This window comes from Watersipora subatra, chromosome 3 (assembly GCF_963576615.1).
Source record: "Watersipora subatra chromosome 3, tzWatSuba1.1, whole genome shotgun sequence".
Classification (NCBI taxonomy): Eukaryota; Metazoa; Bryozoa; class Gymnolaemata; order Cheilostomatida; family Watersiporidae; genus Watersipora; species Watersipora subatra.
The window spans coordinates 44561314-44702226 of NC_088710.1; the positions used below are offsets into that span (position 1 = coordinate 44561314).

Sequence of the window (140913 nt, forward strand, 5' to 3'; positions counted from 1 at the left end):
CAAGGCGTAATACGTAAAATAGTAAAAATCTTCAGACACTGATCCATTGTTTTTCATGAGAGAAATAATTCTTGAGGCTTTTTGTTCCGTCAAAACGTTGTTCAGATTTGTCAATCCTACATGCTTTCTACATTCTGGACCGTAAATAAGCAAAGGATAGAAGAAAGTATAGCGTACATTAATCATGGCTTTTGTCCACAAATCTACATGAGTGTTTCATAATCATAGTATAGAATTTCTTCCGGCTTCTTTTACAAATCCAAATTACCTTCATATGTTTTGATTGTATAGCATGGTGTTGTCATATTGTCCTATTGCCTTATAAAAAAGTTTTGCAACTAGAGAGCTTCTGTGAAACAGATTTCAAAGAACTATAGCCAAGCTATCAAACTGTTTAGCAACTTTATTCTAAGCTCGAGGAAATAACTAATCATAGCTGATATGTTGAAGGTGTCTGCAATCAAGATGATTACATTGAACCTTGACGATGTAGGTCAGCAGTAGACAGCAACAAGTACATCTGCATCGACTCTACTTACTACTGCAATGGCAGCGCTGAGTGTGCTGAACAAGAAGATGAATCATGTTGCTTTGCAAGTGTTTTTAGGTATAACAAATCAATTACAAGTTATTCTTTTCTTTTACTGAAATACTGCTAACCTTGAAATACTGGCAATATTGTTTGATATAAGCAGAATCAGACTCCAAAAGTGAACTTAATATTGCTGAAAGGAAATACAGAGTGAGAAAGGTTCAATAAGAGGTCACTGATTTGAGTTTATTTTATGGTCTCATGTTATAGGTGCACAACTGGTGGATGTATTGACAGCAAGCAGGAATGTGATGATGTCTATGATTGTGATGATGGATCAGATGAAGAAAACTGTATACGCGGTATTTATACAATCTTTTGCAAAACTTTTGAGGTTGAGACAGATAACAGCTTTTATTTATTACCTGAGTGTTTTGCTAAATTCCTGTGGTATGAGTCAACTTAAGCCATGGAGTATGTTTGATTCCCTTAGAGAGCTCAGCATCTCAAACAGATTTTCAAGAGATGAGATGTGTTATGATTTGTTATCAAATTAAGGTAACATTACTTAATGAGCTCTTGTAATTTGTATGTATTACACACAATAGCTAAGCTATGCTTTGAATGTTTGTTGCAAAAACTAAAATAAATTATAGATGACGTTAATGTTATGATCTTATTTTGGCCCTACATAGCGTAGCAAGTGTTAATTTATAGTTGTTACTTCTTATTCTTTTATAGTTGCTAATAGTGTTAACAAGCTTTACAGATTGTCCACAACTGGTTACAAAAAATTTGAAAAATTTCTACCGTTTCACATTTTGTACTATTTATATAAAAACTTATAATAGATGATTTATGTGTGGAGTGTTTTAATACTTGCACAATATTATATCTCATATCATGTTACTTCATGCTATAGTTAGTTAACTGACAATGCTAGTTTAAATTTTAGCTCATGTTTCTGTTGCGCAACAAAATAATTGTGCATTTCATAACATGTATATATTAACAACTGTTGTTTTAGAAAACACCGCAGCTACCAACCATCCTAAACAGAATAACTGGAAATTGGGTGGACCGATCTTAGGAATTGCAATGGTAGCAGTGATTATTCCTGCTGGGTTCTAATATATAGTGAGTTTCTACTAAATCTTTTAGCTATAAAAATAGACAGACATTTGTGCTTTATCTAGTATGTAGGAGAGTTAGCTATGTGTATCAATCATAATCTGTGCCATCATGTAGCAGGGTCATGGTCAATAAAAACAAAACCATTATGTGTAAAACCATTTTTTTAACATAAGTTTTAGAATTTATGCGTTAAAGTTTTTGTTCTTTGATTTTAACACAGTTCTACTCAAAGCCTTTTTTTAACATTAAACAGAAAAAAAATTGATTTTAGGAAAAAACAAACTGAAATGCACTTTTTTGAACAGTATTTAACATAATATCAGAACCTTCCAATTGGATACATCATTTCTTTAAATTTTTTAATTATTTGATGTAATCCTGACTTCCTGTGGCTACTGCTGACAATATTTTAGCCTTTTAAACCTTTCAGGTCTGCTAGTCTGTTATATAATCATTGCTAGGCAGGCATTCCTGAGCAACAATCAAGCAAATTACCAATTTTGACTAAATGTGCTATTTCTCATAGAAGGATTCAATTTTGTTACAATACATGCTATAATTTTTGAAAAACCTATAAAATTCCGGCTCTGATGGTACTTACAAATTTGAGCTGTGTCTACTTGTCACCGATTCACAATTGTGTGAACATGGCATAATAGAAAATTTGTAAAAACTTTTAATTTACCCAGGTACAATATTCTCTCTTCCTTATCACTGCTTCATTGTCCTCCAGTTCTTCCTCACTATCTTCTCCATTGTCTGAATCACTGTGTGTTTGTTCTGTAGCTTCAAAGTCAACATTTCCCCATGCTGACCACTCTGAATCACTCATATCATTACTAGTCACCATTACTAAACTCCACTAATTTGCACAATGAAGCTTCATGAGATTCAGCAGTGCTTTACTCCAAAAGTTGTCATAGGAACATATAAAATTATTCCATCATGTTGATAGGCCAGAATGTCTTTGTTTGAACAAGCCCATACAAATTTTGGTTCTCATCGGCTAATCTATAGAAAATTCCATTCTGGTCCATGCATGTTGATTAGTCCTAATACAGACTTTAAGACCTATAGTGTAACAATGGTGAGTCCTAATACAGACTTGAGGACCTGAAAGGGTTAAGGCAGACATTTTATTACCTTTATTTTGGTTACTAACCCAAACCTTCTCTTATTTTTCAAAATTTTTGTTGGTTTTTGTCAACTTATATAAATTTATTAGTTACCGTAAAACCTCTGTTTAAATGAAACCTTTACTTAAACAGACTCTACATTTACTCTATTGGACCGCCACTATAGAAGAAGGGTTGAAAAATTAAGCGTAGCCCTTTAATTGAACGCCACCTCTATTTGACCATCACCTTGAAATTATTTGACCCATAGTAGCAAGTGATCAGTAAATAAGCGTCTATAAATTTGAAAATCATTTTAATAATGACTTGGTTATATTAATAACAATTAAGTCTTTTATTGTTTTTGTTCATATCGAAGTCCATTTTCTAACTCTAAAGCTTTTCAGTGTTTTTATTAAAACTATAATAAAAGCAACACCTTTGCAGTCAAGAGTAACTGTATTAGGCAAATAATAGTTCTTTATGCAACATGCTTTTGGTACTTTGATGTATGTGGAAAATAGTTTAGATTTACGGTATAATCTGTACTACTAGTTTTAGGCTAAAAGTTGTGTTTAGCGGTTAAGTTTAAAGTTTAATATTTTCGCGGAAAGCAACTCGTAAAAGTTTTTCTAGACTAAAGAAGTTCTTTGAGCACTAATATTGACTAGTTCAGCAGTGCAAAAAGAAGGACCGTGGTCAAAAAAATATTGCTGAAGGTATTGAGCAGCCAGAGAAAAAAACAGAGGCAAAATCATAACATAATTAGCCGAACAAACTGTGTAAATATTTTTGTTTTGAATGTGGTAATTTTTGTTTCTGCATGTATTATAATTATGGTTTGTTTATGTCACTTGTTCTTAAATATATATTTGTAGCATTTGATAGCTTATTATATAATTTATGAATTTGCAGATTTCTAGCATATTATTTGTTAGTATCATTGTGATTACCTGAATTTTTCATACAATGAATCGACATCATAACTCCTCTTCTATTACACATAAAAAGCCAGTTTTTGCTGTAAACTATAACATATTAATTAGAAATTCCCCTGTCATACAGTCCACGACCAAAGTGATAATGGAAAAAAGAAAAGGTATTGCTGGTTGAGAAATGCAATATTAGCAGTTAAATGGCACTGGAGTACAATAGGAGAACTGCAATGGTAACTGCAATGGTAGCTGTAATGTACTGGGTGTTATTATGTACAACAAACAGCAATAATGAAAGGAAAAGATTATATGTTTATATCTCTCCCCTGCAATAGAAGAAATGCAATATTAGAAGCAAAATGGAAAGCTGCTGTGTAATATACACAGTTTGAAAGTTGGTTGTGTTGGATGTAGAATGGTTTTGACAGCGATCTGTAACCAAAGTGAAAAAATGGGTCATGATCACTGAAACCATGGTTAAGCTGGGAGTGTGAGATTTAGAGTTATCTACACTAGCAGGAGAAAAATCTGTTATTTTGTAAAAAAAATTTGATTCCAGCTTAATTACAGCAGATTTTATGATCAATAAACTGAATGCATGTTTACCATTAGTGCAAAGACATAGTTCTGAGAAAACTGGTGTTCAAGTTTGAGAAATGAAAACCAATGCACAATTTTGTTTACATTTCAAAACGTCATAACAACCAATATCAAGAAGTTGTGATATTTATCTAGATTTCTGTATTTATATCTAAAAAATTATGTTTAATTTAAAAATTTAAACAGATTTTAGCTGGTTGTCATAGAAATAGCTGCATATCTAGAAAAAAAAATGTAGGCCTATAACTTAAATTTGTAGCTATTAAAAACGGCTTGGCAGTACCGCGATATGAGGCACAGCCGTAGTATCATTAACAAAATCTTTAGAAAAATAATAACAGTAACATATTGCCCACCATCGGTCATTATATACTTCAATCTTATAAATTCGAATAGTTATTCTTATAATTAAATCTTATAATAATCTCATAAAATCGAATAAATATTCTTATAATTAAATATTGTAATAATCTTATAAGAATCATTAAAAAAATATCATCGTCATTTCCTTTACTTTCACTGCTTTGGACGTCTGTTGAAATATCAAAGTACTCATTATAAATGTCCAAAATGTCAGAGTTATTTTTTCAGTACTTCTACGTTAATTACAGAAACCTTCGGCAATTGCACAATGCCATACACTGATAAAATGTGCACGTTTTGCTCGTGAAATGCGCACAGCTTTATGGTTCTACTATCTGTCGCACGGCTTTATTGGCGTTTTGTAGGCCAGTCTTAATTTTGATTAAAAAAGGCTTGTCAGGTTTTAATGGTGATTTTAGGTCAAATTAATTTGTCTAGTTATGTATTATCCGATCAGATGGGTAAGTTTTAGGATATTGTTTACACTTTTCAAAGACTTGGTAACATATTTAAATAGATTGAGATTTCGGTACAAGGGTTTGGGTATGGCCGGCGTTGAAGAATGATTTTTGGGAGTTGTGTGCACATATGCATTTATCATAAAGCTCCAAAACACCCGCTTCGCTCCTGTTTGATCGTGGGATGAATGTGATGAGCTTTTGTGCAACATTGTTAAATATATTTATAAAATGAAAACATACTTTCAAATTTAAAATGAGATAAAAAATTGAAAATTCCAACAAGTTGCTACGCAGTGCGCAGGCTATAATATAATCGCGAGTTAATTACAAGCAATAGATAACAACTAGAAGAGGTGTTTCTCAGTTTCTCAATGCTTATTTAGAGATCTAAAACACGTTGGAAGTAAATTAGCAGATTTATTGCATCAAAAGGATTAATGGCGCTCCGCTCAAAAAGAGTGCAAAATATAGGCAATTTTTGCTTCACTGGTTGAAGGGTTAAATTGGTTTACCAAAATTTTGACGAGCTACTTGAGTCTTACAACGCCACCCTCTATTAGAATGTTACTTCTAGTATAGCGCCAATTTAAATGAAAGGTTGAAAACAAAAGCGCAATGGTGTTCAAATAGAAGTTGTACGCTATCTGATGCAATCCTGATTTCCTGTAGCTACTGCTGATGATATTTCTGAATATTCGAGTAAGCATAAGACAGACTATTCATGTGTATAAAGAAAGTTATATTGTGAACATTGAGTATAGATCAAGTTGTGTGAATCTGTAGAGCGCCAGACGATGCGTAATAGAGCAGACAACGATCCCCAGGCTAATTGGTAAGTGATACATCCTCTTCAATTACTTGTCTTCCAATTTCTTGCATGTTCAATTCTTTAGCAAAACCTGCATTCACCTAAACAACTGTCCTCATATGTTTTTTGAAATCCATTAATTAATTTTAGTCTCTTCTCAGCCAAACTGAATGAGCCGGCTAATCCTATTTTAAATTTATTATTCATATTTATAGCAGTAGGTTCTCTGGTTATTATTAGAGGTTTTCCTTATCATAACATGGAAAATAATTAAAGTACTACAGAGCTAATTCAATTTTTTTGAATTGATAAATATATCAACATTTTTTTCAAAATAAAGTTGGTGAAATATTAGCGTAATTTAATACTAAGGCATTTCAGCTTTAAAATAATCCTAATTTTTTTCCTACCCAATTAATTTTTTATTGGGATTAACACAATGAAGCTTTAGCCTGTAATAACTCTGGGACGTGTTTTTCCACCTGATCTTTTACGCCTGAATACACTCGTACTCGTAGTTTCGCTGTATATTGTAGCTACTTACAGAATCTCACAAAGTTCTAGTAGCTTTGTGGGGTATCGGATTTTAGAAAAATTGAAAGTTTCAAGTCAATTTTACTTTCAGCTCATGAGATATAAAAACCACTGACAATACTTTCAAAAGAAAAATGAAAAATGGCTGTCTGGCAAAAAATCACTTGTACTTTTGCCCTTTCGTACTTCTGGTTTGCGTAAAATTATGCAATATCGATCTTTTGGTGCAGTATCTGTTAGACTGTTAGACTAGTATATGTGTTTGTCTGTTTAGACCATTTTCTAAAATATTTCCATAATAAAAACAATTGATAATTAATAGCAAACTGCACTTCTAGAAGATAGAGAAATGAAGAACATCTGCAAAAAAACATCAAGTTTTTTGTATTCATCGCTTACGTAGAATTACCAAACGTTGATAATTTGGGGTCTTAAACCACAGAGTTTTAAGGTTTCATATTGATCAGGCAATTAGTTCGGGAGATGTGACCAAAATAGGAAGGAAATTTCTAACTGATTGAAAAATGATAAATGGCTGAACATTTGTTTGTAATGACTGATTGAAGTTTTTGGTAAGATAGAAACTAGGCTAACTAAAGACAACTAAACAGCTTCTCCTCAGCAAAATGAGGTTCACATCAGAACTATTAGTTTCTCAATTTATAACAATTATACACAATATCAGTCTCAGTTTACATAAACCAGTATGCTTCATTGGTCACCTCTAGAACATTACATCTTTGAAAAAGTATGAAAAGCAATTATTTACTCTATTTGATTTATGTTTTTTATTGAGTTTTTCAAGTTGAAGTTTTCACATGGTATTCAGTCTAAAAGGAGTTGTCTTACCCTAAGTACTTTCAAAGTTGATTAAAAGTTGTTAATACTGTCTAATATCAGTGGACTAGCTGGCGTATACAATGTTGGGCTTCGTAGTGTTAAATATTCAGTAAAACTTTTTATTTGAAAGTTTTAAATACAATATATAATATGTTTTTGTAGCTTTCGAATCACAAGGTCTATGAAAAAGATTTTGATACCAAATTAATTACCATATGCCATAAAATTAGGTTATAAATATGTTGCAGAATGCGTTTGGAGACTTTATTTCACCTCAACTCTTCCTACAGTGAGTAATAACTTGAGTATGCTTCGAGTCAGACAACGAGTTATCACTATTACCATAGCTTATGGCAATATTATCAATATTACTGCTACTCAATAGATAGATATCAAAAATCTATAGATTTACAATTTGTGTAGACTCAGTAAATGCCTCGTCTGACAGGGCTGATTATTGCAAAAAAGTCAAAATTAAAAAGACGCGATACGCTAATTAACTACTCAATAGTAAAAATTGTATTCTGCAAAGTCAACTAAAACCATGACTCACTATGCAGTTCGTAGCAAGCAACGAGATAAAACACCAAAACTTGTTAGTTTAGTAATGAGTTTATTATAGAAATAGATTTTATTATTATTCAGTCTACTGCCATCCTAGCGTGACTAAATCTTCTCATTTGATACTGTTAGAAGGCGCTAAATAATGCCCTTCAGGTTCACATACTAGAGAAGTAGTCATAGAAAGATTATATTTTATAGACATAAAGGTACTCCTGATGCTACCTTCCTAGACTTGCTCAGTAAGACTCTACCATGCATCTCAGTTTAAACCATCTTAAATGCATCGGCACAAATACTGCGATATGCATTAAATTTTATTGGCTGGTAGATACTGGTTTGTTTTTGCCATGGCTCTCAGAAAATAAAGAGCTTGCTGAAGCTCTATACCCTGATACTAAGGCCCCTTGTCATTAATTTATCCATTTATGTCATTATCCAAGTTATATTTAGATATGGATCGTAAAATAATTTCCTGTGCCCATTGACACTTTGAACTCAGTTCTATGATAGACACAGTGAAAATCATAGCTTGTGCTCCTAGCAAGAGACAAGAATATGTAAATGATTCATTTCTCTTGAATTACGTAAAATTGAAACAATTTCAGAATAATTATTTAGTGCATAATTTCAACGGAATATATTGGCCTTATGTGTATTACATGTTTATTACTGAATTAATATGGCATTATTACAAGATTTACAGAGTTATAAATTATACTTGAACTTCATGGTTTCACGTAATTCAATTTTTCACCTCATCGCTAAAACCTTTACAACATCTGTCATGATAGCTTGTGTACCTGTTGCTAAGTTGTCAATCCCAGCGCGACCAAAATGTTTAATGTGGAACCAGCATAAACTAGAAAACATTTCTAACAAACCAAATACATGTAGTTATCTATTAGTGTGTGAGCCTACTGCATTCTAAACTAGTATCAGTAAACATTGCTGGACTAGCTTGGTGTTTCACTAATGGCTACACAAGTGAAGATAATTCCCTAACAGCAATATTTTTTCATCAACTAAATTTTAATGGTTTTTTAGGCAACACAACAGTCCAACCAAATGTTTAAAATTTGTTGAACTCGTGCATGATATCATCTTGGTCTATTCTTACAGTTTGAACTGATGATGGTCAGTTTATACTTAGGAATGGATTTTTTACCAACTTGCAGATCTATATTGCAACTGTAAATAGACCAGTTCTAACATAAACCCAGCTATTTAAATTATTTATTTATTTAAAAGTTTTCCTAAAGTTTTTTCATCCTAGTTTAAAACCTTTTGAGAAAATGTATAGACCATCTTCCTTTTCTGAAGGTGAGACTTCAAACAGATCGATTTGCAGTTTATTTGATTTTGGTCTGAGATAGCCTACTTTAGCCGTCTAAGCTGGAAGTATTTAATGCTATGAGTGGTTTATGCCTTGAAATATGAGATTTTTTTGTCTACATTGTTAATGATCAAATATAAAATCTTTAACTTAGTAAAAATTTGAGCACACACAAACTTTTTAAAAACCAAAGATTTGACAGTTTGTGCTGGTATATGCAGACTCACCATTTCTAGACCGTAACTAAAATACGTAAAATGATTACAATAGAAACATAAACTAAAAAATTTACTTGCTTAATGACCTATACAAGCCAAAGAGAAAACAAAATTTTATTACGAGGGTTGTTTAAATTGTGATGTTAATTTTAAAATCTTATTATTATAGTTAGTATAATAACTAAAGTTAGTATAGTTACTATAGCTAGTATACTTACTACAGTTAGCATAGTTACTATAGTTAGTATAGTTACTATAGTTAGTATACTTACTACAGTTAGTATAGTTACTGCAGTTAGTATAGTTACTACAGTTAATATATTTACTATAGTTAGTATAGTTACTACAGGTAGTATATTTACTATAGTTAGTATAGTTACTATAGTTAGTATAGTTACTGCAGTTAGTATATAGTTACTAGAGTTAGTATACTTACTATAGTTAGTATAGTTACTATAGTTAGTATAGTTACTACAGTTAGTATAGTTACTATAGTTAGTATAGTTATTATAGTTAGTATAGTTAATACAGTTAGTATAGTTACTATAGTTAGTATAGTTGCTATAGTTAGTATACTTACTACAGTTAGTATAGTTACTATAGTTAGTATAGTTACTATAGTTAGCATACTTACTACAGTTAGTATAGTTACTATAGTTAGTCCAGTTACTATAGTTAGTATTCTTAGTATAATCAGTATAGTTAGTATATTTAGTTAGATCACAAGTTTATGTGTTACAAGGTGAGCAGAATTTATGTGTTAGTTCAGGTTATACACCATACACCAAGTCATCGCTTGACTTCACACCATTCCTGGATTACTTTCACTCTTCCCTTTTTTCTACCTCATTTTTGTCAACCTCTCCATTTCTCTGTTCTATCACATTGCTTTTTTCTTTATATCCTTTTTGTTCTTTATGCTCCCTCTTTTTCCTGTTCTTCCTTTTTTCTGCTGAACTCTTCCATATTTTCTATAAAATTTATATCTATATTGTTGCTGTATCATTCCTGCTTTATTATGTTTGCAGATCAACCAGGAACCTCTCTGAATACAAACTACCAGCTTATGTTTAATTTCTTCAGCAATTCTCTTCAGCAAAGTTTTTTTTTATTATCATATATAGTTATTTTTTGATGGTGGCTAATAGGCACTAGATGCAAATGAAAATTGGCATCTTTATATGTGAAGTTTACAATCTTTTACATATCAGTGTTTAATGAAGTTTTGGACATCATGAACTCTGGATTGGTTGCAGTATGTGTTTTCTGGTTTGTTGCTTCCAAAGTATCAAAATATAAAAAGGGTGTTTAACTTGTGTATTTCTGAGGATAATCATGCTCAAACTAAGGAAATAGACAAATTATTACCAAATTACTAGTCTAGATTACTAAACTGTAAAAATAATTTAAAATGTGAATACTACAGCACCAATAAGTGAAATAAAACCATAGCATGGCAGATGTAAGGCTAGAATAAATAACAAGGTTCGTAATTTGTGCAGACAGCTTCAGTAAAACAAATCAAAGTTAAAAAGCTTTTTATTAAAAATCTAAGTTGGACATTACAGCTTCTAGAAGTTAAGAAAAAAGGTGCAACTCGGCTAGCATTTCTATTGGCATCCCTTTGTGGTCAGGATATTATCTGAATATTATACGTACATAACAGCCGGAGGTGGCCCCATACCAAAGGAATGAGTTGCAAAATTGAAGGAAAGCCGGTTTAAAAAATCCAGTTTTATTGAACAGTTTATAGGTAACGTTTGCTATTTAAACCAATTCTGACACCATTGGAATGTTTTGTCACAACTCGTAAGTGTCACACCAGAAAAGAGACAAAGTGCTTCTATATAGACTTATAGAGTGCACATCATCCAACGTGGTTTAAAATATATAATCTTTCAGACAGTCTGAAGATGAACACCATAAAACCATGAAGATTAATATTCATCTAAACATACAGCCATCACGACAGAAGGTATTTTTGTCGCAGACTAATAACTCAAACTCACCAGCCATAATTCAAATTCGTGCTACGAGAGCAACCTGAGTAATAAAAAACTGCCGATCCTGTGTTATGAGACACTAAAAAAGAAGCAGCACGACTTGATGAAAAGTGTAAAATAACTGCTAGGCCTACCATAAAGCTGCCCTGCTTGCTACTCACATATTCCCACAACTGAATGACAATATAATTTCTAGTGAAGTAACTAACCTGAAGTGAAGCACGAACAGTCTGGCATCAATTACTGAGGATGCCAGGCTACTAGTGAGGATGCCAGGCTACTAGTGAGGATGCCAGGCTACTAGTGAGGATGCCAGGCTACTAGTGAGGATGCCAGGCTACTAGTGAGGATGCCAGGCTACTAGTAAGGATGCCAGGCTACTAGTGAGGATGCCAGGCTACTAGTGTTGCAGGTCAACACATACATGTACATGTACGTGATGTATAAAACAGAGTAGCAATATCGGTAGATGTCAGCACTGATGAGCCAGCAAAAACTGATATTAACTTCATTGGTTACTATTTTAAAGATGCTTTGAAGAATTCACCTAGCTTAAGGTCGGTGTACACTATATCACCGTTGTCCTTTTGGTGTTCCTCGTCGACATTTGCACCTTGAGCAGATGGCAGCAATGAACAAACGCGGATATGCCGGCAAAGTTTGCAGCTATCACTTTTTCCGAAAGTTTGCCGAGCATCGATGCCAGCCGGTACAATTTGCACAATTTCAACAATGATAATTTGCTGTTGCGAACAGCGTTATCTATATTTCCGTTTGTGATAATTGATGCGAGACGAGACTAGTATTTGCTTTGAGCATTCGGCAAAAAAAGTTCCCATAAAGAACAATTACAAAGAAAGCTGAAAACAGAAACAAACAACAACGTGTGTTTAGGATAGTGTGAACATTGTTATCCCAGATGACCATGGAAGTACTTAAAGATCAAGATATGACAATATAGTGTGAGCCAGCTTTGATATAATTAGTATGACCCAAAAGCTGATAAATACGCTGACCAGGCCAATGATCTCAATAGGCAGCCCTACATTTTTGTCTTGCAGTTAAATAAGAACTTTTAACCAGTTAAGCAATGTCGCATGATAGTATTGTTTAATACGAGGAAAAACTAAACTGTATATGACAGAATGTATGTACAAAGAGACACAACCCGTTAAAATAAGAGATTCTACAGAATGTGTGTAATTTATAAGACGTATAATGAAAGATGAGATGTTACTCAGGCTTATTGGTTTAGATTAGATTATTGGTTTCAACAGCTAATAAAATCCTCGGTAAATTTTGCTCATCTAAAGTATTCATCATGTTAACTAGAAATTCATGATTTTTGCAGATTAAGTAATATGAAGCTAGTAGTATTTGACAGCATTAACTACTCTCTCTCTGTTAAATTATTTGTTTCACTGTTTAAAAAACTTTGAAAACATTGCTAGTCTAAAATGCTGTGCAAGTGATTTGCTGATCACGATACGACAGAGCCAAATAATAATAAATTTATGACATCACAGTTAACCAATGGGTGATGGAAACATATAGGCTGATTTTGATAAATTTACATTTACTCAAGAGAAAATGTAAAACAATGTTTAGCAGTTTTAATTGTCATCTCAGAGAGGTCAAAATATACAACATTGCAACAAGTAAATTTAGTTAGCTGCCATCTTGAATTATTACAAACATGTCTTGTAATAGAATAAAATAAAATAAATTTTATTCATGAAGGTCAAATGCTTTGCAAAATTTTGTTTATTTGTAAAAGTTTTTAATTATGTTAGTTAAATGTTAATTTTCAACCAGTTTAACATTACCATTTACCGGATTCATCATTTTTAACAAAACGAGTTCTGTGTTTCACCATTCTGATTTTTTTACTTGTGTTGTAAAGTAACAGATACAAACATTTGCAATTCTTATTATGGATTTCAATCATCATAGAAAAATAAAGCTGGCAGGTCTGACAAAGCTTGTTTCACTCAAATTACATTGATCTAAAAACCCATATTTTTATTCTCCACTTTCCGTATGCGGGTTGATTTTATATTAATTTGCTGGTTTAAACTTTTTTGATTGCCTGTCATTAAATTGATTTTAACTTTTTCAAGTTGCTTGTTAATGTAAAGCTCATTAAACCCTCTCCAACACACAATACATGACATGACACGATACATGACATGACATGACACGATACATGTCATGTCTTGTCATGTCATGACATGACATGACATAAATAAGTTTTTTTCTCTATTATTATTACAGTTTTTAATTACCTTTGATTAAAATGATAATATAATCCAAGGTCAATAATTGTTGCCACTTTATCCGATCATAAGTCTTTGTAAATAACTTATGTATATATGATTATTCATAAGTGGTCTTAAGCTTTTATTGTGTTCTTTTTATTTTAAAGCAACCTTAGCTGAGAATCGTTCAAGAGGTCACAAACTCGTTAGTAAAAAGTGACTTTTGAATTGATGTGAAATTTTCAGAATTATTAAATACAGCATGAATGTCAAAGCTTATTACTTTTTGTGTTACAATAGCAGTTGGCTTAAATGCGCGAGCTTTTACACAGTCAGAAAGTTTTGTACTCGCAACTAATTAAACAACAAAAATGTTGGCCAAGATGAAACACACACCCATAACATTGGGCTTGTCAGACTGCCTTTTTAGTCAATTGAGCTAATCTGCAACTTACTAAATTACCTGTTCAATTGGAGAATATAGATTGCTTTTTAACAGAAAAAAACCAAACAAATTTACAGACAACAGCAAATAATAACGCGCGTGTAAATACATTCACAAAGTTATAAACTAGACCTGTAATAAAGGCCCTGCAATTAGATGGAGCTCATATTATAGTATAGATAAACACATCAAATGATAAAAATTAATAGATATACAAGAGAAAGAGGTATAGTGAGAATATAGCATAGATAAACATATATATTTATCTACGAATATCTATTTATCTCAATGTTTGTTAGTCTTTTGTTGGGTTGTCGTCTATGTGTTCGGTTATAGCGATTAAAATATAGCCATGGCAAATCCCCTTCACACTGTATTTGAATGCGAAACGACTGGAAGTCTACAAGTTTACGAACAGGGAAACTGAGCCACTACCCTAAGCTGTCCTTACCATTCTTACTTATCTTATCTACCCTTATTCTGGTTGCAGTTTACAAGTTAGGTATGTACTTTTGGTTATTATTTAATATTAACATTTGTGTTTGTTTTTGTAAGTTTTTTAAAAATCCCTATAATTATTGCTTTTTTTAATTAGTATTTTCAAATGAGCTGCTAGAATTTTGAGTGTGCTGTTACAATCCTTGAACTTCTAGCCCCTCCTAAAAACAATCGCTAATAACTGCAAACGCTAAAAACGATAACTCACTTTTACTTTTGTACCAGTGTTGAGGAGTGCCAGTATAATGGTCTATCAAAACTATGAGTACTACAAGATTCTGTCGCAAATGTAAAGGTTTTATGCACAAACTTCTATGAACTCATTGTTACTGTTAATTCAGCATACTCAAGGTTTTTATTTTGTTTTTTCAGTTCACATTAATTGTATCACCATCAAATAATTTTTCATTGTAGTAGAACAGACTATCTAGCCATTACATGCTAATTATTTCACATTTAAACATTTGTATCCTGGTTGTATATTTTCTCTATATTTATTTGAACTTCCAAAAATACTTTTCTCGTGTTACGATGTTCAATTGTTAGAATAGTAAATGTTGTAGATGGTAAATAAAAGCAAACTTTTGCGCAAAAGCTTACATGCATTAATTACTCGGGCAAATTTGGGCGTTCAACTGGTTTTATGATGTAGATTAATTAATATCCCAAGGAAAGAGTGAGAACAAGTTTAAAAGTTAAAACTCGTTATAACATTGCCTGGTACATCAGTTACTAGTGTTTAAATGATAAGAACAGCCTGTCATACTGTGTCAGCAACGCCTCACTAACATACAAAAAGGCCAAATCACAAATATGATGTATTGCCTCGTACTTGTCTTGTCCAGTATCGCTAGTACAAGAAACTATAGATATATGTTACTGTATGTATTATGATAGTTAGTGTATACTTTAAGGAGGTTTGAGTCTTTTGTGAATAGTAAGCATAGAAGGTTTGTTGACCTTTCGAAAAAAAGGTCAACTACGTTGAGGGTCATTAAATTTCAATTGCTGATTTGCTTGACACTCTTCGCCACTACAATAAGATAAACTTAATACTTGGCAAAACATGGAAACAATTTCATAATTTTAGCAAGAGTTTACAAATTTCTTTGCTTATTGTGTAATAATTATGCTATAATTGTCATATTTTTGAATTATGACTAAAATAGTTAAAATGATTACAATAGGAATATAGGCTAAAAATGTACTTGCTGAATGACGTACATGTATATAGCCTAAATGAAACCAGTGTTATTACAAGGACTGTTTAAATCGTGATGCTAATTTTAGAACCATATTAGTATAGTCAGTATAGTTACTATAGTTATTTGGTTAGTTAGGTCACAAGTTTGCGTGTTACAAGGTGAGCAGGAAAAGTGTGTTAGTTCAGGTCATACATGAGATCACCTGACTGCATAATATTACTGTGTTACTTTCTCTCTTCCTCCTTCTTTCTCAATGTGTTTTTCTCACTAATCTTCTTTCTATCACTTCACTCCTACTTTTTTCCCACGTACTTCTTTCTTTTTTTTCTACTCTCTTTCTACTCTCTTGTTGGTCTTACTTTGTTTTCTTTGCTGGATTTATCTTCTCTAAAATTCTTTATCCATCTATTTTCAGTTTCTTGTCTACTAAGCTGTGAGCCGAGCAGGCAAAAGAGCTTTAGAAATGAAGTTCCATTGGCAGCCCCTTTCAGTGGCAATTTCTGCGATGATTTAGCGTAATTTGGGTATAACGAATTCAAAACTGAAAAGTTGCCACGGCTGCCATTCCCACTTCTAAGGGAAATTTGATTAAAAAGATTTTTTAGGATGCATCTCCCCTGTAACAAGGAGTTCTGCTATAGAAGCATCAGATTTGCAACTTTTTATCTTAATTATTTCGCATTGATTTACGATGTCAGTGATGAAATCAAAATTCATTTTTGACCTATTTTCTAACATTCCATATCCTATGATTGTTACACGTACTTGTAAACTATATACTTGTATATATGTACATGTTCATACATGTGTATATATATGGTTTAACAGCTTTATTTGACAAAAAAAGTTCAAAACACTATAATTATGTTTTATAACCTGACACTAGATGAATCATAAAAAATAATAAGAATGTTGCAAGCAGTATGAACATGGTGATTATTATTAGCATTATTATTAGTAGTATTATTAGTAGCTAATATCAACAGTCTTACAAAATGAGCTGGGATATTTCAATATATCGCATATTCTAACTATTTGTTCAATATATTGAATTTTTAATCATCGTCCTCTCTATCAGCATCCCCTGCTACTGCTGCTTTAGTTTTGTTTTAGTGAACGCATTGCTAAGCTCTGTGTAAGGCAGCTTTACCATGATACCGGCACATCTGTTCCCTTAACAGCTGAGTTTCTGACATTTACATAAAGCTGCTTGTACCATATAAGGTTGGGCGATGATTCTGATACGACACTTTACTGCATATTCATCATTTTTCTTACACAGTATCCAGTCATGTGAAGAAAGAAATGGTGCATTGGCAAATTGTGTTGTTGCCTCTTTCCATATATGTACATGTAGACAGCTGCCACATAATTCGCACAATGCACATGGTTTTTCAGTGATTGAAAGCAGGGCGGTACTGAAATGCTCCAAACCTGGACACAAAAAGCCTGTAGGCTACCTTAGTCAGTTGAAGTCTGTGCTATTTTCCTGGGTGCTATCCTATTGGCCATAGGGTCTGCATGTGTCTCAGTCTCACAGATAAAATAAAATTGCCCCAAAACTTAAATGATTCTCAGAGTCTTTTCAATGCCTGCTGAAAGTCGACTTTTGTTTTGATGAGAATTCTATGACACTTTTTCCCCTTGCCTGCAAAGATTGAAACTGCATCCCAGCTAGAGAAACCATGCAAACCTATGAGATTTTCACACTGGTAGATTATCTCCGAGCTTAGTAGTAATTGCACTGACATCTAATAGCCATTTCTCTGTCAATAACCACTCTCTGTCCAATAAAAAAGTCGGCAATCGATATTCTTACCATTGACAAGTGCCATGATAGCAACGCCTATGTCATAAGATATGATCATTTCCTGTGAACAGTCATCAGCAGCATGAGATGTGAGATGAGATGTGAGATGAAAGCCTCCTTGTAATCGCAAGCCAAAGCAGGCGCCTCTATAGTAGTGGGTTGAGCATAAGGATTAATATTAAGCCGGTAGCATAATCTTGTTGTTGTGGTGTAGACTATCAGATTATCATGCTTGACTGAAGTTTTCCAGTGTGAAACAATGAATGCAAGCATCACTTCCTTGTTGCTTCCAGGCTTTACAGAGGCTTTTCAGTTTGATATCTTCAAGGCTTTATTACTAAAATGAAAATTGCTTTGTAGTTTCTTATCACCTTTTGCTCCACCCCCTTTGATTCTATTCTTGTAATAGTTATTGATCACAAAATTCACACAAGCGGCCTTGTACTTCTTAGTATGACCTATAAGCCCATCAATAATAGTATCAGCAAGTTGACGGAATGTCGAATGAATGGCAATAGCCGGAAGGGCTTGGATAAACGCCATGGCATCGACAAGGATGGCCCCACATCTTTAATAGCTTAGAGTCACTGCAATTTTGGTAGTTTAATAATGTCTGTCATAGATATGAACTGGTTCTCTGAAAAAGCTTATAACTCAGTTGCTCTCTGAGAACCTGGGCTGTAATATCTACAAATTACAGTTAGAAGCACTGATGTCTGCTTGCTTTTTAAAATGTTCCAAGATACCATAGGTAAGTGGTGAGCAATCTCTTTAATTGAGTCCGTCAAGGCAAGCTTGATCCAAATGTTCACCACTTATGTAGTTGTGTATCGGGCATGACGCAGATATACTCGTCATAACACTTGCTTTGTTATTAATAGTATATCTGTTATAAGAGGCCATCTCTAAAGCAGCCACATCTTGATCAAAGTTCTATAAAGTACACATTCCTCCTGTTTGATGGTAGCGGCATTCTTCAATCCATTTGCATATGTAGACAGGTGCACCGATCACAAAATTAGCAAGTTGTCTACGTGAAACCATGCTTGAACATGTCCATATGAGTTTAATTTAGTTGTGGAGGCCATAGCTGCTTGTAGAGTGATGTGATGCCAATCACTATGTTTCCAGGATGCGCAGTTCTTCAGAGTCACGCTCTTTCCAAATCATGGAAACTGCGTCTTCGCACTGAAATCACTGCGCACTGACCAAGTGCAAAGACAATGTAAATTTGCAACAAAGAAACGGCAACTGCGCAGTGGCTGCGCATGGCTCTCTTGCTGTGGAGGCAAATTCATCGAGCACCATAAATGACTACAAAAGCTTCCCGGCATATATTGTTTTTTTTCTATTCTCTCACTCTTCTTTCACTTAAATTGATGAAGTGATTACTTTCCTGGAATTTGTTATCGATATCAACACTTTTTGAAAGATAGATTGCAAGTCCCAGAGTAATATTAAAATATTCGATATGCTGGCTGCAAAGATGGCTGAGCGAGCTGCGGAGGGTGAAGGAAAATTGTGGAGTCTAAAGACAGGGGCTCAGTGGCGTATCAAATAGAAATCATTGTAGTAAAAATATCTACTTTACAAGCCTGAAGCATCAAAGTTAGGTAAGTAAAAGTTTGGTTAAACAAAACACCAAATACAGATACGCTCTTTCCTATCACATACAATGATTGGAATTATTTAAATTTTGCAGATAGTTAGTGATTGGCTTAGTTATTATGTATTACAAGATGTATTATCATTATTATTGTTAGAAATAATTATTTTTAATAACAATAAAAGATGTAATGTACAATAGTAGCATTTTATCAATATCTTATCTTCTTTGTGATATGCCATACACAACTGCTCATACTCACACTGATACATTTGTTATTTTCGTTATCCAGGAGCACCAGCATTTTCGTGGTGTTTTGACCAGAAGCTTCAGGAGGTTATGGGTTATGGACCCATAGCAAATGAGATTGATACGGAGGAGCAGGCAGAAAACATACGAGGTATGTGAAACATGCTATTTACACACTCTACTATGTGATTGATCTTTAAAATCACTGAACAGAACTTGATTGCATGTAAAACCAGATCTGCTAGCTGCTGTTGAACTGTGTAAGAAAGGTGTTGCATTTGAGTAGGTTGGTCAGAACCTAGAATATGCGGGTTGACAATAGAAGACATATTAATAAAATTTATTTTAAAATATTCTATTTTATCAGATGTTGACTCTGACCAGGAGAGGCCTATGCAAGTCTGCTGTATCAGCATGTTCATCTTCTTTAACAAACAGAGGAAAGAGGTCAAGAGATGATGAGAACATGCGTGAATTGAAGAGGATACTCACAGAGCAAAGGCAAAATGGCCTCAAGGCTGTTGCTGCCATAATTGAAAAGAGTTCAATGAAATTGTTGAACAAAATTTCTGCTATCATACAACAGATCATGTAACAACCCTCTATACCTTATGCCATGCCAAACCACTCTCAGGGCTCTGTTCCTTTTCCACAACCCCCAATGATACTTTCGCCAGCCCACCCCACACCATCACCAATACAACTTTTCCTCACACCACCCAATCATCAAATATTGCGTTTGCCCCAATCATACCACCCCACCACCACAATATTTTCTCCGGTACACCCCACACTGCAACCAATCCTGAAAGGCCATCCACCTCGCTGACCAGTGATATTTGGCAGGATATAATGTGCCCATGTTGGACAAGTACTTTCAACTACGTAAAGATTTTACATAAGTATTGGAGACAGTTCATGTATGTTTAGTTGAAACTATTACTTACATTATTGTCTTCTACCTTGAAAATATTTTACATAATATATTGAATGTAGTAGTACAATTAGTTCAACTCACAAAATTAATGTAACAAATTCAAACGTGTGGTTTTAAATGTGAAAGGGATGGAGTGAAGCAAGGAACTCCTTGATAGTATCGCGGATCTCAACTGCATCTCTAGTTTGCTCATGATTGAACACAGGTGGTGGCTGTTCACGTTCAGCTGGTTCATCTGCTCGTCTGCTGAGAAGGTGGTGGAGAATCACAACTTTTTTATTTCTTAGCATGTTATGCAATATACAGCATGTAGTAATCAGCATAGGCACCAACTTATGCTTGACATCAATACATTTTCACAGCATTCTCAAGCGTGCTTTAAGTCTTTCAAACGCAATCTCGACACACATGTGTGCTTTGCTGGGGTAAACATTAAATGATTCTTTTTCGGGTGACAAGTTGGCCCCTGTGAAACCTTTAATGATTTTTCTAGACAAAGGGTATGCAGGGTTGCCAAGGATGTGCAGTGGAAGACTCTCACCATGAACGATTTGATCCCGCTTTGGCATATTTTGCATTACCAGTGTACTCAGCCTTGTTCTTCTAAAAACTGCGGCATTGTGAGCACTGCCTGGGGTGTTGGCATAAACGTCTTTAAACAGATACTGAACATCAATCACAGCTTGCATGACAACACTTGGGTACATTTTCCTACATAGAAAATCAGCCATGCCATCAGCAGGTGGTATGATCTCGAAGTGTGTTCCATCGACAGCCCCTATGGCTTGTGGGTATTTGTAATTAGCTTTGATGATATCAGCAATCTCCCCTCCTTCTACATCTGAGTACCAGGTGATGATGTTTTTTCTGGAAATATAGCAGAAAGCATACAAGCATCGATGAACTGTAGTCTTCCTGGCCCCCAATACTGCTGCAACTGCTATATTCGCAGCATGAAGCCAGATTGAAGATTGCTATGCACACCCTGTGAATAAGAGAATATTGCCACAATTAACCAAACAGTTTTACAGGACATTTTGAAAAATGTACTATTATTCCTACATGGCATGTTTTCCATATGCCACAATTCCTACATGATAAATGAATGACATTACCTCTTCTTCAGTGGAACAGGTTCTCTCATACATATTTCTTGAGGAGACATAGCGTCATGCACTAGCTCACAAATCTTATCCACAATGGTTTCTGGCATTCTGAAATGAGAAGACGATGAGTAGAAATGACAGAATAGTATGATATGTTAACACCAATATTTTAGGATGCTTATATTTTAGCACTGTATTTCTAACTATTTTTATAAATTTTATTGTTATATGTATAGTGAATATTGTTTGATAAAACTAAATGTTATACAAAAATTAAAAGAAAAGCAACTAACTTACTGACTACTAATTAACGACAATTAAACAGACGTACACACTGAACAGATTCCCATTCAACAAGTAACTTTCTCTTTCTTTTTTGCCTTCTTGTCCTTCTAGAAGTAGCTTCTAACAGCATGGCGTCCTTTCGGGTATTATTTCGTAGAAATTGTGTTAAAGTTAGTAACACATTGTGAAGGTGTGTTGTAAATAAAAGTATAATGATAAGAAAAGCATAAAAAAGGCGTTTCTGGCGTTCGGTTTGCATGATCTCTGTGCGCAATTACCGCACGCGGCTTTTCCATTTATCCACTTTCTCTTTTTTAGCTAAATTGCTGTAAATCACTGTGCAACATGGAAATGCCCAATCCTCTCGACTTCGAAGGGGGCAACTTCGAAGTACTGTGCATCATGGAAACGTAATGAAGGATTGGCGCAGTAATAGTACAATTTGGGCTGTAAAACAATACAGGGCACTGCTTATCAATTACTTAATATTAGTCAGAGCAACTGAAGAAATCATACCTTAAATTAATTTACAGAATAGACGGACATACCAGCAGACACAGTTTTGACCACATAAAGGACAGCTTTGCAAGTAGTTGATTTGCGAGTAGTACTGCACCTTCTTTTCACAAATCATGCATACATGTTTAAGTGTAGGTCTTGATGTGTATAAGTAGACAGCAGAATTTCATCTTGTGATTTTCTTTGGTGGCTCATCTTCATCTTGACAAGGTGTATCATGAGTAGCAGGTTTTCGATTTCCTTTATGCGGCTAAATGAATGCCAGGACAACATTGACTGGGAAAAGCACCATCACCTAGTCAGTTGAGACCAATAAACTAGAGTGAATACATGCATGATTTGTCAATTTGATAAACAAGGGCAAGACTAATAGTTAATGCCTTGCTGGATTAAAATTTAGTTATTTTTCAAACTGAACACAAGCATCTTGATCAGTAGCCACCAGTACTGGTTTTTACAGATTAGAATGTCTTCATTCCTTCCATCTTATTAATGGTTATTAATTATGTGATTGAATTACATAAAACTTATTTTATAGAATAATTATAAGTCCCATTATCTCACCTCAAACGTTTGAGTGGTAAATTATCACAAATTAAAAAAAATACTCACTAACCTTATTGTGTTTGTTCTAGCAAGCTCAATTTTGCGGTTGTTAGTCAGTATCTGATAGCATGTTCTGTAAATCTGAGAGCCCTTGCAGACAAGTTCAAGGCATACACCATTGAAAACAGACTTTTTAGGCTCTTTAAAAAGTGTTTTTCACGCTTTCTAGACAGTGACTAAGTATTTGACTTGTGTGCCTATAGTCAATGTTTACCAAATTAATTTTTTTAGAACTATTTATGTGGGCTACACAAGCCATGTCAAAACTCCAACCATGAATGCACGACAAGAAAATATGTTACAGCAGACGATGCTTTGACCTTGACTTTCGTAACAAATGGACAAACTGTAACTTACTTTGTAAGAAGCCGTTTACATTTCAGTGTGAAAAGAGACAACTTCTTAAAACCTGCCTAACCTAAAATAGAAAAATTCTCCCACTAGTGGGAATGGTAAGTATGGCAACTTATTGGATATGAATTCTAAACCATCAAATCTATCTACTAAGTGCAAAAAATTGCCACTGAAAAAAAGGCACCAACGGAAATTCAAGATAAACTGGCTAGGCCCAAGGCCTATACATTTGTACCATTTTTTCCCTTGCAATTAGGTTTGATCTCTATATCTTTGCATTCTAAACTATGTCATGATTATATTTGCTTGTTAACCTCATATTCAAAATATTGTATCCAAATAGTTCATTGTTTTATTATTGACATACTGTATTTAATAGTTAGAGCATACCTAAGTACCATACATAAATAGCGCCAATCATGAGCACTCATTTTATACGTCAGAACAGGTTATATGAAATGATTAAAATTATACTTTATTATAGGACACTTATGTATTCGCCTCATGTAACTTTCATGTTTTCGCGGAGTCATCCTCTCGCGAAAGTTTCATGTGCGAAACTAAACTATCGTAACGAACGAGCGAAAATGCGAAATTAGATAGCTTTGTTCATTGATAGTCCAAGAAACAAATGGCAGCAAGCGATCAAATTGCATTATCGATATTGCCCAAACCATTCTACCTGCGGTTCACAAATACAAACTAGTCCCAAATTGAATTTTTTTATCGGTGAACTGAACCTAAGGAATCTAATTATGTTTGTTCCACTGCATTTATTTTACAGCACTATATTTTCGCACTCATCAGAACTGCGAAATCAAGTTGCAGCGAAATTTTACTCTGTATGCTACTCACGAAACTAAATACTAGCGAAATATAAGTGTCCTAGAGTAGTTTATACATATATAATAAGCTGTCGGTAACTGATGCTGACAGCCTGCTCATATATCTCTTTGATCACAATTTCAAAAGATAAAAGTAGCAAAACTGCGAGATATGCAACCTTCGGATTCATAGCAATGAATATTGGTGTATAAGTTAAGAAGTAAGTAAATTTTCTATTGCTAGCGAGCTGTTCAACACTTCCATGAGAACCGAAATCATGTTCAAATTATTGCGTAACAACCTGCAACACAAATCCAATATTACTGACTCAACTGAAAAAATGGATGCAGAGGTCAGCTAATGCTTTTTATCTTTTAGTAGGGCTGCTGTGAGAGAGAAATGCTAAATGGTAGGAATCTTTAAGAATGTCAATAGAGCGTATAATCCAATCTGCGTTTTCATTATTCGTAGCAAATGTTTTTACAAGCATATGAATAGTTCAATCATATGCAAACAGTAGCATTTATATACAAAAGCCTCTCAATAGCACTGCAAACATCATGTTTAGTTCCTTGTACACTTTTGTCAGTGCATAGATGAGAGAGTTAGCCTTTTCCTGTTAGCCAGGCAAGCACAAACTTAAGCTATGTATGGTAAGTTCATCTATATTAATGAGGTTTATACCTTCAGGCACACCAGGATAACCTTGATTATAGCAGTTGTATTATATTGTATTAAGTTGACAACAAAGCAAAGTTAATTTGAACTATTAATATCTTGTGTGTAAGTTGGAGTAACTTACACTGTATATACATCTACTAGGTGAATGCCCGGCATTGCCTGGGTAATAAAAAAGTTTTTGAACAAAATTTATTTTTGTTTAACACTAGCGGATTGTCCGACATTGTACGAGTATTAAAAATCAGCTTATAAACAGTGATAGCAATGTCACACTTATAAACTCAGCTTATAAACAATTCGACTTGCCATTAGCCTATCACATTGCCAATGGCTAATTAATGTAAGATCTTACTAATACATAGAATGACGTTGCGCCCTAACGGAGAGCGGTTGCATATTTTCACCCCCATAGTGACATATATCGCCCAATAAATCTAGCAATCTCGGGTGACTAAATTGGTAAGGCATTTGCCTGGTGAACAGAAGGTTCCAGGATCAAATCTTCAGCGATACTGATTTTTCATTCAAATAATTTAATAGCTATAAGCTGGACATACCAACGGACGCATACACATACATAAACTTTGAGATATATATATATATATATATATATATATATATATATATATATATATATATATATCTAGGTTATATATACATCTAATGATGATGCTCTTGATCCAAACTGGAACATTTAGACTTTGCCATATGAAATTAGTCTGTTTTAATATTGCTATAATTACTTTTTAGAATGTTTAATATACTTTATCATGGCCTTATATACAATGTATATTGAAATGAAACTGAACAGCTTTTACTACGTAATAACAATCTTTGATTGGATTTTCAACATATATGTTCCCTAAGCTTGAAACTGTCTTTAGAAGTACTGCTTATTTTTGGTTAGGATTAAAAATATGTAAAAAACGTTTTCAACAAACAGCAGTGACTTGTCATTATTTTTACTATTTTGTAATGACATGTTATACCTGAAACACATGGTGATGATTTGATAATAACAACACCTTATTTCAATTACTTGTATTTCAGAACATTAGCAGTAAACTTATACTACTGTGTATAGCTTAAATAAAAAAGTCAAACTCATTGAGTTATGTATTGAAATTACTAAAACTTTAGCTCATGCCTAAGTTGATGGAGTACAAATTCAAGAAAGCCGTCCGCTTTACTATCAAACAATTGTTTGACATAGAGTTTATGAGACATAGTCGCAGTATCTGGATTAGGATAATGATTATGGAACTCATACTAACATACGCTTCTTACAGTTTTTATATTCTAATAAAAATGCCTCTCACTAACCTGACCTGTTGCGATTACACATTTTTGTAGTCACTTAGGCTTACTTGTACTCTAAGCTTCATGGGATGTTTTTATAGCCACTCTTATTTGCATTCTGAATGTTTTTACTCAATTAATCCTGTGATCTATTCAACTCACTATTAAACTGCAACTCAACTGTTATTGTATGCTTGTTATCGGTTGAAGTGCAATTGAAACGAGCTTAGAGATAAATGCTTGGTGCACCTCATAACCTACTACAGTACTATTGAATTTTAAAGTGTTAACATTCAGTGTTGGGAACACTTTTGGCAATACAGTGGCTCATTTTGTAGCAAACAAGTTTGTTATTTTCGCGTATGGTGTAAAGCCTGGTTTCCATATGACAGCGCAATGATCGTGCGCGGCGCAGTGATCGTGTGCAACGCATTGCTTGGGCTGCAATGCAGTGTTTTCATACCATGCATAGGCGCCATGCTCGCATCGAACAAGGTGGGTATGTTCCGCTTACTCTTTTGTATGGGAGATCGATTTCGTCACGATATAAACTAAAGCATCCCTCCGTTTGCATTGTGAGATAGGTTGAAATGATCGGGCAGTGTATTGTGGGGCAATAATCTATTCGGTTGGATCCTTGCGATCATCGCACATTTGACGTGCGTTCGTCGTGCAATGAGGTTTCCACATCACAGTCGGTCTAAGTACGACGTCGTGCGCCTTATTGAGCCCCTTGCGCTGTCATATGAAAACCAGGCTTTACATGGAAGCCTGTTAGTTTTAGACAAACAGATAAACAAAGGTGTCTTTGAACAATTAACTCTGGATGCTATTATTTTAGATAAAGGGAAACGAGTTGCCTTCTGGCTTCAATTTACTCTTCTACTAATGGTAAGTGTATAAGAGTTACTGAATTGTTAACAACTTGAATCTGATCTGCTATAGAATATGTTATTATGTCAGGTGATCAGCAAATTAATACACATATAATTATTGATTACTGAACTTTTTTGCACCAAATGAATCATTTTGATTGGTTTAAATACGAATTTCAGGGATCAATACTATGACATGTTTTTTATTTCAATTCAATTGCTTTATAAACATAGAATTATGTTAGTTAAACTGCAACATGATTGTATGACAGTTTGACTGCCACAGGGATTTGTGTAAGTCTATGATCTTCACAGTGTTTATTGATGAAAAAGTTAGGAAAAAATTCATAACTTCTAACTTTCTGTTGTTTTATAGATGTTGAGCAAAGCTGCTGCTGCTGATGTACCAGGTGAGTATAAAATTAGCTGAGCAGACCAATTAGAAAATATCTGCAGGTGCTGATGAATACAGGATGGTCAGACAAAATTATTCTGACCCATTAGATTGCTAGTTTGTTATTCTTTTCACTGCAACTCTTCTGACAAATAGACTGTTTAAGTATCTTACTACTAGCATTATTATTATTAAATTATATATTTTATCACAGTGTTAGCCCTTGCATAATTAATAATTCCAAGCTAAGATTGAACACTAGAGTATTCCGTACACCTAACTCATCTTTCTTGACAAGTCTCTCTACGCAATCTTACAGTTTTTACTTGTGGCATTTTTAATTATCTAAAAAAGAAGATAATTTTTCTCTCAATCAAATAAGACCGATGTCTGTCAGCGATAGCTCTAAATGCTCCTATAGCTATAGGCATAATCTTCCCTCTCACGTTTTACAGTTTTTCTATCTCAAATCAGAGTTTTTAAATTCTCCCTTTTCTCTTCTTGTCTCACCGTTCTCACATCTCCTGTTATTACTTTGCGTGTAACTTCACTGATAGTCTATCTGTGTCTACATGTGTCAAGCAGCCCATCAGCACCGCTTTCATGCTATTAATAACTGTTTGCATGTAATGAATATATACATGTTTTCATATGCGGCAGTTTAACACTTCTCAAATACTCCAGGACATGGCTGTATTTTGATGTGTGATCTTGTTGCCTAATGCTTCTGTTTGACGTTGGCATGATGAGTGTAGGTTGATCTATTAATCTGATGACAACCAGACATGTTGGTGTCATTTTTTGCCAAGGAGGCACGAAAATGGGGTATAACAAGTCTTAAGTTTAACTAATAGAATAGAGCATTTCATACCTTATTTAACATACCTACTGGATTGCTGTCAAGCAGTGATTATTTGCTATTAAAAGTGAGTAGAAATACACAAATAAGATTTTCTTTGCGTCATGTGTAATTAGCCAAATCAGCTAATCAGCTACGTAGACATAAATCTAGGCTTTTTAATACAGAACGTATTAGCTTGCACTGATAACACATAGGTCCTTAGTTTGTTTCCGCAGTCGTCCAGTCGAAAACTGCCGTCAACATTAGTAGTAGCAGCGGAAATTTAATATATCGATTTAAATTGATTACGGCTGCTAGCTATTATGGATTACATAGTTTATCATAACTAAGTTCTACATTGTAATAAGCCAACAAGCCTTACTAACGAAAAAAGGCGATAATATAAAGTTTTCAAGCTATGTGGAGCACCATCAACAAACAGTCAGAGGTCCGTAGCAAACCAATTAAAGTCATCGTAGCAACTCGCAGTGTTTGTCTTATGCAAATATTACACTGAATGCTGGAAGAGGATTGCCAGTAAATAGAAATAACAGAGAGTTTCTCAAGTTGCAAGGAGCTCAAACCCCTGAAGAAACTAAGGTGAGATGATAGCAAACTCATTTACTTCATACTTTGATAAATAATCAAACGATTCATCAATCAAGGATTAGATGTACTGCTTCATTGAAAATTTTCACCTACATGTAATTATGCATTTTTTCAAAACAAAGCAGCTTCTTGCTTGAGTATTGTTTGTTGGTGTTTACTGTAGTCAGCTGGATCAATGAGTGATAGGTGTTGATTATAATGAATCATTGTCAAGCTTCTCAGTCCATATTTTACATATTGATTATAAACTATACAATAAACGACTTTCTGTCATAGGTATTGTTGCTGTGTCTTTGGACACTCAGTGTTTCATACACTCAATGGCTTACTTCAATTTGTTCAATTTTTTATGCTAAGACGGCGGAACCAGATAACACTATTTGCTACTTATATTATTGGGCTTCATAAATAGAGTAACTATATTGTATATTGTATATTGTATATTTTGTTTGATTAAATTAGTAATATTGGACTATTTGTTATATAGCAGGTCTCTGCTGATCTTCTTTAAGACTTAGCTTGCCTATTTACAAAACTGGAGACTGTATTGCTCTTTGAAATGCCGAACAAATTCCAACACAAAGTGTAGTACCTTCATGCAACTGTATGAATATTATTTAACTGGTGGTTTAATTAGTTTTAAATTATCATATTGTGTCATGCAGAACTTATACTGTATTATTGTGTTATTATATTCTGGTGTATGTATTATAATAATTGTATTATGTTGCATTGTATTGAACTGCGTTGCATTGAATTGCATTATAGGGTTCATGTGGTGTATTATTTTGTGTTATATTACATATTAATACATATTTCATTGTATTTTAATCCATTGAGTTATGTTATGTTGTATAGTTATTATAGTGCTTACATATTTATTATTACCTTACAGAAGTATGCGATGTATGAGATACCTAAATATTGTTGTGGCAAGAGCTAAAGGGTGTACATCTATTCCTTTTATGTAGGGCTATACGCATTGCCTACACATGCAAATCACCCTTGTACCTTTTCCTATTTTAGAGTTGTAAATTTATGGCTGCATGCTTTGATAGATCAGATCGGTTTTTTTTATATGTTATGTGCTAGCCAAAAACATTGTAGAAAGATTATTCAAAATTGACCTTGGCGATAACTGTATAAAGTGCTTGCTAAACAAACCTTCGCAATAAAATTGCTTTTGTAAATTGCTCACAGTAGCCAATGATTATACTGCAGTATCTGCTCAAGTTTCTTGAGATTTTCACAACAATCATTTTACCTCTTTGTAACATTATGGGTGATGGATCAAAATGGCACCATAAAAGTGAGCTCTTATATTTCTATATGATAATTTTGTATTTTGAACTCATTGTCTGTAATTGATGTGATTCTTTACTTTGTAGTCAGCCGCCAGGGACTCAATATGACACACATTTCTCACCATCAATTTAGCCACTGGTCTGCCAGGAACCCTCTCCATACTCTTTCCAATGGGACTTGTACAACTACTGACTGACAGGCTATACTGTATACTTCATTGGGTACACTGCTTTGCAGACTAATTTAAGAAATTGATTTTTCATCTTTTAAATGAAATTATTATATTGCTGGGGGACAAATGGCAAGCATAAAGCATTTATTAGTACTTTTCGTTTGTACCTGTAATTTCTTTTTTATTTAACTGGCCTTTATATATGAAATTTCTTGCTTCAATTTAGATTTATCGCACTGATAGCACATTGGAACGTTATTGGTGCATTATGTTTGATGATAACTAACTTTTTGGATGATTAATGAATATCACAGGACTTTGTATGTGTATCTTAATACATTGTATGCTTATTATATGATAATGCATGTTTACCAAGGTACACATTCTGTTTAACATGATACATCGAAAACGTTCAATTGATTCTAGAAAGGATATTGCAAAGTATTTAAAAAAACTATTACATATAATCTTAAAGCTCATCATCACTGTGTATATGATTACCATCCTCCATCTCATCGGTTGTTTCGTTGCTGCAGCCTACACAGCCACATAGACTTGTGCAAACTCTTTTTGCATGAGCAACTGGTTCATTGGACAACCTGCCTGGGAATAGCTCTGTGTCCATCAGGAAACTATTGCACAGAACCGTCACCGCCTTTACTCCAGCCATGGTTTGTGGGATCTGATGACATGATTAATGGTTGAATTGCTCGCTGCCGTTTTGCTGCTTAGTAATTGACCAACTTTTGATTATAGTGAATTACGCAATCCATGATAGCTAGCTTTGGAAGTCAGTATAAATAGTGAATTTAAGCTTTTGACTATTACTACCAACGCTTCCGAGTCACTCAGCAAAACCGGAAACAGACTACAACCCTAACTGCTATCGGCATTAAGTAAGACCTCCACCAAAACATGACGTAAATGTAGGTCTACGGCTCTGATTAGCTGGTTCGACTGATTGCACAGGGCGTTAGAAAAATTTTCTTTTTGTATTACTACTCACCTTTTAATGGCCAATTACTCCTAGCTTATCAACTACAATAGCAGGACGTATGGATAGACCGGATTAATAATGACTAGGTTAGAAATATGCTAAAAGTATTGAGCTATCATACACCCCATCTTCTGCTTCCTGTAAACCCGAAAATGTTCTGTGGCCACCAGACTATAACTCATCATTTTTACAGTTAATTGTTATTTTTATGCTTGGTCTACCACAGCTATGATCAGACTTTTAGCATGACTTTTTGTGCTTCTCTTCTTTAGCAAGTGTCATAATTTCATTACAGCATTTAAAAACTTGCTCCAGATGTTATCGATTGACTATTTTGTTGACCCAATTGTTTGTTCTTGGTTCATTATCATTGTTATTATTCTTGTTACTATTATTATCATTACTACTACTCTGGCCGTCTTTTTTTATTTACTATTTCTTTAATTATTAAATTTGATATTACTGTGAGTCACATTCCTTTAGCACAACTGGTATGTTTCAGAGACCAAACACTCTAATAATCATAATGCCATCAAATCCTTCCGATTCCTTCCGATTAATTCTTTCTTACCAAAAATTTGTTTCGATGTCTAAGTAGTTCTAGGCAAAGCTTACGGGTATTGTCTCAAAAATGTTTGTATTCCTTAGATGTTTATCTATTCGATAGTGAAAAATCTCAAACATTGTTCAATATTTCTAAGAATCATTAGCTTTGTACCTTGTAGGTTGGAGTTGTGACACCAAAAAAAGTGAAACCTTTGAATGCTTCAATGGTATCAACTGTATACCTGAGGAATGGGTGTGTAATGGTCTAGACAATTGTCCTGATGGATCTGATGAAGAAAACTGTGACGGAGGCTTTACATGCACAAATAACAATCGTTGGATTCCTGACTCATACAAATGCAATGGATATGCCAACTGTGATGACTCGTCTGACGAAACAACATGCACCTGCCCAGAATTTACCTGCGACTCAGGATTGTGTATCACACATAATAAAAAGTGTGATAAAACGAATGACTGTAGAGACTGGAGTGATGAACCGAGTAGTTGTGAATGTCATACAATAGAGTTTACCTGTGAGTCAGGGTACAACAATTATACAGACAAATGTGTCTCAGCTGAACAGGTGTGTGATGGTGTTCGTGATTGCCTAGATGGTTCTGATGAAGCAGTTGATCGCTGCAATGTTACCTGCAATAGTACAACTGAAATAAGGTAGGATTTAATTTTAATTTATGAAAAACATTTAACAACACTCTTACATATTAAATTAAAGAACAGTCTGCATGATTCATCAAAATGAGGATATGAAAACATTTTCATTTTGCCTCAAGGTCAAATAAGGCATAATTAAGTTTACCATTGTGTCACATATTCCCCTAAGATATTGCTAGTTGCCAAAATATACCTCAATGCAGAGATAGCTAGTTTTCACAGCAGTTTCCTGTCACTAAAGCTGTCTGTAACGAGTAGTTAATAGTGAAATTGAGGCCACACCAGATGCATCGCTTTAGATGTCTGGTGCCTGTTGGATATCAGGCTACATGCATAACACCAATAGGCCTAAACTCGAGTTATTGAGTACATTCGCCTTTGTATATTTATAATTTGAAACACTCAACTTTTTTGAGTAGTGGTTCTACATTCTAGTTAAGCTGTATATATACTACTAAACACGCAAAGACTTTTTCAACTTACTTAGAAAGTTGCGTGAAATTCTGGAGTTGTCAGTTCTTGTTGGCTGCTTTTCACAACTCCTAATAAAGTCATAAAAGTAAGTATTTTGCACCAACACTATAATTGAGGATATATGGCTATCTTTGAAATGTGTCTAGTTAACTAATTAGCTTTTGTTAGTATGAAAAAATTAGCCTCACTTCTAGTCTCAAGCCATGTACTATTTTTGTGATTAGTGCTTATTCTAAGCCAATGTACTGACTTGCTCAAACCGTTGAAATAACAAGCCTCTGTTTGCTTGCCAGACTACTTTCATCAGCTCGTCAAGTGAAAATAAATGTAAGCTAAGTTTTAGCAGATTGGCACTCGAAACATGCTAGATGCAACCTGCTGATGTTTGTGATTGAGCGAGTCTTTACTGCTTTATTTGCTAGCTGGTCTCGCTAGCTCTATACATTTTACACAGACTATATGTAAACAAACAACAAACCCTCTTTGTGTTAAAACATGCTGGTAAACTGCCAGATATGACATAACGCCAAATGAGTGTGCTCATAAAATGTTTGTTCTATTTATAATTTACTATAAAAAAGTGATTCAAATGTTTGCACAAACAAACAAAGCATGTGCAAGGTTGCATAACAACTACAGCACAAAAAATAAAAGCCTATTCATGTAAAACAGAACACTAACTGCAATGTGTTGTCAAGAAATTCTTTTACAGTATTTTGATAGTTTTATCATTCTTGCTACATTCAGTCTAGTTTTCCAAGAATATGTCAAGCTACCTATTTAGAACACTGGAGAGTTCAATGTTCTTTTTATATTTCATTTTGGCAACCTTTCTGGTTTACTGTTGTTTTTGATTATTTGTAACCTAACATCAATTTTTTGGCAAGAGTAATTTTTTATCAATTTGAAAAAATGTGCTTACAGTTTTTGTCCATTGAGAACATTTTCAATACTTACAAAAGATAATGCTTTAGTAGTTGACAAAACGCAGCAAAGTTTATAATGGCTATGAGTGGAAAGCCCACATACTATAATCTGCTTAGTTTGTAATTAAGTTATCACTCTGTTGAACCCTCCGTTAGATGAAAATGATACATTAATATTGTTTAACAGCAAACAAGCAAAAAACGATTAAAAACTTTTTTCCTGCTTTTCAACTCTATTTAAGTTACCGTATTCAATTGGAACAAATGAGCAGAAAATTTTATTCAAGTTTGCTTAAACAGTAATTACCGGTAGCATTTGCGAAGGTGGTTATACATACATGTATGTAGACCGTTTTATCTTAATTGGGAGTAATTTTATCGCGAAACAAGCTGTTCGCAAAGTCGTAACTTGATCAATAATAAAAGTGAAGGCTCGCCCGAAGGCCTGGCTACGCACGCCAACGAAATGCTATCTGTTCACGTAGACAACGCACTACCAACGGCAGAGCAAATGCACCAGCAGAAAATTGTTCTCCGTCGTTTCGTCAACGAACGGATTGGTTTATGCTGGTCAATACTGTGATTGGCTGAATGGGTTTATGCTTACAATCGCGATTCAATTTTGTTTCTCAGTTACCTACATAAGTTGTGCCTAAGATATTGACGACTTTGCATTGTTTTAACGTGGATCTATACATGGAGAAGACGCTTTTGTAACAACTACAGGGTTTTGCAATTAAAAAGTGGAACTTTTTATATTATCCGATATATTATTTAGTAATTAAATATAAAAAATTAATTTGTAGTTTAATCCATGTTATGAAATTACAGTATTTCTGCATTTAGCATTTTGATAGCAGACTTCTATAGAGTTTTTTTAAAGAGCGAAATGTATATGTACTTTAATATAGCTGAACAAACTTTATTGTTATGTGTAATTATTGAATACGCATATTAGCTAATAAATATCCTGACAGTACATAGGTAAGTATGTTAGAAAGTTTAGCACAAACGACATGGGCTTCTGTAGTAAAACAAAGAAACATGTTTTATTCTAAACATTTGTCCTGTACTGCACCTTTCGCGTAATCCACACTGTCTCTCAGGGAGTCTCAGATCATTTGTTGCGAGATTGCGCGAAGCAGGCGTCTTTTTGAAGCCCTTTTGTAACTCCTAGATATTTTCTTGAATATCTTCATATCTATCATATATTTATTCTTACTAAACATTTTTATACCAAAATAGCATGTTAGCTTGCTCTATTGGTGCTAGGCAGCTCGGCCACCTCAGCCACTGCTGTGCATGTTTTTGTATACACCGAACAGGACATTTTTTTGGTAGTTTTTTGTTTAACATTTCTGCACCTTTCCTACTTTGGTTTCAAAATAAGTGTTTTAGTTTTGCTGTAACTAGCTTTACCAAGAGCAACATAGTTTGGCTTTTTTCTCCTTCAAAGTCCATGTTTTTTAAAATTCAGACTTTTTTGATTGGAGTCGCTCAGAGGTATCTGACAACTTACCTATTTATTTGTGTGACCAAATGGCAGGAGGTGATGATGGTAATTCAAACTCTGACAGTATTGGTAGTGGTAGACAAAGAAAGCTGAGATCAGGTGCACCTCCATAGACTGTCATGTCACCATAGTCTAATAAACCTAGTAATCAAGTGAAATATTTCTGTGGAAAATGCAAAGGTAATTTAAAGGATCGCGGGGATAGCTCAATATCATGTGACTTGAGTTCTTGTTAGTTTCATCTGAAGTGTGCTGAGCTAAGTATAAGGAAGAAGCACAGTTTTAGTTTTATCTAGAGTCAATGGGTGGTATATGGTTCTGCAAGACCTGTAATAGGGTCCATAGCTCTAGGGGCTATCGGCAACTGAATCACAGTGAAAAAAGTGTCAACAATATAGAAGCCATGATATCGATCAGTCTGGAACACAAGTTTGAGGTCATAGAGAAATCACATGCAAACGCTGTTAAAACCATTGAGATGAATTCCTCAGCATTAGTAGATGCTGGTTTACTAGGAGGTCAGTAAAACAGACCAAACATGAGCAAAGACAGATTAGAGAAAAAAACATCCTTGGTATTTCCGAAGGTAAATCAAAACTTTATTCGATTGAAAAACTGCAGAACATAATAAATGAACGTCACATTGACATCTCTGTAAGCCAGAATGACAGACACAGGTTATGTAGGGCAGAAAACGTGAAGGCTGATGCTGACAAGCGAGCAATGTCTGAGGCCTTTGAAATTATTCACAGAATCCCGTCAGCAAAAGTGGGAGATTTTGAAACGCATAAACAGCCAAAAGGTTCTGGAAGTTTTTGCAAAGCCTGACCTGACTAAAGATTGGCAGGCAGATTTTCAATTACGAATTGTGTTGAAAAAGATGAGGACAGACAATCCAGACCGTAAATACAAAAATTTCAGGGGAAGGTTGTGGAGATACAACTAGATTTTCTAAGGATTTTGTACTTCAACAGCAACTTTATATTAAGGAAATTGAATTTGATAAAAGCAGGTGTAGGTGATTATAGGCCAGATATTATCTGCAGTGTTGAAACAAAAATTGATTAAAGGTTTGATGATAATGAACTCCTAGGTGCATCTTGTACAATATACAGAAATTGTGGTGGCGGTGTCCTTGCAGCTTTTTACAGCTCCTCGCCAACTAAAATTATTAATGATTAATGAAAAAACATTAAAAACCCAGGGAAATCACTTATATCATCAGTTGCTGTCTCTTCACAAATGATTTTTGACCTCATCACTTAGTACAGGCCCCTAAGTTGAGAATCCCCTAGAAAAATGTTTGCACTTCAAGATAGGGACTTTAAATTTTTCATGGTAGCAGTTGGTGATTCTAATCTTCCTGATATCGGTTGGTCTAGTCACTCTAGTGGGACAGGAAGATTTGGGAATATCTTCAAGAGGCAATATATTCGCCAACAGGTTTGGGATATTTTGGATACTCAATTGGTCCATGGCCTATGGTCTACTAACATGGCCATAGACTCATTATGGAGGCAATACACTAGTTTTCGTTTTCTTGGGATCAGAGCTTATGAAAAAATTCCACTTCAAATACTGCTACCAGGGTTTTCAGACCATGATATGATCTTAATTGAAACTGACATTGAAAATTTTTTAATTGAAATTGAAAAAATATTCCATCTGCTAGCGAAGTGAAGTTCAATTTCAAATAGGCAAATTATGAGAAAATTGGCATCTTATTCTTAGGCATATTTGTACAACTGAGTACTAATAACTACTCCGCAGATAAAATGTGAGACTTGTTCAAAGGCACCGCATTATTTACTATGTTAAAACATGTTCCTACACTGTTAGCAACGCCAAAATAAAAATTTTGAAAAGCACGGTCTCTTTTACAGCTAATCAAAAAAAGATAATAGATAATACTCCTACAGAGAGTAATGCCAATGCATTTGCAACTTATTTTTCATCAGTGTATAATATAGACATGAATCCAATACTTAGTCTTTTTTTACCTTTGCCTTCCTCAGAAAAAATGGGAAAGATAATTATAACAGAGGTAGGAAATGCCAACCTAATTAACTCATTGGACATCTGGAAGGCCCATGGCCCTAATAATATATCGCCATACTGTCTAAAAGCATTTGGCAGGGAAATAAAAGATTTCATACCATGTCTTCACACTTATAATGCAAGCCTGTTTAGACCATGTATACGTTCCAGAAGACTGGTTAACAGCTAATGTTGTTTCCATATTTAAGAGCAGTAGAAGAAATATTTCCAATAACTACAGACCTATGAGTCTCACTTCTGTTATATTTAAAATGATTGATCATGTTATTGTTAGTTCCATCTGGCAACAATTAGACCATTTCAATCCGATAAATAGTAGCCAACATGGTTTCCACCGGCGGTATAGCACCACAATTCAACTTCTCAATGTTAATCACAATGCAACGCGGGCTCTAGCCAAGCAAAAAGTTTACCATCCTATTTTGTCGACTTTGCCAATGTCTTCAATGAAGTGTCCCATCATCTACTTATCCACTTGTCAATAAAATCAAATCTGATCAATTGTACGTTCATGTAGTACAGTGGGTGGAAATGTGATTGAGGAACCAAACTTCATTTATTACTGTTAACGGCATGAGGCCAAAGTAGTTTTCTGTTCCCTTTGGAGTCTCGCAGGGATCGATTTTAGGTTCCTGCTGTTTTTTTTATTTTTCTGAACGACATGAAACCGGCTGTATAAATTGCCAACTATATGCAGATTACATTCTATTAAGCATGGGTAACACAGATTGCAGGGCTGCTGGTCTTCACGATAACATAATGGCACTGTATGACTGGTCTGTCCAATGGGGCATGACTTTTAACTTTACCAAATGTGTTCATACGGAGATTGGTAAAGACACTCCCAGTTTTACCTCAGGGCTGACTAGCACTCCTTGTCCACAAGCCAACAGTGTAAGATACTTGAGCTTTTTTATAAAAAGTAATTTCAAATTACATGGACACATATGAAAAGCTTCCAGGAAAGAAAACAATACTCTGGGTTTGATAAAAAGTATTTTTAACACTTGCCGCCAGACTAAACGGTCTGCTCTTAAAACAGTTTTGAAGCCAATTTCTGCATACATCTGTCAGGTGGGGTTGCCATATAATAGATATGCATGCTAGAAACTATCCAGAGGCATGCCTTTAGATAGGTTTTTAGACTAGGGTTTAAATGTAAAAGTGAAATAATTAGCAAGTAATAGCTAAATTAAGTCTGTATTGCTACGATTACAATAAAAGATGATTCGGTAATGATACAATCAGTACGAACTGAGAAAACAAAATAAAAATCCTTAATATGTTGAATTAATAATAACAATTCTTACATAGAAGTATGTGTATAAAAACAGGTTACCGTTTCACAAAAAAATATTCATGAAAACTTTGCATATGACGATACTGGTACCTCTTGATACTGGTACAAATGTAAAAATGAGATATCGGGCTGTCATTGTCTGAGAGAGAATGTAGAGGCTCTTCCTACGGAGATAATACAACTGTTTGCATGAGGGGAATTGGCTTAGACCGTGATATAGCAATTGAACCTTACAAAAAAATAAAAGTTCAAGAAAACACGAAGAAGCATAGTGTTTCATAAAGTATATAGAATTTGTGTGTATGTGAATTATTTGAAGCATGTGTATACACTATACGGTATATGATAATGTCATTTATCAATATTTCTTTGTATAGCTCAGTGGTAGAGCGCGTGGATTTATAATTTGCAGTTGCAATCTTTGTGAGGTCAAATCCATCCAAATGCAAAACTTTAATTCCACGATTTCAATAGCTGGACGCATGCACACACACACATACACAAAATTTAGGAAATGTATAGATTAAAGTTTTATTAGATAGACATCATATTGAAATGCAGATAATTTCTTGTCTCATTTTAGTAAGAAAAAAAGAGGCCAAAAAGGAAACGAATTTTTTTATTCAATTTATCTATTTTTATTTTAGTAAATATCCATGTAATTTTCATAGGTAAAGGAATCTGGTCAAAACTCTCACATTCTAACAAGATGTATATTGTTCTCTATCTATATATTCTATTCTCAATGTTTGTCTGTCGTTCGTCTGTCTATAGTTATAGCGATACAGCATTAGCAAGAAAGAGTCACCTTGGTATTGGATCTCAACTTGTGACATTCAAATCGCAAGTCTACTAACAAGCGTTCGAAACCACAAGGCTATGCCATTCTTATCACACCCATGGCTCTTCCATATCCTGTATATTCTTTCTCGCAATTGCACATAATAAATTGTTAATTAATGCAGGGGCCCTCAAATTACAATGCACCTTTTATAAGATTTTTTTGCCTTACTATATGGAACACAATATTTGTTGTCCTTATCTAAGGACGAAATTTTTTGATTCTTTTCTAGCCATACAATAGCAACAAAAAAAATTTGAAATTAAAATTTGGAGGTCACAGATTACAACGAAATTACGAAATGGATGATACGCTATTAGCTAATATCCCTCCCACCACGTCTGCAAGCAACTGATAGCGAGCATCGTACCTTAGTTCAGCGTTATTCGTCATAAGTTACAGTAAAAACAAAACCGATAAGTAATAAGTGATAAAATTTTAGCTTATGACAAAGATTAGTTTTGTAAAGTACAGACTAAAACTTAGCCTCAAGAGTGTTAAGTAAGCTAAAATCATTTGAGTTAAATTCAAAGTTTATGTTTTGTCTGTTTCGAAGATAAGAAATCCCCACATTACGTACTACTTGTAGTAAATTGTAATGTTACATTTTCTTGCAGATCATAACCACTAAATACACTAAAGTTACTGTAGGTAGCTATAGTTACTAAGGTTAACATATTAGTTTGTTACTAATTTCTAATATGTACAGTACATATATAAAATTTTGATATTTTGACCAGGGAGTGTGTGCATGGAATATTTTGCTCACTGTGACATTTTTACCTTACGATGCCAATATTAAAATGAAGTAAATTCATATAACTGCATACCAAATAGTTTTCATTGTAATCGTAGCAAAACAGACTTTATTTAGCCATTACTTGCTAATTATTTTCCATTTACTTTTAAAAACCTTTAAAGTCGTTTTATATTTACTCTTAATGTATTTCAACTGCACAAAATACTTTTTTCATGATATGAATTTTGAAGGTTACAGCTGTTTGAAAAAGTTTGAAAACCTTTACAGTTGTTTTATTTTTCTCTCTTAATGTGTTTGTTGAACTGCATACAACACTATTTTTATGATATGTAGTTTGAAAGTTAGAATGGTAACTGATGTTATATGTTAAATAAAAATAATAATTCTTTGCAAAGATTATTTATTACTTAGGCAACGCCACGCTTTCAACTAGTATACTATGTATTCAGTAGTATATGTTGCTATATTATATTACTCTATTTGTTATCTAGATAAACCAAACATAGTCTTCCTAACTCTGATAGTAATCAACGATTATTTAGGCACTCATGATCTGGAACCTTCTATCACTAGCTTATTACTTACCCAATGAGGATTGTTATTATAAGGAGACTCATCGAGTACGGCCTATATATCATCCTTAAGAAATATCTATAAGGAGCCTTCTCCTTAATATATTTCTTTTATTATATAATATTCTTTTATTATATATATTTCTTTTATTTCTTTCTTATTCCATTGCATGATGTTGTGGATGTATACAGATGTGACAGTGGTTAATAACTGGTCATTTAGAAGCTTTGCATTTACCTCTAATGCTCAGGAAGCTTGTGTCGCACAGTTACTGCACACTAATTGAGTTACCTTGGGAGCCTGTTATAAATCCCACAACAGCACTGTTATTGATTTATTTGAGTAAAGGGTTTGTAATATATATTGTAGATGCGCTAGTGGAGTGAGAAACTTCGACTTCCTTCGATGTATAGATACTACATATGTGTGTGATGATTATTCCGACTGCGTTGACCAGAGTGATGACTCAGTCTGCCCTGGTGAGCATAAAGATCAATAGTGTCATGTACTTGTCAAGTACGGACATACAACAAAAGCACCATTTTTTAATATGTGTGAAACTATAGTTCTGAATAAATCATAGCAGATTGTTATTGTAAAATAAAGCTATTTGCAGTTCTTACTGGTGATCTGTGTGATAATCATTTTAAAAATTTGTCATTCAAATTTTTTGTGGACCGGCCAATTTATCTATTAATTTTTATTTTGTCTATTAATTCATTTACTGCTGTTTTTGATAGAAAAGAAAAGATTCTAACTTTATATAAAGACTAGCTTTTCTACCCGGCGTTGCCTAGGTAATAAAAAAGTCTTTGGACAAAAAATTGATTTGTATTTAACATATAACAACATTTGCAGTTCTAACTTTCAAGCTACCTATCAGGAAGTTTTTTGTGTAGTTGATATAAATTAAGAGAAAAATAGAAACGACTGTAAAGGTTTTCAAACAACTATTAACTTAAAATTTCATAGCTTGAAAGAAGTGTCTCGCTGAAATAAATTAGAAGAAAAAATAAAAATGTAAAGGTGTGTAAAAGTAAATGTGAAGTCTTTAGCAAGTAATGGCGAAATATAGTCTATTTTGCTACAATTACAATCAAAAGTTATTCGGTATAGGATTACATGATTTCTGTTTGTTCGTTTTGGCATGCAAAAATATGCATGTAGGCTAATATTGTAGGCTATAGATGTACATAGAGTGGTATGATAACTCCTAGTCATTATCTAATGCAATCACCTCCTGGTAAAAATAAAGGTTTATCTTATTACAGAGACTAGACTGTATTGAACTCTCTCATAAGTTCATATTTGATATAGGTATAAAGGTTTATCTTATTACGGAGACTAGACTGTATTGAGCTCTTTTATAAGGTCATATTTAATATAGGCATAAAGGTTTATCTTATTGCGGAGACTACACTGTATTAAAATCTCTCATAAGTTCATATTTGATATAGGTATAAAGGTTTATCTTATTACTGAGACTAGATTGTGTTGAACTCTCTCATGGGGTCATATTTGATATAGGCATAAAGTTTTATCTTATTATGGAGACTAAACTGTATTGAACTCTCTCATAAGGTCATATTTGATATAAGTATAAAGGTTTGTCTTATTACGGAGACTAGACTGTATTGAACTCTCTCATAAGGTCATATTTGATATATGGATAAAAGGTTTATCTTATTACGGAGACTAAACTGTATTGAACTTTCTCATGAGGTCATATTTGACATAAGTATAAAAGTTTATCTTATTACGAAGACTAGACAGTATTAAACTCTCTCATGAGGTCATATTTGATATAAGTACAAAGGTTTGTCTTATTACGGAGACTAGACCGTATTGAACTCTCTCATAAGGTCATATTTGATATAGGCATAAAGGTTTGTCGTAGTGCAAAATTTATTAGCTATAAATTCAAAGAAAAATAAAAATTGTTTTATTTGTATTTGTGCCAATGATAATGTATTTAGCTTACCTCATGTTCAACAGAAATTCTGTGTAATATTCTATATTAACTGACAGGAAAACTGGATGCTTTTTTACAAACTCAAAAACTGATTTTTAGGTGCTTTTTTAAGGTAGGTGAACAAATGGTGCAAATTGACTACAAAACCACTAATTTAGATAATATGTACCATAATTATCAGCAGTTAATGACCTTCAATTTGCCTGCAAAGCATCAGTTGAATAGAAAGTACATGTACATGTGTATGGTATAGTGAACTTTTAAATGCCAATCATTGAAATAATACTTAACAATTCCGTAATATGCCACTTAATTTTTGTTTTTCTATATCTTATTTATTTTCATCAACAATAGTAATGAGTAATATTAGTAATACTAAATTTATTTAGTTTAGTTTACTGTAATCTATCTATGAACAGGTTCCGATAACCAAGTCACCTTAAAGTTATCTTATCCTTCAGCAATCACTTCTCCCCACAGGTTGCTCTGAGCGGTGCATCAGTAGTACACAAACATGGAATGGTCAACTTCTAAAATTCATCTGTATGGACTCCAAACTATGTGATGGTACAGTGGATTGCTTAGATGGCAGAGATGAAACAGTCACACGCTGCAATTGTTCAGGTGGTATAGAATGTTCTTTAACTGACCGCTGCTTACCTTCTGCTGCCGCATGTGACGGGGATAATCAATGTGGAGATTCCAAAGATTGGACAGACGAGTGTTTCTGTGATTATGGAGAATATCAAGTACAGTATTGTAATAACACCGGTAGATGTCTGGCACCCTGGCAGATCTGTGATGGAGTCGATGATTGTGGAGACAGGAGTGATGAAACGTCCTGTCCATCTGTTGTGATGAACTGTGAATATTTTTCTGATTTGAACTATCCGTGCGACACATTTAGTAGTAAAAGTGACAGATGTATCAACTCATCCTTAGTCTGTGATGGTTATGGTGACTGTATTGACGGGTCTGATGAAACCATCTGTAATAATCCTTGTTCTGATAGAGAAATAAGGTACCACAATGCATAAGTTGCCAAAGTAATTCTGAAACAATAAAGTGAAGTGTTTGTCAATTTGCTTGCAATGGCTCTCTCATACATGTGTTACTTCTCTCTCTTCGCTAGTTCATAATTTAGGTGTGCGACTGGAATCAGTACACTACCAGGTAAAACCACCTGTATTCCTGAAGGCATGTGGTGTGATGGGACCGCCCAGTGTCTAGATCATAGTGATGAGAACTATCTCCAGTGTCAAGGTTAGACTAACTGTTACTAGATGTCCTGTTTCAAGGTCATATTGTTTTTGAGATCATTGCTTGTTACATCTGCTACTATCAGTCTATAATAAGTATGTTTTTAGTTGAGATCTTCACAAACCATAATGCTAGCGTAAGTTACTGACAACATTTGCTACAGCCTGCTTAGGTTTCATTTTAACATGTATATGGAACTTTTTAGCTTTTTAGTTTTAAATAGAGATCAAGGTTTTTATGTAGTAAGCTTCTATTCATCCACTAAATCTTTTTCTTTAGTTGAATGAACTTATCGAGCCTTAAACCAATGTGTATATGACACTTTGAAATTAGAGGTTGAATAGAAAGACAGTCGAAAGAGAAACTACTCATAATCAATCAAGAAAACTTGTGAGAATTCATATTTTATACATTAGGCATTGAGTGTTGACTGATATGTTGAAGGGGTCTGCATTCAGGATGGTGGAGTCGAACCATGGCGATGCAAGTCAGCAGTTGATAATAACAAATACATCTGCATTGACTCGACTAACTCCTGCAATAACAACACTGATTGTGCTGAACAAGAAGATGAATTATGCTGTGCCGCAAATGAATTCGCATGTTTTGCCGACTTCGAGTGTATCGAAGCTGAAAGGATCTGTAATGGGTTGGTTGATTGTACTGATGGAAATGATGAAGATTGCGCCCCGTGTGGTTCATCTCGTTTTGAATGTAACAATAACCGATGTATTCATCTAATATCATACTGCAATGGTAGAAATGACTGTGGTGACAATAGTGATGAAGCTGTGGATTGCAAACCACTGAAAGAATGCACATCTGGTGACTACAGGTACAAACTATTTATTGTTTATTTTCTTGTTTGATTAAACTATAATGTCAATTATAAGGAATAATATACGGCTCTAAACCTGATAAATCTGTTAATAAATTTGTATATAGAATATGAATATAGTTGAGCAAATCTGGCTTGAGCACATGTTCATTTGTAGTTTACTAGAGAATCAAAATCAATTATTTTAGCTTCCCTACTGATGCGAGAGTACGATTCTGTAACAACAGAATCGTACTCTCGCATCATCTCGTAGAACACAATTTAACACAATCGACCTTTTAAATTCTCTAGGTCATTTTAGATAGTCTTTGGCTATCTAATGGAAATCTAACTACATGCGACTGTTCTCGATATTCCACAGAGCAATTTCAGTTCTATAAAAATGCTGTAATGTTTTATCGGGCAATTTCAGTTCTATAGAAATGGTCTCTCTTTTGCTTTCACAATACAATTCAGTAAAAAGATTTTCTTGTTGCCCAGAGAGCAGTTCAGCTCAATAGAATTGCTTTCTTGCTTTAATAATGCAAATCAACTCAATAAAGTTGCTTTTTTGTTTGCAGACTTCTCATCAATTCAGTCGAATTGCCTTTAAGACAATTTTGTTCACTTATTATTTGAGAAATTTACCTGCAGCATAGCAAAGAGCATTCTAAATTAAAACTGGTTTAAAGTTACTTTACTATTATTTACATTTGCTCCCCAATAGTTATGTTCCTTTAGTGAATACTAATACTGAGCCTTTGATTGAGGCCTACCTTTATCAGCAATCAGAGAAAGTGCTTCTAGCAGTGCTTTTGTTGACAGTGGTGTTTTAACACCAGTTGTTTTTGTCATAACAGCATTTGCACACATTTGTTAAGCACAAAAATTTGCGCCTAACAGGCAAATTCTGAAAAGCAGTAAAGGTTTTTTTCTATATGTTTTAAGCAAACAAATCCAGCTAAAAGTATGCGAGATAAATTTGGATGGCAGTTATGGTTAGAAAAGGGGTGATTATGTATGCTGATTAAAAATTTTCTCAAGCCTAAAATTGATGTTGCAGAATATTGTTGAGAATATTGCATAAAAAATGTTATTAGTTTTTATGATATTCTGAAAAACATCTATTTGAGCGCTTTGGTGCTTTATTTTTCAACCTTTTTCTTGGTATTTTATTAGGGGATACTCAAATTAAGGCGGTACATAAATAGAGATTTTATGGTAACTTTGCAAGTACAACAACCTAAACTAAAAACATTGAAAAACTAATTCGAATATAATTGTTTGAATACTTGGCAAGAATTCAATTGTAAATATACGCCTGAGATAGGACTTGCTTAAGGAGTCACTACTCCGTTTTAGTATAAAATGTGATATTTATAGGTGCTCATCTGGTGGATGTATTGACAATGAGCAGGAATGTGATGGCGTCAACAATTGTGGTGATGGATCAGATGAAGCCAACTGTGCCGGTAGTAGCTGTATTAATAGAAATATTAAATCCTTTATTAAGACCTATAAAAGCTTCAAGAATCATTCATTGCAAATGAATATTCTAAATACCATACTTTTGTCTAGTGAGTAATCTTTAAAAAAAAGTTTGTTTTTAGATGAGGACAATTATTCAACTTCTGACAAAGATTCGGGTAATAAAAGTTGTAACAAAACTTATTGTTGCAAACTTCTAAGTACGTGTGGTGGATAGAACTTAATTTTAGTAGTTACCTGTCTAGTGGCAAGCTATGATTGGAGTCTTACTAGGGCATTAAATCAAATGTAACATAACGCTAACTAAATTTGCACAAATTCTTGGTTTAGCCACTAAATTGGAGGATATTTTCTGACTTTCCATATTTGTGTTGATCAAAACCTAAAACTTTTTCTGCTCATAATATAAATTAACAACTATTGTTTTAGGAAACACCTCGACTACCAGCAAACCTAAACAGAATAACTGGAAATGGGGTGGACCACTCTTAGGCGTTGCCATAATAGGAGTGATTCTTGCTGCTGTATTTATAATATACCGTGAGTTTCTACTGAATCTTTTAGCTGTAAAATAGACAGACATTTGTACTCTATACAGTATGTATTAAACTTAGCTATGTGTATCAATCATAGTCTGTACCATTAGGTTATGGGGGCCATGGGTAGTATAAACAAAATCTTTGTATGTGCAACTTGTTCTAAATATAGTAAAGTTATAGTTGTTTAACTTGACATTTTATTTCTTAAAGCTCTTTTCTCAAACTGAAACAAAGAAAAAATGATTTTGAAAAAAACAAAATGAAATGTCAATTGAATGTTGCTAGAATTATATCTAACAGTTATTTATTGGTAATATCCATATACATAAGCTGATATACCATCTTTCACTTTAATGAATAACTATTTGAAACCAAAATGGCTACTAATTCAAGTTAAATTGTCGCATGGGAAGTTAGATGGAGCTTCTTATATGCATATTTGTACACTGTTCAGACCATAGAGTTATCTCCCCCTAAAGTGATAACTGTGCATTCAACAACACGAGCGTTTCCGGTGCCAACAAGGAGCGTTTAGGCCACGCCCCTTTTTTGTGCTAGTCAATCGTAGTGATCGACAGAACAATAGCGTTAGCCATGAGAATGATCATGAATTTCCAATTAAGACAGTAATTATTGCTCATATTAAAGAAATGATGATTATAGTTTATTGCTCTAATATATGCTTATTATTTAAAGCAATTCAATACCTACATGCATTGCAAAGGCACTGAATAGATGGTGTTAAGTAAGTGAGTTAATGCAATCAGTTACTCCAATGATATACAGCCCCCACACATGAGGGGCTGTATATCATTGGTTATTCATAGATAAGATAGATAGTCATACTGGGGTTGTATTACATTGGTGTGATGGGAAGCTAATCGACTGCCATCAACTGAAAGTATTGACATTGTATGGTGATAGAGTGATTCATTGACACCTCAGTTCACAAACAGCCCTTGCATGTAATATTAGATTTCAATACATATCAATCAAATACATAGACTAGCTTGAAGCAAAGATGTCCACTAGTTAGTGGACATCTTTGCTTAATGTAAGCAAGCAAAAAGTTTGAAAGTTAGAGTGGCAAATGTTGTTATATGTTAGATAAAAATAAATTATACTTAATTATACTAAATTATAATTATTTAAAAATAAAATAGACTTTTTATTACTTTATTTATTAAATAAAGCAAAAAAAAAGTAGTTGTGAATTACTTTATTTATTAAATAAAGTAATAAAAATTAGCTATGATTACAATAATTTTTTATTGTAATCATAGCTAAACAGATTATATTTAGCACTACTTGCTAATTATTTTACATTTAAACACATTTGCAGTTTCATTTTTCTTCTTAATTCATTTTAACAAAAAACTTCTTTCATGATATGAAGTTTAAAAGTTGTAGTTGTTTGAAAAAGCTTGAAAACATTTACAGTTGTTTTTATTTTCTCTCTTCTCTTCATTTATTTCAATTACACAAAACACTTTTCATAATATGTAGTTTGAAAGTTAAAGTGGTAAATTTTGTTATATGTTAAATAAAAATAAATTATACTTAATTCTACTAACTATAATTTTATAAAAATAAAATTGACTTTTTTATTACCTAATTTATTAAATAATTTTTCATTGTAATCATAGCTAAACAGATTATATTTACCCATTACTTGCTAATTATTTTACATTTAAACACATTTACAGTTTTATTTTTTTTCCTAATTTATTTCAACAAAACACTTCTTTCATGATCTGAAATTTAAAAGTTGTAGTTGTTTGAAAAAGCTTGCAAACCTTTAGAGTTGTTTTCTTTTTCCTCTTAATTCATTTAAACTGCTTAAAAATATTTTTTCATGATATGAAGTTTAAAAGTTAGAATAGTAAATGTTATATAAAAATAAATTTTCTGTCCAAATACTTTTTTATTACTCGGGCAACACTGGGTAGTACAGCTCATAGTTGATGGCAGTTGATTAGCTTCCCATCACACTAATGTAATACAACCCCAGTATGACTATCTATCTTATCTATGAGTAACTGCTTGCATTACCTTCACTTTCACTCACTATCTATTCAGTGCCTTGGCAAGTCATGTAGGTATCAGGGATTACGTGTATGTCACAATTTCTATTTTCATAATTCATTTCCATATTAATTCCATTTCCCTACTTCATTTCCATAGTATTTCCATTTCCATATTATTTCCATTTCCATAATTCATTTCCATATTATTTCCATTTCCATAAAAGTTCCGTAATTCATTTCCATATTAATTCCATTTCTATAATTCATTTCCATACTATTTCCATTTCCATATTATTTCCATTTCCATAATTCATTTCCATATTAATTCCATTTCCATAATTCATTTCCATATTATTTCCATAACATTACCCTCCTTCATTTCCATATTATTTCCATTTCCATAGCATTTCCATGATTCATTTCTATATTATTTCCATTTTCATACCATTTCCATACTTGTAAAATAAAATTTCCATATCTATTTCTCCTAAAATTATGGAAATATTTATGTTTATGGAAATGAAAAAGTAAACATTTCCATAATATGTTTAGCAATCCCTGGTAGGTATTGAATTGCTTTAAATAATAAGCACATATTAGAGTAATAAACTATAATCATCATTTCTTTAATATGAGCATTAATTACTATCTCAACTGGAAATTCATGATCCTTGTTTAACCCTTCTCATGGCTGATGTTATTGATCTAGTCAATCACTACGACTGACTAGCACAAAAAAGAGGCGTGGCCTAAACGCTCCTTGTTGGCACCGGAAACGCTCGTGTAGTTATCACTCTAGGGGGAGATAACTCTATGGTTCAGACTAGTATCAGAATCTTTCAACTGGATTCGTCACCCCTTTTTATTTATTAATTAGCTGATGTAATCCTGATTTCCTGTAACTACTGCTGACAATATTCTTATATCTTTTAATCATTATTCTTCATTTAATAACTTTCATTTTAGTTAATAATTTAAACCTTCTCTCATGCTTTAAGGTTTCGTTGGTTTTTATTGGCAAAACCAAATGAGTAGCAGTAGTACCAGAAACCAGAATCCTTCAATATGTCTGAATATGTCCTCCAATATGTAGAATGGTAGCAGTAGCCGTCTTTCAGACATATTGGAGAACATATTCAGACTCTTTGAATGTATAATATGAACATAGTTAATATATCGTTAAGTTTTAATTTTGTAGAGCGCGAATTCTACATCAACCAGCAAAGTTCTCCTCCTATTAATTCTAATGTACCACAACAAAACAATCAAAATATATCAACCTTCTCAAAGCAACCAAGAGAAGGTCAACATGACTCGTCTTCAACTTCTCAACAGGCTGGTTATTATGATAACAGTGCATGTGTTGGCAATCCAGAAGGAAGCAGTTATCAGTAAGTAATATAAACTTACTTGATGGCTTATTTACTGTAGTACTTGCTGGTTTAGTTATAATGTAACATGGTAGTACTGTTCCTTTTGAAATTATGTAACTAAGGGCTTACTTATTGTGGGACTACAGGCTATGTGGATTTTCTATCGCATATTTCATGTACATGATCAAGTTTTTTTCTTTTTTCTCTTATAGAACTAATAATAGTAGCACGATGACCCCTCATGTATATGCCTCCTTGTATCAGTCATGAGGAGCTGTTATCCAGCCAATTCATCCAGAAAAGCCTCAACAGGTGTTGAACAGTTCATGACTTGTTTAGATTATCCTATGTATGTTTTAATTTCTTTTTAATGCAGACCTCTGCTATGCTAAGTAGAGAAAAAGGTGATTAGTCCTAAAAAACATTCTATAAGTAGAGGGTGCTTCATGAGGTTATCTTGCCACAGTATTCTTTCCTGTTTATACTGGTTTACAGTTGAGACAAGAATATTGCCTGCTTGTGCATCTCTCAATCAATCATTGTATTACCTCATGTATGTATTGCTATAGCTTACATGTAGGTAGGTAAAGGTAACTAGGTAGCTATAGCTGTCATGCTAAAAAGAAAAATTGATTAACCAAAGAAATATTCTAAAAATCAATTTCTTGAGATTATCTTGTCAATGTTTCGCCTCCTGTTTATGTTGGTTGAAGATTGACACAAGCAAGAACCTTTTTAAGTTTTTCAATCAATATTGACAGGCTAGAGCAATTTAACAAAGAAGAGAACTGATACATACGTATGTGCTTAATTTATCAGTAAAAAATATGGCCTGAGATCTTTAGACATCTAAGAACAGGCGCATTTATTAAAATAATTCATGGGCAAACACAAATTAATGAGCAATTACTATGTCGAGGACATATTGTTAAAATAGCATTTGAAGGATAACTCCAGCTCTCTTCTGCGATTGCTAATTGCGCACCCAAACATACGTAATTGTTCAGTTATATGGAGTGTGAAAGCACTGCTGGTTGAGAAGGTGACACTGCTGGTGACAAGTTTTCTGTACATACCATGGAGGAGTGAGAATCACAAAATATCAAAAATATTCATTATGTAATGTGTGCGAATGAGGCATTCTTGAGCTATGAATGGCTAAAAACATCTTTGCATACACAAAATATGTTTGCTATAAAAGAAGTTTTCAGTTATCATTTCCTGAATATAAGTGCATTAATAAAGCTCTCTGTGCACAAGATATAACGCTGTTTGAGCATCTATGATTGCGTTGACTAACTGTTGCCTTTTTTATTTTATGATACTTGTATGACACAATTTGGAAAACATTTTGATTTGTATTGACAATAATGCCAACAAAGTAATATTATAGATATAAGCAAATAATATTTAAAAAAGATATATATATATATATATATATACTTACGAGGGCTCTATTATGTTATAAGCTAATACAACATAAATAACGCGATCTATGAACATTTACGTTATACAGAATTTTAATTATAACAGCATTAGCGGAATGCCCGTCGTTGCACAGATATTAAAAATCAGATTATGAACAGTGACAGGTAATGTAGTTGCCTGCCACTTGCCATTAGCCTGGCACATTGCCAATGGCTAATTTGACTAAGCTTTTACTAATAAGAGCCGTGAGAACAAGCAAAAATGAGGTTGTGCCGTAACGGAAAGCGGTTGCATATTTTCACCCAAATACAAACATATATCGCCCAATAAATTACTTTAGTATCCATATTAATGTAATCACTTAAAGTAGTTTAATTGGTTAGATATTTGCCTGGTGAACAAGAGGTGCCGAGATCAAATCCATAATGAAACGAACATTCTATTCCTAAGTTTTAATAGTTATAGCTGGACAAACCAAAACACACACAGACAAGCAAACTTTGAGATTTACATGTATATACATGTATATACATGTATATATAGAGTAAAATACTTGTAAAACGCCTAATCCGTTCCAAGATCTTTCCAAACTCACCCATTTGGCAAGAGAAAGGAAAGTCTTGACTTCACTTTATTTTGTTGGCTATACCGTATCTGCAGTTTTATTGGCTTGCATCGACAGCTTTTTCCCTTTTTCTGAGCAATTTCATTAGATATTTATAGACTCCAATGGCTCTAATTTTACAACAATTTTATGGGCAATGCGCATCTTTGATGTTTATTTACATTGACTTGCTTATTATTTCTAAACAGCAAAGTTTATTCTACAAAGTAAATCTACATGTAATTACAAATATTTTGTGCGTCTACAATAAAGCAGAACAACAAAATATTTTATTATAAAAAGCGATACTACCAGTTCGTCGTCTATCTGTGTCTAGACGGTCAAGGTTAAAATAAAAGAACTTTCGACGGTATTCCATCTCGGATCTTTTGAAATCGGTCGCCTTTAAATGTTTATGAATAATTCCGCAGCTACCTATTCTCTGTTTTGTTGACACATCTGATGATCTATCACACTAGAATGTCATGGAAGTTGTATATAAAATAAATATAACGCTATATGGTGTCATTTTTTCTCTCGCAAGTGTTGCAAAATAAATTAACATTTAAATCGAATTTGAAAACTTACTAAAATTTACACTTTATGTAATATGAAATTTTTTACACAGTACAAAGCAAAGCCTTCCCATAAAACTTTACCTTATTGAGAATTTATGTTGTAGTAGGTATACATTGTTCTAGTATCTGGTTGGGATATGTGGATGGTGACAAACGGATAGATGTTCTCGCCAGTTGATTTGGTTTATTCGCTTTATCCGTTTGCTTGTGCCCTGTATACAGCAAACCATGCATATAAACACAACAAGAATGTGCACAAATATTAAAAGATATATACAGGGTGATTAGTAAAAAACAGGCAAAAGCATTAATTGAATTGAACATATAGTATTAACACTTATAATAGTTAGGAGATATCCTCCAAACACTAGTAAGACTTGCACCAGTTTAAGTAGTTGAGATAAACTAAAGACTAGCTGTTGTGAATCATATGGTCAGTAAATATAGCATTCTGGAATATAACAATCAAGTCCATTTTAGGACGTGTGCAAAAAGACTTTAAAAAAGTACAAAATTACATGTAGTTGTAAAAAAAACTAACTTACTATAAATTGGGATGTTCCTTATGAGAAGTTGAAGTTTGCACACTCTCAAATAGTCCTTTAGGTGGCCTTGCAAAGCAACTAGTGACTAGTGTTGGCAGATAAACCGTTTATATAAGTTCAAGTCAGAGGTACGTAATCTCAATGCTTGTAACAAACAGCTAAGCTTGCTAGTTTAATGACACACAATAACACAGCTTGTAGCAAATCTGAAACATACATTATGGGAGCATCTACTGTACACAAGTAAAAGAGCCTTACAAGAGATTCGAGCAAATAGTATTAGTTATGGAAAATAGTTGTACTTATCTTTACAGCTACTGTCAGTTTCATGACCTGTTCTGTCAATCACCAGGTAGCAGTTTGATGATTGATAGAACAGGTCATGATGCAGAGACCAAAACACATTACTTTGCTTAATGTTTGCAAATCCATATGTGTCAGTAAAGAATACCTATGAGTGTGAAGGATCTCCAGAGATTCTCTCTTGGGTTCTAAACAGCTCTTTTTTATAAGAGTAGTTTTGCCCTCTTCTTCCTGGAAGTCGGTTGGTCTCTTTGGTGTCGGCCAGCGATCAATCTGATCGCTGGCCGACACCAAACTGGCAGTAACTGGTAATTTCATGAATATGAAGCAAAAAACTATTATTAGCAAAGAAGTTGCCGAGACTTGGTGAAGTAATAGATTAAGTGGGTAGCTACAAGAGTCAGCACCATGTGCACAACATCACGTCGCTGTCAAGAGGCCAAATCTTGGTAAACTTTTGCATAGAATGAGCCGGTGAGAAAAGACTCCAACAATGATTTCAGCTCTGTCAATGTCACGTCTGACAGCTTTGGCCTGTTGCTGACAAGCCACTCTATCCCTCTGGGTAACTAAACAAAAAAATCAGAGCACGTTGTCACAATAAAGGACAAAGAACTTATCAATAAAATCTCTTTCTACTGCAAGAAGAAATTAAAGTCAAGTATTTGTGTGATGAAGTTTTTAAACTGACCGATACATGAACTGACATTGATATAACAAACAAAGGAAATCACAAACACACAATAACTTAGCAATGACAAACCTCATGATGATAGTCTATGGTATTGTCTAGCCGGTCCATTCTCACGTGACTGATTAGCTTTTGCTCCAACAACTCATAAACTCCTGCCTCATGCTGAATTGTTTTTTTAGGCAGTGTAAATGGACTCAGAAGGAGCAAAGGTATAGTTGGTATCACGGGTTTGCTTTGCAAAAACAACCTCAACTGCTTCCAGAATGTTCTCCAGTGATTCTACAAATAGAGAATATAATGAACCATATTATGTTCCACTATAGTCCTGATATATTTTCCACTCTTCCCATTATCTGTTCGCTAGACATGATGGCTTATAATTAAGAAGTCAGTGTAAGTCTCAAATAGGAAACAAAGAGAACAAAAAGTGACCAGATTGTCTCGTATGAAGCTGTAGATGATTGAATCAGGTTAGCTTTGTACTTACTCCAAAGTAATTCGGACCGGCATCACTGTGAGATACGTAGCTTCAGACTAACCAACTTCATTCACGAGTTTATTAAAATCAAATCGAAGTACAGCAGAAATCTTATTTTTTTAAATCAAATTGCGTGCTGCTGCACTGACTGGCTTCTTATACTAATTTACTACATTTCACTGAGGCAATAATGTGTAAATGTTGGTAGCTGTATGGTTGATGTCTAACATTGGTCGATGACAGTTTTTGTAGGGCTTTTTCTGTGACAGTAAAACATTATAAATGGTCAATCATTTGAATATTTTATATGTAATGTCATTTTTGTCTCTCTGATCAGTGAGAGATTACCAGAAATCTAAAATGGTAGCATTCTAGTTGTACAGAAATGTAGGTATAACATCTCAATAAAGTCTACCTTCGCTACGAGAAGTCTTCTTAAGAACAGCTAGTATGTACAACAACTGCTATATTATTATAATGCAAATCAATTATAATCAATTTGATAGAAATTGTCTTTCAGCAAACCGCATGTACATCAAATGATAAACTTACATGAACACTAAATTCAGCATTAGGTCTAGGTAGTATACAAATCCAGTTTATAAAAAAATAAAAAGCTTACAGTGTCGGGATCCTCAGCAAAAGGTAGAAGTGCAAGAGCCATGTTAGCCCCAAACAATGAGGGGTTGCAAGCTGCTAGATTGAGAAAGTATCGGACAACTAAGTATACAGACCCCAAACCTTCTGGTTTTCTATGGTAACTGTGTAGTGTCTTAAGAGCTTCCCCTATAAAGTTTGACACGATTAGTTTAAAGAAAGTGTTAACAAGTTTTAACAATAAAAGTCAGGGAGACAGCTTGAGATGATTTGAGAGGTGAGACAGCAACAGATCATAGGAAAAAGGAGACATATCAATGCATCTGCTGACAAGACCCATATATACAAACACATCATCTGGAAACAAAGGGGCTGCCAAGTCCATGTCATTTACATCGCCTACAACATCTACTAAATAATTCTCTGAATCAGATGAGTTGTTGTTATTATTTTGAGTGGCGTGTTGTTGAACATTAGCATTTGAAATTGATGGTTACTGTGAGGACCTTCTATTTCTTCTCCTCCGTAATAATTGGGAGACACGTGGACGACCATTGCGACGACGCGGTGTTTTGGGAGGTTGTATGTTCATTGTAGTTGTCAAGTTGTTTTGAAATGAAATTCAAAAGGTCAATTATGCAAAACAAAAGGTTGCATAAAAATGAGACCTTGTTTACTACTATTTCAAACTTATGTTTTACAACAATAAAGTAAATATTAATTCAAGCTGTAGGCCTAACCTACTGTACGTAATTTAACTAACAACAGCAATAATGAAATATGTTTATTATATCTCTGAAATGCAATATTGAAAGTAAAATGGCAAGCTGCCAAGTAATATACAGTTTGAAAGTTGGTTGTGTTGAATGTAGAATGGTTTTGACAGCGATATGTAACAGAAAGCAAGCATTAGCATTCATGCGTTTGGAAGTTTTCTGCAAACTGGAATGAAATAAAGAAATATTTTTGTCACAAAGGGGCATTGTAGTTCGACCCTAGCTTGTAGATAAGATGTAAAGAAATCTGGCTAATGTTCTAGATAATTTAAAAACTTTTGGTAATTGGACAAAAAACGTAGGCTGATAAACTGTGTACCACATGTTCATACCTGTAAATCGGTCTACGCCTCAAACAGTCTACGTTTATTACAGAAACCTTTGGCAAATAGACAATGCTATAGACTGGTGAAATGTGCACGTTTTTCTTATGAAGTTTGGACGACTTAATGGTTATACTATTTGTCGCACGGCCTTATTGACGTTTCGTTGGCCGGTCTTAATTTTGATTAAAAAACGCTTCTTAAGTTTCTATTTCGATTTTAGGTCGAATTAATCTGTCTATTTATGTGTCATCCGCTCAGATGGGTTAGTTTTAAGATATTGCGGTAACCTTTCAAAGGCTTGGTAACATATTTAATAAGGTTTATATGTATTTTGTATCATTATTATACTTAAACGACTTTGCAGAAAAATGATTAAATGTGTTGAAGAAATTTCGGTACAAGGGTTTGGTCACGCCGTTGACGGATATTTTTTCGGGAGTTGTGTGCACATATGCATTTATCATAAATCTCCCAACCAATCGCTCCGCTCTTAATTGGTCGTGGGGTTAAAATGAAAGTGATCACTTTTTATTACTACTTTACTACTTTCTGCCATCTAATATATGACATACATATCTACAACAACCATCAAATATATGACATACATATCTACAACAGCCATCTAATATATGACATGCGGATCTAATACAGCCATGTAATATATGACATACATATCTACAAGAACCATCTCATATATGATATACATGTCTACAACAATCATCTAACATATGACATACATATCTACAACAACCATCTAATATATGACATACATATCTACAACAACCATCTAATATATGACATACATATCTACACCAACTATTTAATATATGACATATATATTTACAACAGTCACCTAATATACGACATACCTGTATGACATACATATCTACAACAATCGTATAATATATAATATTTCTCTAAGAGTCTATCACAAGCTACTCCAAAGAATAATATTATCGGCAAGATTATTTTCTCTATAGGTAATAATTTAGCTTCAATTTTTATACTTATCATTATATTATTAATACTTCTTTGATTTTATACTTTTTTGCTCCATACTTCAAAGATGTTATAATTTTACCATTTTGCCTTTCTATTATATCATTAATTTTAAATCATATATCATGTAAGTATAATCATATCATATATTTTAAACTATATCTTAACTTCTTTACAACATTATAAATTCTATGAATAATTATATTTCTTTTAGAGTCAACCGTCTGCTACTTCAAAGACCAACTTACTTGACAATATTACATTCTTTCTATTTAATAGTATACCTTTTTACTTTGTATCTGTCATTATACTTTTAATACATTAATATTTAACACTAATTTTGTCTCACACGATGAATGTGTTATTATAGTACTATAATTTTCCTTTTTTTCAAATGTTCCTATTTTTCTGTGAATATAGCTATAAAACATTGTTTTCAAATGGGATTTGTGCCAACGAAGCTTCTATATACATGTAGATATCTTTACACAATATGGTTGAACTATTTGAATGCGCGGCTACTGAAATTTTGACAACCATTATAGATTATAAGTGCAAATTTTTAATTGTGACAATATCATAATTTGTCATGATAATGGAATCCAGATTATAAAAGGAAAACCTATTCAAAGCTTGAATAGTGACATGATAAGGCACCATGATAGCATCTATTTAATTATAATTTATGCCATCTATAAAATTACATTATAATTTATTTCAGTCATCGGCTAATAACCCTGTTAAGGTTTTAAACTTTAATGTTGAAGCATATTCATTACTTGGCATAAAACAGATGCTGGATGAAGTAGCTCAGTTGGGTGAGTGTTAGATTGTTGATACAACGTTCCTGGTTTGATTCTGGTGGCTAGTGCTAGTGCTTCTTTTTCTTTTTAGAATATGTACGCACAAAAAGCATGAAAAAACCTAATTAAGCGCGACTATTTATTGACAAGGTTTTTTCAGATACTAACCAACCCATTTCATTCAATTTCATTGCCTATGAATTAACAAAACAATATTAAATTCTAGCCCACAAGCACAGGTGTGTGCAGATCTCTTCGAGAAGATAATTTGAGTATATGCACAAATACATAGCTGAATATAGGACAATAAATCGGCCACATAAATCTGGAGACATGGGAAAGTTATTTTAATACATTTACTCGATGTCGCTTTACCAGACAAAATATATAGTTGCATGCATCAGCCGATTAATTTATGTGAGAAACATATGGATGATTTTGGTCCAATGCGCTCTCCTTGAGTGTGTGAAGTCAACAGTCAACAGCATTTATCACTTGACAGCTCACTTGTTTTGCATTTCAAAATAAAGAAAGAAAACAACCGGGTTGTAATTTTATAGAATGTTTTCAGAAGATGCCATGTTAGGTGATGAATAATGGCCATAATTCACCACATAGAATAGCAATACAGTCTGTCACAAAGAGTACAACGCAGGTGCTCAGCTACATGGCCTTATACTGTTTGAGGATATACCTTACCATAAGATGAAGTTTCACCTTCTACGACAATTACAGTAATACGATTGCATTTTGTTCTTTAGTACACTGGGCGACTCCAAAATGTCAAACCAAAATGTATGCCTTGATTATGCAATAGTGAACATAGAATTGGTTTTTAGCATTCCCCTCACTAAATGTTGATGTACAATAAATTATTCTTGTAAATTATATATAGCACTAGAAATTCCCCTGTCATGCAGCCCGCGACCAAAGTGATATTGGAAAAAAGAAAGGGTACTGATGATTGAGAAATGCAATATTAGCAGTCAAATGGCACTGCAGTGCAATCGGATAACTGCAATGGTAGCTAATGTAATGGGTGTGGGTGATATTATATACAACAAACAGCAATAATGAAAGGAAAAGATTATATGTTTATATATCTCCCCCTGCAATAGGAGAAATGCAATATTGACCAATATTAGAAGTAAAATGCATTGATATTATTAGAATAACCAATATTATTAATATAGTAATAATATAAAACCAATGCAAAATTTTGTTTACATTTCAAAACGTCATAGCTAACAATATCAAGAAGTTGTGATACTTATATAGATTTTTAGAAAATCTATTTAAAAATGTATTTAGTCATGACAAACAGCAATAATGAAAGGAAAATATTATATGTTTATATCTCTCCCCCTGCAATAGGAGAAATGCAATATTAGAAGTAAAATGCACTGAAATTATTAGAGTAACCAATATTAATAATATAGTAATACAGTAATAATATAAAACCAGTGCACAATTTTGTTTACATTTCAAAATGTCATAGCTAACAATATCAAAAAGTTGTGATATTTATATAGATTTTTAGAAAATCTATTTAACAAAACTATTTAGAAAAAATAATAACAGTAACATATTGCCCATTATCGACGTTGTTAGTGTGACTATTATAACACTTCAATAGCCATACAAATTTATAATTAAATATTCTAATAATCTCATAAGAATCGGTTGAAAAAATATCATCGTAATTTTCTTTACTTTTACTGCTTTGGACATCAGTTAGAATAACAAAGTACTCAAAAGTTTTCAATATGTAAGTTACTTTGAAACCGGCCTGATAATGGAATAAGTGATAACGGAAAAAAAGAAATGGCAGGGCTGGTTGTTGAAAAAGTAGTTGTCAGCCAGAATTGGCAGAGTATAGTGTAAATGAAAGTTGTTCGAGATGACATAAAATAAATTTGAGGGAGCACGACTTCAAAAAGGTGCAAATAACAATTTCAACAAATATAGAAAAGTTAGATAAGTTCAGCGTTATGTTAAAGGTTACGCAATTTAGTCTCCTCTCTTTCACGTTGTAGGATTTTTAACAGAAAATCTAGATCTTTAACAGAAAGCAAGTATGAGCGTTCACGCGTCTGGAAGTTTTCTGCAAACTGAGCAAAATAAAAAAATGTTCTCGTCATAAGGGGGCATTGTAGTTTGGCCCTAGCTTGTACATAAGTTGTAAAGAATTTCGGCTAACGTTTTAAATAATTTAATGAAACCTTCGGTGATTGGACAAAAGAACATAGGCTGATAAACTGTGTACCACAATTTTGTACCTGTAAATCGGTCTACATCTCAAACGGTCTACGTTTGTTACAGAAACCTTCGGATAAATTCGATTACAAGTAAACAATGCCATAGACTGGTGAAATGAGCACGGTTTTCTCGTGAAATGCGCACTGCTAAATAGCTCTATCATCTGTCGCACGGCTTTATTGTCGTATCGTAGGTTGGTCTTAACTTTTATTTAACCAAGCTTTTCAAGAGTTTTGTGGCAAATTTCGGCCAAATTAATCTGTCTATTTGTGTATAATCTGATCAGATGGGTAAGTTTGAAGATACTGTCGACAATTTACAAAGACTTGGTAACATATTTAAATAGGTTTATATGCGTTTTGTATCGTTATTATACTTTAATGACTTTACAAAACGATGGTTAAATTTGTTGATGAGATTTCGAAACAAGGATTTGTGATGTTGTTGCTGAATAATTTTCATAAGTTGTGTGCACATGCATTTATCATAAAAACTCTCAAACTTCGCTCTGCTCGTTCGTTTGGTTGTGAGAATATCACTATCTCGAAAGGGCCCAAGCAAGTTACAAATCAATGAGATAGCACAGGACCAATTCTTGATAACACAGTCTGTAAATAGACCATGTAAACAAATCAGTCATAATTCAAAAATTATTCTCTCAATGTTGATAGTCAAAAGATGACTCCGGTAACTTACTAGCAGCTTAAAATTAGATTGTATTAATCCTTACATGCACAGTGGCAGCGCTTTCCTCACAGACTGTTCCCCGAGATAGTTTGTTTATGAACCAATTCGAGAGTTGCTCTCCCTCAGCAATTGATCTCTCAGAGTGTAGCAATAACAACTTCATGAAGTCAGAATCTATCAAATAAATTAGTGCGTGAACACTGCATGATAGTAACTTTTGACCGTCTCAATCCAACTCAGTGACACCAGAATAATGAGTTGTAAAATAAAGGTATGAACTAAATGCTACTAGAAACCCGTGCTATAAGATGGAAATTAAACATAGACCATGCTAGAGATAGCAGCTTGTTACCGATAGAAATATTAATATTTGCTGTTTTGGCCATGTACAGACAACTCCTGTTAGAGTTGGCATATATGTTAACACACCAGTTCATACTTTCCTTGAGTTAGCAAGACATGACTGACCGCCTTTAACATCTATGTACAGCAATTCTTTGCTACTTCGAGGCTCACCTTACACGGTTTAGGTACTCAGCGGTTAAAAATGTTCAAAAAAATCAACGATAAAAGAAACTCAATTAAAGAAAACACTAAAAAAACTAAAATACATAAATAGACATAGATAAGTATATATGAATCTCTTTCATACTTCCTTCTCACAACAAACCTAGTTAGTCACAAGTACGAATATTCAAGTGAAGTCTAAACTACGCCCGTACTATGTAAGTACATTCTCTGGCTTAAAATACTGAACCTGAAGTTGAAATATAAACTGAAAGTCAATCAAGATAACTGTAATTTACCTATTTCTGATATAGGAAATAAATACAATATGTTTAAAAAGCAGTTTAAGTGTTCTGGTGTTAAGTTTTGGCTCATAAATACTTTAAAAAATTAGTTTCTACTTGGCAAATTTTTACTTATCACGAGGTACGCCGGTTCTCATTAACCACTAATTGCGAGATATTTGTATATCTATTCTGCAGCTGGTAGCTAAAAATACTAACAATCTCTACTCTATACTGTGTGAACATCAAAACTCTTTTCATTTCCTTTTTTGTTTTCATCTACTGCGTACTGAGTCAATTGATTTAAATAATAAACCTCAAAACCTTTTTTTGGCATGAACAGGAGGAACTAGGCGTAAAGAGCTCAGTTTTACAAGGATATAAGGTTATGCGATTAAACCAATAACATTGCAGCTCTAAAAGTCTGGAATCTAGCTATTGATCTATAAGCAATCCCTGAATATCACAGAAGAATTGGGTAAAAATAATTTTTAGGAGCAGTCAGCTATTCCTGCTACAAAGAGATGATATGGTGAGAGACAGCTGTGATTCTCACCATTAGTATCCTCATCCAAAGCCGTGGTGAGCACTCAAGACATGTTGAGTGGAGCATTAAAGACCATGAGAGTGAGGTGCCTCTGATGGACTGACAACTCCAACTCATCACTCAAGCTTTGTGGTGGCGGTAGTGCTAACCTGGAGCGCTTGTTTATCCGAAGTGTGTTGCGCGTCACAAAGTGCTTAACCAAACCGAAGAAAGGAAGCATATACTCATGCTACAGACAGTACTGTTTCTGCTATTGAAGCCTCATCAGCACAGCTCAAAGCAAGCAAGGGAGACAAATCCCATTACCAATGAGAGTTGACTTCCTGCCATGAAACAACTACTGTGCCTCAAAGACTAAGAAAGTCAATGTGCTGACACCAGACTTCTCAAATCACAAATGTGATGAGCTTTGCACTAAGGCTAATAGTGTCGCACCTCTCACAGAGCGTTCAACCAAACCGAAGTAAGGGAGCATATAGTCATACTATACAAATGTTGGCATCAAGTCTTTTATTATTCCTATGTTGCTTATGAAAGGAGCATTTTCTTATAAGTTGGTGGTACAGCTGTGCTTCACTGTACAAACTTTGCTTTTATATTAAAACAGATTTCTAACTGAGCAATGTCTTGTTTAAAGAGTTTGTAGTTTGCTTTTCTGACCAACAAGAAATTAGCAATTAACAAAAGGCAATTAATAAATACAGACGGTTCCCTACTTACGAACATTCGAGTTACGAACAACGGTACATACGAACGCATGTACGTTGTTCGTAACTCGATTAACTTTCGAATTATTTGTTTGAACTTTACATACGTATTGTAAAGAGATTTGCCAGCCTTTACTTGGCAAGATCTCTACTAATAAATAAAGATCAGAGAGTGCCTGTGGTTTCATTCAGTTTTTAATTAGCGAAGGAAATCTCACCAGCCGAGGAGCATAGGGCTATTTGCTCTGCTCAACTAAATGCGCGCACTCATTTATATACAATAATATCAACCGTCCCGGCTAACGGCAAACGGTAAGAACACCGGCTAACAAGGTGAATGAATAGGACCGCTAGCGCGTTGGTATGACCACAATCTAAGTGACGATAAGTGATGGTGTTATGACGGTATATCAGATATAACAATAGCATAACGAGTGAAACAACGATATAATAAACGGACAACACATACAAAAAATAAGACAACAACGATAAGTGATAGCATAACGATTAAAACAACAATATAATAGAAAGGACAATAAATAAGAAATGCAGTGTCATGGCCCGGCGTCCACCAAAGTATTACTTCCATTTTATTAAATTTTTTTTTCAGTACAAACCAATACAGGTTAATTATACAAGCATTAAACATACTTATATAAACCTTCAATATACTTATATAGGCCTTAAACATAAATTATAATACAAAATATAGCACTGAAGCAACTTACGAACAAATTCACCTTACGAACATTCGTTCGGAACGTAACGCGTTCGTAGGTTGGGAACCGTCTGTACCAATTAATAAATAGCAATTAACAAACAGCAATTAACAAATAGCAATTAACAAATAGCAAATAACAAATTCCAATTAACAAATAGCAATTAACAAATAGCAATTAACAAATAGCAATTAACAAATAGCAATTAACAAATAGCAATTAACAAATAGCAATTAATAAATAGCAATTAACAAATAGCAATTAACAAATAGCAATTAACTAATAGCAATTAACAAATAGCAATTAACAAATAGCAATTAACAAATAGCAATTAACAAATAGCAATTAACAAATAGCAACTAATAAATAGCAGTTAACAAACAGCAATTAACAAATAGCAATTAACAAATAGCAATTAACAAATAGCAATTAACAAATAGCAATTAACAAATAGCAATTAACAAATAGCAATTAACAAATAGCAATTAACAAATAGCAATTAACAATAGCAATTAACAAATAGCAATTAACAAATAGCAATTAATAAATAGAAAACAACTTGTTTCCTGTGTCAAATCTGAAACCATCGTCTGCCAAATTGTGTTTGTAGTATACTCCTTCTTTATTTTTTCAATAGTAAGCGTAACAGAAAAGCCAGAAATATTGTTGAATCTATAGATTAGACTGTCATGCATGAATGTTAACAGGCTCTAGTAAAGCAAGCAGCTATACTACAAAAAAGTATGATTAATTTCATCACAACAAAGAACAGCTGAACACACAACAAACTATAAAACTTTTATTTTTGTGATGAATTCATGCAATAATTTACGATTATAGGCATTATTGGCTTTTAACACCAGAATTTTTACGCCTATATAGAAGCCCTCTCGTGCAACAGAGTCCAACAGAAATATATATTCAAGCTAATCTATAAGTAAAAGTACAACATGCAATTTTAAACATTGTACAGTCAGCAAGGTTATAAACAGGTATGCCACCACACTCGGCAGCGCTGCTGATAGCTCGTTTGCTTTAACAAAATTACTCCGATACATAAATAAAAAAATGCAGACAATTGTAGTCCCCAAAAAACCCATATCCACCATATCTTAATTGATTGATAGAAACACTTGCTTTTTAAAATCTTTTAAAACCGTACTAACAGAACTTCTTAAATGAAAGTTATCAGATATAGGAATGATCATTGAAAGTATCGGTTCTGAAAGATATCGGATCATTGAAAGTATCTTGAATGATAACAAATAACTGAACCACCGTGCAATCAACATTGTTTATCTAAAAAAAGCACAATTCTTCAATTGATTGCCTAATATTTTCCATGGACAGAACATTATTAGACCAGAATAGAGCCTTGAAATTTCAAAGGTTTTCACATGGTTTATCTTTTTTTGGGTTTTGTCAAAATGGCTATACATGCTAACATGCATTTTCATATGCAAGCTAGAGATATGCATATGACAGCCAAAAGTATATTTTGTTTTAACAAGAAAGGACTCTCTACATACATGTAAAACCTTTTATTTTCTTACACTAAACAGCTAAAAAATAAATGAACTGCCTTGTAATCAACATTAAATTTTTGCAAGATAGCAGTGTTCTTAGACTTACATGTATGTTATGAAATCTCATTGTGCATAGTACATTTTTACATCAAAAGGGAACCTTGAAATTGAATGATTTTGACAAAGTTTGTCACAGAATGTCATCTCCATTTCTCTTTCTGAGATTTTTAAGAGACCGTGTGCTAAATTGTTTACAATGTCTCAGTAATACTTAAGACCTCCAAGTTCACAACAATACTTTTGGGGTCTATAATTTACTTTGAAGAAGCAGAGAAATTTGCTTTTTAGAAAGTATGCAAGAGTATTGCTGAAAAACTTTCAACTTTTTTCACTTTTAGCGAACCATCAACTTTTTTCACTTTTAGCGAAGCATGAAAAAGTTGTACAACAAAAAGACAACAATACATCTAAAAATACGGACACAAATTGCCAGAGACAGGCTTCCTCTAAAGGAAAGTATAAAGATTACTAGAGCACCCATGCTGCTCTCTAACTTCTAGGCCTAGTAGCTTGCAAATTTTAGCTTCGAAAGAGAACATAAATCCTCCACAAACATCCTTCTTGCTATGACACAGGAAACTGCACTCCATCTTTGTATTTACTGTGAGCTCAAAGATTGGTTGGAGTTTCTCACAAGTTGAGTGTTCAGAATACTCAGCCTTGAACACATCCCCTAGAAAGTTTTTGTCTGCAAGTAAAACAGTGCAAGTGAAGGAGGTGAAGGGCAACAGCTAACGGCAGGTTTATGACCTCTATGCGATTCAAAGTAAGGATTTTACAAGCAGTTTTTGACCAGCAGTGACCAATTGTGGCTTATGTACAATAGTCTGGTTGTAGTATTTGTAGCTTTAGATACAACCATGTAAGCAATTGTTCATGAGAGGAACAATTAGCGACCAAATTAAACAACCTAAGCAAAAATAAAGGTTTTACCCTTACTCACCAGAGCATAACGTCTTTTCAATTTCTGCTGAGCAAAGAGTACCACTTGCTTCTCTTTGACGCCATTTATAAAACTCTCCACTTTCCCTAGCTACACAGCCACTCCAATCACTCCAACTACTCAGCATTTGGCAAGGTAATTCGGTATCTTTGCAAGAGCCTTTTCTTTCAACACACTTTCCGGAGGAAACATAGCAGCTGCTAGATGGTCGGTCATAGCAGAGAACTTCAAAAATAACAGAAATAAACGTTAGAAGAGAACTTTCTAAAAAGTATCAAAATGAAGGCATAAAGGGCAACATTGGGTATGGTTACATTTTTAAAACCTATGCATTTAGACCATAAAAATTATCTGCAGTAACGCAGGAATCACCCTGATCAAACACTTACTAGCAATTGGAAAGGCTCAACCAATGAAGTTAATTACAGGACAAGATCAAACTACATGTATGTACATAGTCACCGTCAGCAACAACGAGCTGTGTCGGGAAAAGGCCAAAAGCTATGACAATTTTGTCTCTGACCACAGAAGCATGAGTCATCCAATCAAAATAGCATGGGTTGTCTTCCCCTTTTTCGTTGTAACACAAAACTTCATGTGACCTTCTTACATCCAGGTCGAGAGCAACTAGTCTAAAAGGAAAATATGCATTGGTTAAGTATTGAATTTGTTCATAGAATTTTCCAACAAATATATAACAACAAATAAGCAATAACAGCCTTTACAATTAGTTGATTTCTACTTTAATTTACAGGCCTCAATCTTACCTATCGTTAAATCTGTCAGAAACAATCAAAGTTGGCACATCATTTAATGTGAGACTGGTTATACTTCTAAGACCAGATAATGCTGTTTCTTCTAAATTTCCAACACTGTCTCCGGGAAAAGATGATCCAACTAGTGTTGATGAAAGAAATGAAGACAGATCTAACATGTCTATGAAAGTGTTAGCAGCAACAAGCATACTATTGTCTCCATATGGCATCATTGTATATGGTGAATAGTTTAAAACTGTTTTTGTAACCACTCGATTCGTAATTACTTCAACTGCTTTCAATTTTCTTAGGTCAATTTCAAGTAGGTAAAGGCAATGATTAGGCTCATCATAGGCAAGTTCACCAGGATAGTCTAGTCGGGCCTGCGATAAACGCTCGCCATCAATGTCTCCATCTTTTGTGCAAAGTCCAGCAAAGGTAGTGGTAAATAAAGATTCCAAATCAAGGATTCTGAGACAATAGTTGCCGGCATCGCTAACGACTGCTTGACTTTTAGAAATAAACTCGATAGACTTAACATCATCAAAACGGGTTTCTACTCCATTTCCTTCAAGGTATCTAAAATTCCAAGTATTTAAGTATTAGTATTTCTACAGTAGCATAATAAAACATAAAAAAATTGTAATATCAACAGTTCTTAGAACAGAGTCAGGAAGCAAGCATTTATTTCAAAAAAGAATTTGGCATCTGGGTATTATTCTAAAGAGGAATATTAGCCCAAGAGTGACTAGGAAAGCCAAAACTTTGCTGATCACAGGCTATGTAAAAGTTCATCAGTTTAGTATTTTGTATATCAGGGAAAATAGAATTCTGATAGTAACTATATAATGAATATATTTCTAGTTATTAACAGAGTTATTTATCTTAAAAAGTAGAGATAGAAGGAGATGGCATTTTGAATAAAAACTGGTAAGAAAAACAAGAGCAACAAAGGTCTTATTTCTCCGATTGGAAAATAAGATTTTTTGTTGTTAATTCTAAATGACTAGCTGTAAAATAGTCATTTAGGGTTTTAAAGGTAATAAGTACTTTAATGATAGTAATAATAGTAATAATAATAATATGTAGGAAAGCCTGATAGCTGCCAAGTTAGGAAAGAGGTTCGCAGCCAAAGAACAAGCTATGACAGTTTAGTTTTTAATTGTTTGATTTATGCTGTATTTTTTGTGTATCAACAGTAGTAGATTGATTTTATTGATATTAAATTTTACTCGTAAAATTGCATGAACTATATTTTTATAGCGTGTTAACGGTAGTATTGTTGTTTACCTGGAACACGGACTATAGTCGTCATGGCTTCTAGTTAGTTTTATTTATGTCTGGGCAAGTTTTACCAGGGTTTTATCTGGAAGTGACCGCATATATAAGAGGCTCAAATTGTATGGAGGGCAGTTGTGTTTTGATCCTTGGAACAACAAATACACATATTTTAGTAGTAACAAGCAGTATTATTTATTGACCCGAATTACGCGGAGGCTGCTCAAACACGTTTCAAGGAGACAGAACCAGACTAGGTTGGATTAGCAGGGCTCGTGTATGGACTGCATAATTGGACTCGGTAGTCAGCATAATCAATATTAACAGGTGGTAATAGACCGAGAGCAGCTTTGAAGGCAGCTGCCCAGCGACCGTTACAAATAATAATATGACAAATGACAAATAACACTGCTAAACTTGATCTGAACTTGAAAGACCAGTCTGTACCCTAACTGTGCAAACACATGTAGTTATAGTGTTAAAGTTTTGGGTCTTTGTATCGTGAGTCTTTGTATCGTGAATACAAAAAAAACTCATGTTGTTTTTTTTATGTGTTAAAAAGTCTAATATTTATTTTTAGATAAGACACAATTTTTAAAAAATGTCAATTTGTTTGCCGTCATTAGTTAACTTTGACCTCACTAGGGAAATTTTGTCACATCTTTGACAGTTTATGTAGAACTTTCAATCTGTTCACAGTTATTTTAAAGAGTGGGGCAAACTTGAGCAGATTCTCTCACGCTAAAAATCTAAATAAAAGATTTATTGAAAAAGTTATTAAGTAGTAGTCAAGCCTAGTAACAACCCAGAAACCTGGAGATAAAATTAAAAGTGTGCAAATTTAGCAGCATTGATTTAATTTATATCTCAGGTGGGTTGTCCAGAAAAAAACCATGTCTTCAGTACTTGATTATGTAATTTTCCAGAAGCTAAGGAGGATTTATCCAATTTTGGAGCTAAATATTTTAGATTTTTGTCATATCCTAGATGTGCTACTATTATTGGCAAACACCTATTGAATTATTCTCTGATCTAGAATGTTGTCAGACAGCCATAAAAACTACATATAGGATTTGAAAAAATTATTTTTGATGAGCGACATTTCATTGTTTTAACCCAGGGCTTCTTAACTGGTAAAAAAGTTTCCTCAAGGGAAATGTTTCACAATCTCAAAAAGAAAACTTTCATTTGTCATTTAAACTTTTTTTTTTTGTATTTCAAAGCTTTTAGTAAATGTATGATGACTACATGATCATTTATTATTCAGTTGTACTTTTGCACACTTATTGATGTATGCAGAAGGCAAAATTGATGTGAAAAATTTGTTTGTTAGTTGTTACATTGGGTAACATAATGGTTAGTAACGTAATGGTTAGTGCCACTTAAATTATTAAATTATTAGCCAGCTGGTATCTGTTGGAATAAGAAAAAATGCAGCACCTGTAAGGAATAAAAGGCTCAAGGTCATTACTACTAGCAATTATTGTTATGAGACATTCATTTTGAAAACAAATATTTTACCAGTAAAAAATGGTAATTGTAGTAATGTTACACAAAAGTGTTCTTAAGCAGTTTTAACAACCCTAACGTAGCTGCAATATATGCTCTCCACTAACATATTGTAAAATTTATATTTTTGTAGGTTGACCTGATGTCTTCTTCTAAAAAGTCAACTTATGATGAGAGCTCTGTAAACTTTGACTTCTCAAATGTTATCAAGAAAGGACTCTACCTGCTCTTGCTCAGATGAGAGCTGCGCCTGCCAGACCAGTTGGAGTACCACCCCTATTTACTGAGTTCCAGCCAACACATGAGTACACGGTGAAGCTATTCAAAAGATTGGAGGAGGTGCACAATACTCTCAACCAGGCGCAAATGGAGATCTGACAGCAAGTCCGAGAGGAGCTACTCTTTTATGTCTCTAGAGATTGGGACTAGATAGCAAACAAGCGGTAAAAAAGAGGAGACAATCTTAAGATCTTTGAGACCATGCCAGATCATAGAGGCCTAGCCTAACCACATCTACATGTATGTGGTAGAGTGGCAGCGACAGTTCTCTATCTAAAGTGAAGGCTAGCTCCAACTACTATAGAGCCTTGAAGAGATCCCAAAATGAAATGGGTCAGACTGAACAGAAAAGAGATAGTTTCGACTAAAGGAGATAGTAGAGTTATCCATTTCAAAATCTGAGGCTTTGAAACCGTGGGATCTAAAACCCAAAATGGAAGCCTCAGGGCAAATCCGAAAAAATAAAGCAAAAACAAAAAGACCTCGTCATTCTGAGACAATCAGCCCAGCCCCGGGTCCAAAAGAACTGGCTCCAGTTTTTACTCGACAAAATCCTCAACTGGTTCAAACAATTAGAAAGCTGAATTGGTACGGTTAGTAGGATTGTCCTAATATAACATCAGCCAATCCGGTATGATTCCTGTGAAGTGAAATCGAGACAACGGAAATGCACCAATTTCAAAAGTCATATGTAGAGTGGCCATTTTCACTTTGGAGTGCTAACAAGAAAGTTCAGCACCAACCTTTTGCCGATATCACTTAGCCAAAGCTTGTCACAGCCCTTCTATTCTGTTCCTATGGAGTCATCAGCAAGGTGAGCTAAATGATCCTATCTGAAGAATGCCTAATTAGCTGAGACCTTTAGAGGCAAAAGAAGAGTATCAGCTAGAGGGTCTCCTAGACTCGGATGAGAAGCCTGTAGCTGTGTGTCAGAGCATGGTCACAGCATACTCGAATGAGGCAATGGGGTCTTCTACCAAGAAGAAGATTGAGTATGTAAAATGAAGCCAGGCTAACTTTATAAGTGATCTTGCTTTTAAAGACAGGGAAGCTCATGTTGAGTTAAAGCTATTTGACCTTTTGACCTCCAGCACGGGCCAGCCTAGACCAGCTACTATCATGCCGTACACAGGACAAAAGCTAGGAGACACCAGCAGGTTGAGTTTGGGTGAATTTGTGCCACTTAAGATTCACGAGAACTAAAACTGGCTGGAAGAGGAAAAAAAGGCTGAGCGCTCTGCTCTTGCTTGTGGTTTTTAGGTTAACATGGAAACCAAGCCAAAATAACCAGCAACCACCGGACTGCTGACTAAACGCTAAGTCACTTGTACTGCACAACTCTCTCTGATAGAGAAGCCACCAGCGAAGAAGACTGTAGTAAAGACAGAATAGTTCATCCCTCAGACTATGTGAGACAGTGTAGCCGTTGCTCTGAAGGAGAAACCTGGCAAGTGGTTTTTCCGTGATTTTGTGACAAGCCTGAGGAGAAGCCGGAAACTCTTTTCTCAGTATTTCACTACCTTTGTGTGTTTTTGCATGTGGCAGCATGTTTGAAGGAATCAGGTCATGCTGCACAGGAGGCCGCATAAAGATGGCCAATGTGGGTTCGTGGTTTATCACGTAAATAGCTCTAGATGGTTTCAGTTTCTGAAGATTCGGGCTGACTGAGGAGTCTCTCTATAAAGCCATGTCATCCCTCCCTGATCATAAACAACTAGATCTCAAAGGACAGCCAGCACGGCCAGTTAGAGAGAACAAGCTCAAGCCGATTTAGAAGAGGGGAAAAAGAAATCGGCTAGCTGACTCACCGGCAACGAAAGAACCACGCTAGCTCGTGAGAAAAACTACCCAGTCATCGGAGGAATCAGCCCATTCACCAAGGAAGCAGCCAGTCACTGCCGGACCAGCAGCCCCAGCCTGTCTAACAACAATGCTAGCCCCTTCAATGATTTTCTCACTTGGATTCTGGAATATTGGCTAGTTGTTACATAAATGGTAAGAAAGAAGGGCCTAGCAGTTGATGGAGGACAGCCAGCACCGGGCTGAGATGGCAAGAGCCATGGCTGACTGATGCACCGTCAGAAGCTGACCCAAGCGGAATAGGACATAGTAGAGAGGAAACAGTCATCTGGAGCACTGAGTGACATAGCACTGGCTCTAGGACAACTCATTGCTCTTTTTGACTGAATATTAGAGACACCCGGCCTCTGATGGTGAAAATGTGATGGAAACTAGCAACTAGGCAAGAGCTGAGAGACCGACACAGCCAGTAAACCAAGCCAAACAGAGAAGAGCCCAGCCAACCCGAGAGAGGCTCAAGTCAGTCCTGTCCGACTGAGACAAAAAGGAACTGTGCTATAATACATGTATGTATATGTGTATATATAACATATAATATATATTATATAAAGTGCACCCTCAGGATACGATTACCCTGATATAAGATTTCTTCACCTAACGAAGTGGAACATGATGATTTTTTCAGCTCATCATACCAATCTTATTTCACCATACAAACTTGGCAAAATTTTCTGCTCGAGTTAAATTTGGCAGCCAGTTAGCTTATTACATACGTCAAAATAACAAAAACATTGAAATGCTGCTCGCCGAAAATATTTTCACAACGTGTATGTGTGTATGCGTGGCATGGGTGGCGTGGGTGGCGCGTGTGGCACATGTGTGGTGCAAGGTGTGTGTGTGTGTAGGGTGTGTGTATGGCATGTGCGCGTGGTGTGTGTGTGTGGTGTAGTGTGGTGTGTGTGGTGTTGTGCGTGTTTGTGTGGCGTGTGTATGGCATGTGAGTGGCGTTTGTGTGGCGTGCGTGTGCGTGTGGTGTGGTGTGTGTGTATGTGTGTGGTGTGGATGTGTGTGGTGTGTGAAGTGTTTGGCGCATGTGTGTGGCGCGTGTGGCACGTGGCACTTGTGTTGCGTGGGGCATTTGGGGTGTGTAGCGTGTGTGGCGTGAGTGGCGTGTGTACCGTGTGTGCGTGTGTGTGGTGTGTAGTGTGTGTGGTGTTGTGTGTAGTGTGGTTTGGTGTGGTGTGTGTGTGTGTGTACATGTGCGTGTGCGTGAAGCGGTAAAGCGGTAAAGCAGTAAAACGGTAAAGTAGTAGTAAAATGGTAAAGTAGTGGTAAAGTGTGTAAATTAAGCTAAACTTATTTAAAATGAATTTAAAGTTTTTGTTATCTGCGTACTTTTGCTAACTTGAAGGTAAGAAGTTGCTATAGTACTTAGTACTGCTCATAGACATTGTAACGTTACATTTTAATGCAGATCATAGCCAATAAATTCACTAAATATAATAAAGTTACTGTAGGTAACTATAGTTATTAAGGTTAACATGCTATTTTGTTATTAATTTTAATATGTACTGTACTTATATAAAATTTTGACAACTTTTTTCAAGATATGTTTGCATGATATAATTACCATGGTTTCTATACCCGACATACAATTTTTTTTACCATACTAGCTCAACCCTGGAACGGATCAAAATCGTATCCTGAGGGTGCATACTGTACATAGATATGCCAGTCCCGCCATTTTATATATTTATCAGTCTCACTAGACCAAAGAAGCAAGGAACTGAGCATGTATAGGCACACATACATCATATAAGCATGCACACACATACATCATATACACATGCATAGTCATATATATGATGTATGTGTATGCGTGTGCTCATACGTGATGTATGTGTATGCACGGGTATGCACATCTGTGCAAATACGCCCGTATACACCCGCCTACGCCCGTGTACACCTGAGTACGCCCGCTCGCGTATACATATGCGCATCACATATATATATATGTATATATATATATCAGTGTTTGTCTTTTGGTCTTTTATTCTCTGTCTATCCGTATGTACAATTATAGTGCCAAAGTTTTAAGAATAAAAATTCTAAAGAATAAAACCTTTTTAGCCTTTAGATTTTACCTTTTTAGATTTTAGCTTTTTGTATTTTAACCTGGAACCTTCAGTTCTGCAGACAGGCATTTATCCAATACACTATTTTGCCTGACTGGCTATACTGTGAAATAACTTTTGCGCATACTAATTACACATACCGGAATTACATGGCTCAACGGTAAACACTTGAGTGTTTCAATTTCACGATTTCAATTTGCAGAAAGCGTGAAGCCATACCAGAAGAAAAATATGTGCCCATATGTGAAAAACAATGCTTAAATTATTGAACGTCTTGCAATTAATATAGAGCTGTAGTAGGCATTGCAGCCGGTACAGTATGAATTACACAGAAATAAACAGTACACAGAAATAAACACAGTACACAAAAATAAACAAACGTCTTCATTTAAACCTTAGAATGGCAAATATATATATGTTGATTAAAAGTAAATTTTTTGCACAAAACCTTTTTTTATTACTCGTGCAACTCTATGCATTAAACTAGTATATAAATATATATTTATGATATATATTTATATAAATTTATACATATAGAATATATACCAGTAAACTGCAGAAACCATGACAGACTAGTGAGAATAGATTTAATATAGCTAATTCATTGAATCAGAAGTTTTATGTGTCTGATATACACGTATATGAATTCCTCACCCATCATTGGTTTTGCTTCCAAACAGAAACTCAACCTGCCCTCCGTCTGCAAGCCTGCTGATGCCGTAAGTATGCGCAACAAGCACAGCTTCTGGTGTGCTTCTGTCATCCTCTACATCGTTGATTACAAAAACTTCATTGAGATCGATAATGTCCGTCACATTGATGACCACATCTGCCCTGCACCACATAAAGCCACAAATGTATACCATGTAAAAGTCTTTTGATATTTGGTATCCCAATGTATAAGAAGTTGTTGAGCTCTAAGCACTGCTACGAGTCAGTCGTATCCAAACAGAACAAGAGGTTATTCTCCGGTTTACTCATATAGCTTATGAAAAATAGCTCTGCCTGTTTTAAGTTTGTTGAATAAAAGGTTTTGTTGATTTAAGAAAAGTTAAAATAATGCAAAGGAACAAAGCACATTTTTAATACTATTGTACTGCAATGTAAACTTTTAGTTCACAAAATTCGGACATACTAGTATTTTTTACTGAAGTTCTATGTTTTAGCCTTTAGTGCAGGTTTAATCCAAAACAAGTAATTAGCTTTATTTTTTTTCTAAACCGCTTATTTCAATTGTGGTAGGAGTGAGGACCTACCTTGTAAGTGTCATTAAAACACAGCAGCAAATCGTAAGGTAAGATAGTAGATGGTTCATTTTCATGACAATGTTGATGCAAAAACTGCATGTGTAGGATGCTCTAATGCTTTGCTGAACTTGAGAGTATCTTTATATCTATCACTGAAGACTTTAAATCAATAAATGCAATCTATTTTTGTCTTCTCTTATCCTGTTGATCTATTTTAATACTTTCTAGTTTGAGAGGATCAAGTCACATCAATAAGTTTTCATTTGAATGAAAAGAAATGAATAGTGGTTTTCAGACTATCTCTTTTTGAAAGGAATCAATCTCATCTTCTCTTATTGTTTTATTGTGATATCACTTAATTAGGTCATTTCTTGTTTAAGGCACTAAAGTCTCATGAAGTTTCATCTAAGCAAAAATAAATTAAAACAGCTTTCTAACCTTCTCCGTATTCATCCTTCCACAGTGACATGGGCCAAGTTTTTTCATTTATCCTACATATGTATATGTGTGTATATATATGTGTGTGTATATATATGTGTGTATATATATGTGTGTATATATATATGTGTGTATATATATGTGTGTATATATATATGTGTGTATATATATGTGTGTATATATATGTGTGTATATATATGTAAGTATATATATGTGTGTATATATATGTGTGTATATATATGTGTGTATATATATGTGTGTATATATATGTGTGTATATATATGTGTGTATATATATGTGTGTATATATATGTGTGTATATATATGTGTGTATATATATGTAAGTATATATATGTGTGTATATATATGTGTGTATATATATATATATATATATATATATATATATATATATATATATATATATATATATATATATATATGTATATATATATGTATATATATACAGTGTATATAATGTATATAATAATGTACATATATTTATATACAATGTATATAAATATATATGTGTGTATATGTATATATACACGTGTGTGTGCGTGCGTGCGTGCGTGCGTGTGTGTGTGTGTATATGTGTGTGTCTCTGTGTGTATACGCGTGTATAATAGTATTATATGTAGTATTATAGTATTATAGTATTATTCATAACTCCACTTACAGCGTTAAAGTTATAGGAATGAAAAAACCGCTTCACACTGTCATTGAACTCGGAAACAGCAGTTGTGCAAACAAGTGTGCTATTCACTACACCACACGGCCTACTTGCAATACTATAGAATAATTACCACATTTATAGATATATTAGCTGTGCTACCCGACATTGTTCGGGTATTTAAAATCAGCTTATAAACAATGAGAGATGATGAGAGTTGCCTGCAACTTGCTATTAGCCTGGCACATTTTCAATGAATAATTTGAGTAATCTTACTAATAAGAGCTATGCTTCACATGATGTTACGCCATGACTTTGCGTTGTGACTGAAAGTGATAGCCTATTTGCTGCGATATAGTGACATATATTGCTTAGTGAATCTATCAAGCTCATGTGGTTTAGTCAGTAAGGTGTTGGACTGGTGAAGGGAAGGCACCAAGATCAAATCTTCTTCTTTGCAGGTTCTTTATTCCAAGATTTTAATAGCTATAAATGGAAATTTCCAACAACGAACGACCAACAATGGTAAATAGATATATATATATATATATAATATTTATAAACTATAAATTCCCAAGAATTATGAACTAGTATTACTAAAACTAGAGTGCTCAACAATATATTGGAGCAGCTATATACTAATAAATTATTTAAAAGCAATACATATATACATATATATATAAAAAATTGTTTCTTCACCCCGAATACACCGTATGGGTGGTAAATTCTGCTCTAACTCGGGTCTCCTACCAGAGACCTGGGAGTTTGAGCACTCGCCTCAAGATCTTAGCTGTTCCCAATAGCGCACTTTTCTGCAACTCACCTGTGTTGATTGTTGTTGGTATTTGGGCAAGCCACATTTTATGCGCCGGTGTTATTGCGCCCAGTGCCCCAATGACTACTGGAATTACAGTTGTTCTTACATTCAAGCATTTTTTCAATCCCTTCTCCAAGAGGGAGATATTTCTCCACCTTTTCTTTTTCTTTGCTGGTTATATTGTAGTCATTGCGTACTGCTATATCTATTATAATAGCTCTCTTGTTCTCCTTGTCTACCACCACTGTATCTGGTTGGTTTGCTAGGACATGCTTGTCAGTTCGGATGTAGAAGTCTCAGAGGATCTTACCGCGGCCATTTTCATTGACCTTACCAGGAGCTTCCCACCAGTGTTGTGGTTTATTAAGGCCATACTCATCACATAGACTTCTATACACAAATATATATATATATATATATATATATATATATATATATATATATATATGTATTACTTTATTGGCAATAACTTAAATAGGTATTAAAAGCCCATTTGAGTAGTCCTGGCACACTTGAAGATGGCATGAGAAATCATGACCCAAAATGATTATACATTTACGTAAGTCCAATTGTTTCTCAAGCAGGCCAACAGCATGAGAGCATGGCTTAGTGGTAGCAATGATATACAGCCCCCCAAGGGGGGGGCTGTATATCATTGGTGGTAGTTTGCTTGGCTTCACATCCGTGCATATGTAGTGTGTGAGTTTAATTCCAGTAAAGTAAAATCTTTTTTAATGCTCAAATGGAAGGTCATACACAGCTTTCCCTACAAAAAAGATTTTGACTAGCTTAACCCTTCCGATGTTGTAGATGCATAAATGCGTTTTCTATGGTCGAGTGCTGTAGACGCATTATTGCTACTTTCCCAGCAGTTGCGTAGTAACTTAATTTTATTATTCGTTGACAACATAACTCACGGTCTTTAGGATTTTCATGATATTGACAATGTTGTCCGAAAATATCTCTATAAAATTAGCCTAAAATAACGAAGCAATTTTAAACGTCTGATATCTACTAACCTAAAAACGGACAATTTTGTGTGTAAGTTTTGCTAAGTACCGCGCGAGTCAGACAACAGGTAATTACTTATGTTGATGACTTTATAGCCAATTCAGATTTATATTTTCATGATTATATAGATAATTAAAGTAGCAGCAGTGACTCTGATAGTGGTGAAAGTGATAGTTTTTTAAGAGTAAGGAGCATTGTGGAGCTTCGTAGCGATTAGCTTCTTAGCTTCGTAGCGATTGCTACACATAGCTTTATCATCGCACAAAGTGTAGATAAATTGAATTTTTTGCATAGCAGTGTTAGTTAAAATGTTGGCAAAATAAATATGTTACAAAAATGTTCTAGATAAAGTTTGAAATTGAAAAAATATTGTATACATATGTCAAGGGAGAAATTTGTTATTTAATTTAATTTATTATATTTATTTTAAATTTATTATAATAATGAATATAAAAAGTAGGCTAATAATAATTTGATATTTAAATAATAATATGAAATGTATCGTTTTTGTGAGTTTCCTTTGAGTGGAATACTACAATGGTTCTATGGTTCTATGTGTAATGGTTAGCCTCTGGACCTTGAGTTCAATTTCTCCCAAGACAAATTTTGACCGCAGACAAAGTGGCACTTCTGCTCCACAAAAATCAGACTGTTGCTATAAAGCAAAATTGAAATAACAACTCAATCAATGGTGATGGGCACTACTATAGTTATCCTTGCAATTAGTTTTGACAGTAAGGCGTTGCTGTATCGATGAGCCCAAGTATCAAGTATTATTGAGATTACGAAGCCTACTATCTCTTGTAGGCAACTCTCTGCAGGTAATTATCTTATAATTGACAATAACACGCCAGTGGTTTGTTTCTAAGTGTCTGCGAACTCTATTTTCCTCCAAAGGTCAAAATAACAATTATTCTGTCAAGGCTTACTAGCTCAAGCAAAAATAACAATATGCTTAGCCCTATTTGTTATGGCCTTACTAGGTTAAACGAGTACGTATCTGTTAGGCGTGTAGCAGTAGCTCTTACTGTAAACAGAGGCGGCTGAGTTAGCTCTCTTCTCTCAGGGCTTTATGGCTTCCTGGCTTGCCACCTCTTTCTGGGTGAATCGTGTTTGTTGAGTCTATCCTCGGCGAGCTGATTGCTGCTGGCTCCTTGGCTATCTTGGGCTTATGTTAATCCTCCTATCTTGGCTCTTCTTTGCGGCTCCCCTTTGCCGTCTGGCTCGCTGCCAGCTTCTCCTGCTCTTCCCTTGATTTTGCCCCTCTTTTATACTTGTCCTTGAGCCATTGTCGAATGTCATTGGTTGGTTGTGTTTTACTTGCGGTCTTTGCGTAAGCTTTTGTTTAATTTATATTTCAAATTCCTTGCGGTGAGCTAAAATTCCTTACTGTGGTTGGGATTCCATGACGACAAGCGAATGAGAAGTGAAAAATATTCTAAGTCCGGTAACAAATTGTACAAAACTGGCCATAACTCAAAAACTAACAATGGCAGCATTATAAAATTAATTTTACAGTAAGCCTCGTTCTAAGACGCTACTAGCTAGCTAATTTATATGAAGCAAGAGAAACTATTATCATATTATGTCATTCTTTTTACAACCATTTCGTCAATATTTTCTCATAAAATACAATATCTGAGTTAATGAATAATTATGCTATATTTTTCTACTGCTCTACAATACAACATTTTCTAGACTATAATGATGTTATAAGCTATAACTAAATATATTAAATAAAGTGTTGTAAATGATTCTTTCACTGATGGCTGGTTGCTGATCTGGTGCACGCCGACTGCTTCTTCGCTCCAACAAGTCATAAATTTGGCTGGCTCCTGTAATATTGGCGATATACCTCCATTTTGCCTGATACTCTGTAGAGTTGTTTGCTTCGCTAAATATCCATTAATAATTGTTGTAACCAGTTAGTCTCTTTCATATTAAGTGGTGTTGATCAATAATAATCATGATTTAGTAACAATTTTATGCTGTTTTTCATTCATTAAGCTTTTCATTATAATGATCAGACAACTCCCAATCGAACTGATGTCCCATATATTCACATTGCATCAGCTGTGATGGTTGGACAACTCCCAATCGAACTGATGTCCCATATATTCACATTGCATCAGCTGTGATAGTTGGACAACTCCCATGCTTGATATTTCCAGCAGCATAGCAATTGCCATATATTTCATGTCTGCTTATTGATGCACCACAGTGCTTGCTGCAATGTTTTGCAGCAGTTGTGGTATTAGGTGATCCCACAATTTATTATTTCTTTTGACTTTTGGTCATCTATTGCTTCAAACCCTGACACATATCATGAAGTAATATAGGCCTATCGGCAATTTTCGGTAAAATGGCTGGCACTAGGCCGATAGCTAAATTTGTACATGGATGGCAGTGAAAGGGTTAAGTTCCACAGTTTTATTGAGTAAAGAAACTTAGTCAACAGCAACTGCTGCAACTGTTTATAGGCTGTTTTAAAGTTTGAACAGGCGTGTAACATAAAAAGTAAGAAATGTTTTTCAACAATTTGTTTTAGCTATGTCTCGAGCTTTCAAATATTTGAATTATGCATTGGCGGGCCACATAGAAAGAAACAAACATTGTTACATAAAAGTTAGAATAGTGAATGTATTCATTACACATGCAATTCGGGGCATTCAACTAGTATGTCTATACATGTTTACATGTCTGTATATGTTTATATGTCTGTATATGTTTATATGTCATGTTTGAATGACTACGTTATAATAAGATCACCTAGTAGACAATCAATTGGTAAAAAGGACAACAACACAAAGCTTGTGGAATGAGTTATACAGTTACAATATGTAGTCTAAGAGAGACTAATTTTTAACCACGTTTGAATATAGGCACTAATAAATAGAATTGATAGTCATAGACCTATTCATTCATAAATCTACAACACATGAAGCAATTACATCTGCACCATAAATAGCAATTTCATCATCAGCAGAAATACAACTAGTAAGGCTACAATTAACTAAGTTGGAAGATTACAAGGTTACAATGCGTAGCGAAGGAAAGGCCAATTTTTAACCAAGTGTGAATTTAGTCAAGTAGTAATTAGCTTAGCTGAAGATTAATATCAAAAAGACAGCGTTTATGTGCCAACCAACTAAACTCATTCTTCGCCCTCCTGAAGTCAAAGACATTTTTATCAACCATGAACCACCGGTGAAAGCCACACACTTTACCTTCTCTGGAAGCACTTCTGGAATTAAAAAAGAGCTCCACGCAAAGATCCAAAGATCGGCAAAGCCAGTGTTTCCATTGGCAAGCCTCATCAGAGACTCTGGAAGAACAAGCATGTTTCAGTCAAGGAGGAGTGTATCAAGCAGTGGTTCAGCCAACTCTCTTATTTGAAGCAGAGACCTGGGCAGTTTATCAAACTCAAGTAAAGAAACTATATGCTGTGATGACGAGACACTTGAGAAACAGCATGAACAGCAAGTGACAGAACAAGAGCACAAATATAGAAATCTTGAAACAGGCAGGCTTATCATCAATGGCTGACATCCTATTAAAAAAGTCTAAGGTAGTTGGGCCATGTACACAGTATGGAACAAGACTGTTATATTCGCAACTATGTGATGTTGTACAATGTAAGGTACGGCCGGCACATGTGGCCGTACCTTTAGACAGCATGTCTAACATGGCTGTCATAACATACATGTTATACCTGTGTTAGAAGCTGCTATAAAGATGTAGCTAAGAGGAATCTAAAATAGAGACGAATTACTACAAACTCAGGGCAGACAACTTATAGTAATTGAGCTGATTGAAGATCGGCTATCATAAGTAACAACCATGAATAGTTTTAGTCACATCGACTGACTGCAAGAGAGAGAGGGGGGAAATCAGGAGTGGTAAATCATAGATTGATTAATTTGTTGATCTACTAGCACATGATGACTAGTGCTACAAACAGAAGTATTTTCATTAAAACCAGATAGTTTCAATTAAACTACCTATAGGTAGTTTAATTGAAACTATCTGGTTTTAATGAAAATACTTCTGTTTGTATAGCTCTTTAACAGCCCAGAAGCTCCTCAGAAGCAACACCATAAACGAATATTGCATCAAATAAGCAGAAATGTAATTAATGTTCTCGTCAAACAAACCAGGAAGCCTTAAAGATGGACTTATATAAAGTTATAGTGGATTATATCAGAGAGTATTGGTATGTTTCTATCATTTGTGATGACTGCTGTCATTTGAGGTGAGCTGAATGCCAGTAGGTTTTAAGATTAAAATGGATAAGACTTGATCATGATTAAAACAAACTCTGAGATTTAAGCGAATGTAACTATTACATTTATAGTTGCAAAGGAACTGACAGAGTAGAGACGTGTAATGCTACTTGAATACAATAGAAGGTATCAATAACAAGAGAGACAGTCATCCAAGCAACTAGTGACGTTAATTTATCACGTATCTTTCTTCTGAGCGTTTTAACCGTAATCAAATTATCGATTTTAATCTAGAAACATTCTGGCAGTCAGATCACATCAAACATCAAAAACAATCACAAATGATAGAAAAATACCAATAAAATTTTGTAAGTTCATCTTTAATACCATCAAAAACTAATTTAGACACAGAGTTATGGCGTAAGCTGATTTTTACAAATTAGCTAATAGATAAATTTTATAAGGTTAGTAACTCGTAGAACTAGTTAGTAACTAGTAGAAGTGAGATACTTGTAAAATGGTGAGTAAAGCGATGAGTCCAGAAGATAGCATAAAATGTGCCAAGTAAAAAGAGAAAAAATTGTGAAAAATCAGAATAGAAAGCAAGTCTTCAGTTTCTGATGTGTTCAAACAGTAAAAGAGAGATATTGTTTTACTGCTTAGAGTTTTAGTCAACAGACTTAAATAATCTCTATAAGCATTTTACTGCAATAGTTCCGCATTGCAGCCCAACTTTCTATGTAACATCAGATGGCAGATTTGTATAATTTTATATTTATAATAAATATTTATGTATAAGCCACACCTGTGAACCTAAACGTTTGTTCAAAAGTTTGTAGTGTGGTTTATACACACAGTCTAAAAATTATACCTGTGAACTTCTCACTTTGTTCAGGGTTAATGCACCTAAAAGAATGCGCAAATACTAAAAGTAGTTTACTCAACAATAGGACACTAGGGAATACCCAGTAATTTCTAGGTGTGTAATGAGGTCATTAGTCGTGGCCACTGTCATGCAACGTCTCCAGCAATTGATTTCATGCGACAGGATGCTTTTCATCGATGCCAAAAACCGCAGCAATTCTGTTGGTGGTTTTGAAAACTAGATTCACAACTTTCAATATATACATGTTGACTTATTTTATAATATATACATGTTGACTTATTTCATAACATATACATGTTGACTTATTTCATAATATATACATATTGACGTATTTTATAATATATACATATTGACTTATTTTATAATATATACTTGTTGATTTATTTTATAATATATACACGTTGACTTATTTTATAATATATACATATTGACTTATTTTATAATATATACATGTTGATTTATTTTATAATATATACACGTTGACTTATTTTATAATATATACATATTGACTTATTTTATAATATATACATGTTGACTTATTTTATAATATATACATGTTGACATATTTTATAATACATACATGTTGACTTATTTTATAATATATACATGTTGACTTATTTTATATTATATACATGTTGACATATTTTATAATATATACATGTTGACTTATTTTATATTATATACATGTTGACATATTTTATAATACATACATGTTGACTTATTTTATAATATATACATGTTGACATATTTTATAATATATACATGTTGACTTATTTTATAATATATACATGTTGACTTATTTTATAATATATACAAGTTGACTTATTATATAATATATACAAGTTGACTTATTTTGCCCATCTCAATTAGATGGGCTACAAAATGTGCTCGCTGATTTGGTTCTTCTCTCCTCTGGTCTGCTGAAGAAGTCATGCTTTCTCCGCAATAGTTTGAACTTTCATTGGTTGGTTGCGATTTGGTTAGCGATCGTGTCAAAAGTACTAGAAACAGACAGAGATGGTAGACTTCGAAAATGATTTTGTGTGCCTTGGTTAAAATAAATGTGTTAAATGAACAAAAAATGGCAAGTGCAGCTTATCCTCAATGTATGCCTGTCACACAGACAAACAACTTTAAACAATTTACGTCTTTTTAAAGAATTGAACGGTTTCGGATTATTGGTTTTTTCAAAATGTCATTTTTGTTATATTGGTGAGAAAAACACTTACCAAACCAAATAGCGTTTCCATTCAATATTTTATAGATGGATAGGGGTTTCTACTGCATTAGAACTTGGGTTAATTGAGCTATCACAAAATTTTGAAAGTTTCAATAAATATTTAAAAAGCGTGTGCAACGATTAAATTAATCACGAGAACTAGAGTATTAATTAGAGTATGAATTAAATTAATGGAATTATGACATAAATCACATTGACCTAATTTATTACCTATTATATATTTACATACTCTATATGTACGTGAGTGTGTGAGTGGGTGAGCGTGGGCACCTGTGCACTTGTGCATGAATGCGTGCGCAGGCGTGTTTGTGTGCTTGGACACGCATGTGTGCGCTCATGCACGCATGTGTGCATGTGTGCATAGATGCATATTTGTGTGTATGTGTACTTGTTTGTCTGGATGTCAAATAAAGCTTAAAAATGAAGGGCGTGTTATATATGCTGGCGTCTGTTGCAAGCTCAATTTTATCGTAGGAGCTTGAGTTAGGAATGCCGAGTTGGTGCGTGCGTAAAAGTGCGTAGTAAAAGTGTTTTTAGACAAAAAATTTATTTTTATTTAATTTATACGGTCTTTTGTATTCTAACTTTTAAATCTTATATCAAGAGAAAAGTCCTTTTTGCGCAGTTCAAATGAACTAAGAGAAAAAATAAAACATCTGTGAAGGTTTTAAAACTTTTTCCAACAACTGTAACTTTTAAATTTCATATCATGAAGAAAGTGTTTTGCTGAAATTGGGAGAAAAAACAATACTGTAAAGGTGTTTAGATGTAAATGTGAAATCATTATCAGGTAATGGCTAAATATAGTCTGTTTTGCTAGGATTACAATAAAAAAATATTCAGTATACAATTCTATGATTTTAGTTCATTTCAGTGTTGGCATAATAAGGCAAAAGTAACGTACAGACGTATAGACTGGTTTAGATACCCATAGTAATTATCTAATGCAATCACCTCCTGGTCAAAATCATCATCATTAAAAAATAGCGAAAAAACAATATGTTAAACTTAGTAACTATATCTACTTACAATAACTTTAGTGCATTTAGTATTATGATCTGCAAGAAAATGTAACATTACAATGTACTACGTGTAGAGTTCTTACCTTCAAGACAGACGTGTAACATAAACACTGAATCTGACTTAAATGGCTTTAGCTTACTAAGCAAATACTTTAAGGAAGTTTTAGTATGTATTTTACTAAAATTTTAACTAATATTAAATTACTTATTTGTTTGCAAATCTATTTTTAGCATAATCTATTTTTAGCATTGTGGATAACGCTAAACTGAGAACTGAGCGGCAAAATAGTGTATCAAAATTTTTGGTATTTCGCTGTACAACAATCGCCAAATTTTAAATTCAAAAGAAATTATTGTTGTTATCGCATGATGGAAAACAATTTCGTCCTAGAATGGCAAGGATGAAACAGCATCGTGTTTTATGGAGTTCGGCGAAAAACATTTTCTAACAGGGAATTGTAATGCATATATACATTACAATGTCCTATATACATTACTATATACATTACATATCCGCAATGTATTAATGTGGGCTTGGGTGGCCACATTGGTACATTGAGTGGGCACAATGTATCAATGATTACGTCCTTTAGCATGTGCAATCGAGTAAAGGAGTACACTGTAAGAGCAATAGAATTCTAATGACTGTGTAGCTCAGTTGTTAAATTCGTGATTAGACATCGCAGTTGTAATCTACATGGGTTCTAATCTAGCACGAAGTGAGCTTTTCATTCCAAGATTTTAATGGCTATAACTGGACAGACAAACATCTGAACAAATAATGACAGATGACAAAACTTTAAGATTTGTGTCTCTAAATATATAAATTTGTGTTTGTCTATCTGTGATTCGATTTGTCCAGCTATTACTATTAAAATCTCGCAATGAAGAATTTGTATCGCAGAAGATTTGATCTCAGATATGCATAATGACTGCGTTACGGTGCATAGTTACTAAAGCTTGATCTCACTGCTCTCATTAGTAAGTTCATCAATATGGATACTAAGTTGCTCGGATAAGCCATAAGAATATTAATATTTCAAGGCCAATGGCAAGTGGCAGGCAACTACATTACATTGTTTATAAGCTGTTTTTATGACCCTTGCAATGCCGGATATTCTGCTATATATATTTTGTTTATGGATATTTATATAAATGGTAAATGAAGATCAAGTGTGACATAGTTTCGCCAATGTATATATCTGTTGGTTTGTTGGTCTGTCGTGTGTCCGGTTACTGATAAAATACGTATTCCGGAAACTAGGAATGAAAAACAGTTTCACTCTGGAACTGAACTCCGTCACACGACCGCCTTAAACTAACAATTTTCCACACTTATTCCATAGCCATACTATGGAGTAGGTGTGAACATCACGGCTGCCAATCTTTAATAGTGCACGAGACTGCCAGGGTATTAAAAGAAAAATGTGTGCCAAGACTTTCGCCAAATGCTATAAATATATGTGTACTAGCGAGATGCCTGGCATGCCATTAGCCTGGTACATTGCCAATGGCTGATTTGAGTCCGCTAGTATTAAAGTAGTAAGCTAAAATTACTAATAGGAGCTATGACAACAAGCATAAAATGATATTGCGTCGGAACGCATAGCAGTATGCATATTTTCACCCACATAGCAACATATATCACCCAATGAATCCACATCCATCTTGTGTAGCTCAATGGTTTAGCATATTGTCTGGAGAACGAGAGGTTCTAATATCAAATCTTCTGTGACACGAGTTGTTCACTTCAAGATTTTAATAGCCATAGCTGGACAAACCGAAGCACAAACATACAAATTTTGAGTTATATTTATATATAGATGTAACATAGACTTGATTAAACTCCTAGCACACACAGAAATAAACAAACACCTTAATCTAAAAGTTAGAACGGTAAATGTTGTATATGTTAATAGAAAATAAATTTTTTGTGCAAAAACCTTTTTATTGCCAATGCAACACCAGGCATTCACTTAGTCACTGTAACTTCATAGATTAATATTCAAGCTGTTTATAAATTCTTGAATGCAGTCATGTTGTTACATCATTGATATGTGCATAGTGCACATTTTTAGCAGCAAAATTCAATTACTGAGGTTCACTGAGTGGACAACTAAAAAGATGCAGGCACTTCCCAATATTCCCCCTCCACCTGGCTATCTTCGGATGTTGGACCAAATTCATAGAAAACACCCTTTCGTATTTGTGCCACCAAATCGGAATTCACCGAACACGTATCAAATTGTGACAAACTTTATTTATTATCAGTAAGTTTGCAATTAGTGATGCAGACGCATGACTTTCAGACAAGCATTGGATAGTCATCATTTCATATCACTAGTTTGAGACACCTGATTGGTTGCTTTTATACCAATTGAAAGCGCATCAAAAATATTTCAGGTACTTCACCAGGCTGCAAAATGAAAATTTAATTTTGTTTTTTTAATGCCTACATTTCAGTTTTAAATATTTTATGTTACTTTAACGCCAATTGATATACTCCTTTTGAAATATTTTCAAGTTTGAATTTTCTAACTTACTAAATAATGTAACACATTTAATTATGCAAATAATAAATTAGCAATGCAATAATATTGCATAAATATCATTTCATGATGGAAAAAATTTTGCGTAGTTACTTCCAGAATCTCTCAAGGTTAGGTATGTGTCACATGGTGATTCTACAGAGCCATATTAAAAGATTAAAAATCAACAACCGCGTTTAAAAGGCTAAGATTTAATTGAGCACGATTATGACATGTATAGTTCCAACAATAAAGACAGAATAGAGACTCCTAATGTTGCTATTGAACGCAATAACCAAAACCAGCCTCAAGAGAGACAGGCAACGTGATTTCGACATATTTTGCGTATAAGCTTTTTAACCCCAACCAAGTTTTATCGATTTTAGTTTTAAAACATCCTGGCAGTCAGATCGCTTCAAATACATTATCTTAAAGAATCGGAGTACGTATTAAAGCTCATAATCTTCAAATAAATAGCCTTTGTTCTTTGCAAATAAATATTGGTATAGCAATTCACTTTGACTAACATATTGCATCTGGGCATGAACAGAATGCTTAGTAGACCTTATTTTGAAGTAAGCTCCGCGATTTTATATTAATTCACAGAAAGATTTTTAGAAACAGTATTGGCTGCTTCCTGATGCTGACATGGTACTGGGTCAATGAGGATTCAGTACTCTTTATTTTTCGAGCAATAACATTGTTTTTTCTTGTTTTACCTTCTGCAGTTTGAACTCCGATTAAAACCCATTGTCTAAAATTACAAGAAATACAAAGAACAGTTTGACTCAGAAGTAATCTTTTTAGACCTTTCCATCTTTCACCTTTTCTTGACCTTTCTATATCAAATCTAAGGAATCTTTTATAGAGTGTACAAACAAAAGCTAAATACATCTCATTTTTACATATTTTTAGAATAAAGAGTCTCCTAGGGCCAGGTAACTCACCGCTTTTACTTACTCTGTATGGAAAACTCTTTCTCATCAACCAATGGGTGGGCAGTAAGGAAGTCCAAGAGTTTGCAGAAATCCTCGACTCAATCTTTCGCTTAAGTAAATCTAGTCTCTTTCAAGACTCAAGGCATCCCTAAATTTGCGTGTTTTCACACTTTATCGGTTTTATAAGCGATTATGCTTGTTTTAGGTAGAAAATTACCTGTTCTTAACAAAATATTTGTTTTTGGTAGTGCCATACCTTTTTAAGCTAGCACCATATCTATTTTAGATTGTGCCATAGCTGTCTAAAGAGCATCATGTATGTTTTAACGGTGCCATAGCTATTTAAGGCAGCACTATATTGGTAATAGGTTGCTCTGTAGCTGCCTAAAGCCTCGTTCCCATATCAAGTGCAAAACTCCCTGGGTAATCTCGCGCAGCAAAACATTTCTAACACTAGGCTCGATGGCTGCCGTTCACTGTTAGCCATGCTGTCGTGAAAGTGTTGATCTTCACCTGTACAGTGCATTTTGGGGAGGTTTTTGCCTGCGACTCTCCGCGAAAGTTAAACAGCACTGAACTCTTATGTTGACAGTCGACAACTACCAGCAGATAGCCCTGCGGTGCTGCCGTCGGGGCTTGCGTTGTATATGGGAACCAGGCTTGAGGCAGCTATTTATTTGTTATATTGTGCTGCTTTATCATTTTAAGGCAGCACAATCACTGTGTTTTCATTTAGAGGAAGATGCGAATTTGGAGTTGTGCACCCATAAAGTTACCGTGTAATAAGTGTTTCTATGGACACTCGCGTATTTTGGATTATCACAGGCACTTGGTTAAAAAAGATAAGGCATTTTAGGCCATAGGTCATAAGGCCAAAAGTCAAAGCATTGTGCTCTTGTCTCATTAAATCAAAATCGAAAAGACTAGAGTGTAAAAAGAGTTTAAAGTGGAATAGCTTGCGCGACATTTTCTTACGCATTATTCGCAAGTGCCATATCAATCTTTCGCGTGCATATAACGTTTGATGAAAATGTGCAAGTAACAAAACTCAATTGATTCTATTGATTTGTAGGTTTTTGCTGTTTACATCTTAAGAGCAACGCAAAGTTGTGGATTAACGGTTTCATTGAAACACAGTATATTTGTTTTAGGCAAAAACATAGCTATTCTAAGTTGAACCATACAGCTAAATATTTGTCAATAGTTATATCTACGTTTACATTTGACAGAACTTCAACAAGTATATTCGAATTTTAATGTAAACATGTTTTTGATTACAAATGTAGCGGGAAAGATTTGTGGAGCTCAAACATTCAAATTTACATCGGCAGGAAGTTTTATAAGTTTTCTCAATGATGCTGCAAATACCCTCTTTTTTGCTAACCATGAAGTGACCTGGGAAGGAATTTCAAAGGTGAGCAGTACAGTATCAATACCCTCATATCTTTTTGGGAACAACTGTAGAAGTAGACTACAATTTAATACTATGACTGAAGTTTAGCACATTGTAATATAATATACTAGCTGCATTACCCACCTACAGGAACAGATTCACGCGCAGCATAAGGTTTATTGAGAGTTGTCTTTCATACTGTATAACAACTCCAAATATGCAGTCTACTGAAATTGCTGCCCTGATGTATTATTATGTAAATTGTCTAATGAAATTGTTGCCCTGAATATGCACACACATATTACATGTCAATAATGTTGAAGAGAATAATGGAAATCTGCAATGTGTTTCACAGCTAGATGCGTGTAAAATCTAGTAAATATTCTAAATTCATGTGTCTAGATTCATGCGTCCGTCCGTCCATACCCGTCTATATTTGCAGTTGACGATCGCGCACTTCTGCCGCCGAGCCCCCGCCTAGGCTGACCAGTCTTTACCCGCCGAGCAGTTGACAATCGCAATCTTGCACTCGCCTCGCAATCAATCGCTTCGCACTCGCAATCAATTGGCCCGCACCCGCCTCACAATCAATCACCTCGCACTCGCTTTGCAATCGATCGCCTCGCACTCGCAACCGATCGCCTCACAACCAATCGCCTCGCACTCGCAACCAATGGCCTCGCACTCACAATCAATCGCCTCGCAATCAATCACCTCGCAATCAATCGCTTAGCACTCAATTGCTTCGCAATCAATCGCCTCGCACTCACCAACTCATTCATCCGGAAAGCCGCGCCCAGATACTCTCGCTGCACTCGGGGCGAAAAAAGGTCTCCCGCGCATCTCCGAGTGACGTCACGACCCCAAACCGCTAGCTGCATTACCCGTCCACGGGAACAGATTCATGTACAGCAAGAGGTATATCGAGAGTTGTCTTTCATACTGTAAAACAACTCCAAATATGCAGTCTACTGAAATTTTTTGCCCCGATCACACTATGCATACACATATGCAGTCATATATGTCAATACTGTTGGGAGAACAATGGAAATCCTCAATAGGTTTTACAGCTTGTCTACAGTGCATCAGTCTCAAACCAATTAAATCGGCATTGCCCTATTTGTGTACAGAGAACTGATAATGAAATTGACATTGCTAGGCAAACTGAAGTTCTTCAAACTGGCAGTATTGAAAGGTTTTGCATATTCTAAAAAATTATACAAAATATTTTGCTATCGCCAGCATTTATTGAATGGAGACTACATGCTTAAAACATTAATCATAGCTCACCAGTTTTTCGTCTATAGCCTGTGTTTTGACATGGTATATACAAACAGTAATGAGATTGTGTCGATAAAATTTATATGTATAACAGCACAGACAGTATGATGTCAAGGCAGATACAGCATTAGCACCTTACAATAATAAAACATAGCACCAACATGATAGCCTTTTTATGAGATACAATAAGGATAACAAATGCATGAAAATATGTATATACTGAAAAATATGTTAGAAAATGCTACATGTGGTATAGCAGAACTTGAAGAACATAGCATGACATAACAATAGCACAATGTTAGTACAACGCAACACAGATAGACAACATCTTTTGTTTTTCTGTCGGGTGTATGAGCAAACAGTTTTCGGTTTGTGCCTACTTTTTAGCAGGCGACGTACAGCTGGTCATGGCTAAAGCAGGGTGACAGTAAGTCGATACCGGCTGCTCTCTTTCTTTTCACCATCGCCTAGCGCAACCCTCGGAGTACTCGTCTAAGTTCTGTAATAGTAAGTTACAGTGGGCCTACTCGTAGCTGGAAAAGAAATTAGTAACTCAGCTGCTAAAGGAAATGAACTTGTCCAACTATCACAAACAGTAGCAACTCCAACGTTATTAAGTAGTTGAGGTGTGGCGATTCATAGGCAATACAACATTGAATAAAACTTACTAGCCTTTTTGATGTAGAAATTTAGTAGGTAAAACGCAGTAGCAGGACCCATGCAAGTTCTGTAGTAGCTGTAGTTCTGTAGTACTCGTAACTGGAAAAAAGCAAAAGTAACTCAGAAGGAAATGAACATGTTTACTATCACAATCAGTGGCAAATCCAACGTTTCAACCCTTTCACCTAAGTAGAATCATTTATGCGTTTTCTATGGTCGACCGCCGTAGACACATTTTTGCGACTTTCCCAGCAGTTGCTAGTAACTAAATTTTATTATTCGTTGATAACATGACCGACAATCTTTAGGACTTTTATGGTAGTGACAGTGTTGTCCTAAGATTTCTCAATAAAATTAGCCTAGTTTAATATTTTAATCTTTGTTTGGGAATTTCCAGCTTAAAAACGAACATTTTCGTGTAAGTTCATTAAAGGCGTCTGAATTAGAAAACAAATAACTACTTATGTTGATGACATTATAGCCGATTCAGATTTTTGTGATTACACAGATAATTAAAAAGCAACATCAGCACTGACTCTGATGGCGATGAAAGTAATGGTTTTGTTAGAATAAGGAACATTGTAGAGGATCGTTTTGCTTTGTAGCTTCACATCGCTTTATCAATGCACAAAGTATAGATATAACGAATTTTTTGTATAGCAGTGTTTGTTAACATGTTGGCAAAATGAAATATATCACCAAAACAAACGTTCTAGATGGAGTTTGAAATTGAAAAAATATTGTATACATATTAAGCAATATCGGCGAAATGGCTGGCAGTAGGCTGATAGCTAAATTTGTACATGGACGCAAGTGAAAAGGTTATGTAGTGGAAATGTGGCACATCATAGACAATACAATATTGAATAAAAAGTACTTACCTTTTTTATGTAGAAATTTAGTAGGTGAGAACAGTGTTTTTTCCAGTGACCGCAAGAAACCAACGTTCGCGTGACCTTCTCGGTACATGTTGGCAGTAAATATTAATCGCATGTAAATTACTATTCATTAAATTAATTTATGATTAGTACATTTGTATAGCTGTATAGGCCGCAGAACTCAAGACAGTGCTTTTAACACGGCAGCAACTGTGCTGTTTCAAACGCACCAGTGTCATTGAGCACCGTAAAGAGGCGCGCGCTAACCGGAGATTTCCGTTAATGCGCCCTAGATAACTAGTAGCGGCTAATAGTTCGAAAAGTACGGTACTCTATAACGCGGACACACACACAACGATTGCCGTTTATATAGTAGATAGCAATAATGCTATATAACATATGTATGCTTTGCTCATTTCATTGGGAAGGAAAACAAGCGAGTGACAATTTTGAAAAGATTGTGCCAGTTATCCATAATTATATTTATTTGACCAAAACAAGAATCTTTACTATAATAAGAGCAGTATCGGTTCATTCATTGGAAGCTACAGTTTGAAGTTATGAATAACGATTGCATCAGGAAAGGTTGGAACCTTCGTCCAACATTGAAAAAAATTTTTATTGCTGAAAATTTGGGAGCATAGGTATTTTCTCAGCTTTATCGGTTAGTCTGACAATCTTGTACTTCCTCCCCCCCCCCTGAACTATCAGGGTAGTATAATGTGATGGGAACCAGCTAAATCTTCGTGGGGCCAGTTCAAACTGGAAGCGTGAGTGAAGAACGCTCAGAAACGAATATAAATACCTCTGTACAAGTGTTGTGGGTACATACCTTATAAATGACTCTGTATAAGTGTTATGGGGACATACCTTATAAATGATTACAAGTGTTATGGGGACATACCATATAAATGACTCTGTATAAGTGTTATGGGGACATACCTTATAAACGATTACAAGTGTTGTGGGGACATACCTTATAAATCATTCTGTACAAGTGTTATGGGTACATACCTTATAAATGACTCTGTACAAGTGTTATGGGGACATACCTTATAAATCATTCTGTACAAGTGTTATGGGGACATACCTTATAAATGGCTCTGTACAAGTGTTATGGGGACATACCTTATAAACCATTCTGTACAAGTGTTATGGGTACATACCTTATAAATGACTCTTTACAAGTAGTTTTGCAAGCAATAGAATATCTATACTTTGTTGATTACTTAATTTTGTATTATTGTATATATCAGTTTTTAATCTAAATAGATAGTTGGTTGCTAATTTTATATATATTTTACATGAAGCAATAATGAAGCAAAAATTTTACTTGCATAACTAGTTGTTATTTTTTCTAATTCATCGCATTTCTCAAGCATAAATTTTATCATAGATGCAAGTATTTCCTGATACACATTGTAAATTTAAATTTTTATTTTATAATTCAAATTTATAAACCTTTTGATAACTAGCAGTGATTTATTTTTTAATATAGACTGTTAGAATTTCTTTATGTATTTTTTGAAAATATAATTTTAGGCATCGACTTAATACTTTTCTAAAGGCATAAACCACATTTCTTTAAATATTGCATCACACATTCACTCAAATTTCACTGTATTCTGATAAATTTGCATGAGAGGGCAAATTTATGTGGATGTTTTACAGTATTGTAATATCATATGAGAAATACATGGAATATTTGTATATTTTTACACAATAAAAATGTATTCTTGTCTCTGTAAATTTGTATGACAGAGGTTTTAATATATCGCTTTCTTTGTAGTTACTTCTCTTCACAACGGAAGTGGTTCACAGTTCATTATTGCAAAGTAACATATCTAATCAGGAGACAGTAGCAATCAAGTGGTGTCTCAACTACATATGGCAACCAAAGAGTGGAATTTATCCCGGCATACAGAGTTTTATTGACCAAGAAGGCTGGGTAATTAAAGATCTCATATCATGGTGGATAGTTTTTTATTTTTTGGGAATATTAAATGTAACGTAACCTTCATAGAATTTTGTGATTCTTTGTCAACTGAACATTGCAGTTTCCGCTAATAAAATGGTATTTATTTTTGTTGCTAAAACAATGCAAAGCAAGATTGTATCAAGCCAGCTTAACTAGTTAAAAAATTTTGTGATAACAGCTGTGAACTACTCCTTATGAATACAGCAAAGCGGCATTAAGATTTTTTAAGTGTTTTTTTTAAATAAGCAAACATTTGAAGAACTTTAAGAAGTAATAAAAACATTTTATATTACTGTTCTGGTCAAAATTAATATTTTTTTGCCTTTGAAAAAACTTTTTAAACACCCCAAATACTGTCTGAAAGCAATAAATAGAAAAAAAACATTAAAAAAATATTAGGCAGCCTTTGGATTGAATTCAGATTCAAAATTCACCATCGAAAGACTTTTTTTCTTATTCGCTACAATTATAGTTCTCAAAACTTCCTTATAGGTTTCTGACACAGAAACGCTGAACTAAACTTTATTGTATTTTTGTCTACTTTTATTCCATTTTATAACTTTCATTTAAGTAGTAATTAATTTTTTCAGCAAAAATTAAAAATGAATATTGTTATATAAGTAATTTAACCGGCTGCAACAGTTCGGGGTTAGCGATGATATGGCTAGCTCTATTACTTCCCCACAGGTGTTTGTTATTTTATTATATTCAATGAAAATAATATAAATTTCAGTTTACATGGCTCATTAAAATTATGAAAAATTTTATAATTTTATTGCAAGACAATAATACTGTGACATTTAACATATGAATATTGTATAAGTTAGCAAATGATTAACACAATGCTTTAACATATGAATATTGTATAAGTTAGCAAATGATTAACACAATGCTTTAACATATGAATATTGTATAAGTTAGCAAATGATTAACACAATGCAAGAAGATTTGACTAAGCAGCTTTTTCATCTTTCATGTTATTCATATTTAAATAGAAGTTTTGCAAACCATAAATATATCTTAAGTGTGTTTGAAGTTAATATGTTTGAAGTGGCAAAGATGAGAAACCATGTGAACAGAGGTAATTGAGAGCAAGCGTAAAATATTTAAGACAGAGTCCAACACAGTCAATTGTAGCAGTTGCATTTTATATTACATACAGTTTGAAAACAATACTCTAGTTGCTGGGAGGCTTTAAGAGTTTTGCAATTTCAAAGGATGATATTGTCATATCACTGTTACCAGTCGGCCAGAATAGAAGTGTTAGGTATAGAAATTATGCACAAAGGAAAGGTATGGCAGGTCTCGGGCTATCATGTTCATGTGAATCATTATGTTAAATCATAAAGACTTTTTCATGAAGAAATGCTAAAATTGATATTTCTAAAATTACCAAATGGCTAAAATGCAAGTAGAAATACCAAACTTGTTGACATATAAAACATTAGTTGTTTTGTAAGCAAGTAAAATGTTTGTACATAATTTATTACAACTTCAATAACCACAGTAGTCTTAGCCACTCATTTGATGACACAGACGAATTAGGTGTCATTGTTTAAAGCAGCTGACCAATGAATTACTGCCATTCAAGCCATGTACATGTATATGCAGCGGTGACCATAATTAAAGAACTAGATGAAATTTTATTTGTTTTTTTTGTTATTTCTAGCAAAAACTTTCTTTTTATTGTCCCAAACCATATTGAATGTATATACAGTAAGTATTGTCCCAGACAATACTTACTGTATATACAGTAAGTATTGTCTGGGACAATACTTACTGTATATACAGTAAGTATTGTCCCAGACCATACTTACTGTATATACAGTACAGCACATATATTTGACAGGCAAGTTTTGTATACGCTCTGCCACCAAATAAATTCTTGAGAAATTTAATCAGTTAGCATTAAGTCTGGCGATGTTCCAGATTCTCTGGATTTTCAACACAAATTGTTTCACGACAAAAATCCAAGAACCGTTCTATTGAGTGCAATTGTCGCTGATACCTGCGAAAACAGATTCTTGCGGTTTTAATCAGACACAGTGTGGTAAAATTTTAAAGAAAATGAAAGTTGTGATAGCAAATTAAGCCTGGCATTGCTAGAAGTGACCTGATTGGTTGCATTAAATAGGTCATAGGAAGCTGTCATAACTTTCATAACTCTTCAAGGATTTGATAAAGATGAACTCACACAAGTCTTTGTAGGTTTTATCAGAAAGCATCAGTATTTTTTTCTCCAATTGCATTTGTTTTTTATGTTTGAGGTAATCTGATTGCCAGGATGTTTCAAGATTAAAATTGACAAAATTTGACAAACCCTAAAACGTTCAGAAGAAAAATACATGAATTATGACATCACTAGTTGTTATCATTGCTATATTTGATCTTGGCTACAGCGTTCATGTTGAAATCTTACGTGTTTCTATTTTGTTGGTCTCTTTGCTCGCTTTGGTCTGAGAGTGGTAATCATGATAAGGATTTATCAATTTTTATCTTGAAACATTTTGACAATCAGATCACCTTGAAAATCCAAAACAATGACGAATGATAAAAAATATCGCTACTTTCTGATAAAATTCACTAAAAGCATCACTTTTATGAGATTAATGATTACTCGCCAGTTTTAGCATGCAGCGAGCGAAGTGGTGAAAGTGCTAGTTATGGTCAATCAAACTGAAGGTCATAAGCTCTATACCTGTAGGTAGCAATCTTTTATAAAGCATTTTAATTACTGCATGCATCCTTTCTGCAGGGATACAGTTTTCAGATTACAAGGCTAAAGTTTTATAAAATGGTAGATTTAATGGACACCCATTTTATCCTATCCTGTAATTGCCAATACAAGATGGCCAACTAAATATTAAGATGCCATTAATACTCCAAAGTCTACTGATTTACTTTTATGAAGTTTCTGATCTTAAAACCGTGGTGAAGGAGGTCAATTTTGTCAAAGAATATAACTGTGGTTTTCGTGATTTCTTTTGTAATACTGTAGATGCTGTTATGCTGCATTAAAACCTGCTTAGAAGTTGACAGTTAATAATATTCATGTCTAGAATATTCCTAGCTTTCCATTGATGTGTATATTGTCATAAATCATCTAACAATTACATAAAAACTATGTATTAATAACAAATGGCATGTTTAGTTCAAACGGTACCGTAACTACCAACATCGCTGTAGAAAAGTCAGGCTAAACTGGTAGCTGATTTTTTTAGTTATTCTATATAGCAGAACTAAATTATTGTTGAAGCAGGTAAAGGACTACTGTCACTCGTATCTCGTTTTATAATTTCTAATATCACTCGTTTCAAAAGTCTGTAAGGTTTAAAAAGTAAATACTCTAGCAACGCGTGAGCAATGTTTGTCATTCAAAGTTAAATCTTGTGCTAGTTCCTCTAAACATTATCGGTATCTGCATAGATGTACCACTGAAATGTTTTGTACAAGCCGCTAGCATAAGATCCTAACTCTGGAATTTCATCATGATTGGTTGAAGCATATAAGAGTTTGAATTAGTCTTTTCAAGCAACAAAAAGCAATTAATTTTATTTTTCATCATATTCCTGTGAACCATGACCAAATATGCATACAAATGTTTGGCAGTTATAACAAAACTGATGCTTCGAGTGACATGAAATTTTGTGAGTCGTCAAAGGGGATTTCGTTTGGTGTTATTAGATTGATTCATCTGAACATAGCCCAAAATGAGCCTCAAGTCTACATGTATATTTTATATGCTTTCTACAAATCAACTGTTTTTTTCAAATAATGAAACTCCTTCAAGGCAAACTTAGTTCAAAATGATAAAAATTTTAGGAAGCCGTCAACGATTACGAAGACTACCTACACAGTTTACCAGTACTGGCTCGAGTAGGAGGTGATGCTGCTCATACAGAACTGTGCAAGTGCTTGCCTGGCTACGTTCGAAAAGACAATTTTGCTGATCCCCGATTTCCATACAACTGTTGTCCACACTGCTTGAAGTTTTGGTGTCGTATCGAGTTATGCCGATTCACTTGCACTGACTTGATGCAACTGATTCAACACCAATATCGCTGTCACAATCACCCGCTGAAGCAAGCAATTCCCTACAGAGCGTATAGTTCAAAGACATCTAGTAACTGACTGCCAAACAAGAGTATATCATTGTTTTCTCAAATACAACTATTATTTTTGTTTACATTCCGTTGTAACAACTATACAATAAAGTTGATATAATGAAACTGCCATTTTCATCGAGTCTTCGCTGTAGAATTTATTAACCAATTTACAGTCAAAACTTACCTTAACTTACCTTAAACTTACTTTACTGGCTACCTTGTGAGAAAACCTTTTGACATAAAATGTAACACGTTTCTACATATGAGTTGGTTTCCAGCGCAATAGCTTTAGTGAAACATTGCATATTGTAAGTAAAGATTAAATACGCTGATGGATATTTCAAATAAACAATAAACTAAAACTTTATAAATTGCTAGAATTAATCTCGACAAAGCTCGAAATCTTTTTGATTTTCAATTCAAATTTTTTCATGACAACAATCAATAAACATGTTCATTATGAACAATTGTCCTTAATGCATGCAAAGACTGGTTCTTTGGTCTCTAATCAGATAGATTGTGGCCCATTTATATGGAAAACAAAAGTTCTAGGATTACCAATTGACCCTTGACCTACTTTTATACATTAAATAAGTCATAGTGAGTCTGCTCTTATAACGCTTCCCATCACGTGAGAATTTGTTAACATCACGGAATATCACTTTTATTATAGTAAAGATTATCCAGCACTTCTGAAGAGATTTGATTAGTGAAATTGGGAAAGTGTCAGTCTATCAAACTGAGAGCAGTGGTTAAATGTGTTTTAATATTTTTACCATTTGTTCTAGTTACCACAACGTATGCTAAGGTTTGACATACAATTTTGACGAGTACATTTACTTGTTTTTTATTTCAATGGTGAAATAGTTTCATGGCAGAAATCGGTAACCTCGTTCATCATGAACAATTGTCCTTAATACATGCAAAGACTGGTTCTGGAGTCTCTAATCAGATAGATTGTGGCCCATTTATATGGAAAATAAAAGTTCTATGATTACCAATTGATCCTTGACCTACTTTTGTACATTGAATAAGTCATAATAAATGTCCTCTTATAACTCAGGCCTCACGTGATTACTTAACGTCACAGAACATCACACTTGTGATGCAAGATGATACTTTGGGTATGCGATGTAGTCGAGTGATGCAAATGGGAGTCTTGGTCTACTGCCTTTTGGAGTGGAAGACCATGCGATCAAAACCGATGAAAAGAAAGCTTTTGTGTAACACTTTAATTACTGTCTATATTTTTTCTTCACTTAGTTTCAAGCAAGATTACAGGTTCAAGTTTCAAAATGCAGGAGATAAAATTTATAAAACTTAAATTGCACTTAATGTATGGTAAAAAATTATTTTTTTCGTGTTAGCATCCCTTATAATCTTCCATAAACATGTTTCTCAGATAAACCAGTAATAAAACACCTCATTAATGAAATGAAAAATAAAATGATTTAATAACTATTAAATTTTTATTACTTGAGTAATTCAAGTTTTCATTGTTAGTTTTCTACATAGTTTTAAATGACATATTTTGTTTCAATGCCATACATAATAATTTTTTGAAGACTTCATCAAGTTAGGCCTAGAATAAATTGAATGAAATGCTATATACTTTCGCCGGGATATCTGCTCCCCTTTACATCGGCTCTAACAGATGAAGTAAAATTTGGAACAGAGTAACTTCATATTTAGATTGCCTGTTAATAAATTGGAAAAATTATACCAGTTCAAAAAATTATATAAAATTTGAGGTGAAGTAAAATTGTGTAAACTGCTGCAACAGCTGTGCTACGTCACAAAAAAATTCAAAAACATTTTGGTATAGAAATTTCAGACTTGAAACTTTTTCAAGCTCTGGGGAAGTTTTTGAAACTTGCTTCCCTCAGATTCGCAAAAGACTCATTTAGAAGGTTTTTAAGGAAGTCTGTGATTTATCTTTCCCCCTTCCCTAAACGCTTTCTAAGATGAAATAGTTTAGTTTGTACAAATACATTTCAAACTGCTCATTACCAGTTACTAAAAACACATTTGAAAATATTTTCTCCCTCATTCTTTCTTTACAAAAAGTGTAGACAATTTCGACAACTGTCAACTTACGATAAGCTACAGTGTTTTTCTGTAGCTTATTAAAATTATGTAACTGCTTGTCTACACTAATAGTTTAATAGGTTACTTCTTTGAAGGCACAAGCGGGCATTGTCTTTGTTCGACACTGCTGAAAAGTGGTTTATTTGCCGAGTTTTTTGGCTCTTAGGAAATTTCATGAAAAAATTGAACTACTATTGTGATAAGCTCATTCCCGCGATCTTTCAGCAACTTTTCAAATTTGTAGATAAAAGAATGATTTTGAGAATTTAAAAAATTTCTATCAGCTGTGATAGCTCAGTAAACCTGGTGAGTTGAATGAATTTGGTAAAAGTAGTGAACTTGGCTTTTAATATTCTATACTCTCTAGCCTTTTTAAAATTTGGTTTTTATTTTTCTGTTAATAGAATTGTATGTAGGCTCTTCTAAAGACTAAGCTTACTACTATTCCTGAAGCTGAAACTAGTGTCACACAATGTCAAGTGCCACATAGTGACAAGTTTCACACAGTGACAAGTGTCACTAGGTGATTCTATCCAGAAATATGCCAATGGATCGATACAGCCTAGTTCCTGGTGGTCAAATTTTTAAAAAATTTTTAGATTAATATCACTAGAATTACTTTTAATTTAAAATACTAAAGGTTATTGAGATTTGAAAATATAAAATAACTTTGGATAAAATTTGTTGACATTTCACAGAATTAGAACATTCCAATAAATAGTTTTTTAATTTAATGAAAATTCTTTTAATATTAGCACAAGTTGAATTATACAAACATTAGGTAAGTTAGATGAAAGTGGTTGGTGGAAAAAATTTGTTCGGGTGAAATTGCATGACATCAATATCTGATCTGTGCGGCTATAACACTTTACTAGGTATTCAAACAGGAGTTGAAATGATTGCATAATCTTCTACTCTTTTGAAAGGACGCAATAGTGCTTGAAATTTTCAAATCAGAGTCTTTCAGCTCTACTTGCCTTATTAATACTCATGGCAATATTATTATAGAAAATCAATAAAAGTTACAGCATGTATTAGTAGTCATTAAATCTATATTATGTTTGATAGTGTTAGCCTTAGTTACTGTAAACCAACTTCGGGTTTACTAGCATTAGCCTCAGCTAGTGCATGAATAGCTCGTTGTCATAGGGATATTACACAACAGAACTGAGCAAACATGCAGAGAGCAAACATATACAAGCATGGTCGCCCAGGGTAAGTCACCTGTTTTACACATTTAGAGGTTATTTTTGATTAATGGGCAATTACATGTTGGTGAGAAGATGTTTATTGTATAAAGGAATTTGATGAAACAAACTTGCTTGCTGGTGGCAGTTCGCTATGATTTAAATCTTTACTGTAATAGGAGTATGGTCCACCTACATGTATCTGTCTGAATTCGCACATGCAGATTGGTGGGTAAAAGAATGTTTTATGTGGGATTCGAACTCATGAAATCCGCTTTGATGACCCAACACTCTCACACCTCGGTAATCATCCCCCTTTCAGTATTTCAGAATAATTTTGCATCTAGTCATTCTCTGCACTTATCAGTTGACCTGGCAATTTTTCACAGTACACCAGGCTATCAAAAACTACTAGTAGCTATAAAACATTGGTTATGAATAAACAGACAATAAATAAACATCAGACAGCTGAAATACAACTTAGCCTAAGAGGAGTTGTTAAACCAAGATGTTTCAATTCCCCGCATTTGACAGCCAGTTATGGGAAGTTTCTACTTTTTGGTTAAACCTGTGCCTGTTTATCCGTTTTTAAAGTCAAAGCTCTTATGACTGGCAGGGTAGATCTCATACTCCCTAACTTTGAATAAAACAAAAAATGGCTTGAAACAAAATGAAAAACAGACATATCCGGAGTATATATGAAAACAACATGTTAAAAGAAGGTTATTCCAAGAAGTCTAGCAATTTCACAGCAACATATAAAAAGCAACTCAGTTTATGTACTTTGACAATTTACCTTGCCTCCTTTTTGCTACTATCTGGTCAACACAAGTTTTCTTGGGGTAGGTGAAATGTGCAGATCATTCTCACGATTGACAGCGTTACGCTATTTATTTTTGATATATAAAAGAGATCAAAGTCCGGATTGACGCAGGCAAGTTATTGTGACCACAATAACATTTTCTTTGTCATTGCAATTGATTCTTGCAAATCAGCAAACAACAGCTCACACCCGTTAGAGATGACAACTCCTTTAATCTGGAATCCCAGAGTTACACGCATAAATGTTGGATATCTCTTAGCTGTCTCAGTTTGTACTCCGTTTTTAGCTGGAGTTGCTTCCTCCACAATTGTGGAACAGCTTTCCTAATAATATATGGTAGGTTTTATCCGCAAAGCTAAATTGATGCAACTTGTTTAAACCAATGCAGGTTTAAACAAGTTATGAGAACTGTGAGGATTACATAGACACAATCAGTTATACTAGAGACCAGTTAAAATTTCACAGTTGTGTACTTGTTGCTTAGTTACCACTCTTCAACACATGCAATCAGCAGCTCGTGTTAGTTTCTGGTTGACTATTAATAAAGCTGCCAGAAACTTGTGTTTACTTTTCTCCATTTTTAGTTTTCTACTGTGTTTACTTTCCATCGTGTTTGTTTATATTTGATATCAAGATACAGTTAGAAATCAAAATAAAGCCATTCGCTTAGAATGTCTAAATATTTTTGGAGAAACTCAAATAAAAATTTGACATTACAATAACGATTCAGAAGCTCTCCCTAAAATCAAAGATGATGGCAGTGTTCACAATTAGCCTTCATTGACTGAATATAAAATCTACCAAGATTAAGGTATTGAATACCATCTCAATTATTTCTCTTTATATTTCAGTTTCTCCCATCTTCAAAGTTCATCAGTCATTCTTCTTCAGTCATGTCAATCCTTCTAACTCTCATCTGCTGTCTGTTGATGTTTAGCTGTGCTTGTCTTATTCCTCCATTTCATCTCTCTTTCCTCACATCTATTTTTTAGCTTGAACGTTTTAAAGGCATCTTCGTTAATTTAATTTATTTGTGTTTGCGTTTATTCTCTATTTCATGTATAATCATTTTACACAACTCTATGCTTTTTGTTCATTTGGGTTCTCATCCTTCACATTTGTACTATGTTTTTATTGTATGGTTGTCCTTCATCCGCTCTGAGCTGTTCCCATTTCCTTTTGGTCATTTTATAATTGCCTCTCTTTGCTACCTTCTTTGTCTATTTTGAGTGTAAACAATTTGGGGTACATACTCACAATATTGTGCATTTTATTCCCAAAAGTTGTAAAAAAATTTTTAAGAAGATTTCGAAGCATTTTGAAGCAGCAAAGGAATGAAAGATTGTAATTTGCAAAAAAAAGTTCATTAAGATTGGACAAAACTATGAAAACCAGTAAAACGATAATGTATTCTGGTTTAGTTACTGGAAAGTGTGACGCATGTCAAACTAACACACACGCTAGCGCTCTGGCAGTCTACTACCAAGCTGCCAATATAAAGCTGCATTCCTAATTATATAAATATCTCATAATGAATTTCAGTTATACCTTTTAGTAAAACGAGTGCCTACTCATAAATCAATTGTGGAAATTTAATTTGTGAAATGTATGTGATGTAATGGGCAAAACATAAAAGTGTCGAGAACTTGAGAAAAATTTTCAGTCCATAGTTACAAAAAAGATTCACAACAAGCGAAACTGATTGCCTTCATAAAGCTTGAAATGCCTTTAAAGTGATAGTAAAATTAATCACTCAACATTTTGGAAACAGTAGCATAAACTTTTCAATATTCTGCTGATATATAGGCAACCACCGTGCATAGATGTTATATGATAAATCACAAGGGCCAAACTATTTTTGAAGGCTGTTTAGAGTAGCCCTGTCTCTTTTGAAAAGTTTGTTTCAACATAGCTTTAAAAGTTTTATAGACTATTTGCAAATTTAGCACCATTAATTATACTACAAGACCGCAAACGTGGGAACTTGATATAAGTTCATGACGTGAAGATTGGAAAAAAAATTTAGCTAAAAAAATATGTTTTGGGAGTTTTTCCGTCATGTTGTAATAATTAACTAAAATATGATTCTAAAATGACTAAGGATTGACAGTTTTTTGCATTTGTTTGTAGGTGACTTTGTCTCCAATACGTGTTTAGGAGTTAGACGCTTTCTGACTGGAGTGTTGCTGGTTCATGGGCATATACAAGTAAGTTTAGAAGAAATTAATTTTAATTAGTTTAAACTTTGGTTTTCTATATTTTTCTATATTTGTAAGCTTAAGTTAAATTAAATGAACAATAATTTTGCACCTGCTGACTCATTTTGCAAGCAAGCGTTGAAGTTGGTTTTTGGTACGTTTGAAGAATATATTTCAAGGTCTATGAGACCTTGTAAGGGAATGATCCTACAACGTGACAGCCTATGACTGGTGATTCGCAAGAAATAATTTTGATTAATGGTTAACATTCATGATGACCTTTAGAAGGCCCACATCAGCATTAGTGGTCACATTGTCATACTGAGCAGTAAAATCCTACAAAACACTTGCATAACTCAAGCTTTCAATACAGTCATACCTCAACATACGAGCTTAATGCGTTCCGGACCAAGCTCGACTATGTCAATTTTCTCATATCTCTTATTCATTACTCGCTGTGCTACTCGGCGTTGCCCGGGTATTAAAAATCAGGTTATAAACAATGAGAGGTAATGAAAGTTGCCTGTCATTTGCTATTAGCCTGGCACATTGCTAATGGATCATTTTAGCAAGCTCACTAATAAGAGCTACAGCTTCTCATGACTTTGCGTCGTGGCCGAAAGCGTAGCATGTTTGCTCCCATATAGCGACATATATCGCCTTGAAAATCTATCAAGCCCATGTGGCTAAACTGGTAGGGCGTCAGACTGGTGAACGGAAGGTTTCCAGAATAAATCTTCTGCAATATGGAGTTATCATTCCAATATTTTAATAGCTATAGCTGGACATATACAACGACAGCAAACTCTGAGAAATATATATATATATATTCATATATAAAATGAATACCGTAAAACTTTTATTTGAATGCCACCGTTATTTGTTGGCAGCTCTATTGGAACGTCACTATAGAATAGGAGTTGAAAAATAGGGCGCCGCCTTTTATTCGAAGGCCACCTATATTTGAGCAACACTTTGACATTCATCGCGCTAATTAGTAATCAAAGACATCTATGTAACTATGCATCTATCTATATATTTCTCAAAGTATGTGTGTATGTGGATCTGTCATTCCGGCTATACCGTGCGCTGATTATTTTACAGATGCAGCCACCCGTTACGATACCCCTGTTACGAAATATTTTTGTAAGGTTTGATTACTATATCTGGAGTCAAGGCCAATTTTTCTGACGCCGACAATTATATTGTTTCCGTATCGTTGTATTCAAAGTTTTGATGAATAGCTTTTGGTGGAACAGTAACCTTATTATACACCCACACACACTTCTACGCAAGAGTTGTTATTATTAATTCTACATATTCAGGATTTTTATTTTGTTTTCTCAGTTTGTATTGTATGATTACCGAATCATCTTTTATTGTAATCGTAGCAAAACCGACTTAATTTAGCTATTACTTGCTAATTATTTTACATTCACATCTAAATCTTTTTATAGTCGTCTTATTGTTTCAATTTATTTGACCTGCAGGAAACATTTTCTTTATGATACGTTTAAAAGTTGTTTGACAAAGTTTGAAAACCTTTACAGTTGTTTTTATTTTCTCTCTTAATTTATTTCTATTACCACAAAACACTTTTCTCATGATATGTAGTTTGAAAGTTGGAATGGCAAATTTTGTTCTATGTTAAATACAAATCAATTTTCTGACCAAAGACCTTTTTATTCCCAATTTTATTACCAATTATCAACTTTGTTATTCGTATTACCCGACAACGCCGGGTAATAGGGCTAGTATTGTACTAAAAGACCAGCCCAAGAATTCAATGGACTTGAAGCTTTGTGGGCTAATATTAAATGCATTGATAACTTATCAAACACGTGAACAAACTCACCTGGATTATGGTGCCTGAAGATGGGAGCTTATTACACAGAGGCCTGGGCTTGGCTTGCAATTAAAAACCGCTTCTACCGTGTAGCTGTGAGTTAAACTTCCTCAGAGCACAATGAGAACAAACGTACAAACTTTGGCATATATGTCTGTTGTATATGCAAGCGTCTCTCATGCGCCTGACTATGTTACAAGGATTTGGGCTAAGGAAGCCAGATAGGCTTTAGAAGGCCAAAGCCTCTCACACAAGTTTGCAGGATTATGTAGCTTTCTAAGCTTATTGAGGTCCTTAAAGGTTGACTTGCAACAAAATTCACATTACAGTTATCTGGTATCAAAAGATTCACCATGTCTTACTCTGCTGTGTTGTAGGTGCCACATATGTGGAAATGTGATTAAAAACTCTTAAAAGCTCAAAAACGAACAGTTAATTGCCGCCATCACAAAACCACCATAAAATAGAATTTCTTTCCAAAAAGGCTTAAATGGGGCGTAGTTGTACAAGATGGCTTCTGTTTACATTTTCATGCAACCTCATTCGTCGAAATATTTACACAAATATACTTCACGCATTCAATAAAACCATGTCTATTGTTTTTATGCATCTGTTTTATCGTCATTGTAATGCTGTCACTTTTAGCACTGATATCTTTTAACTTACCGTAAAAATTCGTTTAATTTTTTAACCTTAGCTCGAAGAAGTATCATTGTCTGATAATCATGATGAGCCTGTTGGTCAACTGTGATAATCAATTAGTGCTGCAAAAATTATTTGCGAAGTATTGGGTCACATGATCAAATTACGACTAGACGATTAGACCAAGTCGAAACAAAACAGTAAAGTAACGAGCATCTATATTTGATATGTGGTCTTCGGTAAAACCCGAAGTGTTTGTCATAAATTGGTGCTACGAGAAGTTTTATATTGAGCCTTTTATTGGCCTTTCAACTCACGTGCGAACATCACGTGACAAAACAACAACCAAATGTAATGACTACGCCAGAGAAATAAACTGATTCCAATCTGCGGCGGCTTTTCGTTTTTGAGCTTTTAGGAGCTTGTAATCACATTTCCACATATTTTGCACCTACAACACAGCAGAGTAAGACATGATGAATCTTTTGATACCAAATAACTGTAATGTGAATTTTTTGCAAGTCAACCTATAAGTATATATATACAAGGATAAATTGGAGAGCATCTTCTTCCTGCTTCAAGCTAGTGAAGACGTGGGGAGGGATTATAAAACAATGTCGAGCAGACACGAATCCGAAAATGCTAATCGTCGAGTCGTTCAAGAGATGTGGGCTGGCCAACGTTCTAGACGGCTATGAAAATAACAAGATTCATCGTTTCAGGTTGGATGGCCTGATTAAGACTAGACCGGAATGTCTCCAGTAAGCGCCGGCAAATGCTGGCATAACCAATAAAAATGACATTTGACTATTTGACAAAACTATTCAGCTTATAGGCAAGTTATAGAGAATGGCAAGTACTATTGCAATAGCGATGTATATTTGATTGTCAATATGTAAACATTTTATTACTTACCACTGTTCACCATATTGTTTTTTTATTATATGCCTTGTATGATATTTCTCATATTATAATTGTATGTTGGCTGTTATTTTTTCATTTGTAGTTTGTTAAATTATTTTTTATGGTAATTTTATATAAGTAGGTTGTTATTTTATCATTCGTAATTTGTGAAATGATTTTGTGTTAGAATTTATGCTGGATATTATCATTCGTTGTTCATTAAATGGAATCTAACTTCCCAAAATCCTGAGCAGCTAGTTGAAAAATTGAATGCCACCCTTTTATTGAACATCACCTCTAATTACATGCTAGCATAAAAATAATTGAAAAATAAAATACCATGGTTTTCAAATAAAGGTTCAACAAATTAACCCACTACGGCACTCTAAAAGACACCTAAAAACAGGATATTACAATTAAAAGACATATTTTACTTGTTCTAATTCACATACGCTCCCAAAGTAGCAAATACATATTTAGTGGTTGTGATCTGCAATAAAATATACTGTTATTGCAGATCAATATCAGTTCAGTAATCATGTACAGCACTGTATAGAGTTCTTACCTTCCAGACAGATGGTAACGGCTAACGGCGGTGCAAGCAAGACCTGACAGCAACACATTTGGTGTGCTACGCTTTTGTGACCCTACATAACATAAACCTTAAATTTAACATAAATTTAGCTTACAATGTACCCCCTTGAAAATGAGTTTTAATCTTACAATAAACTTAATTCTAATTTTGGCTTTGTGTGCAATTTTTATTATCTTCCAGCTTGGCTCTTTTTGTCTCACATTTAGACTTGATTTCATCTTCACTTCTAGCTGGTCTTTTTAAATTTTTTTGATCTGATGAGTAAGACCGGAGATGCTGTTTTCGTAAGCTGCCTCTCGCACACTCGGCCACTTAGCCGCCACATTGAGAACCATCTCATATGCTTATATCTAAAATTTGCCTTGAATATCGTGGCTTAATTCATCTCACTGGTCTCCTTTTTTTATCGCTTTTAGTATTCTGTACATATCATTTGTATATATAAATCTAAATTTTTGTTTGTGGTCTGTGTGTCCAGTATTAGCGGTAAAGTTTTAGGAAGAAAAAACCCACTTCACATTCAACTTGAACTTGGCACCTCCAGCTCTGGAGACAGACAAACTCACCGACTAAACCAAATAGCCTACAACGGAATAATTGTATGCAAACTTCTTACATCAGTTAAAATACACCTAACGAAATTGTGTGGTACGCAATGTCACAAGCTTTGTTCACAGCTCACAGCTATTATTATAGTAAATTTAGCAATATAGGCATGCCTAATTTACTAGCTTAAGTTACACAATTTAGCCAATTTGCTAATTTTGCTAATGGCTAATCAGTCAACTTAGTCATTGGCGGCTGCATTACTTGTCACTGTTTTTAAGCTGTTTTTTAATATCCATGCAATGCCGGGCATTTAGCTAGTATATATATATATATATATATATATATATATATATATATATATATATGTTGAAGTAAAACTTTCATAATTATGCACTGTGATTTATTCAGCTAGTTCTTTAGTCCAAAACCTACCATAATTCCTTAATAAATACTGCAGGTCATACGTTACATGTGACACTGCAAATGCACCCTGTAACAACATGTAAAGAACTATATTTAAAATTTGTTTGCAAAACTAAATTTAACAAATAACAATTAATAAAAAGATAGTTTTTGTTGCTTTATGGTATCGCCTTCTAAAACCAGAAACAAAGCAAGGCGGAGGTTTTAGGGTAAAAATAGTGATTGTGATATGAGCCCCCATGAGCCCTAACTTACCCAAACTTAAACTCAATTAATTCTAAACCTATTTAGTTTGAATCTTTTGTACTATCTTGATGTTTGCTTGCGTTTTATTGTAGTTTTCATTGGTTTCTTCACTTATAAAACTTGACTGTTTTAAAATCTTTAAGTGTACTTGTTTAACTTTTATGTCAGATATATAGAAGAGTTATTAGGTTAAGGTGATCACAAGCACCTGTCAAGAATAGTTATGATTAAAGGAATTTGGAAAAAAACCATGATCGCTTATTTCCACACAAAACATAATACTTAATACATAGGACATAATAATAATACACAAGACATAAAGATTATAGGTGGTCAAAATAATGTATTAGATGCTGTTGGGACTCAAACCTGTTAGCTTTAGAAGTGTCTGCAGAAAGCTCGTGCAGCGACCCACCATTCAACAACATCAACCTGATTTGCTGCTAGTTCAGATATATAAATCCTGCAGCCAATACTAAAGCATTAGGCAGGCAGAAAAATGTGTTTCTGTCAAAACGAGAATATTACAAGAATTAATTAGATTTTAAAGGTTTCAAAAGTTAAATGATTTAAACAGCCATCCAATATTTACATAAACATGTCTAATCTTTTTATTTAGCAGAGTCTGGAGAAAGGAACTGAAGCTGGAATTGTCAAAAGAAGCTTTCTGTCTCAGAGTAAGCCTTTTGAAACTACAAAATGCCCAATTGTTTGCTAGAGTTTTGAATATGTTTGGCAATTCTGCCTCCCTTTGTCAGAACTTACCCATTACGTGTCAGCTTTGATATTATAGATCTAGTAACTCGCTGTAGTTCCAACTTGTACCTACTCCTCGTCTCCGTGTATAGCATGATGAAGAAAAAAGAAGCTCACCAGATGCTCTCGTGGCCTAAAATATCCCATGGTTCATTCCAAATGGTTCATTAATTATAATTTACAAAATTTAATATCTGTTTTCAAAATCAAATCTCTCTCATCTGCTATCTATTCTTAGAGTTTAAGCATTTTAAATAAAAGTGATGTATACAAAAATAATCATATATGCTGCACCATAGTAGCAATCAGTCAGAGCTATTTGGGCCTTTGGTAAATTTACAACCGGAGAGTGTTTAGTAATTGAAGCTTGCAAAAAGTGTTTAATAATATTCCAAAAAGAGTGACTCTCTAGTGCGAATAGTCTGCAATGATATAAAAAGTTGATCCAATAAGATCATACGAGGTGGTGCTGCCTCAGAAAATAGTACAGGCAGCAGCTTAGACTGCAAAAAGGTTCTTTTAAATTAACTTAGTTTTATTATACATTGTAGTACAATATTGCACCTAATTTAATTCTGCATGCAATTACTTTAGTAAAATATTTACTACTTTTTAAATTTAAATTTTGATTTTGCTTGAGCCTGGATTAATGACACAACCAGAGGACATTATACCATTTCCTGTTATCACGCCCTTGCTTTGGCTAATTTTACCACATTTTGCTACAAGTTTTTTTATGATAACCAAAGCTTAAATGAGTCACACAGGGCATCTTAATGTGATTTACATGTATCCTAAGGCTACATTCCTGTAAAGAGATGAGGCTAATGCAACATGCAATAGCTTTGCATAAAAGCGAATAGAACAGAAGGTTGACTTAATTGTGCTAGAGAAATTTCATGTCTGCTATTTAGATATACTTCAAAAGATTCAAGTTTGAAATTCTCATACGTATCAACAATGGTTTGTCTTTCATTTACTAAGGTACAGTCGACAGTCATTTTGTTGGTGTTACATTTTCCAGAAGTATTAATCAAGTCTAAAGATTTCCTGTCCCTAAGATCTTTTTTTTAAACCTTAGGTTGGACTTGTGACACCGAACATGTCAATAAGTTTCGGTGCTACAACGAAATAGACTGTATACCGACCGAATGGCAATGCAACGGGGTTACTAACTGCCCAGATAATTCTGACGAAATTTCATGCTGGACAGGGCATTATTGCTATGATAGCGGTGTGTGGATACCAGACGAGTGGATCTGTAATGACTTCACTAACTGCCAAGACGCATCAGATGAGGCCTTTTGCCCATGCGAGGAATTCACCTGTAACTCCGGTGTTTGCATACAGAGCGTGAGATTTTGTGATGGATTCAATGACTGCGGAGACTAGAGCGATGAGCCGAGCTACTGCTTATGTTCTTCTATCGACTTTACCTGTGAGTCGGGGTACAACAATTTTACAGACAAGTGTGTAGCTGCTGAACAGGTGTGCGATGGAGTCCATGATTGCCCAGATGGCTCTGATGAATACACGTCTCGCTGCTCTGCACCATGTTTATCAGATGAAGTGAGGTAAACTACAAGCCACACAATTATGGAAAAGAATTAAGATTTTTAACTTGAAAAAGGCTGACAGAAATCAAATTTTAGAAAAGAAAAAGTGTTAAAATATCAAAAAGCAAATAATACTTAACACTATTATTTTTTTTTAATTTAAATCAGAAAAATTTATGCAAAAAAGCGCTTACATGAATCTTGGTCTTTGTTACCAGCAGTGAATATTTTAGCATTAATTCTAATGATTATATAACAATTGACATACATTTTATAATTATTACCTAGATGAACGCCCATACATTGTTTATGTTACATGCCTCTAGACATTGCACGGGTATAGATATCCATGTGCATGTAAATGGATATGAATAACTAGATTGTTGGAATAGGTTAACTGTACTTATTTTTTCCAACTTGGAGAAGTGATCAGCTTGACTTCTTTTCTGGATTCACAACAGTTCATTTTTTGCACTTCTGCACTCTTCACCCAACTTTCCCATTAGCCATCTGAAAAGTGCAGATGCTCGAAATTGAGCCTTTGTGACGACTACAGAAAAGATCATGCCGGAAAAGGATAAGTACAGTTAACCTTCTCCAACTCTAGTTATTTATACTTCTTGTTGAACTCATTTTAATACATAGCTTCACATAAATAATTATCTAAAAGATAATTATTTGTGTGAAGGTAATAAATCAAGTTCAACAAGAATTATGGAGATAAATCTATTACTAGTTCATAGCATAGTTTGTACTTAGCTTTCAGCTGCTGTCAATTTCAAGGATGCAGTCTATCTTCTCAACAGCCTGTCTTCCAAAAGTGTCTGAAAGGCAGCTTGATGTTAGGTTTTATAACTGTAATAGATGTGTCACAGGAGTAATAATCATAGATGTGACACAGGAGAGCTAATTTTAGATGTGACACAGGAGTAATTATTTTAGATGTGACACAGGTGTGCTAATTTTAGATGTGACACAGGAGTGATTATTTTAGATGTGTCACAGGAGTAATTATTATAGATGTGACACAGGAGTAATTATTTGAGATGTGACACAGGAGTAATTATTATAGATGTGACACAGGAGTGCTAATTTTAGATGTGACACAGGAGTAATTATTATAGATGTGACACAGGAGTAATTATTTTAGATGTGACACAGGAGTAATTATTATAGATGTGACACAGGAGTGCTAATTTTAGATGTGACACGGGAGTAATTATTATAGATGTGACACAGGAGTAATTATTTTAGATGTGACACAGGAGTAATTATTATAGATGTGACACAGGAGTAATTATTTTAGATGTGACACAGGAGTAATTATTTTAGATGTGACACAGGAGTAATTATTTTAGATGTGACACAGGAGTAATTATTATAGATGTGACACAGGAGTGCTAATTTTAGATGTGACACGGGAGTAATTATTATAGATGTGACACAGGAGTAATTATTTTAGATGTGACACAGGAGTAATTATTATAGATGTGACACAGGAGTAATTATTTTAGATGTGACACAGGAGTAATTATTTTAGATGTGACACAGGAGTAATTATTTTAGATGTGACACAGGAGTAATAATCATAGATGTGACATAGGAGTGCTAATTTTAGATGTGTCACAGGAGTAATTATTATAGATGTGACACAGGAGTAATTATTTGAGATGTGACACAGGAGTAATTATTATAGATGTGACACAGGAGTGCTAATTTTAGATGTGACACAGGAGTAATTATTATAGATGTGACACAGGAGTAATTATTTTAGATGTGACACAGGAGTAATTATTATAGATGTGACACAGGAGTGCTAATTTTAGATGTGACACGGGAGTAATTATTATAGATGTGACACAGGAGTAATTATTTTAGATGTGACACAGGAGTAATTATTATAGATGTGACACAGGAGTAATTATTTTAGATGTGACACAGGAGTAATAATCATAGATGTGACATAGGAGTGCTAATTTTAGATGTGACACAGGAGTAATTATTTTAGATGTGTCACAGGAGTAACTATTTTAGATGTGACACAGGAGTAATTATTTTAGATGTGACACAGGAGTAATTATTTTAGATGTAACACAGGAGTAATTATTTTAGATGTGACACAGGAGTGCTAATTTTAGATGTGACGCAGGAGTAATTATTTTAGATGTGACACAGGAGTGCTAATTTTAGATGTGACACAGGAGTAATTATTTTAGATGTGACACAGGAGTGCTAATTTTAGATGTGACACAGGAGTAACTATTTTAGATGTGACACAGGAGTAATTATCATAGATGTGACACAGGAGTAATTATTTTAGATGTGACACAGGAGTCGGCTACTCAACCTTCTATCCATGTATATATAGTGATTACATTTGTGACAACTACTATGATTGTGTAGATGAAAGTGATGAAAAAAACTGCACAGGTAATTGGTATAGCCTTATTTTCTGAGAACTTGTAGCAAGTTTTATCACTGCACGTATGCGCATCTTTACGTATTCTCAAAAAATCTTTATATGTTTTGTTTAGTTTTTGTTATTATTTTTGTAACTGCTCGCCTTATGTCTAGCTTGTCCGCTTCATAAAAGTGCAACTCTCGATGAGCCACAAATGATGTATAGAGGTTATATCAAGACTAGATTATAGAATGACCCATGAATTTGTATGTCTTTAATAATTAACATTCTTTGAGTTTCAAAACTTAGACTTTGACAAAAATATTATAAACAGCTGTTGTAATTTGACCCTGTAAGACTCCTTATAAGCCGTAACTTTCTCCACGACCTTGACTTCTTAGAGCTAATAAACTATTTTTCTGTTTTATTATTGAATCAAATTTTCTTTATGCAAACTTCAGCTGGTTTTTTGATTAAACTAGTTCAATTGATAGCGACTAGTTGTGACAGAATTTTTGGATAGTTTGTCATCTCCACTAGTCAATTTCTTCAATAATAAAATACGAGAAATCTAAAAGCCCAGACCATGTTTTGAGAAAAATTTTTCTAAGATTAGTTTTACAATGTTTTTAGTTTTACAATGTTTGCAGTAGACAAATAATTATAAAACACATCACTCATGTTTCGGAGCACACCATATGTGCGCCAGTTTGCTACAAATGTTTGAGAGGAAGGCAACTCCTAGTCAGCCTATTACAAGACCTTAAAATCAACATTAAAAAGGTCATTTTTTTTCAAGACAGTTCTCCTCCTATGAATGCATTATATTTGCTCTAAACATATAATCAGCTATGAAGTTATAAAAAATGAAGTCTCGATTTCGCAACTGTCGACTCGCAACTGTTGACTCGCAACTGTCGACTGTGTTAGTAAAAATGATTTCTATTGTCTCTAAGTTTGTTATTCTTAAAATAAGTCTTTTTGCAGCAAAACTTTATGTCAACACTAATTAGCTTAGACTGAACTATATGACTGCCTCTGGTCTGGAAATTACTTCAGTTGATCTATGCATGTCATGATCCTTAGTAATGTCTGACTCAAAACTGCTTATCATCTAGAAACCTGTATTTCTAACAAATTCTACCCCTTCATACATCAATAATTTTTGCTATTTTATCTGGTTCACACTAAAATAATATGTTTGTCTCATTTATTTTGGTGCAGTTTTAACTAAAGAGGATAAAAAACAAAATTTCATGACATTGCAGTAGTTTTTTTAAAAGATTTTTAACCTTTTTCTTACAATTTGTTTGAACTTATTGCTGTTTCAGCAAGTTTATTATTACAAATAGGTTGTATAGAGACATGCTTGAGCATGGGTTACGTCTTGCTGGACTTTCCTCTCATATCCACCTGCATGGATGGCAAAGAATGTAATGAAATCATTGACTGTCTTGATGGAAGAGATGAATCGGCAGCCTTTTGCGACTGCTCGTATGGCATCACATGCTCCGTGACAAACCGTTGTGTGTCATTTTCAGCAGTGTGCGATGGTGTCAACAATTGCGAAAATACGCAAGATTGGACAGACGAGTGTTTCTGTGATTATGGAGAATATCAAGTACAGTATTGTAATAATACCGGTAGATGTCTGGCACCGTGGCAGATATGTGATGGAGTCAATGATTGTGGAGACATGAGTGATGAAACTTCTTGTCCATCTGTCGTGATGAACTGCGAATATTTTTCTTATCCAGTCTTTGCATGTAAGAACTTCAGCGGTGAAGGCAGCAGGTGTCAGAACCTTTCAGCTGTTTGTGATGGTTTCAAGAACTGCAGTGATGCTTCAGATGAGTTATTCTGCAATGAACCGTGTCCTACAGGAGAAACCCGGTAAAAAATAGAATCTAATGATTTTAAATGATTTCTATTATTAAATCTAATAGATTTAATGATAGAATCTTGTAAAGCAGAAGAAGGCAGTTGGCTTTTAGCACAGCAATAAAAAATCTTTATAGATACCCATAGATATGATAAACCTATTATTATATCTATCAATTATATCTATGTAGATATATAGTTTTTTATATCTTTATAGATACCTCACAGTCTGTGTGTTGTGTGTGTGTCAAGCAATAACGATTGAAATTTAAGAATGAATAATCTATACGGCAGAGAACTTGATCTTGGAACCTCCTTGTCGACAGTCCAGCGATCTTATCCACTGTATTACGATACTCAAGCTTTAAAGGTTACTAACTAGCACTGTTGATCATTATGCGTAAATATTATTAGCTGCAAATACTGCAAATCGTTTTAGTAAAGATTACTAACTACATAGTAAGTGATCTTTCATAGCTTACTAGGTAACTTATTCAAATTTAATAGGTAATTATTTCATTACCCATTCAGTTAGTGCTGAATAATAATTTGTTTGAGGTCAACCTTAATAAGTTGACTGTTCAAAAGTGACTGGTTGAAACTTTGCACTTTCATTTACATTGGTCTGAATAGGAAAGGCAGGCGCCCACTAAACATGTAGAACATGAAAAGAAGTTTTTTTCCTTGTTATATGAAAGAGCAATTAAAAAAAAGTTGAATTAGTGTTTTTTTCAATCTATGTAAACAAAATTGAAACTCTAATAAAACACAAATTGCATGTAGTTGAAATTTGAATGTTTGGTTGAGATTTTCCTTGGCTATAACAAAAGTTAACAGGACAGGGATGCAGAATATGTGCATGAAGTTTGAGCAAAAGGGGATAAAAAGTGTTAAAACACATCAGGACTACGCAGTCTAACAGACACAGCCACAATGACCAAAAAGGATTTATTAATAAGGAAGAATAGTCAACCAGGCCTTGCATTGCCTCTTATTATTTTAAAAGCTTATTATTCAAATAAATGCAACCTGAATGCAAATAATAACTAATAAAAATATGAGATTTCATTAGTTGTTATTCCAGTACAACAGTTTGTTCAAATAAAATTATCTGAATGTTTGATTCTTCAAATAAAATTGGTTGAACAGAAGCTGTATTGTTGTAGATTTAAGAACAATAAACTTACTATTGTTATGATGGATTTTCTGGAGCGCTTCTGTGTAACCCATTAATCTGTATTGATGAAGTTCTACGGAGGTGCAGATCACTCTAATCGTTATGTTATCAGGTTAATAAAATTTTCAGAAAAAAAATCCCAATATATCTAAAGTTAAAAATTCCTGGTGATCAGTACAGTATTCACTCTTGAGGCCGATTCTGTTGTCCATTAGTATTGAATGTCCAATGCCCAATATACTATTGAATATTGGAAATTCTATTGAAATTTTGTGTTGCCAGTATTCTGTATTGATATTGAATAAGGTAATATAGAAGGGCTCAGTATTGAATATTGGTATTGAGCATTGGATATTGCGCGGCTCAATAGTGGAAATTGGTATTAGATAGTGACCTGCTCAGTATTGGATACTAATATTGAGTATTGGACATTGTAAGTGTTTTGGATATTGTCAGTGTATTGGATATTGCCAGATATGAGTATTGGATATTGAGTGTTGGAACACAAAGTGATCGTATGGGAAGAATTGGTAACAAGACTTTTTTTGTATTGGTATTGGCCCAAAGACTGACAGTATTATTAGAAGATTATGAACAAATTAGTCAAATATACGCTTATCCTTTCAAATATTATAGGTGTGCTACTGGAGCCAGCAACTTACCAGAGACACCCATATGTGTACCAGACAATCTCTGGTGTGATGGTGTATATCACTGCAATGATTTCTCTGATGAAACGTTTGAGCATATCTTGTGCCGGGGTAATGCTTTTCATTTCATTAACCCACTCGAACCCACGGTTTTGAGAAAATGGAAAAGTTTATTTATTAGGTATTTCGAACTCTCTTCATAATCTTCTGTTAAATTAGTAACATAAATAGTAACATAAGTGAGACACTTATTATGATGCTATTGATTGCTGTAAAAGTAAATAAGCTTTACCTATTATTGCTGCCATATTCTTTCATACAACCGTTCTGTAGAGCTGTATGTAAGTCTGTGGTATCAGAAAAATCCAGAATTAACATATATTTTTTAACAGCAATGAGATTATTCAAAGAAAGTATTTTATTTAATACATGATAAATACAAGTAAATGTAAATGATTTAAGCTGCAGTAAGTTTGAACAAAACTAAAATCCAATTCTTCTTTTGAAAACAAAAGGAGAACGAAGGAGAAGTCCATTTACTCTTCTCTTCAAGCATATAAACATGTTGTACATGCCAATCTAGAATAAAACACTCAGTGATAAAAGCACCAAAAACATGTACCTTTGCATAATTATGTGCAAATCGGTGTTGATTTGAATATTTGTTGTTGTCATTTCAAAATACGTGAAATATAAACAGCATATCCGTAAACAGAATACAAGAAATACCTAAGTGGTCATCTACTTATTACTTTGATTTGTCTACAGTAAAGCATAACTATTTTTTGCTCAGTCCACTGATGAGAAAAAAGACGAAACTTTAGTAAGTTACCCTATCTTATTGAACAGCTGCTTTGCTTCTTAGGTGTTTTTACCAGTCAAATAACTCAAATTACTATCAAGTGATTTGGGATTTGATTTGTGTGCATCAGGCGAGTAATTTGACACAAATAGGCCATTTTATTTTAATCAAATCAGTTTACAACTGATTTGTGTTGAAATAAAAAAATGATTTCGATACACTTCTATCATTTTGTGAAAACTTAAACCATAACTTTTATCGTATTTACTAAGGAAATCAGACATGCTGATTCCGATTTTGTAATCAAAATAAAGATTAGGCCACTAACTTTCAGAGTAATAAAGGATTTTTTATAGCGTTTTAATATCGGTCTCGAAAACAACACGATCGGCTTAACAAGCTCCGCCCATAAATACTTGACGTAACCTAGCTTTTAGGAACAGAAGTTACGTAGAGATGTTTAGACCGATTTAGAATAATAGAGACGGGTGTTTTAAAATCTATTAATATCTAAATCCAGCTTTAAAAATAATATCGGTCTTTTCTGAAAGGTAGATAAGCTATTTAGCATTGCATATTTAAAAAGCGCGATAACAACGCTAGCTCGTGATAAAACCGCGCTTTTTGAGCTCATTTTTCTCGGCGTCCAGCCCATTTAAACGTCATGTAACAAGCTGTGAGCAATTTTAAATAGTTTATATCCCTTTCATAAAAAACTGAAATTATTTTACAGGCTGGATTTAGATAATAATGGGTTTTAAGACATGTGATGGAAACGTATGTTGCCATCTCCTTTTTTCTTTATATCATTTGGAGTTGTATTCTCTTTTTCATTTATGTAACCACGCCCCTAAAGGAGGCTGGCCTTTGCTACCTTATTTGCATATTCAGCTGTATTTAAGGCAGAGCCTCGGCTCATTTACGTTGTTCAATATATGCCTTGCATTTGGAACCATACTCTTCTGTTACTTGCGCAATAGCAGAACCACACCGAGCACTTACTTTACTCCAAGACTCAGTCTATGGACTGTGCTTTGGGAGTAAAGCCACAGAAACACTGTCGACCTTGTCGAACTAGTATAGTACCACTCAGGGAGAAATTCCTGTTGTAAGGTGGTTGATGTGGACCGGTGGTGTAAGTCGACCTAGTCGCCTCCGCGTGTTGGTCACGGGCAACCCTTACACAGCCCCTGTGAAGAGTGAATGCAGACCGGTAGAGTAAGCCGACCTAGTTGCCTCTACGTGTTGGTCGCAGGATCCAACACAGACACCCATCTCTATTATTCTAAATCGGACTAAAATTTCCTAACTTCCGTTTCTGAAAAAGCTAGGTTTCGTCACATATTTATGGGCGGAGCTTGTAATGCCGATTGTGTTGTTTTCGAAACGGATATTGAAACGCTTTAAAAAAGCCTAAATGACTTTGAAGGTTAGTAGCAGAGAGTCAGAGAGTCAGCAGTAGTCAAAGAGCAGGATAACCCTATCTGTCATAAAAATAATTTCTATTACTTTTCTCAACTTATGCAATATGATGCATGCAAAATATTCTTCAATATTTATATATTGCCTGTTTGCACGTTGCACTCTGTAATCTCGTTACTTATATACTTTCATGTTTAAATTACATCTCATCAATTGGCGGAGGCGAAATAAACAAGCCGATCACTGTTGCCACTGTGACAAGGAATTTTACAGACTGTGATTAGATAATTGGAACAAAACGTCATAACCCGCCAGATTGTTCAGTAATGGCAGCCCAAACTAGGACCGTGTGTTGCGTGCCCGAGCGACGGTGACAGGTCTATGTTCCGCACGCCCCATGTTCCGCAAGGCCCTATGTTCCGCACATTTCCGCAAAATTGAAAGAACTTTCTAAAAAGGACAGACAACTTTAAAAATAAATACAATTATTGCTGTTTAAATAAAATCCGTCTATGCCAAATCACACCGTTGGAAAAATACAAATCGCTCTGCTGAACTTGAATGAAAATAAAAAGATCTGACGAATGAACGTTCACTAAAAATTAGTAGTGATGATACACGAAATATACGAAAAGAATACGCAAAACTACATCTTTTTCAGTCATATCTTTATTTTAAAGTAATATAGATAAAATCAAAGGCTACTTTATTCTTCTATTTAATTAAATACAGTGCACCTTCGAGATACGATTACCCTGATATACGATTTTTTCACCTTACGAAGTCAAACATCGTGATATCTTCACCTCGCTATACGAATTTTATTTCACCATACGAATTTGAGAAAAGTTTTGCCCGAGTTAAAATTTGGCCGTCGGTGTGCTCATAACACACGTCGAAATAAAAAAGACACCGAAATATAGTTTGCCGAAAACATTCTTAGAACGTTTAGAAGAGACACGATGATCGACTTCTCTCATATCCGCGTGGAAAATTTCGTGTAAAATGCACAAGCGAGAGCAAATATTCATTTGTAGCGTTATTATAGCTTTTGCTATAAACTTTCCAGTCAGCATACGTATATAACTACAAGTATCTACATTTAATTCGTTATCTATGGAATCTGAGACCATACCTGCCAACTCTCACGCTTTGGGCGTGAGACTCACGCAATCACCCCGAAGAAAAAATGAAAATGCGTGAGATTTTTGCCCCAATTTCCATAATTTTATATATACTATCATTGATACATCAATTGCCCCAAAACCAATTCTCACGCATTGCCCCACTCTTGGGTTGGCAGGTCTGTCTGAGACCGATCCAAACGTTACAAAACGAAGGAAAATTGATTTCTATGTCAACGAAGTTGGATGTCGTAAATAAGAAGGGACCCGTATTATTAACACTGTCAAGGAATATGATCGCAACCAATCAGCATTTGCAATTATTATGCAATTACTATTAAAACAAGAACTCCATTAAAGCAAGCACAAGAAAGAGCTTCCGACAGAAGATTTGAATGAGCTAGGTCATGCACGCGATCAGCATTCAAAAGGAGCAACCATTTAGTAAAGGCAAGGATGTAGAAGATACGGAAAACCCCACATTCGCAGAAATATTTTAAGTGTTTAATTTACTGATGTGGACTGGTACATTAAAACAATGCATGTATAATATATATTATTTATCTCTTGTGTGGCATGTTTTTCATATTTTAGTCATTTTATTTGTTTCCTTTTGGTTTTATGTTTTATTCTCTTGTTTAACCATGTCTTTGCATATGGGCTTGTTATCTTCTACGTGAATACAATTCATCGTATGTATGTATGTAACTCATATAACTAGCTACTCAGGATAGTTGAAGCATCCACATTACTTTCTGAAACTTGCTAAAGCCCTGTCCCCCCTAGGGTATAAATACGTACAAACTTTGTATGTATAGTTACATTGATTCTTTTGCACATTTCATACAAGACAAACTACTGTACCACATTCTCTGGATCCTTTTACAAGCGCTAGCTAGAAATTTTCTGCATTGCACCATCAATTTTTTTCGTAGAAAAGGTAGAAGAATTGGACAGGAATGGACAACTTCTTTTAGCCTACTAAAAAATTCCAATTCATTACGTTTTAAATTTATTTTCAAGTGCACAGCACCATAATTAGCATTGATACGCTTTTGCCTCATCTCTGCTTTACTCGCTACATGTACCAGCTAAAGCCACGTTACTCCAAAGGTATGTACGTCCTGTATAGAAAATAAAATTTTATTTTTCTTTTCGGTAGCCATTAAATGGTCAAGTGTGCGAGGGGCCGCTTTCTATAACTGCATCGCTCGGCCTTATTGATTTAGGTTGAAAAAGGTTTCAAACAGATAGGCTAAAGTTTATAGTGAAAGTGAAGATATGAACTGCTGAAGGATAAAATTTCGTGATAAAAAGTTGATACATACTAAAACTTAGTTTCAAGTGTAGGTTTAGCAAGCTAAACTTACTTGAAGTGAATTCAAAGTTTATGTTATGCGTACCTTTTGAAGGCAAGAACTCCTTACCGTACGTTATGCATTTGGTACACACATTATAATTTTGCGTTTTATTGCAGATCATAACCATTAAAGGCCATTAAAATACACTAAATACTATACAGTTACTGTAGGTAACTATAATTACTAAAGTTAACATACTATTTTGTTGCTAATTGTCAATATGTACACATTTTTATGAAAAGAATTTGACGATTTTCACCAGGGAGTGTTTGCATTGTTTAATTACAATGGTCTATATACCCCGATATACGAATTTTTCACCATACGATGCCAACCCTGGAACGAATTAACATCGTATCTCGGGGGTGCACTGTACAAGTGTTCGTGTAAGCCTACATTTTTAATCATAAAAAGCCATAAACTATGTATTTCTCACTCCATAACAATATTAACATAATCATGTAAGTCTATGTTACGTACTCTGTAATATTATACAATTTTTCTTCTAGGCGTAATGTTTTCACTACATGATATTGTATGCCAATAAAACCGGTGCTCTGCACTAAATGATATAGCAAATAAACATAATCATGAGGGCCTATGTTCCTCACTCAATTATAATACTGTATAAATATAAACATGAGGCTTATATTCCTCACTCATCTATATTATAAATATAATCATAAGGGCCAAAGTTCTTCATTCGATAATATTATAAATATAGTAATGAGGGCCTATGTTCTTAACCCTATTATATCATAAATATAGTCATGAGTGTGTAGTTGTTACTAGTTAGACACGAATATAGAACGATGAGGGCCAATGTTCATCACTCTATTACATTATAAATATAATTGTGATGGCCTATGTTCTACACTCTGTCATAAATATGATCCTAATGGCCTGTGTCCCTCATTCTATTAGCATGAAAAAAACCATGAAGGGCCTATGTTCTTCACTTTATTTATTATAAATATAATAATGTTATATTACAAATATTTGATTAGTTAAATTATTTATATTATTAGCTATGTATAGTTACGTATATTATAAACATAATATGTTCTTCCTTTTATTATAATATAAATATAATCATGAGGGTTTTCGTTTGCCACTCTAATTTATTATAACTATAACAATGTTATATGATAAATATTTTTAGTTAAATTATTTATATTATTAGCTGTGTATAGGTGCGTATATTATAATTATAATATGTTCCTCAGTTTGTTAGAATATAAATATAATCATGAGGGTTTCTGTTCGTCACTCTATTTTATTATAAATATAACAATGATATATTATAGATATTTTATTAGTTAAATTATTTATATTATTAGTTGTATATAGTTCCTCATTTTATTATGTTATAAATATAATAATGAGGGTCTCTGTTCTTCACTCTATTATATTATAAATATAGTACTTGATGAGGGCATATGTTCCTCACTCAATTATAATATAAATACAGTGATGAAGGACTAGGTTTCTCACTCTATTTTATTATAACTATAACAATGTTATATTATGGATATTTTATTACCTACAAAGAGTTATATTATTACGATTACATAACTATATATAGTTACGTATATAGTTACTCACTCGTAACTATACATGTATATAGTTACGTATATTATAAATATAATATGTTCTTCATTTTATTATAATACAAACATAATCATGAAGGTCTCTGTTCCTCACTCTATTATATTATAAATATAATAATGAGGGCCTATATTCCTCACTCAATATTGCGCAATATGCTCAAAGGGCCTATGTTCCTCACTTCATAACGAGCATATTCTACTTGCTTGAATCTATATTCCTCACTCAATATTGCGCAATATGCTCAAAAGGCCTATGTTCCTCACTTCATAACGAGCATATTCTACTTGCTTGAATCTATGTTCCTCACTCAAGATTGCGCAATATACTCAAAGGGCCTATGTTCCTCACATCATAACGAGCATATTCTACTTGCTTGGATCTATGTTCCTCACTCGAGATTGCACAATATACTCAAAGGGTCTATGTTCCTTACTTAATAGGTATTTCAAAAAAGCAGCAACAGAACCAAGTACATGTAGTTATATCTAGCAGCTAAATGATGACATTGTCTAGTAATTTATTTAGTGGAAACTGGTAAAATATCCTCATGTGACATTAGTGCCATAAATTGCAACAAGTGTTTGTTAAAAAAGTTTCTATATCTCCTCTTTCTACTTTACATGTTCTACTCTTCACATGCCTAATTTAAATAAAAGAAATGAGCTAATCGATGTAATAATACATTATGTAACTACAATAATAAAATGTGTTTTAAACATCTACCATAAACAAACCAGCCAAGTAACAAACGGATTATTTGGATATTATATAGCCGATATATTTAGGACTTTATCTTCTTCTAGCAATTTCATCTGAGAGCCCCAACAGGTATGAACTATTTCTTAATAAATAATTTTACATACAAAAAGTGTTCTCTGACAATCAACTGAATCGATAAATACAATATACAATAGAATTTTTACGAAGTGACTGCAGGAAATTTTAAATTATTTCATTCACAGCATATTTTATCGCTCGCCAATAGCTAGTTATTGTTCATTTTCCCTGCTCCAGTTGTCTCTTGAGCTTTTGGATTCGTTCTTCTAACTTCTGCCATTTTTTGCGCCTGCAAACTATCAGTTTCCCTGAAATGAAATTTATTGCATATAAATAAAAATGCATTTGAAAAGCGTTTAGGATATATATATATATATATATATATATATATATATATATATATATATATATATATGGTTTGCCAAAGAAGGTAGATTATAATGATCGTTCTTATATTTTTTCGTAAAAAGACAAACCTTTTTCAGCAGCTGCGGCTCGTTGTTTATACAACACTTCTTCATCTTTTAGACATGAAATGAGAAGCCATATCGAAGGGTGCTTCCTTCCAACGGCGTCATTGAAATGGCTGTTCCAGGCTAGGCATAAAAGACAAACACTGCTGAATAAACTCATAGTATGATTAAGCTATACGAATGATCTTTTTTAATCCAAAATTTCGGATAAAAATTGCATACAGCTTTTATTTCAACCTTGTGGAAGCTTATTTCTGATTTACAGCAGATTGCTGTATGCTCACGAGCCTTTTAGGATCTTAGCCTAAATACTGGGGACTGCACATTCGCACTGTCGTCTACGTAATGTTTGATATGCACATATGCAGTAAAATACTTAAAGTTTGTAGTGAAGGCAGCGGCTTTTTGAATGCTTCTCTTTTTTATTGAATTACTTTGAGGAAGACAAAATTATAAATTGAGTGTCAATAAACTTTGCTGGTTTTCAATATATTAAAACAGCAGAATAATATGAATCAGAATCAAAGGATATTGGCACATGATGTATCATTATAGAATATAGTTTTAAGAATAAAAATCTGCCTGCATACTGCTAGCGAGAATTGTTTTGCTGACAGATATTTTTGTTAACAAGATTCAACATATTCCACAAATATAAACAATATGCAATAACTGGGGAAGCCGAATTGCCAAGCATCACTAATATTGTGTAAAGGACGATGTCTGAGTTTTTTGATATTGTAATTTGTTTCAGCTTTTTATATTCACCTTCCACATAGTTGTTAGTCCGTGTGCTTATGTCTGGAAAATATACATTCCATACACTGATTGGAATGACTCCGTGTATAAAGGCATCATGGAAATAGGCTAGTAACATTTCCATGGCTGGAAAGTGTTTTGCAGCCTCCCTTACAGCTACTGAGCTCTTTAAGCTACTACAATAAGAAATGAGAAAACATTAATTAAGGATTCAGATGTCATCGAGGAAGCATGGTGGAAATCATACTATGAGATGTTTGGTTGGATTTATAGGTGGCGAACTCAAACGTTTGCTGCATTTGCTCTCTTGCAAAATATGTACTTTGTAAAACTGTTTCATGGCAATTGGTAGCTCATATTTTTTGGTTGCTTTGAATTTACACTGAAGTTATATTATACTTATAAGTTATATTATTTTTGAAGAAGCCAGATGAAAGGTTTCATCCAATATATTCGTTAGTAATAAAGTGATGGTTAATCCTATCAATGCCATATTTCAGAAAACAGGCCTATTTGCTTTTAAACCAATTTTTAATGCACACATCTGCTGATCAGCATTTGTTCATGTTGAAAATGGTACTATAAAGCCGTGGTCACACGGGCACCGAACCGAACTAAATGACGCAAAACGACGTCGTTTTCAGCTCTAAAAAGTTCGGCTGAGGACATTTCTGGCCGAAACGAACTATTTCGGTACTGCTCGAAATTTCGTGCCGAACCCTTGCTCTTATTGGCTGGTTAAAATTCTAGAATTCTAGCGCGCACGCGTCACATTTCTTCTTACGTGCGTGTGAGTAAAGTTAAAAAAGAAATAGGACGATACTTTTATTTCGTTAAATAAACAACATGAAGCAATTTACGACAAGGTTCACCCGGACTTGTGATTGGGTTGCATAAATGTAAGGTGTTGCACTTAAGTTTTGCATAAATGTAGGGGAATGGTTGTGATTTTCTTTCGTGTAGAATATAAGTAATGTGTCATATTCATCCTGATGAACTATCGTTGACTGATTTATTTATGTAAAACCACAATACTATGATAAAGACTGTTTTTGTTTGTTATGTACTCAGCATAGAAAAACATTCATATGTTAATAAAAAAAATATAATTATGTTGATTGTGGTATAATCTCAAAGATACTTTAATTGAGTTTATATAATTAATCATTAGTTGGAGGTTATAGGGGGGTTCGTTTCCGGTAGCCATTAAAACCAGTTATACAAAACGCATCTGCCTCATCTTAATCCTAATTCATCAGCCCAACAACACATGGTGGCAGCGAAATAGTCGTAAATATGGGTGATGAGGAGGCTTAAGCCGCTCCGAATGTTGTTATTCCAAGGTCTATGCCAAGGATCGACCCTCCAGCTGAATTAATATTAGACAGTAACAAAGAGGCCAATTTCAGGACTTTTAAAGCTAAGTGGCGCTCTTATTATGTCTTGTCCAGGTTGGGAGGGGAGGAACTGGAACACCAACGGGAGTTATTGTTATATGCAGCTGATACTGAAGCTAGCAAGATAATTGATAACTCAGCTAGGTATGCAGGGACAGGGGATGTGGATAAGACTTGTGACTTGGTTTTAGAGATATTGGAACAATATTGTATAGGTGAAAGGAATACAATCCATGAACGATATAAGTTTAACACACGTACACAACTCCCTGGAGAGTCCTTTGATGCTTTCTACACTGAGTTAAGAACGTTAGCAAGTAGTTGTCTATTTAACTATCGTGCTGCGGAGGGGGCACCAGCAGAAGCTGAAAGTCCTATAGATGAAATGTTACGTGATAGGATAGTGTTAGGCCTAAGAGAAAATGAACTGCGAAAAAGGTTGATTTCTCAGGGCAACAATCTTACACTGGCAACAGCTGTACGGTTATGCAGGTCACATGAGGTTACATCTACTACAATGCGGTCTATGAGTGGAGGGTCCAGTCAGTTGGCAGTCAATGCTGTCAGAGCTAGAAAGCGCTCTGAGCAGTCAAAACCGGCTATTAAAGGGAAATCGCACTCGAGAGCTAGCAGTGGAGAGCAGAATAAACCAAGTGATAAATTTCCAAACAGTCAAGCACAAAAATGTAGTTGGTGTGGGAAAACTCCAAATCACGCTAAAGATCAGTGTCCAGCTAAGGAAGCAGAGTGCAGAAACTGTGGAAAGAAAGGACATTACTCGAGAGTATGTCGTTTTAAACGCATCAATGAGGTCAAGGAAGAAAATGATGACAACTTCCTGTTTACAGGCGAACTAGTTGTTAGAGAAATTGAGTGTTGGCAAGCTAAAGTAAATGTCAATGGATTTCAAACTAACTTCAAACTGGATACCGGAGCTGATGGAACGGTTGTCAGTCATGCAGAACCTTGGGTCAACCAGATGAAGTTATCTCCACCTGATACCATACTACATGGTCCTGGTGGAAAAGAGTTAGAGGTACTGGGAGTATTTGAGGCTAAAATGTCCTATAAAGGCCTAAAACATAGCGAGAAAGCTTGTTATTAAAAACCAAAATACCTCGCTCTTGAGTAGAAATGCTTGTGTCGCATTAAATCTGGTAACTTGTCATGTAAATGAAACTCTGAAACTCAATGACATTTGTTCAGAATTTCCCAAGTTGTTCAAGGGGTTAGGATTGCTCAAGGGATATACCTATAAGATTTCCTTAAGAGACAATATAACACCCACATGTATATATACAACACGGAAAATACCTCACCCACTTAGAGAGAAGGCTAAGCTACAGTTACAGGAGATGGTCACCTCTGGGGTGATATCACCAGTGACTGAAGCGACTGACTGGTGCAGTGGACTAGTCACCATCCCCAAAGCTTCCGGAGCCGTACGCTTGTGTGTGGACCTGACTGGCTTAAACGCAGCAGTAAAAAGGGAGATCCATCCTATGGCGACAGTGGAGGAGAGTTTGTCTAAATTGGGGAAGAGTTCTGTGTTCAGTAAACTCGATGCCAACAGCGGGTTTTGGCAGATCAATCTTGAAGAAGAATCTAGGAGACTAACTACGTTTCTATCACCATTTGGACGTTATCGTTTTAACAGACTTCCCTTTGGAGTGTCTAGTGCTCCAGAGATCTTCCAAAGAGCTATGTCAAGGCTATTAGAAGGTGTACCAGAGGTTGTTTGCCACATGGACGATATTCTGGTCCATGGCAAAGATTACAAACACATGATGAGAGACTCAGAGAGGTGCTTAGAATTCTCCAGGACTCTGGACTTACGCTCAATGCTCAGAAGTGCGAGTTCAGGAGATCCTCTTTGACTTTTCTAGGTCATATTATTAGTCAGGAGGGAGTGAGACCTGATCCCACTAAGGTGGCAGCTATTCAGGATTTTCCCACTCCTACCAGTAAGACAGATCTGAGACGCATTAATGGTATGTTGAATCAGATGGCAAAGTTCATTCCAAATCTTGCTATTCTCAACGCTCCTATGAGAGAGCTGCTGAAAGAGAAGAGAGAGTGGATATGGGGACCAGCACAGGAGGATGCTTTTGCCAAAGTTAGAGATACTCTGACATCTGCTGAGACTATGGCACATTATGACCCGAAGTTAGTTACTATTGTCAGCACAGATGCTAGCAATATTGGTTTGGGAGCCACTTTGATGCAAGTTCAGCCAGATGGAAACAGACGACCAGTGATGTATGCTTCACGATCTCTCACTGAGACGGAGAAGAACTATGCTGCTATTGAGAAAGAAGCTTTGGGGACCGTTTGGGCATGCGAGAGGTTCGATCAGTTTGTCCAAGGGATGGCTTTCACTATAGAGACAGACCACAAGCCTCTAGTGCCATTGATGATGTCTAAGGAGTTAGACCAGGTGCCATCAAGAATCTTACGGATGAGGCTAAGAATAATGAGGTATGCGCCTAGGTTTCAGTATGTGCAAGGGAAACTTCATTGCTTGGCAGATGCCTTATCCAGAGCACCAGTAGAATCTCCAAGCACAAAGGATCACATGTTGATCGAGGCAGTTGAAGAATACGCACAGAGTGTTATTCCTTCAAATGTAGCTGTTGACAGACTGAAAGAGGCTCAACACAAAGACGAATTATGTCTGGAAGTTATCCGATGTTGTCGAGAGGGGTGGCCAGTCTACAAGACAGATGCTTACTTAAGTGTTCAACCTTACTGGGAAGTGCAGCAGCATCTTACAGTTATTGATGATCTACTCCTCTATGATGATCGTATTGTGGTTCCCTCGAGTGAGAGGTTGAGAATGCTTGACATTATTCACCAAGCCCACCAAGGAATAGTTAAATGCAGATTGAGAGCAAGACAGTCTGTGTGGTGGCCCAGGATTTCAACAGAAATTCAGGAGATGGTACAGAACTGTAGAGTCTGTAAAGTCAATTCAAAACCTCCTACGGAACCTCTTCTTCCTTCATCACTCCCCGAGAGAGCTTGGCAACGTCTTGGGGCGGAATTGTTGGAGTTTCAAAAGTGTCACTATTTACTCTTAGTAGACTACTACAGCCGTTGGATTGAAGTCCGGAAACATTGCTCATTACTTTCGAGAGACACCATTGAGGCAATGAAGTCTATCTTCTCAGTGCATGGAATTTGTGAGATGGTCATTTCAAACAATGGCCCTCAATTTGCCTCAGAGGAGTTCCTTAAATTTACAGAAGAATATGGATTTACTCACGTCACGAGTTCACCATGCTACCCAAAAGCTAATGGAGAGGCTGAACGAGCAGTTGGAACTGTGAAGGGACTTTGGAGATCAAACCCCAAAGACCCACATCTGAGCTTGCTTACTTATAGAGCCACACCTCTAGATAATGGCTATACCCCATCAGAGTTGCTGATGGGAAGGCAGATACAAACAAACCTTCCTGTTCTCCAGGCTAACTTGATGCCTCACAAGACTGATAGAAGTCACATTGTTGAGAGCGAGGGGGCCAGGAGACAGGCTACAAAGCTGAATCATGATAAGCACTTCAGGGCCAAGGAGCTACCAGAACTCAAACCGGATAAAATGGTTTATATTCGGGACAGTCAGAAAGATGGTATGGTAGTGAAGAAAGTAGCACCAAGGTCCTACCAGATCCAAACAGATACTGGGATAGTCAGAAGAAACCGGAGTGCATTGGTAGACATGGAACAATCTGCAAATAATACAAAAGAGGAGGAACTACAGACTACACCCAAACGTAGTCAGGATGTCTATTCTCCTGGCTCCACCAGAGGCGCAGAGGGCAGGGCGATACGAAAGAGCCCACAGGCCAGTCCAGGTGGATGTCGGGGGTCTGAGTCGACTGTCGCAGAGGGCAGGGCGATACGAGAGAGCCCACAGGCCAGGCACGTTGACTCAGACCACAGGTTTAGTAGACCGCAGAGGTCAAAGAGGGTACCAGGATATCTTACCCAGGATTATGAGCTTTACTAGTCAAGAGAGATGTTAAACACCCTAAATGGACTCGGACAATACTAGTCACATAAACATTGCAATCGGACAACCACTTGTTAAACACTCCTTGTTTATTACCAAAGATATTTGAGTTACATATGTTTTCTTATTTGGTTATGTATGCTTTGTTTGCAAACATCCATCTGGAACAGGGGATGTGGTATAATCTCAAAGATACTTTAATTGAGTTTATATAATTAATCATTAGTTGGAGGTTATAGGGGGGTTCGTTTCCAGTAGCCATTAAAACCAGTTATACAAAACGCATCTGCCTCATCTTAATCCTAATTCATCAGCCCAACAACACATTGATGGGAAGGGTTAGCAAAATATTTGTATCGAGTGATTTACTTTGAGCAGCCGAACAATCTTCTGATAAATCTGCTGTGTAATTATAATTTATAATTGTTCCTCAAAGTTTTTTTGTTTACAATAGAAATATTTAACTCAAATACATAACAACTACCAATGAAACCGTGTCCTGTCTCTATACGTATGGTATCTAGGAAGCGAAGTTACTTCGGTGGCCGTGTGACATGTGCCACGAACCGAACCAGCCTCCGAACCGAACCGATCCTACGTCGGTTCGGTGCTCGTGTGACCACGCCTTAACCCTTTCTCTGTGACCTTACACCATTTTTGTCTCCTACTTGTATGTTTAGATAATTTATATCTTAGTAAGCCAGTTCATTGCATAATTGCATAACAGTTGTTGCCTGGACTTTGACTAATAAAGGTGTTTAACTTGAGAAAACTATCCAAGGATATATACATTTCATAAACATAAAAATAAATTAATATAACATTTTTAACACAAATTAAATAACATTAAATAAACATATATAACAATAAAAATCTTCATTAAACAGTCATGCTAATTTAATACGACTCACTCAAATGCCCCGATCACGTGATGTGGTGGAAGGAAACCCATACTTGATAGTTTTTGTACGATATCTTGTACATTACATTCTTTCTGGTATGCTGATTTCAGACCAAGCGCTGCCACCTTCCAAGAAACACTCTGGGTGAAGTAGAAATAGCACCCACATATTGCTACATTGGGCCATGCTGATTTTACCGCTTCGCTTCGTGGAGACTAATCTCGAAATCACAAACAACCTCCAGAGCATTCATTTCTTCAGTGCCCTTGACAACATAGAGCATCTACAAATTTATAAAGTCATTCAAATTCAGGCAGCAATTTGGAAAAATTACAAAAAAACTTTTAACATGGTATAATTATTAATAATTAGCGACCATACATTGTAGGGCACACTTAGCATAGATTTTATGATAGGCAATAATGTGTAATAAGTATAAGATGGTTAGCAATTATTCAACACTGCTGAAGTTTTTACTAGGAGTTATTCATCAGAGCAGCTTGAGCGCGATAAGCGTAAGAAGCTTTCTAAAGGATTGAACCCTCTGTGCTTATCCATTGACTAATAAGCCGATGCGTTCTAAAAATAATTAGCCAATGGGCTTTCATTTCCTTTAGGAGTACATAATTTAGTGATATGTAATACAGTGTCTCTAGTAATATTTACTAGAGAATAATAATATTATTACTAAAGACACTTTTTAAATCAAACACTCGGGCTGCTATCATCAGCATAAGCTAATCTGAAGCAACAAGTATTGTTTTTAACAAGATTCAATTTCAATATAATAAATAAAACCACCAAATTATTTGCGTTTTCTAATTGTTTAATGTGTTTTAATCAGGATAGTAATTTAATTTTCACGTGACTGTATAGAACTGTGGTTCCGGTGACGGTTAGTGGGACATAGTAGTTGGACTATATTGTACTAGGCGGATAGTCCAGTACACGTAATGAAGAGTCAAACATCGATCAATCAGGCTTACGGTCTTCAGCAGTCTCATGAAAATTTAAAAAGATCTCGTTGATTCAGTACATAATGCAGCGTTTTATACCCATGCATGGCAGTAATACCTCAAATATAATTAAGAAATCAATGATGAGCTCTGTAGATTAAAACATATAGGTGCGTGAGCCAACAAACAGAAGATTGTAGGCACCACTGTATCGGCAACAGTGGCATGGATGGAAACAATCTGCCGATATGGAAATGGTGCGGCTTTGAAGGTTCCATCAATGTAGATGGTCTGCGAACTCCTGGCAATGTGATTGGGCTCATGCTGAAGTAAGCGCATACCTCCACCTTTGCTCTTAAAACGCTATTCCTGATCTTCTTAAATTCATGTTGTAAATTACATAAATTATTTCTCAGCATTTGTTTTCAATAATTGTATTGTTTCAAATTACTTTGGAGAGGTTATCATGCCGTAAAATAAAGCTTATCGGCTGTAGCTATAAGCGAGTATAATATGCTCGTTATGAAGTGAGGAATATAGGCCCTTTGAGTATATTGCGCAATATCGAGTGAGAAACATAGCCCAAGCAAGTAAAATATGCTCATTATGATGTGAGGAATATAGGCCCTTTGAGCATATTGCGCGATATTGAGTGAGGAACATAGACCCAAGCAAGTAAAATATGCTCATTATGATGTGAGGAACATAGGCCCTTTGAGCATATTGCGCAATCTCAAGTGAGAAACATAGACCCAAGCAAGTAAAATATGCTCGTTATGATGTGAGGAACATAGGCCCTTTGAGTATATAACGCAATCTCAAGTGAGGAACATAGACCCAAGCAAGTAAAATATGCTCGTTATGATGTGAGGAACATAGGCCCTTTGAGCATATTGCGCAATATTGAGTGAGGAACATAGTAAAAGCAAGCAAGTAAAATATGCTCGTTATGATGTGAGGAACATAGGCCCTTTGAGTATATTACGCAATCTCAAGTGAGGAACATAGACCCAAGCAAGTAAAATATGCTCGTTATGATGTGAGGAACATGGGCCCATAGAGTTATCTCCCCCTAAAGTGATAACTACACGAACGTTTCCAGTGCCAACGAGGAGCGTTTAGGCCACGCCTCTTTTTTGTGCTAGTCAGTCGTAGTGATTGACTAGATCAATAACATCAGCCATGAGAAGGGTTAAACAAGGATCATGAATTCCAGTTGAGATAGTAATTAATGCTCATATTAAAGAAATGATGATTATAGTTTATTACTCTAATATATGCTTATTATTTAAAGCAATTCAATACCTACCAGGGATTGCTAAACATATTATGGAAATGTTTACCTTTTCATTTCCATAAACATAAATATTTCCATAATTTTAGGAAATGGATATGGAAATTTTATTTTACAAGTATGGAATTGGTATGAAAATGGAAATAATATGGAAACGAATTATGGAAATGCTATGGAAATGGAAATAATATGGAAATGAATTATGGAAATGGAATTAATATGGAAATGAATTATGGAACTTTTATGGAAATGGAAATGAATAATGGAAATGGAAATACTATGGAAATGAAGTAGGGAAATGGAATTAATCTGGAAATGAATTATGGAAATGGAAATAATATGGAAATGGAAATAATATGGAAACGAATTATGGAAATTAATTATGGAAATGCAAATAATATGGAAATGGAAATAATACGGAAATGAATTATGGAAATGGAATTAATATGGAAATGAATTATGGAACTTTTATGGAAATGGAAATAATATGGAAATGAATTATGGAAATGGAAACAATATGGAAATGGAAATGAAGTAGGGAAATGGAATAAATATGGAAATGAATTATAGAAATAGAAATAATATGGAAATGAGTTATGGAAATGGAATTAATATGGAAATGAATTATGGAAGTGGAAATAATATGGAAATGGAATTAATATGGAAATGAATTATGGAACTTTTATGGAAATGGAAATAATATGGAAATTAACTATTGAAATGTTGTGGAGATAATATGGAAATGAAGTAGGGAAATGTTATGGAAATAGAAATAATATGGAAATGAATTATGGAAATGTTATGGAAATGGAAATAATATGGAAGTGAATTATGAAAATAGAAATTGTGACATACACGTACCTACATGTGATACCTACATGACTTGCCAAGGCACTGAATAGATAGTGAGTGAAAGTGAAGGTAATGCAAGCAGTTACTCATAGATAACATACATAATCATACAGGGGTTGTATTACATTGGTGTGATGGGAAGCTAATCAACTGCCATCAACTATGAGCTGTACTACCCGGTGTTGCCAGAGTAATAAAAAAGTATTTGGACAGAAAATTTATTTTTATATAACATTTACTATTCTAACTTTTAAACTTCATATCAGGAGAAAATATTTTCAAGCAGTTTAAATGAACTAAGAGGAAAAAGAAAACAACTCTAAAGGTTTGCAAGCTTTTTCAAACAACTGCAACTTTTAAATTTCATATCATGAAAGAAGTGTTTTGTTGAAATAAATTAGGAAAAAAAATAAAACTGTCAATGTGTTTAAATGTAAAATAATTAGCAAGTAATGGCTAAATATAATCTGTTCAGCTATGGTTACAATGAAAAATTATTTAATAAATAAGGTAATAAAAAAGTCTATTTTATTTTTATATAATTATAGTTAGTAGAATTAAGTATAATTTGTTTTTATTTAACATATAACAACATTTACCACTTTAACTTTCAAACTACATATTATGAAAAGTGTTTTGTGTAATTGAAATAAATAAAGAGAAGAGAGAAAATAAAAACAACTGTAAATGTTTTCAAGCTTTTTCAAACAACTACCACTTTTAAACTTCATATCATGAAAGAAGTTTTTTGTTGAAATGAATTAAGAAGAAAAATGAAACTGCAAATGTGTTTAAATGTAAAATAATTAGCAAGTAATGCTAAATATAATCTGTTTAGCTATGATTACAATAAATTTTTACTACTTTATTTAATAAATAAAGTAGTAAAAATTTACTACTAATTTTTACTACTTTATTTAATAAATAAAGTAATAAAAAGTCTATTTTATTTTTAAATAATTATAATTTAGTATAATTAAGTATAATCTATTTTTATCTAACATATAACAACATTTGCCACTCTAACTTTCAAATTTTTTGCTTGCTTACATCAAGCAAAGATGTCCACTAACTAGTGGACATCTTTGCTTCAAGCTAGTCTATGTATTTGATTGATATGTATTAAAATTTAAGATTACATGCAAGGGCTGTTTGTGAACTGAGGTGACAATGAATCACTCTATCTCCATACAATGTCAATACTTTCAGTTGATGGCAGTCGATTAGTTTTCCATCACACCAATGTAATACAACCCCAGTATGACTATCTATCTTATCTATGAATAACCAATGATATACAGCCCCTCATGTGTGGGGGCTGTATATCATTGGAGTAACTGATTGCATTAACTCACTTACTTAACACCATCTATTCAGTGCCTTTGCAATGCATGTAGGTATTGAATTGCTTTAAATAATAAGCATATATTAGAGTAATAAACTATAATCATCATTTCTTTAATATGAGCCTTAATTACTATCTTAACTGGAAATTCATGATCATTCTCATGGCTGACGTTATTGTTCTGTAGATCACTACGATTGACTAGCACAAAAAAGGGGCGTGGCCTAAACGCTCCTTGTTGGCATCGGAAACGCTCGTGTTGTTTAATTCACAGTAATCACTTTAGGGCGAGATAACTCTATGCATACGCCCTTTGAGCATATTGCGCAATATTGAGTGAGACCCAAGCAAGTAAATTATGCTCGTTATGAAGTGAGGAACATAGGCCCTTTGAGCATATTGCGCAATCTCAAGTGAGAAACATAGACCCAAGCAAGTAAAATATGCTCGTTATGATCTGAGGAACATAGGGCCTTTAAGCATATTGCGCAATATTGAGTGAGGAACATAGACCCAAGCAAGTAAAATATGCTCGTTGTGAAGTGAGGAACATAGGCCCTTTGAGTATATTGCGCAATTTCGAGTGAGGAACATAGACTGAAGCTAGTATAATATCCTTGTTATGAAGTCAGGAACATAGGCCCCTTGATTATATTGCGCAATACGAAGTGAGGAACATAGGCCCAAGCAAGTATATTCGTACAATATCGAGTGAGGCCCTTTGACTATATTGCGCATTATTGTTTAATTTGTCAGATGTGAGTATTAAAGCCATTAATATTTAGGATTATACCAGGATTATTTTTCAGACAAATTATTACTGTCAGATTCTGATGCAAGTTCAACTGGAAGGGAACTTTATTAAACCCTCAAGAAACCAGGTTATATCATAATGCTGAGAACTTAGGTTATGCATGAGCAGACAACTAACACAATAAAATATGTATGCAGGAGAAAACAACTAACACAAAATACAACATCCCTTTTCTAGATTACAAAGCATGTAATGATGTTGGTTAATAAAACTAATTTTTCACAAAATATTAGAAACGTGATTATACTGAATTATATTGTCCATGAGTATAATACTAATTAACAGGCAACCTTACAATGTACGTTGGGATTCACAACTCGTAGTCAGTAAGGTACGAAGGGGGCTTAACGGTTCGCCCTGAGCGAGTGGTGAGTGTATTTGGAGCTGGAGTAGCTGGCTGAGTAGGTACAACTGCGGACCGATTACGTGTCACGATTCTGCCATTATCACAAGTGATTTGTACAGCTCGATTGTTTACATTCGGTCGATTTTCTATAACACCGTCACGATGGTTATCTCGTATATAGACTGCACTGTTTTTCTCTAGCGGTCGTAAATCTTTTACGCGAGTATTACTGTCATGATTGATTTTCATTTGATCTTTGTACGAGTCATTTTTCTTTTTAAATTGCTCGTGATCTGGTAGTTTGGGTATCAGTGCATCAGGATGACATGTTACAGTGGTTCTTAGTACTCTGCCCATCAGTAACTCAGCGGGAGAGTATAATCCCAGTTGAGGGGATGTCCGGAATGCCAGAAGGGCCAGATAAGGATCCTTTTCTTTTGTTAGCATTTTCTTAATAGTCTGCACTGCCCTTTCGGCAGCGCCATTCCCTCTCGGGTAATGAGGGCTGCTTGTGACCTGAGTGAATCCATATGTCTCTGCAAATTCCACAAAGTCCTGTGCAGAGTATTGGGGACCGTTGTCGGAAATGACGCATTCTGGTATCCCATGTCGCGAGAAAATGCTTCTCATGTGATTTATCACATTCTTAGATGTGCTATCCTTACCCAGCAATGCGATCTCAGGAAATCGGGAATAATAGTCCACAACTAATAAGTATGTCTGACCCTGAAAATGGAATAAGTCCGAACCAACGACTTGCCAGGGGCGATCCGGGGTGGCTGTAGGTCTCAGAGTTTCAAATGAAGTATTAGAGTCTTTTTGGCAGATCTGGCATTGGCCAACCAT

The 140913-nt window shown here is 34.4% G+C and overlaps 5 protein-coding genes and 1 long non-coding RNA gene across 6 annotated transcripts; 4 read left to right on the forward strand and 2 right to left on the reverse strand.

Annotated features, from left to right (window-relative positions):
* Positions 1-20804: 20804 nt before the first annotated feature.
* Positions 20805-21661, reverse strand: LOC137390631 (uncharacterized). The gene is made up of 2 exons (XM_068076957.1): positions 21564-21661; positions 20805-21315 (listed from the first exon to the last, which is right to left on the reverse strand). The coding sequence occupies exons 1-2, from the start codon at positions 21659-21661 to the stop codon at positions 20805-20807; spliced, it is 609 nt and encodes a 202-aa protein (XP_067933058.1).
* A 5137-nt stretch (positions 21662-26798) lies between these two features.
* On the forward strand, positions 26799-45083 carry LOC137390632 (sortilin-related receptor-like). The gene is made up of 10 exons (XM_068076958.1): positions 26799-27014; positions 27375-27408; positions 32042-32537; positions 35787-35968; positions 36203-36352; positions 36833-36893; positions 41352-41461; positions 43435-43975; positions 44099-44217; positions 44659-45083. Exons 1-10 carry the CDS (start codon positions 26799-26801, stop codon positions 45081-45083), a joined length of 2334 nt encoding a protein of 777 aa, XP_067933059.1.
* A 168-nt stretch (positions 45084-45251) lies between these two features.
* On the forward strand, positions 45252-50841 carry LOC137390633 (low-density lipoprotein receptor-related protein 11-like). Its single transcript, XM_068076959.1, has 5 exons — positions 45252-45301; positions 46415-46503; positions 46949-47059; positions 50284-50476; positions 50671-50841. Exons 1-5 carry the CDS (start codon positions 45252-45254, stop codon positions 50726-50728), a joined length of 501 nt encoding a protein of 166 aa, XP_067933060.1. The 3' UTR covers positions 50729-50841.
* Positions 50842-87613: 36772 nt separating this feature from the next.
* Positions 87614-99925, forward strand: LOC137390634 (uncharacterized). Its single transcript, XM_068076960.1, has 6 exons — positions 87614-87636; positions 88216-88308; positions 89581-89717; positions 90890-91017; positions 95605-95763; positions 99616-99925. Exons 1-6 carry the CDS (start codon positions 87614-87616, stop codon positions 99922-99924), a joined length of 849 nt encoding a protein of 282 aa, XP_067933061.1. The 3' UTR covers position 99925.
* Positions 99926-103189: 3264 nt separating this feature from the next.
* On the forward strand, positions 103190-120644 carry LOC137390635 (LDL receptor repeat-containing protein egg-2-like). Its single transcript, XM_068076962.1, has 9 exons — positions 103190-103202; positions 106128-106204; positions 112019-112076; positions 113237-113482; positions 113621-113729; positions 116032-116141; positions 117465-118005; positions 119807-119931; positions 120589-120644. Exons 1-9 carry the CDS (start codon positions 103190-103192, stop codon positions 120642-120644), a joined length of 1335 nt encoding a protein of 444 aa, XP_067933063.1.
* Positions 120645-127392: 6748 nt separating this feature from the next.
* LOC137389695 (uncharacterized) lies at positions 127393-134570 on the reverse strand. Its single transcript, XR_010978077.1, has 3 exons — positions 134470-134570; positions 128159-128325; positions 127393-127513 (listed from the first exon to the last, which is right to left on the reverse strand). It is a non-coding gene; the product is annotated as an uncharacterized lncRNA (long non-coding RNA).
* Positions 134571-140913: the final 6343 nt, after the last annotated feature.

Excerpts from the sequence above, each read along its gene's own strand:
- LOC137390632 (XM_068076958.1), top strand. The coding sequence starts at position 26,799 with ATGAGGTTTCCACATCACAGTCGGTCTAAGTACGACGTCGTGCGCCTT. Across the intron at positions 27,015-27,374 it reads AATTTACTCTTCTACTAATG|ATGTTGAGCAAAGCTGCTGC; the intron begins GTAAGTGTATAA and ends GTTGTTTTATAG. Across the intron at positions 35,969-36,202 it reads AGATGCTGGTTTACTAGGAG|AATCCCGTCAGCAAAAGTGG; the intron begins GTCAGTAAAACA and ends AATTATTCACAG.
- LOC137390633 (XM_068076959.1), top strand. The coding sequence starts at position 45,252 with ATGCGAGAGTACGATTCTGTAACAACAGAATCGTACTCTCGCATCATC. Across the intron at positions 45,302-46,414 it reads TCGTACTCTCGCATCATCTC|GTGCTCATCTGGTGGATGTA; the intron begins GTAGAACACAAT and ends TGATATTTATAG. Across the intron at positions 50,477-50,670 it reads CCAGAAGGAAGCAGTTATCA|AACTAATAATAGTAGCACGA; the intron begins GTAAGTAATATA and ends TTTCTCTTATAG.
- LOC137390634 (XM_068076960.1), top strand. The coding sequence starts at position 87,614 with ATGCCTGGCATGCCATTAGCCTG. Across the intron at positions 91,018-95,604 it reads CCTGGGAAGGAATTTCAAAG|TTACTTCTCTTCACAACGGA; the intron begins GTGAGCAGTACA and ends CTTTCTTTGTAG. Across the intron at positions 95,764-99,615 it reads TTATTGACCAAGAAGGCTGG|GAAGCCGTCAACGATTACGA; the intron begins GTAATTAAAGAT and ends TAAAAATTTTAG.
- LOC137390635 (XM_068076962.1), top strand. Across the intron at positions 112,077-113,236 it reads AAGAAGCTTTCTGTCTCAGA|GTTGGACTTGTGACACCGAA; the intron begins GTAAGCCTTTTG and ends TTTAAACCTTAG. Across the intron at positions 113,483-113,620 it reads CCCATGCGAGGAATTCACCT|ACAAGTGTGTAGCTGCTGAA; the intron begins GTAACTCCGGTG and ends ACAATTTTACAG.
- LOC137390631 (XM_068076957.1), bottom strand. The coding sequence starts at position 21,661 with ATGCCAGAAACCATTGTGGATAAGATTTGTGAGCTAGTGCATGACGCT. Across the intron at positions 21,316-21,563 it reads CCTGTTCCACTGAAGAAGAG|AAAAAACATCATCACCTGGT; the intron begins GTAATGTCATTC and ends CTATATTTCCAG.